We start from the raw sequence: 144,179 nt of genomic DNA, 5'->3' as shown, positions 1-144,179 counted from the left end.
TGAAGCAATAGAATACAAAACAAAACTATAATGACCAACCTTGGATTACTAAGGGATTACAAAATGCCTGTAAGAAGAAAAATACTCTATATAGAGAATTTATTAAATTAAGAACCAAAGAGGCAGAAAATATAAAAACAAGTTAACGAGTATCATAAGGAGATGTAGGAAGGATCATTATGGCAAATTAATAGATAATAGCAAAAATAATATTAAAGGAATATGGAATATATTAAATAGTATTATTAAAGATGGCTCTGGACAAATACATTACCCTAAATACTTTAATGACAAAGATATCGAAAATTATAACATGGATGTAGTTGCTAATAGTTTTAATAATCTTTTTGTGAATGTTGGACCAAGATTAGCTCAAAATATCTCTGATCCGGTAACAAATGCTGATTGTATTGATAATATTATAAAGAGGAATTCTTGTTCAGTTTGATGGCCCTCCCTTGCTGAGTACTATCTCTGCACACAACTAAAAGTGCTCCACTTCGTAGTATCTTGGCTCTTCACATCACCTACCAGTTTGTTTATCGCTTTGGTTAGTTGAATCGGGTTCCACTCACTGAATGCCGCTCCTTCTTGAGTTAGTTTAATTATCACTTTATACTCTTCAACTTGTTTCCCTGCAGCTCCCATGCTTTCATCACTGTCCGTGTCTTCAACACTCACATTTTTCCCTCGTTGCTTCCGCTTCCTTCGTTTACGACTATTTTTAAAAGTTGCAGTCCACCAACCTTCGTCTTTCCCGCCGCCCTCATCCATTCCTCCCAGCTCACTTCCTGATCCGTCACTTCCTCCTGCCATCCTCTGTCCATTCACAATCCAGCCGCATGCCATGACCCCGCCCCCTTCAGATCTCTTCCCTCCTATTTCCTGAAATGGACTTCCTGGTTCTGTGTGGCAGAGAGAGTGGGCGTGGCTTTAAAGAGAGAGAGCGCTCCTTTTTTGTAATGTGTAAGGCGTGGCCTGGCTATTTTAGCAAATTGCTATTCAGTGTGAAGAGATTTGAAACAGTGTGTGTGTGTGTGTTACTTGCAGGGCATATAAACTTGAACAATCTTACCAGTGGTAGTTTAAAAGAAAAGAAAATCCATTTTTAAAATACAGTTATGAAGATAGTTTATATCATAATCTAACGATTCACGTGAATAATTGAAAATTAGGAGCTCACACAACAAAGATCTCCATCTCCGAAAGTCAGTTTCTGTGCAGAATGGATGATTTCATGGATACCGCCATTGAAAATATTTTAACCAATCAGAAAATTCCCCCCGATCGTTTCCGGCAATTCTGACGTCATTTGGGTGCAAGACACGGAAGCTCCGCATAGCGAGTAAGACTTGAAGCTTACAAATGAGACAACACGGTCAGTAGTCCGCAAAAGAGAAATTCATAGGGTAAGAAAACACTTCATGGCTTCCCTAAGTTTTTATTAAGCGTGATGTTATTTTGAGTTCCTTTGGGCATAAACGTAATAATTGCTGATGCAGCTAAGCAGCTCGATGTTTGTTGGGTGTCTTGCTTTGATTCAGTGTTCTCAGAAAAGCCTCAGTAATGACTGACTAAAACAACTCTATAAATATTGTTCACTTGTGTGTAACTAATTGATACGGTAATGCTTGTTTATCATGATCCTCATCGTTATTGGTGTCATTGTCCGAAATACTCGAGGAAATCAGTGAAGAAATGTCGCTGGCGCTGTGGTCCATTTTATCAAATACGGCCGTGGATTGTAAGTGACGTCAAACACGTGATAACTGTTTCACCTGTTTCTTAAATTTTACGGAGTAAATTCCAAACCCAGTTTTGTGTGTGTGTAACTAATTTCTAATCATTTTGGTGCTATTTCTGTAATCTAGTTGTACTCTGTGATAATTACAGTTAGCATATTTTTGTTTATGACTTTCATCATTGTTGATAGAATTTTGTCAATTTATTATTGTCTGGTATATTTTATTGTTTCCTGCTGTCATCAAGAGGACCACATTGGAAATAAGTGTATTTTATACTTTGCGTTGTCCTCGGTGCTATTTATACTGTATCCTTTACATGTATGAATTTTACCAGATAAATCCATCCCATACCAGCAGCTCGGGGGTTTCTGGCAATATTTCTGCCTTTTCTCGAACAAGTGCATCCTGCTGTAATGTTCAGATGAATCCTGTATAGTAAAGCAGTGCTTGTTTACCCTCTTTCTGCGTTGCTGCGGGAGTTGGACTGTCTACCACGGTAATTACGGTCGGCTAGCCTGGGGACGTCTTGATGAAGTTTTTCATGAATGAGTTGAGAGCATGCAAAGTGTGCTAACGAGTAGTATAACGCAGTTTCAGCCTCGTTTTACAGGTAAAGAGTTCAGGTTTGTCCAAAAGTCAGGGTTGCAGCTCATTAATACACTATTTCAGATGTATAGTGAAAAAAAAATCGACATTCTCACCTTAGCAGACCTTTCACTTTGCTCCTTCAGTACTGAAGAGCTGCACTCAGCCTTGCGCCCAAATGACGTCACACATCGCCCTTCCAACAGGCAACATGGCGGCCTCCTGGTGGCATTAGAGCAGGGATACAAAAACGCTCACAGCTTTCTTATAAATGGTCAAACATGCCTGAAACTTTTCTTACAGGCTCTCAATATTACAAGCTACCAACCCATGCATGTATTTACTTTACATTTTCTATTCCTTTCAGTGAGCAAGGAACGCCTCTCTCTCTCTCTCTCTCTCTCAGGAACAGGATTCTGAAGTGATTAATTGATCTGACCATCCATCCGTCCATTCTCTGTAGCCGCTTATCCTGTGCAGGGTCGTGGGTAAGCTGGATCCTATCCCAGCTGACTATGGGTGAGAGGCGGGGTTCACCCTGGACAAGTCACCAGATCATCACAGAGCGACACACAGAGACACACAACCGTTCACACTCACATTCACACCTCCAGTCAATTTAGAGCCACCAGTTAACCGAACCTGCATGTCTTTGGACCGTGGGATTGATCTGACCAAACACTGCTATTCCTTTACACTTTTCCCCCATGTGTACTTTTCTTTTGTCATTTATTTTATTTGTTGTGTCACATATGACTGGACAATTAAAAAACATCTTTTATATTGAATTTGTTGTAATGTTTGCACATAGTTTACTTACATTATGTTTAAATTTCTGATCCCATTCTGAAAACATAATAATCTTATAAACTACAAAATGGTCAAGCAGTAAAAAATAAAAAGATCAGAAAAATGCCCAAGGATAAAATGAAACAGCAGAAGGGGAAGAGAGAGAGAGAGAGAGAGTGTGTGTGTGAACTACATTCTAAAAATAAAATCTATAAATACCTGAACAGTTACAGAAGACTTATAAGAATTAATGTTCTAGTCATTCAAATAAAGTTCATAATGAAATCACTTCATCCTTTTCCACCTTGTTGTTTAATTCACCTCTTCAGGTTTCGACTAGGCGTGGGCCGATCTTAAGTCTCATCATCGTATCATGATTTACACCTAATTATGGCATTCCTTTAGAACAGGACTGGATCCCAGGCGTCCTTCTCCTGATCATCAGCCCTTTTCTAGCTGTTCCATCTGAAACTGTAGTTTTATTTTGCTTTTTGTTGTTTTGTACTGTATATTTGTGTCTGAACAGAGAATCCTGACGATACTGGATCGGTGGTGTTTGTGGTTTTTCCCCGTACGCTAGCGCACGTGTGGAGCTGCACATTAGTGAAGGCCTCACAGGAAACCAGTGTGTGGCATGTGAGGCCTGAAGTGTGTGCAGTTCCCAGTGTGTAGTGATGGAGAGAGACACGAGCGCTCCCTCTGGGATTTAAACTGATCTCTGTTTAATAAAGTTTTGTTTCGACACAGTGTTTGGATCTTGAGTTTATGAAGCATCTTTTATAAACCTGAGTTTGATTAATAGTCGTCATTTGGCCTTTAAATGGAAATAGAAAAGTAGAAACACAAAGGGAGTTTTTATGCCCTGGTAATTAAAATTAACACTATTTTATTGTCTTAATTGATTACATCATCTATTAGTTTTAAAGTACAATAAACTAGTACAAATGAGTTTAGAACATGGGGAGAGAGACACATCACTGACATTAAATCAGGCATCTGAGAGGAAAAACAGCCCCAAATCAGAAAAAGGTGATATTGTATGTGGAAATTGAAATTAAAACTGAAAACAATGATTTGTAAATAATCTTTATATGGATAGATTCTAAAACCTGCAAAATAACTCTGTATTTATTCCATATTTTAAATATTTTTTGAAGGGGTCTGAATACAGTGAGTGCATTTTTTGAACAGAAAATGGTTCAAGACACAAAACTGTTAAAAGTGTTCTTACACACAGTAGGGTGTGTTTCCACCAGCAGCAGGACAGAAAGACGCAGTAGTTTGAGGAAGTTTTATTTCTGAAGAAACAGATTTTGCCAAAGAAAAAACAGAATGAGACATTCTAAACTTTCATATCAGTGTAATAAATCTCATAATAGTGCAGACATTTTAAATAGTCTGAATTTTTTCTAGAAACACTATATATTATGCATTAAGACATTTATGTAACTTATTTTCTTATTAATCTATAAAACAGATGCACTCTGAAAATAATAATGCATTAGTGCCACAGTTTCTGCACACAAAAGTGTCTTTGTATTTCAGGGAGAAATTCAATCTGACACCTCATTTATAAATTTTACTCAACATTTCAACTTTTAGCAACATTTCATTTTTTCATCGGATCACAAAACCTCACAGATGAGTCAGAACCAATCCAGACCCCAGCGTATAGAGGCTGAGTGAATGTGGTGTGGACTCTGTGGAGGAGCCTCATCGGGTCAGAGACGCTGTAGAAGGACAGAGTTCCTGCACTGTGATCCACATACACTCCTATTCTGGAGGATGATGGACCTCGGAGAACAGTCTCAATGTTGTTGTGTCGGAAATAGACAGAGGAAGGAAAACACCACAGACTCCAGGACTGACTGTTGAATCCAAACCCACACTCATCACCCTCTCCTTTCCTGCTGATCTCTTTATATGAGACTGATATGTTCACACCATCACCCCTCCGCTCCACCTCCCAGTAACAGCGTCCACACACACTCTCCTTACACAACACCTGAGGCCAGGAGTCAAATCTCTCTGGATGATCAGAGTATCTCTGTTCTGTCTCACTGCGTGTCACCGCTCTGTTCTTCTCAGACAGAATGAGGTCAGGATGTGCTGTGTTTGGATCCAGAGTCAGATAACAGAAATCTAAAACAATAAAATATCCACAGGTTAGATGTTAATCACAGGATTTATAAGCAGTGTGTGTGAGACACCTGTCTGTCGTGAGGCTCCGAAGCGCGTATGGAGTAGAAGGGGGCGTGGCAGACGAAACCACGTGACCGATGACGAAAGAAGCCTCGGCTCGATATAAAATCTGGAGGGCTCCGAACCCATTCCCCTCTGTTTTAACAGTACTTATTGGTCACATTTTAGACACAAAAAGATTCAATTAGCAAAATTGTGACCAATAAATACTGTTAAAACACGTGAGAATGAAGCTTTTTCTTTTTAAGCCCACGCACTGTTCAGCAAATGGGGTAACTTTTAATGTGGTAAACAAATGTAACTTTAATCAGAATTATGAATGATGTATGCATTGGAAAATAAAATAATTCACGCCTATGCAAGATGAGTTTTGTTAACTGCTTGTGGAGTGTGGGTTCAGTCCAGTCGTCATCTCACTGAAGCATTTGGCCAGATGGTGCATCCGGCATCCATACTGTCAGACGCTGTATTTCTTATTACATTTGTTTACCACGTTAAAAGTTACCCCATTTGCTAAACACTGTGTCGTCTTAAAAAGAAAAAGCATCAAAATTGAATCGTTTGTGTCTAAAATAACAGTGAATTATGTGATGAATAAATACTGTTAAGACATGACTGTGAGAATGAAGTGAAAATGGCAAATAACATGAGAAAATAATCCTGTTTCAACAGCTGTCCTAAATAGAAAGGAAGTATTGTACAGCCGTTTGTATTATTATTATTATTATCATCATCTCTCATGGCGGCACGGTGGTGTAGTGGTTAGCGCTGTCGCCTCACAGCAAGAAGGTCCGTGTTCGAGCCCCGTGGCCGGCGAGGGCCTTTCTGTGCGGAGTTTGCATGTTCTCCCCGTGTCCGCGTGGGTTTCTTCCGGGTGCTCCGGTTTCCCCCACAGTCCAAAGACATGCAGGTTAGGTTAACTGGTGACTCTAAACTGACCGTAGGTGTGAATGTGGGTGTGAATGGTTGTCTGTGTCTATGTGGCAGCCCTGTGATGACCTGGCGACTTGTCCAGAGTGTACCCCGCCTTTCGCCCGTAGACAGCTGGGATAGGCTCCAGCTTGCCTGTGACCCTGTAGAACAGGATAAAGCGGCTACAGATAATGAGATGAGACGAGACGACGGTTTAACACACAAACCAAATCCACGCGATGTGAGTGGTAAGATGGCGTCCAGATGGCTTCACTCGTCTCTACAGAGGGGAATGGGTTCGGAGCCCTCCAGGTTTTATATAGAGCTCAGTGGTTGTGATTCACGAAAAGATTCATGACTCGGAGTCTCATTCAACAGAGTTCACTAGCGACACCTACTGTTCAGAGAAATGTACAGCATGTTTTAATTCCTACATCACAACAGTGTTCTGACACTTTACATTATTATTTACACAATTTTCCATTTTAAAATAACTTATAAACATTAGTTTTTTATATGCCTTTGTTATTCAGTACTCTTATTTTCTCTCTCACACACACAGAGTCTCTGTATGAATTTATGCTCAGTATAATTGTGTCTGCACAGCGAAAGGTTTAGATAAACATGAAGAGGATAACGTGTGCGTGTTGGATTCAGAGTCCTTCTGTAGCCGTAGTAACATTTCAGAGAACCTTTATTGATTTTTATTGAGGAACAGGATTTCTCCTCACTGTGTTTGGATCGAGGCGGTTCCTTTAATGACCTTCTGAATAAGTGTTGTACTTTTGTTTATCATGTCTGGAATTCTGAGATTGATCGTGTCATCGCCATAATTCTCAGCAGTAACGATGTCAGCTCATGAGCTTTATAAAATCCCAGCTTAAAATGTAGATACCATGTCTATAAAATCAACCTTCAAGCTTAGATTTGTGACTTCTGAAGACCATTCAAGTTTAAAAGATGGTGCTGATGTGTTAATAAACTGTGGTGAGGAATGTAGATCAGTTTTCCAAGTCCAGTGCATTTGTTGTTAAATATGAAGCCCTTTTTTATTACATGAAAATAAGATTAAGCTCCAACTTGACGCATCGAGGATAATGTACATTTAATCCACGCATGTCACGACAGTCGAGGCGAAAGAAAGAAAAAAATTCAAATGTTTATGCATTAATAACCAAGTTAATGAACAAAATCTTGCTTTTGGTGGTCCGTCTTCACCCACTGCACCTCATCCCCTTTAGATTCTGCAGTTGCTGCCCCCCATCATGAAAAACAGGCCCTGGGGTTGCTTCACATTCCTGATGGAACCACTCCAAACAGCTTTCACATTCAGCCATTTTTTTCTTTTCCTCCCTTTTCCCTCAGCATTCTGTACACACAAAATACTTCAATCTTTAGTGTTGTATCATGGCGTCTTTTTCTGTTTTGACCTTAACTTTGTCAGTATAATTGGGCATGAATCAAGCTGACGTTGTTCCTGCTTATAAATATTAGATTAATTATGATTATTAGAATTATCAACAGGCGGCACGGTGGTGTAGTGGTTAGCGCTGTCGCCTCACAGCAAGAAGGTCCTGGGTTCGAGCCCTGGGGCCGGCGAGGGCCTTTCTGTGTGGAGTTTGCATGTTCTCCCCGTGTCCGCGTGGGTTTCCTCCGGGTGCTCCGGTTTCCCCCACAGTCCAAAGACATGCAGGTTAGGTTAACTGGTGAATCTAAATTGACCGTAGGTGTGAATGTGAGTGTGAATGGTTGTCTGTGTCTATGTGTCAGCCCTGTGATGACCTGGCGACTTGTCCAGGGTGTACCCCGCCTTTCGCCCGTAGTCAGCTGGGATAGGCTCCAGCTTGCCTGCGACCCTGTAGAAGGATAAAGCGGCTAGAGATAATGAGATGAGATGAATGAGAATTATCAACAAACCTAAATTATTTCAATCCTGACATGAATGCTCGGGCGGCACGGTGGTGTAGTGGTTAGCGCTGTCGCCTCACAGCAAGAAGGTCCTGGGTTCGAACCCCGGGTCCGGCGAGGGCCTTTCTGTGTGGAGTTTGCATGTTCTCCCCGTGTCCGCGTGGGTTTCCTCCGGGTGCTCCGGTTTCCCCCACAGTCCAAAGACATGCAGGTTAGGTTAACTGGTGACTCTAAATTGACCGTGGGTGTGAATGGTTGTCTGTGTCTATGTGTCAGCCCTGTGATGACCTGGCGACTTGTCCAGGGTGTACCCCGCCTTTCGCCCATAGTCAGCTGGGATAGGCTCCGGCTTGCCTGCGACCCTGTAGAAGGATAAAGCGGCTAGAGATAATGAGATGAGACATGAATACTCATTATATTAATTCTAGGTACTATTCCCCACATGAATTTCATTCTTCTCAAGAACTTCGTAATTATCCCATGCCCAAACGAAGGTTGGAGAAGGATATAGAAACAGGTTCTGTCCATCCATCCGTCCGTCTGGTCACGTTTTCGTTTCCGGGCCATATCTTTAAAACTACTGAAGATATCTTCATGAAATTTGTATACGCATCAAGCAACACATGAACTGGTGCCTTTTGCTATTTTCGATTTTTGGAAAAAAGTATTTTTCAAATTTTACTTTGAGCAATGTTCATTTCTGGAGCATATATCCAAAACTATTCATGATACGGATCTGAAACTTGGTATACATGTTAACAAGGTGATGTAGATGTGCCTTTTCATACTAAGACATTTGAGAAATTTTAATTTTTCATGTTTCCATGGAAACAATTTCAGACTTGGTCTCTCGGGTAGGTTTGGTTTTCAGAGCAGAAGTTGAAAACTATGAGTGGTTTGGGATTGAGAGTTGGTATATGTGTTGATGAAGTAATGTATATGTGCCTTTTGATACTAAGAAATGTGAAATTTTAATTTTTAGCTCACCTGGACCAAAGGTCCGGTGGGTTTATGGTATGGTTGGTTTATTCCAGCAGAACTTCAAAAACATGACAATATCTTGAAACTTGGTATATAGTTGGTATATAGTGTGGGGGATATAGATGACTATCTTCTTGTTTATCTGACAAGTTGCTCTCTTTCCTTCACTATATTATCAGGAGCCTCTCAGCTAAAATTTGATGAATTTCAAGACATACTCAGTATTTTAGATCATCTATTGAAGATCTGTTGCCTTTCAGAAACCTGGCATTCAACTCATAGTTTTGTCAATTTTTACTTACCTGACTTTAATTACATTTCCCAACACTCCAAATTGGACTCTTCATAAATTCCTGAAGTTATAATCTAAGAGATGACCTTAATACTTCTGATCAAGACGGATCAGTTTCTGTTGAGCTCCATAATGAAGGCAGTAAGAACATAGTTTGTGGTGTGAGATACAGACACCGAAACGGTTCTTTTCAGCCATTTCTGGATAAGCTTTCAATAATAATTTATAAAATCCATGAGGAGTCAAAGCTTTGTATTTTTGTGGGCAACCTAAACTTAAATCTGATGAATTCAGACACTCGGATACCTACAGGTGAATTTATCAATACTTTAATCTCCCTATTCTTTTCAACCATGTTTATTGACGATATATATTTTAATTCACTTAAATATCCTGTGCAGGGTCACAGGCAAGCTGGAGCCTATCTCAGCTGACCCTGCACAGGATAAGCGGTTAAGGATAACGGATGATCGGATGACTTAAATATGCTACATATAATGGGAATATTTTATAATGACCTCACTAACCATTTTCCCAACTTTGTGACTATTGACTCAATTCACCCTCCCCATTGAATAAGCAAGTTTCGAGAAGAGAGTTCCTACGGCAGGTGGCACAGTGGTGTAGTGGTTAGCACCATCACCTCACAGCAAGAAGGTTCTGGGTTCAAGCCCAGTGGCCAATGGGGGCCTTTCTGTGTGGAGTTTGCATGTTCTCCCTGTGTCTGTGTGAGTTTCCTTCACCGTCCAAAGGCCTGCAGGTTAGGATAATTGTTGGTTCTAAATTGACTGTAGGTGAGAATGTGAGTGTGAATGGTTGTTTGTCTATGTGTCAGCCCTGTGATGACCTGGTGATTTGTCCAGGGTGTACCCTGCCTCTCGCCCATAGTCAGCTGGGATAGGCTCCAGCTTGCCTGTGACCCTGCACAGGATAAGCGGTTATGGATAATGGATGGATTTCATATGGTTCAATGAAGATGCATTCATTTATGGTTTTCAACAAATTGACTGCTCTAGCCAGTCCGATGGGGAGCCTGATATTCATGACATTCTCCAGCTTTCTTGAAAACTCTGATGAAATTATTACCGCTCATGTTCCTCTGAAAAACCATGTCAAGGAAGGAAATCAAACTCAAATCTGAACCTTGGATTTCCCCTCAGTCTTAGAACAATGAATTATTAAATCAAATTGGATAGAAAAATCGATCAAGACGAGAAATCAGTGCCTGTATGCTCAGTACAAAGTGTAGAGAAATAAGCTAAACCATTTGACTCCTATAGGTAAAAGGATCTAGCAAATGAGTTCAATGTTTATTTTGCAGACATTGGTAAAAGTATCAGCCAAGCAATACCAAAGGTCAACAAAATATTTTCAGATTTTCTTGCTTCTCTGACAAGCGACAGCTTTCTTCTTAGTCCTACATGGACAAGAAATTCAAGGCTTTTTTCTCCGGCTCAAGTCTGGAAAGGCTTGTGGCCCCTTTAGTATTTCTGTAGCCCTGTTCAAGATATTAAACTCAATCTCAAAGCCTGTGGAGATCCTCTATCACTTCTGCTTTACTTCTACTCTACTTGGTACTGTTCCTGATTCTTTTCAACTTGCTCGTGTCAGACCCGTGTTTAAAGCAGGAGCTCAACTGTTAACTTCTAATCATAAAAATTGACAAAAGAGAAATTGGTCTATCAAAAATATTAGAAAAAACTCATGTAAAATAGGCTGAATACATATCGAGAGAAGTTTGATTTAATATATTCTGGTCAGTTTGGTTTCCGTGACAACACATCTACAGAACATGCACTTTTACTAAATCACTGATAAAATCCAAAGAGCAATTGAAGATGGCAAATTTTCCTGTGGTATCATTCTTTGTCTGAGTAAAGCCGTTGATGCCATAGATCATGATATTTTGTAAGAAAAATTATATTCTTATGGCATCCGTGGGATTGTCCATGATTGGTTTGCCTCATATCTATCAAATAGACATCAGTTTGTTTCAATCGTTAATATTTCATCCAGCTCTTTACCAATTTCATGTGGAGTACCACAGGGTTCACTTCATGGCCCCCTTCTATTTCTCTTATACATAAATGATTTCATGAACTGCTCCAATATATTTGATTTTCATCTTTTTGCAGGTGACTCAAATTTATTCCTGGCAGATTCATCTTTAGATTCTCTAGAAGCCAGGGTAAATTCTGAATTGGTCAATATTTGGGAGCTTGGTTGCAAATTTGAATTTCCCTCCGGGGATTAATAAAGTAATTCTGATATCATCGCGTGGCTTTGTGCAAATAAATTCTCTCTGAATGCTGACAAAACAAATTTTGTTCTTTTTTAATCCACCCCAAAAGAAACTGAGCAAAACCATTTCCTGAAAATTAATTATAAGCCGATTAAACAGAAGAACCACATCAGGTATCTTGGAGTAGTTTTCGACTCTCACCTCATCAGGAGGAAACACATCCACCAGTAGAGCAAGAAAATCTCCAGAGGCTTTGGAATTATTGCTGAGCTTCATCACTAGGTTTCTCAAAGTATTCTAACTCAGCTGTACTACTCTCTTATTTATTCTTTTTTAATATACGGTGTTACAGTTTGGGGTAATACTTATGAGGCTACCCTTCGACCGATAACTGGACTCCAGAAGAAAGCTGTCAGAATTATTAATTTAGCTTCTTTTAATGAACACACACCTCCTATTTTTAAAAAGCTGGAGATGATGAAATTCTCTGATTTTATAGATTACTTAAACAGTATTTTTATGTTTAAATTTCATTCTAGTTTATTTGGTGCCTGCCTTTGATAACTTTTTGACACTTTTAGCATCAAGGCACAAGTATAAAACTTGACTGGCTTCGAGATCTTCATTTTGTGTTCCTTCAGCCAGAACTAACGATGGCAAGTTTAATATTCGCTTCAAAGCTGCTGCTCTCTGGAACAGTATTGATGAATCTTTCCAGAGTCTTAGCTTCAGCAATTTCAAGCGTTCTATCAAAAGTACGATTATCGCGTCAGATCAGCATTCCTTTCTCTTTTCCTCACACTGTCATTTCATTTTTTCCCTCTTTTTATTGTTTTATTGTATTTGTTGAAATATTGTATTTTATCATTGTGCCTCTGTGCGACTAGCTTTCTTCTTTATAACAGTAATCCATTATTTTTTTCTGCTGAGTGAGATTAGATTACTAGTTATTTCTAGGCAGAATTTTATCCTTCGTATGTATTAGATTTGTGTGTGTGATATAAATAAACTATTATTGATACACATTCTGTGTGTTGTAGGTCGAAAGAAAGACCATCATGTGGGCGGTCCTCCTCTGAGTTGAAGAGTGTGTGTGTGTGTGTGTGTTACACCTACACTGCAGGAAATCTTCTCTGCTCTTTGGTTTTGAGGGTAAAATCATGTGAACTGCTGCAGCTGTAGAGACACAGAGACAAAATGGAGACTGAAAAATGACACGAAAACAGTTTAAAGCATGAAAATGAAAAATTAGATTCCTCACTGCTCTCAGTCAGACACGATTTAGAGATCGGCCAAAATGTCATCACACTGTGCAGCATTTGAATGTAAGAATCATGAGAAGCAAAAAACTTGTCAGAGCTTCAGCTGGGAAAATGTGTGTGTTTTTACTTTCTGATGGATTTTATGGAGGAATTAAGGCCTCGGTTCTGATCTAATGTTCATCATATTTGTTATGTGTAAAGTTCAATAAGATTAGTTTGTGGATTTGTGATTAAGGTCCTGCTTATCTGGGAAATTTATTTGTAATTTGCACATGCAATTTCTGAGGCGGGCAGCACGGTGGTGTAGTGGTTAGCGCTGTCGCCTCACAGCGAGAAGATCCGGGTTCGAGCCCCGTGGCCGGCGAGGGCCTTTCTGTGTGGAGTTTGCATGTTCTCCCCGTGTCCGCGTGGGTTTCCTCCGGGTGCTCCGGTTTTCCCCACAGTCCAAAGACATGGAGGTTAGGTTAACTGGTGACTCTAAATTGACCGTAGGTGTGAATGTGAGTGTGAATGGTTGTCTGTGTCTATGTGTCAGCCCTGTGATGACCTGGCGACTTGTCCAGGGTGTACCCCGCCTTTCACCCGTAGTCAGCTGGGATCGGCTCCAGCTTGCCTGCGACCCTGTAGAACAGGATAAAGCGGCTAGAGATAATGAGATGAGATGAATTTCTGAGGGTAAGGGCCTCTGCATGCTCTTGCGACAAGGCTTTCGCAGATAGCTTTTGGCAGACAGTTGTAATTTATCGTTGAGCGGGGAGCAATAGGCGTGCGCAATGTTATTCACGACCACAACGCAAGGGGGCGCGAAGTCGCGAAATCGCTAGGAGTAGTTGGTGGGTGTGGTGAGTGGAGTGTTTATCCTCCGGTTACTGATAATGACTAGAACTGGAGTCGTATAGATGTACGTACTTCCTCACTTCCTCGATCAACCGCTCTTCGTGCTGCTCCATCTTCGCTCGTGTTTTTAAAAATGGCGGTCGTGAAAACAAACCAAACCGGGAAAGTAGGGAAGCGGAAGTGCCTGTACAGCTGATGTAGAGTGGACCAATCAGAGCCCTCTTGTCTGCGAGGCTGTCTGTGGTGGTCACAATTTTTGGGAGGTGCACGCAGAGCGTCTGCGAAGGGGGGGGGGGGGGGGGGCTTCACAGACGCCATCTGCGACGCCGTCTGCGAGGACTGGGTTGTCAGCATAAATTGGCCTTAATACTAATGCTTTGTGATTTGATGCAGTTTTGTTCCTGCTTACGTTTTATTTCCATTACATTAATTGTATGGCTCTCTTTACTGTGATACAGAACAAATGTTTGTTTGTTTACCTTGTGGATGGATTACGTTGAATTCCTCCTCACAGATTTCCTCGACTCGTTTTTTCAGATCTGAGAGAGATTTCCTCACTCCATCAAATGAGAGATGTTGATTGACAGTGAAGCTGGGTGAGTCGTCACATCCAGGAGAAACACAGAGAGACGGGAAACTCTACAGAGAGGAAACACAGAATAGAGAAGGAGAAAAGTGTAGGAGAGGAACGAATGAATCTCAGACTGAATCAGACCAAAGACACACTTGGGATCTCAGACAGGAACATTTATTGTTGCTGTAATGAGCTTTTAGGAGGAAACTTTGTGAGGAACAGCGCCCTCTGTAGATCAGACAGTGAGTGTTACCTGGAGGAAGTGGATGTGATCGTGTGTGTGTGAAAGCTGCTCCAGCTCAGTGACTCTCCTCTGAAGATCAGCAATCTCCTGCTCCAGTTGCTTCAGGAGTCGCTCAGCTTGATTCAGTTCAGCTTTCTCCTGAGCTCTGATCAGCTCCGTCACCTCCGAGCGCTTTTTCTCCATGGAGCTGATCATCTCAGTAAAGATCCTCTCACTGTCATCTACTGCTGCCTGTGAACGCTTCTGTTAGTACACACACACACACACACACACACACAAAATGGAGGTCTAATCGGATACTCTGTAAAAATAAACTCTCTCTCAAGAGATATTTGAGTTGTTTTTGTTAAACCCCGGGTTTTCATTCCTTGTTTTTTTAGTTCACTATTTTAAGGAGATACGCAGAACCTTTATTTTTAAATACATTTCTGAGTGGATAGTATCTCCATCCTTGGCTCTTGTATGCTGCATAAATAGGAATCAAAAAATATTTTTTGAGAGTTAAACTCGACCGCAAATTTGGCATTGGAGCTGCCCCGCTGAGCCAGCCAGCCCTGAGCGCGTGATGTCACTGTGGGAACCGGTTTTAAGGCCGAGGTCTTTGACAGCTATAGACCAAAGTCACATAAATAAAAATTTATGGTGAAAGTAAGAAATACCGTTACTGACTTGCTCAACTAAGACTGATTTGACTTCATTGATTGTGGGTTGACTCTCATTAAAACAGGATAGGTGTTATAACTTATGCAACATACATGTACATGCATCTATTCATTCTCATCTCATTATCTCTAGCCGCTTTATCCTGTTCTCCAGGGTCGCAGGCGAGCTGGAGCCTATACCAGCTGACTACGGGCGAAAGGCGGGGTACACCCTGGACAAGTCGCCAGGTCATCACAGGGCTGACACATAGACACAGACAACCATTCACATTCACACCTACGCTCAATTTAGAGTCACCAGTTAACCTAACCTGCATGTCTTTGGACTGTGGGGGAAACCGGAGCACCCGGAGGAAACCCACGCGGACACAGGGAGAACATGCAAACTCCACACAGAAAGGCCCTCGCCGGCCATTGGGCTCGAACCCAGGACCTTCTTGCTGTGAGGCGACAGCGCTAACCACTACACCACCGTGCCGCCCCACATGCATCTATTTTCACTGATAAAATGTAAAAGGCTCATTAAATAATCAGATGAACTGAGACAATCACATTCTGAAGCAAATTAAATAAATCTTAGACCGGTAACTTAAATACACAATACAAGTTACATGTATTAATCTAAATGCAGGTAAACGTGTTGTTTTTGTTGTTTTGTATCCAAATGAGAGTCGGAGCTTACCCGTCTGTGTTCTCGCTTCTTGAAGGCCGATCTTGTGGCCGATTGTTTTGAAACAACCTGACGTTCAGTTGTTCATTCAGTTCTCCATTCATTCGCTTCTTCCATGTAAGGGCGAGATGGCAACAATATCCAGTTTAGAAATCAGACAGCTGCTCCATTCATTCTCCATTTTCTCCATACTGAGTACTCCAGCATTACTTCTCGGCTCAGGCAATTACTAAAACCCGGGACGGGACATCGCCGGTTTTAGCAACAACCGCAGGGAGGTCACTGCCTGAGCGATAATATGTCACGTCCCGTTCCATCCTGGGTTTTACCAACAATCCTCGGCTCAAACTGTGGGAGAGCTGGTGCCACTGAACTTACTTTCCTTTTTTAAAAAATTTTAGTTTTTTATTTTTCCTTTTCTCATAGTTTTATTTAATTGTTGGTACTGCACCCTCTTTCAAAACCGGCTTATAGCCAACGCTCCTCAGCAGATCAGAGGTTTCGTACGAGTCTTCAGTAAAATGTGCAGAGCAGAGGAGAGACCACTTCGTTGGTGCCCAATGTGCCTGTGAACTTCTCGCAAAATGCATCCAAATCTCTGCAGTTTGAACATTCTTGGGCCATGAATGCAACATAAATCCACCTTCTGTCATGTTGCTGCACCGGCCAGCAACACATCTACATGGCATGGCAATAAATTAGCTCAAAATGGAAACTGGAAGTTGCAGTTACCTCTGTGTTTTAGTATAGCGGAAATGGCGATGAGACCGATAGCCTTCCTGCTGTGACGTTACAGACGTCAAGGTCATTCACTCAGGCCGCTACCTATATGAAATCATTTTAATCATAAATATTACGATATTAGATTTATTGTTAACGCTTAAAACTATTCCTGTGCTATTCTTGGGGTCTCAAGGCATTTATGAACAAAAAATGAGGCCATGGTTCTGCGTATCTCCTTTAAGCAGGTTAATTGAAACAGAGCTACTCTTCACTCCTCACCTTAATAGTGTCCACAGTCTGTTTCAGCTCCTGCACCTCCTTCTGCTTCTCCTGGATCCTCTGCTGGGATTTCATCTGCTCCTCCTTTAGCTCATTCTGAGAACAAATAAAAAACATTTTAAATACATTTCATCATCTTCAACACAATTATAGCCAAAAAGAAAAAAAACAAACTAAAAAAAAAGTCAATAAAAACATTCATTCATTCATTATCTCTAGCCGCTTTATCCTTCTACAGGGTCGCAGGCAAGCTGGAGCCTATCCCAGCTGACTACGGGCGAAAGGCGGGGTACACCCTGGACAAGTCGCCAGGTCATCACAGGGCTGACACATAGACACAGACAACCATTCACACTCACGGTCAATTTAGAGTCACCAGTTAACCTAAACTGCATGTCTTTGGACTGTGGGGGAAACCGGAGCACCCGGAGGAAACCCACGCGGACACGGGGAGAACATGCAAACTCCACACAGCAAGGCCCTCGCCGGCCCCGGGGCTCGAACCCAGGACCTTCTTGCTGTGAGGCGACAGCGCTAACCACTACACCACCGTGCCGCCCCTCAATAAAAACATTTCAATGAAAACTAGAAATATCGCCTCTAGAACTAACTAAAATTAAAAGACACCCAAAATGAAGCGACTTCTATCTTCATATGTTTGCACCACTTATGATATTATAAGTTTAGTTTTCTGTGAAAATGTCAACTGATTGTTATTTCAATGTTATTTGTGTGACAGAAACATCAAGGTAGTTCAGCAATATTCTCTGGAGTGAAACTGTTCAAAAGGCAGCTGTGACTTTCAATGGGATTCACAGACAGACTGATCTGAGAAAAAACGCGATGAGTGCTTCCGGGAATGTGAAAGAGCCGCCAGATTCATTGCAACTGGCGTTTGGTGGACTGGGGTGCGATCATGGATTGAAAGGAGTTCTAGATGAGTGTGAAACTAATGATTTGGAGGAGTTTTCAGAAGAGAATGACAGTGAGAGTACTATAAAAGTGAAGGTGAAGATAAGTCAGGTAAATGGAATTACCACCAATTAGATGCTTTAAATGTCAGCGATATGGACACATTTCTTCTGTGTGCAAGTCAAAACCTAGGTGTGCTAGATGTGGAGGCGAACATGAATATGGTAAATGTGAGGAAGGAACAAAAATCAAGTGCTGTAACTGTGGAGGTGAACACAGTGCGGCCTATAAAGGGTGCGAGATGTATAAAAGAGCAATTCAAGTGCAAAGTGTAAAGGTGAAAGAGAGCGTTACTTATGCCGAAGCTATTAAAGAGGTTGACAAAGAAAACCAAGTAAAATCAAGGGTTAAAGGAAGTATGACTCCTGTAGTTTTACCCCCGAGTCAAACTCAAACGACTCTGAAATGCTGTAAAGTAACTGAAGAGACTTTAATTGTGGAGAAGAAAAAATTCATTGCTTTTATGGTGGAAGTGGTTAATTGCTCAGCCCAAGTAGCAAGTAGAATTGATATAATTAAAATAATTTAAAAGCAGTGGAAAATTATCTAGAGATTCATGAATTGTCAGTTGATTCCATTCACAATATGGTATTAGGGGTATCTGATAGTCAAGCACCATGTGGCAGTTAATAATGACTTTATCTATTCTACAGTGGAATGCCAGGAGCTTAATTGCTAATGGTCAGGAAATAAAACACTTTATTGAGGAACAAGTTGTTAAACCAAACATTATCTGTATACAGGAAACCTGGTTAAAACCATCACTTGATTTAATAATATATGGATACCTAGCAGTGTGTAAAGACAGGGATACTGCAGGAGGTGGAGTGGCCACATTTATTCAGCAGGGGATTAATTAAGGAGCTTTAAATATAGATAAAGACGTTGAAGCAGTTCTGGTTGAGATTTGGGTCGGTAAAACTAAGATTAAAATTATCAACTTTTATAACCCTGATAAAAGAATCTTGAGAGAGATGCTAGATGGTATATCTCATCTCATTATCTGTAGCCGCTTTATCCTGTTCTACAGGGTCGCAGGCAAGCTGGATCCTATCCCAGCTGACTACGGGTGAAAGGTGGGGTTCACCCTGGACAAGTCACCAGGTCATCACAGGGCTGACACATAGACACCCATTCACACCTACGGTCAATTTAGAGTCACCAGTTAACCTAACCTGCATGTCTTTGGACTGTGGGGGAAACCGGAGCACCCGGAGGAAACCCACGCGGACACAGGGAGAACATGCAAACTCTGCACAGAAAGGCCTTCGCCGGCCACGGGGCTCGAACCCGGACCTTCTTGCTGTGAGGCGACAGCGCTAACCACTACACCACCGTGCCGCCCTGAGTTAAACTCAATCATTACAAATATGAGTCAGCAGAAGAGGTTCTTGGCAAATCTTCTGGGATGAGGAAAAAGAGAATGGTACCTTGGTGATCAGATGATTGTCAGGAAGCAATAAAAGCTAGAAATAAAGCTTTCAAAATTGTTCAATCAAACCATTCCTATACCAATTTAATGGAATACAAAAAAAAAAAATCACATTCAAAAGGTTAAAAGAATTATAAGAGAAGCTAAAAGGAAATATTGGCGTGATTTCTGTTCTAAAATAGGGCAGAAGTCAAAGGGGATGTTATTTGGAGCGTGATTAAAAAGATGGGAGTCATTAGAAGGGAGTTTTCCTTACCTGTGATTAAAAACAATGATGTGGAGGCAGTAACTAATCAAGAGAAAGCAGAGATGCTTGCGAAAAGTTTTGTTAAGGTTCATAGTTCACAGAACTTAACTGATGATGAATTGTCTTGGAGAGTTAAAGTAATAGATGAGAATAGAGGATTACTGGAAAAGCAGGTAATAAGTGAGCGTGTACTTGATAAGGATTTTACATTATTTGAGCTTAGGAGAGCGTTAAATGGGGTTAGGAACACTTCACCAGGGAAAGATGGTATATGTTATAAAATGATTAATGAAGTCAATGACGTGGCTAAATATGTAATTTTAAGTCTTTTTAATAAGATTTGGGAGCAAGGTAGATTGCCTTTGTGTTGGAAACATTCTGTAGTGGTTCCAATTGGAAAACCAGGGAAGGATAAAACTGAAGTTAAAAGTTATAGGCCAATAGCATTAACATCTAATTTATGTAAGATTATGGAAAGAATGATCACTAGAAGGCTAGTGTAAGAAATTGAAAAAAGAGGTCTTGTCTCCCCACACCAGAGCGGCTTCCGTAGTGGACGTACTACAGTGGACCCTATTGTATGTTTAGAAAATGAAATAAGGAAAGCACAAGTCAATAAAGAATCAGTTTTAGCAACATTCTTTGATCTAGAGAAAGCGTAAATGCTATGCTATGGAAGGAGGGGTTGTTAATTAAGCTGAATAGGATGGGTATTGGTGGTAAGATCTTTAACTGGATTAGAGACTTCCTAAAGGACAGAACAATAGAAGTAAGAGTTGGGGTTCACTTCTCTCACATCTATTCAATAGAAAATGGAACATCTCAAGGTAGTGTATGCAGTCCAGTACTGTTCAACATTATCATTAATGATGTTTTTAATAAAATAGATGACATTAGAATCAATAGAGCATTATATGCTGATGATGGAGCTTTGCGGATAAAAGGACAAAATATTGATATTAGAACTAAAATGCAATTAGCTATCAACAAGGTAGAAAAATGGGCATGTGAGTGGGGTTTTCATTTGTCTGTAGAAAAGACTCAATTTATTTGTTTTTCAAAGAAAAGAGTAAGTCCCACACTAGAGCTTAAGTTGTATAACCAGTCCTTAGAGCAAGTTAATATTGTTAGGTACTTGGGAGTTTGGTTTGATGTCAAGTTAACATTTAAGGAACATATTCAGAAAATAATTGAGAAATGCAAAAAGGGCATTAATGTTTTGAAATGTTTATCAGGGTACAACTGGGGAGCCTCAGGGATGTCCCTTAAAAGAATTTATATTGCACTGATGAGATCAGTTTCAGATTATGGCTGTATTGTGTATCTTTCAGCATCTAAGACATTGCTTAATGAACTCAATAGAATGCAGGCTAAAAGTCTCAGGACATGTTGTGGTGCATTTAGAACTTCTTCCATAGCAGCGTTGCAAGTAGAATCAGGAGAAATGCCCTTAAGCCTCAGACATCTTAAGTTGAGTATGGCTTACTGGATTAATTTAAATGGACATGAGGCATCACACCCTCCTAAAAAAAGTTCTCAATGAGTGTTGGGAGTATGGTAGATCCCAGATTTGTAGCTTTGGATGGGATGGTAACAAATTAGCAAATCAATTGGGAATAGATGATATCATTTGTAGTAAGACTGTGCCCCTGGTAACAACTCCACCTTGGTTGTTTTGCTCCCCTACGGTGATCATGGAAACCAAAGAGATAGCTAAATCTGGAGGAGTGGATCAGAACGTAGAGCAATATTTAGGAAGTAGGTACTATAATACAACACAGGTTTATACAGATGCATCTAAAGATTCAGAGGGTAAAACAGGTATTGCAGTTTATATCCCTGATTACAAAATCTCTATTAAAAAGAGAACATCAGATCATCTGTCTATATTTGCAGCTGAAATCTCATCTCATCTCATTATCTCAAGCCGCTTTATCCTTCTACAGGGTCGCAGGCAAGCTGGAGCCTATCCCAGCTGACTACGGGCGAAAGGCGGGGTACACCCTGGACAAGTCGCCAGGTCATCACAGGGCTGCAGCTGAAATGACAGCCATTATCATTGTATTCCAGTGGATAGAAGAAACTAGGCCCCCTAAAGCAGCTATTTGTTCCGATTCTGTGTCATCTCTCACATCCGTTCAAAGTGGAGAATTGTCATGTCGACAGGACTTAATGAATGAAATTAATAATATCTTAGTTGCAATCAGTCAACAGGGAATATCAATCCAGTTTGTATGGGTTCCAGCCCATAAAGGAGTTGGTGGCAATGAGGAAGCAGACAAGCTGGCAAAAGAGGCAACCAAAGAAGAGAAGGTTCAGTTAAGTATTCCACTCAGTAGATCAGAAGTTAAAGTGCACATTCTGGACCAATTTAGTTTTTTTATATGAAAGTATGTCCCTTTACAGACTCATCCAGAAGGGTAATTTTGCACAAGGCCATCTGTCTACAGCAGAAAAAACTAAAATAACCAAATGCTTCTGGAAAAATCCCAAGGGAGTCTGGAGCCAGAATCATGACGTCACCTGCGGAAGCGCCGGCAGGCTGCGAGGGCTTGTGCGGTTTCAGTGCACAGCCTGTGTAGACCAAGCGCTCCCATTTCTCTCTCATTGTTCGGTCTTTTGGAAAGCGATGAGTACTAATCCCATCAAGATTGGTGTTGCTACACCCTCCTACGATACATCTGTTTACCATTTTAATAGTTACGCAATAACATTGAAGAAATTTGCAGAAAACCACCAGGTCGTCTTCTCAGAAACAAACCAGTCCTGATGTAGGATTCAGAGGGAGGCGTCCCGCAGATGACGTCACGAAAATCAATGTTTCCCGGGAAATTCAAATGCCAAGTTTTTTCAGAGGCGGACCAATTCACCTCAAATGGCTTGATTTCAACTGAATTTTTCTGGTATTGCGCAAGGTAAAAAAAAAAAAAGCAGAATGTTACAGATATTTGACCAAAGTTTAATATAAAATAGGAGAATTACATTGATCTTGCTCCTGAATTTACCTGTGATATGCACTTTAAGGTACTCATTAAACAGAGTTAACATATGGCAAGCTGAATGGGATAAGGAGAAGAAAGGTAGACACTTATATAATATACAAAAAGATCTCAAGTAGCAAACCGAGTTACCCAAACAGACAGGAGGAGGTTTGGTTTACAAGACTGAGAATAGGCCATACTGGATTAAATAACCGCTTATACGTTGTGAACAAACATCCATCTGGAAAATGTGAACTTTGTGGAGTGAGAGAGGATGTAGATCATGTTCTTTTAAGGTGCTTAAAATTCTACAGACAAAGAGAAAAACTGAAGAGGGAAGTGAACGCAGTCAAGAAAGCCTTTTCTTTAGACACCTTATTAGGTGAGCCTAGATCAGAAAACATCACTTGTGCTATGATAACATTTATCAAAGAAACAAAATTAGCAAATAGGATTTAGTTTGTTGTTTTGTGTTGTTTTTCCTTTTTATTCAATTTTTCTTTGAAATGGCATCCATTTGATTGCACCTCAGTCCAGTAGATGGCGGTAAAACACTTTGCTTGTAAACTGCCATAAAACCTGACAGAAGAAGAAGACTGATCTGAGAACAGTGCGCGTCATCACTGTTCCCTTTTATTTCTCAGTGAGTTTAGAGGGGGGAGACATGCACAGTACACATCTGGATTCATGGGAGTTATTTATTTGTTCAGCAGTAAAATCCAGAGTCATAGTCAGGTTTACTTCTTTAAGGTGCTGTGTGGGCGGCACAGTGGTGTAGTGGTTAGCGCTGTCGCCTCACAGCAAGAAGGTCCGGGTTCGAGCCCCGTGGCCGGCAAGGGCCTTTCTGTGTGGAGTTTGCATGTTCTCCCTGTGTCCGCGTGGGTTTCCTCCGGGTGCTCCGGTTTCCCCCACAGTCCAAAGACATGCAGGTTAGGTTAACTGGTGACTCTAAATTGACCGTAGGTGTGAATGTGAGTGTGAATGGTTGTCTGTGTCAATGTGTCAGCCCTGTGATGACCTGGCGACTTGTCCAGGGTGAACCCCGCCTTTCGCCCGTAGTCAGCTGGGATAGGCTCCAGCTCGCCTGCGACCCTGTAGAACAGGATAAAGTGGCTAGAGATAATGAGATGAGACATACCATCTAGCATCTCTCTCAAGATTCTTTTACCAGGGTTATAAAAGTTGATAATTTTAATCTTAGTTTTACCGACCCAAAAAGCGGCTACAGATAATGAGATGAGATGTTAGAGGTCAGACCAGTCAATGTGCTTTAAACAGCCAACAACCTTCTTCCAGCATTTTACAGCTAAAGTGCTCACGTGACTGTGTTAAAGCTCTGTAACTGGAGATCATATTTCATAACATTTAATGATCTACAGGTAAAAAAAAAAATATCTTTCTGAATGTGAGTGGATTTGTGGTCCATTTCTGAAAACTTCTTTGGGATGAATGATCCCGATTCTGGAAAGTTCAAATCTCTGCAGAGATTTTGGTCAAAACTCGGCATTAATGTCAACATTCACTAGATTGATGAAGTTCAATCCCAATGTTCACTGATGGTTCCTTTAATCCGGTGGAATTGGGTGTGGTTTTGAATGTACACACAGCACCTTAAAGAAGTAAACCTGAACAAATAAATAACTCCCATGAATCCAGATGTGCACTGTGCATGTCTCCCCCCTCTAAACTCACTGAGAAATAAAAGGGAACAGCGATGACGCGCACTGCTCTCAGATCGGTCTTCTTCTTCTGTCAGGTTTTATGGCAGTTTACAAGCAAAGTGTATTACCGCCATCTACTGGACTGAGGTGCAATCAAATGGATGTCATTTCAAAGAAAAAATTGAATAAAAAGGAAAAACAACACAAAACAATAAACTAAATCCTGTTTGCTAATTTTGTTTCTTTGATAAATGTTATCATAGCACAAGTGATGTTTTCTGATCTTGGCTCACCTAATAAGGTGTCTAAAGAAAAGGCTTTCTTGACTGCGTTCACTTCCCTCTTCAGTTTTTCTCTTTGTCTGTAGAATTTTAAGCACCTTAAAAGAACATGATCTACATCCTCTCTCACTCCACAAAGTTCACATTTTCCAGATGGATGTTTGTTTACATGGGCGGCACGGTGGTGTAGTGGTCAGCGCTGTCGCCTCACAGCAAGAAGGTCCGGGTTCGAGCCCCGTGGCCGGCGAGGGTCTTTCTGTGCGGAGTTTGCATGTTCTCCAAGTGTCCGCGTGGGTTTCCTCCGGGTGCTCCGGTTTCCCCCACAGTCCAAAGACATGCAGGTTAGGTTAACTGGTGACTCTAAATTGACCATAGGTGTGAGTGTGAATGGTTGTCTGTGTCTATGTGTCAGCCCTGTGATGACCTGGCGACTTGTCCAGGGTGTACCCCGCCTTTCGCCCGTAGTCAGCTGGGATAGGCTCCAGCTTGCCTGCGACCCTGTAGAACAGGATAAAGCGGCTAGAAATAATGAGATGAGATGAGATGACTGGTCTGATCTCTTTAACATTTCTTTACATATTACTGTTTGACTGGAAATAAAAATTTACTTCACAGAGAATGACAGGCAGAGAACCAATTAAATCCACTGAACAGAAATTAGATTAGAAATAGAATTTGTATTAAATGACTTGGAAAAGAAGAATGATGTCCAGTTCTCACCTGTTTTTCATTTCTTTCTGCTTTAGCTGAAACTGTATCATGACCTTTATGTTCATCCGTCGTACACAAATAACAGATGAAGCTTTGGTCAGTACGACAGAAGACCTCGATCAGTCTGCCATGTTCAGAGCAGATCTTCTCTTGGAGCTCTGCACAGGCTTCAACTAACTTATGCTTCTTAAAGGCAGGAGACTGATAGTGAGGTTTAAGATGATCTTCACAAAAGGATGCCAGACACACCAGACAGGACTTGACGGCTTTGTATTTTCTCCCAGTGCAGGAATCACACTCCACATTTCCAGGTCCAGCGTAACAGTGAGCAGGAGAAGCAGCTTGGAGTTCAGTCTTCTTCAGTTTCTCCACCACTTCAGCCAGCATGTTGTTCCTGCACAGAACAGGCCTTGGGGTGAAAGTCACTCTGCACTGTGGGCAGCTGTAGACGCCCTTCACATCCTCCTGATCCCAGAATCCATTAATACACACCTTACAGAAACTGTGTCCACAGTGAATAGCTACAGGATCCTTCAGGAGATCCAGACACACTGGACAGCTGAACTGATCCACTGAAAAATGATCTACTGAAACACCAGCCTCTGCCATTTTCCTGTACTGAGAGAGAGAAAGACTCTGAACTTTCTGCTGAGTTTCGTTTTCTCTGAAATGAACTTCCTGTTTCTGTTTGTGTTCTGTGTAGCACAGAGAGTGGGCGTGGCTTTAAAGAGAGAGCCCCTTTTTTGTAATGTGTAAGGCGTGGCCTGGCTATGTTAGCAAATTGCCATTCAGTGTGAAGAGATTTGAAACAGTGTGTGTGTGTGTGTGTGTGTATTTCCTACAGGGCGTATAGACTTGAACAATCTTACCAGTAATAGTTTAAATGAACAATGAACACATCTCTCTCTCTCTCTCTCTCTCTCTCATGAACAGGATTCTGAAGTGATTAATTGATCTGACCCTCCATCCATTATCTGTAACTGTAATTTAAAAACATTTTATATTGAATTTGTTGTAATGTTTGCACATAGTTTACTTACATTATGTTTAAATTTCTGATCCCATTCTGAAACCATAATAATCTAATAAACTACAAAATGGTCAAGCAGTAAAAATAAAATGATCAAAAAATGCCCAAGGATAAAATGAAAAAGCAGAAGGGGAAAAGTGTGTGTGTGTGTGTGTGTGTGTGTGTGTGTGTGTGTGTAAGTACATTCTAAAAATAAATCTATAAATACCTCAAACAGTGGAAGTGTTTTTGATCAAAATTAAAAAATTAAAAATTTCTCCTCTCATCTCAGTTCCTGACTTCTTGTTCACATCCATTTAACACATTATACTAAAATTAAAGGCAGAAATGGCCCTGATGCTGCTCCTGAAGATCTTTCCAACACGTCGTTGAAAAATGACAAACACCAACACCAGTCTCGTCCTTTTGTAAGTTAAAGAAGGTTTATTGCAGAAACAGACACATGGTGATAAGGGTTCAGCACACCACTCATACCGTCCCTTTGTTCTCAAATCTATATATACTCTTTACTAGATAAAAAGGAGACATCTATTGCAATTACATGCCGGAGCGTGATCAGCTCTAAAGCTGATTGGATCTTCTCTAATCACTGGTTTGTACGCACATCTGCTACGCACATAACGAGCATGATAAGATTAACATGTTGCGGTGCTGAATGTTCTGAGTCGTTAGTCCTTGAAGAGGAAACGCTCAGTGAAAAGGAAAATTACAAGACAGTGTGACACTAAAATTTACTCTACAATTCCCCCTTTTATCATGTAAATGAGAACATTAAATCTATAATACTGTCATACAGGGTTCACCTACTGGTTACTGTCCAGTCTGTGGCAGTAGTCAGTTAATGAACTACATGGTATTGGGTGTTTTCTACAGAAGTCTCTCCACCTAAGGCACTTAGTCCTGTCCCCTAAATCAGCTAGGTATCATACGCTAGTGTATGTGTAGTCAGAATGGATTCTTTCAGCTATCACCATGTGATTGGTATGATCAGTTAATATGTCATGAACCCAGTTAACAGTTTGATCTCTTTCTATCTTATTTTTCCAGCTGAGAAGTCTGCCCCCTGGAGTACCTGTGGTGTCAGACACTGCTCCTGTAATACATGCATTAAGGGCCAATTTATGCTGACAACCCAGTCCTCGCAGACGGCGACGCAGATGGCGTCTGCGAAGCCCCCCCCCCGCAGACACTCTGCGCGCACCTCCCAAAAATTGTGACCACCACAGACAGCCTTGCAGACAGCGTCGCAGACAAGAGGGCTCTGATTGGTCCACTCTACATCCGCTGTACACGCACTTCCGCTTCCCTACTTCCCCGGTTTGGTTTGTTTTCACAACCGCCATTTTTAAAAACACGAGCGAAGATGGAGCAGCACGAAGAGCGGTTGATCGAGGAAGTGAGGAAGTATGTACATCTATACGACTCCAGTTCTAGTCATTATATCTCGATCAAAGTGCGGACTTGTCCAGTCGCCATTGTTGTTGGTGTTGAATGACATGTTGCTCAGTAACCGGAGGATAAACACTCCACTAACCACACCCACCAACTACTCCTAGCGATTTCGCGACTTCACACCCCCTTGCGTTGTGGCGGTGAATAACATCACGCACGCCTATACTCCCTGCTCAACGATAAATTACAACTGTCTGCGAAAAGCTATCTGCGAAAGCCTTGTTGCAAGAGCATGCAGAGGCCCTTAATCTCTGTCACTGGACAAACTAGCAAATACTACTTCTTATACCATGTATGAGGTTCACAATTAGGTACAGAATGAAGAATGCGTTGGAATGCACAGTCTGTCATGTGGCTGTGTGTGTCTATGTGTTGTTGTTCATGTTCATTGGTCCCCCTAAGGGGCTCTTGATAGCAGAGTGTCCACTCACGGTGCGACGAGGCCCCCTGAGGGCTTCTTGAATGCCGTCTTAATCTCCTTCCTGTACCAGGGCCTCCTTGTGCTGCTTGTCTGTTGGTTCAGGTACTCTTCTGCAGTGGCTGGTGTGTACCCACGTGGCTCTGTTGCAGGGTTTCCCATACATAGACCATTGTGTGACGCAGCGCCACACAATGGATTCCTATCGCCACACAATCAGACTCGCGATTTTGAAAAAAAAAAAATTCCATTGCGTATCGTTCCATTCATTCATATCCAGACCCTCCAGGATTTCGCGATGTTGCGATTTGCAACTTCAACGCAAATTCGACCAATACCCGCGAATTCAGGGCGGTGCTGCAATTATATCCTATCACTGCAACTTTCCCGCAAATTTGACCAATCGTTGGCGTCGTCTTGAGGTGACGTCAACAAACTACCTTCCGCCTTAGCAGCATGTGCGAGCAATGTTGCCAGATTGGGCAGCTTTAAGTGCATTTTGGCGGGTTTTGAACATATTTTGGGCTGGAAAACATCAGCAGTATCTGGCAACACTGTGTATGAGTCAGTGTTTATATAGGCTTAAATTCCCGGACTGCAAGTAGGCCATCCCTCCCTGTCTCTCTCCCGCTCATTTCCTGTCTCTACACTGTCCTATCCAATTAAAAGGTGAAAAAAGCCCCCCAAAAATAAAAATAACGCAGCCTTCCCGATTCGCCTTCCGACCCCTTATTTTAAAAAGGTAGCCTAAGTCGTGCTCGTGATGAGCTTTATCATAGCCTTCTTGGCTTACAGGAAATGGACATCCCCGAGTCAGGCTATAAACCAATTTTGATGCATACATTAGCAGCCTGATGCGAGGAACCGGCCTTATTGCATTATCCTGTTTATCCCGCTTCAGCATTCATGCAAGTTATTAATAATGGCTTGACATTCACAATAAATAAGGATTTCCCACTAGCCTAAATAAAATGTTATACTTCCGGGTGTTAGGGTTTTGCTGGGATTCGAACCTGGTTCGTTGGTGTGATGATCCAGCAAACCCCCACTTGGCCACCAGGGGAATGACTCAAATGCAGAGGCGTGAGGCGGAAGTAGAAAAAGTAACAAAAGGTTTATTTATACTATGTACACTATATACAATCCAGGGCAAAACAAAAAAACAAAAACAAAGAGTATAATTCAAAAAGAAAAAGGCAAAAATGCAAAAGCTCAGAAGATCCACAAAACACAGTACAAAGGAAACTGGAGATAAACATAACAGCACAAAGACTCCGTGACAAGAGGACTGAACTCAGGGGTATAAATACACAAACTAATTAAGGACACAGGTGAAGATAATTAGGACTAACAGGCAATTAACAAAAAAAACAACACAAAACACAGGAACAGTGGCGGCCTCTAGAGGCCAAAATAAATATGACACGAAAAGGAAATAACAGCGGCCTCTAGAGGCCAAAACAGTCCAAGTCCTAACAGGACCCCCCCCCCCCCCCCTCTAGGAGCGTCTCCTGACGTTCCCAGGGCGATCCGGATGGGCCGAATGGAAGTCCCGACACAGTTCTTTATCCAGGACATCCCGAGCAGGAACCCAGCAGCGCTCCTCAGGACCATAGCCCTCCCAGTCCACCAGATATTGCAACCCGCCGCGGACCTGGCGGGAGTCAAGCAGGCGATGCACAGTGAACACAGTCTGCCCCTGGAAGATGCGGGGGGGTGGGGGGTTCCTAGGGGCAGGGGCATACGTAGACGTCAGTACAGGCCGCAACAGGGAAACATGGAAAGTGGGGTTGATCCTCAGAGTCCGGGGCAACTGAAGCCGGTAGGAGACAGGGTTCACCCTGCGCACCACCTTGAAGGGGCCAATGTAGCGAGGAGCAAGCTTGCGGTTCTCCACCCGCAGCGGAAGGTCCTTAGTGGACAGCCAAACCCGATGCCCAGGGCGGAAAGTGTGTGCAGGTCTTCTGTGGCGGTTGGCCTGAGTCTGGTTGGTTCTGGAGGTCTGTATGAGGGTCTTCCTGACCTTGCTCCAGGTCTTGCGACACCGTCTCACATATTGGTTGACCGAGGGCACCCCCGCGTCCTCCTCCTGGTCCGGGAACAGAGGTGGCTGGAACCCGAATTGGCACTGGAATGGCGACAGCTTGGTGGCCGATGACTGCAGGGTGTTGTGGGCGTACTCTGCCCATGGCAGCCAGGTGCTCCACGATGTCGGGTTATCCATAGCCAGGCCTCGCAGGGTGGTTTCCAGGTCCTGGTTGAGCCTCTCCGTCTGACCATTGGACTGTGGGTGAAACCCAGAGGAGAGGCTGGCAGTGGCTCCGATGACCTTGCAGAACCCGTGCCACACTCGAGAGGAGAACTGGGGCCCTCGGTCTGAGACGATGTCCTGTGGAAGACCAAAGACTCGGAAGACATGATTAAATATAAGTTTTGCTGTTTCAAGAGCAGAGGGGAGTTTGCACAGAGGTATGAAGCGGCAGGCCTTGGAGAATCTGTCAACAATGACCAAAATGACCATGTTACCTTGTGACTCAGGGAGACCCGTGATGAAGTCGACTGCCACGTGGGACCAGGGATGCCGGGGAATGGTCAGAGGATGCAGGAGACCCTGGGGACGCTGTCGTGGGTTCTTGGTTCTGGTGCAAACCTCACAGGACAGGACAAATGACCTTACTTCCTGCTCCATGTTAGGCCACCAGAAGCGTCTTTTCAGGAAGTCCAGGGTCCTCCGAGCTCCCGGGTGGGCGGTGAGAGGGGAAGAGTGACCCCACTGGAGAACCTTGGCCCGGGCTTGATGTGGGACGTACAAGAGGCCCGGTGGCCCCGTCCCAGGACCGGGGTCCTGGCGTTGGGCTCGTCGAACAGCCTCCTCAATACCCCAGCGGACAGGAGCCACAATCCGGGACACCGGGATAATAGGCCCGACTTCATTCTCCCTGTTAGTGGCAGAGAACAGCCTGGACAGTGCATCAGGTTTGGTGTTCTTGGAGCCGGGACGGTACGAGAGGGTGAAGTCAAACCGACTGAAAAACAGGGCCCACCTAGCCTGTCGAGGGTTCAGTCTCTTGGCTTGCTGGAGGTACTCCAGGTTCTTGTGGTCAGTCCAAACCAGGAATGGATGTTGCGCTCCCTCCAGCCAGTGCCTCCACTCCTCAAGGGCCAGTTTGACCGCTAGCAGTTCTCGATCCCCCACATCATACCGGGACTCCGCAGGACTCAGGCGGTGGGAGAAGTAAGCGCAGGGGTGCAGCTTTCCTTCCGAACGTTGAGAGAGTACCGCGCCGACACCACTGTCCGAGGCGTCCACCTCCACGATGAATGGTTGGGAGGTGTCCGGGAGGACCAGAATGGGTGCCGTGCAGAAGCGGGCCTTGAGGTCTTTGAACGCCTTTTCTGCCTGAGGAGACCAGCCATAAGATCCACCTGTCCCTTTGGTGAGGTCTGACATGGGTGCTGCCACAGAACTGAAGTTCCTGATGAACTTGCGGTAGAAGTTAGCGAATCCTAAGAACCGCTGAACCTCCTTAACGGACTTGGGAGTAGGCCAGTCCCGGACGGCCAGGGTCTTGGCAGGGTCCATTTGGAGTTGGCCTGTCCGTACAATAAATCCCAGAAAGGAGACCTCGGGAACATGAAATTCGCATTTCTGGGCCTTGGCGAACAGATTGTTCTGCAGCAGCCTCTGGAGAACCTGGCAGACATGGTGGCGGTGCTCCTGCATGGTCTTGGAGAAGATAAGGATGTCGTCGAGGTAGACAAAAACGTACAGGTTAATCATGTCCCTTAAGACGTCGTTGATTAGGGCCTGAAAAACAGCTGGTGCGTTGGTGAGTCCGAAGGGCATCACCTGGTATTCGTAGTGCCCAGACGGGGTGTTAAAGGCAGTCTTCCACTCGTCTCCCTGTCGGATACGGATGAGGTGGTATGCGTTCCGTAGGTCCAACTTGGTGAAGACGGTGGCGCCTTGGAGCAGGTCGAAAGCAGTGGACATCAGCGGAAGGGGATATCGGTTGCGCACAGTGATCTTGTTCAGGCCCCTGTAGTCAATACATGGTCGGAGCCCCCCATCCTTCTTGCCGACAAAGAAGAAGCCGGCACCAGCAGGTGAGGTGGAGGGTCGAATGAACCCAGAGACCAGGGCGTCTTTGAGGTATTCCTCCATGGCCTTGCGTTCTGGCTGAGAGAGGGAAAACAATCTGCCACGAGGAGGGGTAGTCCCAGGGAGCAAGTCGATGGCACAGTCGTAGGCCCGGTGCGGAGGAAGAACGGCGGCCCTGCTCTTGCTGAATACCTCCTTGAGATCCCAGTACTCTGTGGGAACTTGAGATAACTCTGTGAGATCAGGGGGCTCGGCAAGAGACACAGGAGAGCTAGAGAGCAGACAAGAGGCATGGCATGCAGGGCCCCATTCCACAACCTGGCTTGTTACCCAGTCTATGCGAGGGTTGTGGCGAGTAAGCCAAGGAAGGCCTAGAATAACTGGAAACTCAGGTGAAGGAATCAGGTGCAGGGATATTTCTTCCTTGTGACCTTGAGACTGGAGGAAGACTGGAGAAGTAACTTGAGTGACTCTTCCATCACCTAACGCTTGGCCATCGAGGGCAGACACAGACAGAGGGACTTCAAGAGGTGCAGTAGGTATATTGATGCTTTGGGCGAAGTGAATATCCATAAAGTTCCCAGCCGCCCCTGAGTCTATCAAAGCTTGACAAGAGTGGACAGACTCACCCCAGGAGATGGAGACCGGGATGTAGATTCCTTGGCCAGGGAGTCCGGGAGAGAGGGTAGGCCCCGTCACAACCCTCCCTCGGCTGGACGGGGCGGTCCTTTTCCCAAGAGTTCGGGACATAATGCTCGGAAGTGACCAGGCTTGCCACAGTAGATGCAGCACTTGTCCCTCCTTCTGCGCTCCCTCTCAGATGCGGAGAGGCGAGTACAACCCACTTGCATGGGTTCTGGACAGTCACTGAAGGAGGTAGACGGTCTCCAGGTAGAGGTAGGGAGGCTGGGGGGGCTCAAGGCTTGGTGGCGTTCTCTCATCCTGTTGTCCAGACGAATAGCATGTGAGATGAGGGTTTCGAGGTCACTTGGGCATCCAATAGAGGCCAGACCGTCCTTGATGGGGTCAGACAGACCATGGTGGAAGGCTGACACCAGGGCAGTCTCGTTCCATCCACTTACTGCTGCGAGTGTTCGGAACGAGATGGCATAATCTGCGACGCTTCCTCCTTGCCGGATGGACATGAGCTTTCGGGCTGCGTCGGTACTGATGTCTGCCTGATCGAAGACCCGAAGCATCTCTTCAGAAAACAGCTGGAAATCAAAGCACTCAGGTCCCTGTCTTTGCCAGATAGCAGTAGCCCAGGCTCGCGCCTTACCAGCTAATAAGGTGATCACAAAGGCAATCTTGCGGCGATCCGTAGTGTAGGTGGTAGGCTGAAGCTCAAAGGTGAGTTGACACTGGGTAAGGAACTCTCGGCACTCACTGTGCTTGCCGTCATACCTCTGTGGTGCAGGAAGGCTGGGTTCGCGAGGTGAAGAAGGCAGCATGGCAGGAGGCACTGGAGCAGGAGTGGGAGCTGGATCAGGAGCAGGAACTGGATCAGAAGCAGGAGATGCAGGCAGAGATGTCAGCTGTGCCAGGGTTTTCCCAATTTGCTGAAGCAGTTCCTCGTGGCGAGCAAGGGCCTCACGTTGGCTGGTGAGCGTACGTCCATGAGCGTCCATGGTCGCTCCGAAGCGTGTCAAAGCTGCCATAATTCCCTGAAGGTTGGCCGGGTAGACAGTTGAAGCAGCCTCTGCTGAGTCGGTCATGACGGAGTCTTTCTGTTAGGGTTTTGCTGGGATTCGAACCTGGTTCGTTGGTGTGATGATCCAGCAAACCCCCACTTGGCCACCAGGGGAATGACTCAAATGCAGAGGCGTGAGGCGGAAGTAGAAAAAGTAACAAAAGGTTTATTTATACTATGTACACTATATACAATCCAGGGCAAAACAAAAAAACAAAAACAAAGAGTATAATTCAAAAAGAAAAAGGCAAAAATGCAAAAGCTCAGAAGATCCACAAAACACAGTACAAAGGAAACTGGAGATAAACATAACAGCACAAAGACTCCGTGACAAGAGGACTGAACTCAGGGGTATAAATACACAAACTAATTAAGGACACAGGTGAAGATAATTAGGACTAACAGGCAATTAACAAAAAAAACAACACAAAACACAGGAACAGTGGCGGCCTCTAGAGGCCAAAATAAATATGACACGAAAAGGAAATAACAGCGGCCTCTAGAGGCCAAAACAGTCCAAGTCCTAACACCGGGGATGCCTAGTTGATGCTATCTGAAGCATAAAATCTGAATATTTTAAGAAACAATGCGGTAGTTGAGATAGGCTACTGTAGGATGCCCATAGGCTAATAATAACTTCATATTTGACTATTATAATTTCATTGACTTTCAATGTTTGCTGCTTTTCTCAGCTGGGATTTCTCAGCTATGAACAGTGTAAGCACATAGAAATTCAGTATTCCTTTGTATATTTTTTGATGTAATGGAAATTTTTAGTGCTTTGATGAAGAAAATGTACTTTTTTTATCCATAGATTAAAACAGACCTCAGGAATAGGCTCCAAGGGGAACACCTGGCAGCCTGCTTACGAATCTCCGTAAATGGTCCCGAACCCAATGACTTCCCTTACGATAGGGCACTTGAGTTTTTTTTTTCAGGAAGCCACGCAGAATTAAATGTTCCGATAGGGCATTCAGGCTTTGCACCAATTAGGGTAATGCTTTTTCATTATTGTTAGTTGCCTTGGTGTTACCTTAAGTGGTTTCTTACATCTAATTATGATATTTTATTATTATTTTGTTGTTACATTATACTATTTATTTCATTTTAGTATTGGCTGAGGTAAGTGTTGAGTTCAATATTTAAATTAAAAACCTCCAGCTTGGTTTTTTGCAATTTATTCCTTGAATGTCAACTAAAGAATGATTGCCACCAAAAAGGCAAAAAACTAAGATAAAAAACTTGAATTTTGGTGAGTAGTTTTCATAAATTTAAAAGACAGGTTTTCCACCAACATCAAGCCCAGCAAACTAATGGCCTGCCCTGTAATGTAAAGTTGGAATGAAACCAGGCAGGTTTCTGGTAAAAATTGTTTTAGCTGTCTTCTCTTAAAGAACTTAAAAGAATTCAGATTGAACTGAATAATCTCAAATGCTTCTTGTAGCTTTAAAATAGTCCCAGCAGGTGACTCTGAAGAAAAATACTGTGTGTTTGAACACCGCCCGATGTAAACACTTTGCATACACCCCAATGACCGACTCCACTGACCGCCACGACACCACCGCGCACGATTCCCTCATCGGCACAGTGGAGCACCACAAATTGCTACCTGGTCTGTGGGAAACACTGCTGTTGTCCACTTTTACAGCTGACTGTGTAGCGAGCAGCACTTGGGATGGTCCCGTCCACCTGGGCTTGTTCCACTTCATCCCTCTGAAGTTCTTGATCACCACTCAGTCACCAGGTTTCAGGTCATGCAGTGGTCCCAGCACCAGGACTGGTAAGGCTGATCTCACCCGTTTGTGAATATTATTCAGAGCAGAAGAGAGGGTTCCACAGTAATTCAACATCACATAAGGAAAGGTCAGGGCATCCTGGTGTAATGGGACCTATCCCTGTGTTTGGGGGTCTTCCAAACAATATCTCAAAGGGGCTCAAACCATCCTTTGGTCTTTCTCTCATTCTCATCTGCATTAATACTATGGGTAGGACCTTTATCCACCCTAGTCCTGTTTCAGCACAGCATTTGCTCAGTTTATTTTTCAATGTCCCATTCTACAGTTCCTCCATTAGCAGGGTGGTATGCACAATGTTGTCTTAAGTCTATTCCCAGATAATTACACCATTGTTTTAACGCCTGGCTTATAAATGGCGTGCCATTATCACTGGAAATCTTCCTTGGAATGCCCCATCGGGGAATTATATCCCATAGGCCTTGGCCACTGCATCTGAGTCCTTTTTTGCTGTACGGAAAACTTCTATGCACTTGGAGAATATATAAACCATCACCAAGCAATACCTTTTCCCCTCACTAGGTGAGAGTAGGCCAGTCGCGATATTCGATATACTGACTTATCGTACGGTAAATGAAAATGAACTAATTTTTTTTTACTGCGATTTTGGCATTTACGCACTGTTAATCTACACAGAGAAGTCGCCAGGGTATTAGCTTGACCCATTGACTGAATAAAACACTGCGCTGTTTTCTGTCGTCTCACGCGGCTCTCTGTCAGAGGCGGGGCCTCCCAGCATGCAACAGTTATCCAGCCAGGGGATCCACTGAATGGGGAAAAGACAACAACACATTGCTCCACTGTACAGACCACAGGCGTAGAATTGGGTATGGGCATGTCCCTACCAATATCTCTGATTGAATAAAAAAAAATCCCACTCTGTGCGCGGTACACAAATGGTTCCTGTAGGTTTCCACTGGCAGAAACACCACACAAACTCGCTCATGAATATCCGCTCTGGGGGCGTGGTCACGAAAACAGCAAGCAGGTTTAGCTACCATGTCAATTAGCAAGTGCGGTTACAGTGCAGTGACCGGCTGCTAGCTAGCAAGCGGTCCTTGAGGAATGTAATGTTAGATTAGCTTGTAAAATGAATCACATAACAGTTTGTATTCAGTGTGTAAAAACAACAACATACGAATATGACTTTTTCTAAGTTTGTGTGGCATGTAAATAACAATCCGACTTGATACTGACAACAACCGGTGTTCATTAAGGCCACAAAGACATTATTACATCATATCAAATTGTGCTAATGTTGGCTAATATTGCACCGAGTCTTGCTTGTGAAGCACCTGCAAACTTTAGCAGCCCGCTAACCCTGAATTTGAAGTGCTTCAGTTAAGACCTGCAGAGCCCTGACCGAGTTCATGTAAATAAACTTATATAAAACAACAACCCGATGGTGATGTGGACATTAAAAGGTGTGTGGACCACGAACAATCAAATAAAACATTTTCATGTAATAAACATAACAGCCTCGGCCTTCTTGATCAGAAATTTTTGGTTACTCTGCCTCTCTTTTGAAAATGTTACATACCGAGTCGACACATCCGCTGAACTGATTGGTTTTCGAGGGGGTTCATTTGAAAGCAGTGGCTAAAAACTTCTCTCTGTAGAACCCTGTCACTCACTCACTCCCCCCTCCTCCTCTCCTCTCCAGAAGAGGACAAAAGGGCAATAATATAACAACCAATCAGAATTCAGATACAACAACCAATCAGAATTCAGATACATTCTGTTGCCAAGTAAAACTCCTCTGGCGGGAAACTTCAGAAAGGCAGTGAGGCGAGGAAACGACTCTCCAAACATTTTAACGAATTGGATGGCTTTATTGGTGAATTATGCCTCCAAAAAAAGAACTTTACAGCTAAGGAAGGCGAGGACATTAAAAAGTCACTCGACTTTCTGGCAGAGGAAGTTTCTGTTATTAAACAACAGAAAGCCATCATGGACCTGGTGACGGAAGTAAAGTCGCTCAGGCTGCAGAACGCCGAGAAGGACCGGCGGCGTTTCGCCCACCTGGAAAGCAGAGTTGCTGAACTGGAACAGGACACCAGGATGAAGGACGTCATCGTCACTGGGATTCAGATTAAACCCAGGTCAGATGCAAAAGCAGTGACAAGGGAGGGAGAATCTGATGAACTGGGCAGCAACTCCATGGAGCAACAAGTGTCGGCATTCCTACACTCAAAGGGAATTGATATTGATTGTAGCTAGTGATGTGTCATGCGCAAAAGCTTTGTAGTGAATCAGAAGAGCCGACTCCCATCGAGTGAGAACCGGCTCAACACTTTTTTTTTCCTTTTGCTGCTCAGCTCTCACTCTCAGTGGCTCAGCTCTGCTCACGGCAGAACTTTGTTTTGATTGGCAGCATGGCGGCCTTGTGGCCAATCACATGTGAGGATATAGGATCATACCATTATGTGAAAACAGAGAGGGGGACAGACGCGACAGTCAGGTGGATCGTCTGTCCATTCCCGTCAGTGAGTGAGACAGTAGACAGTGGTGAGGAGGACAGCGCGAGTGCATCACAAAAACACGTAAATATGACTGACACCCGTAAACGAAGCAGCATCTGGCTGCAGTTTAAAGATATTGGGAAGAGCAGAGCAGAGTGCCTTCACTGTAAAATGAAAATAACAGTAAGAGCAGGTTCCACCACAAACCTGCACAGACACATCAGAACTGTCCATCCCACAGTGCAGTTGGAGGAGAGAGGGCAAGCTGGCTCAACGTCTACTGACCCTGGTGTGTCTGGTCCCAAACCAACAACTGCTGCAGCAGCTACTAGTAGTACAAGTATAATAACCCCTCCTACTGCAACTCAAAGCAAAATAAGTCAGTTTATACCAAAGCAGATGACCCCAGCCAAACAGCACAGTATTGATGAGGAGTTGGCTAAAATGATTGCCACTGACTTCCAGCCCTTTTCCATTGTGGAGGACAAAGGTTTTAAAAGTTTTGTCAAAGCCTTAAATCCCACATACACTCTACCCAGTAGAAAAACAGTCCCTAACAATGATCCCAAAACTATATGACACAGAACGTGCATTATGTCAAGACAGGGTGAAAAAAGCTCCACCAGTTTGCCTGACAACTGACTGCTGGACCTCTAGAACCACCTGCTCTTTCATGTCCGTCACTTGCCACTTATTGAAAATTACAAGATGACATCTTGCCTGCTGGACTGCTTTGAGTTCACCGACAGACACACTGCAGAAAACTTGGTAGAGGAGCTATTAAGAGTGGTAAATGAGTGGCAAGTACAGGACAAAGTGGTGTCCTGTGTGAGTGATAACGCTGCAAACATCACCAAAGCCATAAAAAATCTGAAGTGGACCCACCACCCATGTCTGGCGGATACATTAACCCTTGTAACGTGTTCGGGTCTGTGGGACCCGTTTTCAGTTTTCATCTTTAAAAAACATACATAAAGAATTGTTTTTTCACACTGAGATTCACTGGCTTTGGCTCATTTTGTGCAAGGAACATGAATCAGACAAAAAAAATCATTGACCCCCCCCTTGCTTCCACCCCCTTCACATTTGTATTACATAGAGGGTGTTCAGGTCTACTGGACCCGGGCTATTGAAAGTATGGAAATCATAGCTCTTGTGCCCCTCTCATTTCCCTATTCTCGTCTTTGGCCCTCTCTCTCTCTCTCTCTCTCTGTGAGTGTGCATATGTGTGTGTTTGTGAGTGACTGACTGTGAGAGAGAGAGAGACAAAGAGAGATGGGCCCTTGGTGGGAACCACCAGTGCAGTGCTGTTCCCACACAGGTTTGCAAGATTGTGACTGTCAACAAAAGGAAGCGCTGTGCAGTGTGTGGACCCCAGATGGATAGAAAAACCCAATATACATGCACCAAGTGTCAGAAGTATATCTGCAATACACATACAGTGAAAATCTGCCCCTCATGTGTGTCCTAATCTGTTCTGGATCTGTTTGCATTCAAGTGCTGTTCAGAGAGATGTTGTGTAAACTGACATGCATAGGTTAAATTTCTGTTGAATCTCAAATAAATAACTGTTGGAAGAACTTGTTTGATTTATACATTTTGGATCATTACCCAGTTATGGTTGTTATATGATGCATTTCCTTATTTTCTTCCATTTTAATAAAAAAAAAATAACAAAAACGAGTGGCATTTTCTTTTAAAAATGTAAATTAATAAAGGTAAAGGGGAATAAATAAGACATATGTTCTTAATACTACTTGCAAATTGCATGAATGAAACAGTTGCTGAGTATTTTAACAAAAAAGGTTTGAATATATGGTGATGTTAAAGTCCTAAAGTGCAATGGGTCCACCAGACCCGGGAGCACTCCCTGTGTAACAAAAACACGAACACATTACAAGGGTTAAACCTGATGATAAGAGATTCCCTGAAGGTGGTGAAAACAACCGTGGACAAGGTAAAGGCTATCGTGGAGTTTTTCCACAGAAGCACAGTAGCTGCAGAGAGGCTGAAGTCCACACAGCGCCAGATGGAGTTGCCCAAACTGAGGCCCAAACAAGAGTGTGTTACCAGGTGGAACTCAACATTTTATATGTTGAAATGCATTCTTGAAACAAAAGATGCCATCATCTGCAGATGCCAGGTTTTTTTTTCTCCCCCCCAAAAAAAAAAAAAATTGTCCCTCTGAGTTACATGTCGGTCCTGGGATCGAGATGCTGACCTCTTCTACTCCTTGGACCTGCCTGATCCATCCTGGTGCCCTGTGTCTGGTTGGAGTCTCATCGCATCGCTCCTGTGGAGGGCGGCCCCATGTGGACAGTTGGGGGTCACGCCTGGAGGACGCTCTGGACTCTTGCAGTGGTGCTTTTGTGGCTGGCGACTGCAGTTGACTTGCTGAGTTTGGGACTGTGGTTGTCGTGAACGGTTTTGCGCTTGGGTTTCCGTCGGTGGGGGGTTTATAGCATCAACAAAGCTGACTTTATGTTAGGACTGTTAATGTTATAGTCATGTTGTCTGTTGTTGCCCAAATGATGATGGGTTCCCTTTTCAGTCTGGTTCGTCTTGAGGTTTCTTCCTCATGTCGTCTGAGGGAGTTTTTCCTTGCCACCGTCGCCACAGGCGTGCTCATTGGGGATAGATTAGGAATAAAATTATCTCATGTTTTAAGTCGTTCAAATTCTGTAAAGCTGCTTTTGCGACAATGTTTATTGTTAAAAGTGCTATACAAATGAACTTGACTTGACTATTCTTTTCAACCACATTTATTGACAATACAGTGTGTTCCCCAGAAAAAATATTAAAGCCCTAAATTCTGGCATGGTAAAACCCAGACAATTGAGCGCCAGTGGCGCGAAGCAAAACTAGGGGGGTCCGGGGGCATGCCCCCCCGAAAATAGATGCTCTGTGAGGTTTTAGATACATGATTATAGGATAGATTTTAACAGTGCTTCAATGATTTCTGACCTAAATAGTATTAATGCATACACATTTGAAATTTCACCTTAAAGTTCAACATGCAAGTTAAACTGTTTTGTTATAGATTACTTAGGTATACGATAGATTTAAAAATCTACGGGGATCCCTTGCACTTAATTATCTATGATCAAGTAATGTTGTAACAAAAATGTGCATAAAAAATATGAACAGTGGTTTGCTCCATCTTATGCAGTCCAATGAAGAGAATCAATCATCATGACCTCCTGTTGACCACAAAGGGATCTGAACCTAAGACCTGCCACCTTAAAATAAGTTGCTGTATTACTATAACTGTAATGATTTAGAATGTTTCTGATGCAATTACCGTAATATATGTATAACTAAGATGCACTGAAAAGAAAAGTAAGGCAACTGCATCTTGTAAAGTTTAAATTTTGGCACTTTATTAAATGGACTAGATTAAGATTAAAACATATTTAAAGGAAAAGGAAACTTAATTCATACGTTTAAGTTTGCAGAAAGATTATGTATTTATAAAAACATTCATGAAGAGAATTTGTTAAGTGTCAAATGTAGCAAAATTTCGAATAATAATGATAAGCGGGCGGCACGGTGGTGTAGTGGTTAGCGCTGTCGCCTCACAGCAAGAAGGTCTGGGTTCGAGCCCCGGGGCCGGCGAGAGCCTTTCTGTGTGGAGTTTGCATGTTCTCCCCGTGTCCGCATGGGTTTCCTCCGGGTGCTCCGGTTTCTCCCACAGTCCAAAGACATGCAGTTTAGGTTAACTGGTGGCTCTAACCGTAGGTGTGAATGTGAGTGTGAATGGTTGTCTGTGTCTATGTGTCAGCCCTGTGATGACCTGGCGACTTGTCCAGGGTGTACCCCGCCTTTCGCCCGTAGTCAGCTGGGATAGGCTCCAGCTTGCCTGCGACCCTGTAGAAGGATAAAGCGGCTACAGATAATGTGATGTGATGTGTGTGACTTCGTGAGTGTTTATAAGCACATAATCTTTCTGCAAACCCAAACTAATGAATTAAGTTTTCTACTCCTTTAAAGCAGATTAATTCTCCTTGGCTTTTGGCCCAATGTTGGGCGACCCTCTCATAGTCCATCTCGCTGTCATCCATGCTGATGTGGATTAATTTGTCCAGCGAGTCTTCTCCTCGCTTATTAAAGTCAGTCGGCTTTGTCTGTCTGGTGCGGGACAACATCGGCAGCCAATGAGATCGCTTATAATGAATCGGAAACTTCCGGGATGTCTGACGTTTCCTTTCGATATTTTTATTGGACGGTTTGAACACGTGATCTTGACGTAGCCAACAGATTACAGTTTGTTTACATCATACCACGCGGACATATTACTTTGACAGAATCAACACAAACATTGGGGAAAAAAAGACCGCTTGTTAAACACAAATATCAATCAGTATGCAAATGGATCTGTTATTTGCTCTCCTATGTATCTAGTTATTTGTGGGTAGGAAATTTAACGTATCGGTATAAATCTAAGCGTATCGGATTTTAACTAAAGCGACTAAGCGTATCGGCAGGCAGAGCAAGCGGATCAGGCCCGATACGCTAAAACGCTTTGGGGAAAACCATGCAATATTTTTTTTTGATTCACTTAAATATGCTACATATAGTGGTAATATTTTATAAATGACCTAACTAACCATTTCTCCAACTTTTTGTCTCTTGACTCAATTCACCCTCCCCATTGAATAAGCAAGTTTAGAGAAGAGAGTCCATGAGGCTCAATGAAAATGCATTAATTTATGGAAAGAAACTGAGCAGAACTATTTCCTGAAAATTAATTATAAGCCGATTAAACAGAAGAACCACATCGGGTATCTTGGAGTAGTTTTCGACTCTCACCTCATCAGGAGGAAACACTTCCACCAGTAGAGCAAGAAAATCTCCAGAGGCTTTGGAATTATTGCTGAGCTTCATCACTATGTTTCTCAAAGTATTCTAACTCAGCTATACGACTCTCTTATTTATTCTTTTTTAATATATGGTGTTACAGTCGCCACAGGCTTCATCATTGGGGATAGATAAGGGATAAAATTAGCTCATATTTTAAGTCGTTCAAATTCTGTAAAGCTGCTTTGCAACAATGTTTATTGTTAAAAGCACTATACAAATAAACTTGACTTGACTTGATCTCCACCCTGGCCCTCATCAACGCACCTGTTGATACGTTCAGTCAAGAGGAATGGGAGCTGGTGAAAGAGGTCTGCACCGTCCTGCAACCATTTGAGGAGGTGACTGTGGAGATAAGTGCAGACAGGTACCTTGGACAATTGTTTTTTCTCTACTACTATTCAGTCACTATTATACATTGCAGAAAAAAACACATATGATTGACAAAACTAAATTGAAAAAAGCAATATGCCGCATAATTTTTAAAAAGCCTAATTTTAAAAGTTGCTGTTTTCTCTCCTTCAGCTATGTCACAGCCTCCAAAATGCTCCTGCTTTGCAAAGGTCTTCAGCCCGTGACAGCCCAACACCAACTGACAGTAACCGTGCAGAAAGTAAAGGAATTGGTTGCAGCTCTTTGTTCAGCCATGGACCGAAAATTTCTGCGTATGGAGTTCAACACTGTCCTCTCAGAAACCATATTACTGGATCCTAGGCTTAAAAAGCTTGCATTCAGTGACAACAGAGCTGTTGGCTTCCCTAAGTTTTTATTAAGCGTGATGTTATTTTGAGTTCCTTTGGGCGTAAACGTAATAATTGCTGATGCAGCTAAGCAGCTCGATGTTTGTTGGGTGTCTTGCTTTGATTCAGTGTTCTCAGAAAAGCCTCAGTAATGACTGACTAAAACAACTCTATAAATGTTGTTCACTTGTGTGTAACTAATTGATACGGTAATGCTTGTTTATCATGATCCTCATCGTTATTCGTGTCATTGTCCAAAATACTCGAGGAAATCAGTGAAGAAATGTCGCTGGTGCTGTGGTCCATTTTATCGAATACGGCCGTGGATTGTAAGTGACGTCAAACACGTGATAACTGTTTCACCTGTTTCTTAAATTTTATGGAGTAAATTCCAAACCCAGTTTTGTGTGTGTAACTAATTTCTAATCATTTTGGTGCTATTTCTGTAATCTAGTTGTACTCTGGGATAATTACAGTTAGCATATTTTTGTTTGACTTTCATTATTGTTGATAGAATTTTGTCAATTTTATTATTGTCTGTTATATTTTATTGTTTCCTGCTGTCATCAAGAGGACCACATTGGAAATAAGTGTATTTTATACTTTGTGTTGTCCTCGGTGCTATTTATACTGTATCCTTTACATGTATGAATTTTACCAGATAAATCCATCCCATACCAGCAGCTCGGGGGTTTCTGGCAATATTTCTGCCTTTTCTCGTACAAGTGCATCCTGCTGTAATGTTCAGATGAATCCTGTATAGTAAAGCAGTGCTTGTTTACCCTCTTTCTGCGTTGCTGCGGGAGTTGGACTGTCTACCACGGTAATTACGGTCGGCTAGCCTGGGGACGTCTTGATGAAGTTTTTCATGAATGAGTCAAGCGCATGCTAAGCGTACTAACGAGTAGTATAATGCAGTTTCAGCCTCGTTTTACAGGTAAAGAGTTCAGGTTTGTCCAAAAGTCAGGGTTGCAGCTCATTAATACACTATTTCAGATGTGTAGTGAAAAAATCGACATTCTCACCTTAGCAGACCTTTCGCTTTGCTCCTTCAGTACTGAAGAGCTACACTCAGCTTTGCGCCCAAATGATGTCACACATCGCCCTTCCAACAGGCAACATGGCGGCCTCCTGGTGGCATTAGAGCAGCGATACAAAAATGCTCACAACTTTCTTATAAATGGTCAAACATGCCTGAAACTTTTCTTACAGGCTCTCAATATTACAAGCTACCAACCCATGCATGTATTTACTTTACATTTTCTATTCCTTTCAGTGAGCAATGAACGCATCTCTCTCTCTCTCTCTCTCTCTCTCTCGGGAGCAGGATTCTGAAGTGATTTAATTGATCTGACCATCCATCCATCCATCCATCCATTCTCTGTAGCCGCTTATCCAGTGCAGGGTCGTGGGTAAGCTGGATCCTATCCCAGCTGACTATGGGTGAGAGGCGGGGTTCACCCTGGACAAGTCACCAGATCATCACAGGGCGACACACAGAGACACACAACCGTTCACACTCACATTCACACCTCCAGTCAATTTAGAGCCACCAGTTAACCTAACCTGCATGTCTTTGGACTGTGGGATTGATCTGACCAAACACTGCTATTCCTTTACACTTTTCCCCCATGTGTACTTTTCTTTTGTCATTGATTTTATTTGTTGTCACATATGACTGGACAATTAAAAACATCTTTTATATTGAATTTGTTGTAATGTTTGCACATAGTTTACTTACATTACGTTTAAATTTCTGATCCCATTCTGAAACCATAATAATCTAATAAACTACAAAATGGTCAAGCAGTAAAAAATAAAAAGATCAGAAAAATGCCCAAGGATAAAATGAAACAGCAGAAGGGGAAAAGTGCGTGTGTGTGTGTGTGTGTGAGAGAGAGCGAGAGAGAGAGAACTATATTCTAAAAATAAAATCTATAAATACCTGAACAGGGCGGCACGGTGGTGTAGTGGTTAGCGCTGTCGCCTCACAGCAAGAAGGTCCGGGTTCGAGCCCCATGGCCGGCGAGGGCCTTTCTGTGCGGAGTTTGCATGTTCTCCCCGTGTCCGCGTGGGTTTCCTCCGGGTGCTCCGGTTTCCCCCACAGTCCAAAGACATGCAGGTTAGGTTAACTGGTGACTCTAAATTGACCGTAGGTGTGAATGTGAGTGTGAATGGTTGTCTGTGTCTATGTGTCAGCCCTGTGATGACCTGGCGACTTGTCCAGGGTGTACCCCGCCTTTCACCCGTAGTCAGCTGGGATAGGCTCTAGCTTGCCTGCGACCCTGTAGAACAGGATAAAGCGGCGACAGATAATGAGATAATGAGATGAAATACCTGAACAGTGGAAATGTTTTGATCAAAGCTAAAAAATAAAAATTTCTCATCTCATTTGCTGACTTCTTGTTAACACCAATTTAACACATTCCTGCTAAAATTAAAGTCAGAAATGGCCCTGATGCTGCTCCTGAAGACCTTTCCAACACACGTAACACTTTGACTCTACAGTGTCCAGTTATAGAAGACTTATAAGAAGAATTAATGTTCTAGTCATCCAAACAAAAGTTCATAATGAAATCACTTCATCCTTTTCCACTTTGTTGTTTAATTCACCTCTTCAGGTTTCGACTAGGCATGGGCCGATCTTAAGTCTCATCATCGTATCATGATTTACACCTAATTATGGCATTCCTTTAGAACAGGACTGGATCCCAGGCGTCCTTCTCCTGATCATCAGCCCTTTTCCAGCTGTTCCATCTGAAACTGTAGTTTTATTTTGCTTTTTGTTGTTTTGCACTGTATATTTGTGTCTGAACAGAGAATCCTGACGATACTGGATCGGTGGTGTTTGTGGTTTTTCCCCGTACGCTAGCGCACGTGTGGAGCTGCACATTAGTGAAGGCCTCACAGGAAACCAGTGTGTGGTGTGTGAGGCCTGAAGTGTGTGCAGTTCTCAGTGTGTAGTGATGGAGAGAGACACGAGCGCTCCCTCTGGGATTTAAACTGATCTCTGTTTAATAAAGTTTTGTTTTGACACAGTGTTTGGATCTTGAGTTTATGAAGCATCTTTTATAAACCTGAGTTTGATTAACAGTCGTCATTTGGCCTTTAAATGGAAATAGAAAAGTAGAAACACAAAGGGAGTTTTTATGCCCTGGTAATTAAAATTAACACTATTTTGTTGTTTTAATTGATTACATCATCTATTAGTTTTAAAGTACAATAAACTAATACAAATGAGTTTAGAACATGGGGGGAGAGACACATCACTGACATTAAATCAGGCATCTGAGAGGAAAAACAGCCCCAAATCAGAAAAAGGTGATATTGTATGTGGAAATTGAAATTAAAACTGAAAACAATGATTTGTAAATTATCTTTATATGGATAGATTCCCAAACCTGCAAAATAACTCTGTATTTATTCCATATTTTAAATATTATTTTTTGAAGGCATCTGAATACAGTGAGTGTAATTGTTATTTTTTTAACAGAAAATGGTTCAAGACACAAAATTGTTAAAAATGTTCTTACACACAGTAGGGTGTGTTTCCACCAGCAGCAGGACAGAAAGACGCAGTAGTTTGAGGAAGTTTTATTTCTGAAAAACAGATTTTGCCAAAGAAAAAACAGAATTTGAGACATTCTAAACTTTCATATCAGTGTAATAAATCTCATAATAGTGCAGACATTTGAAATAGTCTGATTTTTTTTTCTAGAAACATCTTATATTCTGCATCAAGACATTTATGTAACATATTTTCTTATTAATCTATAAAACAGATGCACTCTGAAAATAATAATTCATTAGTGCCACAGTTTCTGCACACAAAAGTGTCTTTGTATTTCAGGGAGAAATTCAATCTGACACCTCAGTTATCATTTTACTCAACATTTCAACTTTTACCAACATTTAATTTTTTCATCGGATCACAAAACCTCACAGATGAGTCAGAACCCCACATCCAGACCCCAGTGTATAGAGGCTGAGTGAATGTGGTGTGGACTCTGTGGAGGAGCCTCATCGGGTCAGAGACGCTGTAGAAGGACAGAGTTCCTGCACTGTGATCCACATACACTCCTATTCTGGAGGATGATGGACCTCGGAGATCAGTCTGAATGCTGTTGTGTCGGAAACGGACAGAGGAAGAAGAACACCACAGACTCCAGGACTGACTGTTGAATCCAAACGCACACTCACAACCCGCTCCTTTCCTGCTGATCTCTTTATATGAGACTGATATGTCCACACCACCCGTCCACTCCACCTCCCAGTAACAGCGTCCACACACACTCTCCTTACACAACACCTGAGGCCAGGAGTCAAATCTCTCTGGATGATCAGAGTATCTCTGTTCTGTCTCACTGCGTGTCACCGCTCTGTTCTTCTCAGACAGAACGAGTTTAGGATTTACTGTGTTTGGATCCAGAGTCAGATAACAGAAATCTAAAACAATAAAATATCCACAGGTTAGATGTTAATCACAGGATTTATAAGAAGTGTGTGTGAGACACCTGTCTGTCGTGAGGCTCCGAAGTGTGTATGGAGTAGAAGGGGGCGTGGCAGACGAACCACGTGACCGATGATGAAAGAGGCCTCGGCTCGATATAAAATCTGGAGGGCTCCGAACCCATTCCCCTCTGTTTTAACAGTATTTATTGGTCACATTTTAGACACAAAAAGATTTAATTAGCAAAACTGTGACCAATAAATACTGTTAAAACATGTGAGAATGAAGCTTTTTCTTTTTAAGCCCACGCACTGTTCAGCAAATGGGGTAACTTTTAATGTGGTAAACAAATGCAACTTTAATCAGAATTATGAATGATGTATGCATTGGAAAATAAAATAATTCACGCCTATGCAAGATGAGTTTTGTTAACTGCTTGTGGAGTGTGGGTTCAGTCCAGTCGTCATCTCACTGAAGCATTTGGCCAGACGGTGCATCCGGCATCCATACTGTCAGACGTTGTTTCTTATTACATTTGCCACGTTAAAAGTTACCCCATTTGCTAAACACTGTGTCGTATTAAAAAGAAAAAGCATCAAAATTGAATCGTTTGTGTCTAAAATGACAGTGAATTATGTGATGAATAAATACTGTTAAGACATGACTGTGAGAATGAAGTGAAAATGGCAAATAACATGAGAAAATAATCCTGTTTCAACAGCTGTCCTAAATAGAAAGGAAATATTGTACAGCCTTTTGTGTTATTATTATTATTATTATTATCATCTCTCATGGCGGCACAGTGGTGTAGTGGTTAGCGCTGTCGCCTCACAGCAAGAAGGTCCGGGTTCGAGCCCCGTGGCCGGCGAGGGCCTTTCTGTGCGGAGTTTGCATGTTCTCCACATGTCCGCGTGGGTTTCCTCCGGGTGCTCCGGTTTCCCCACCAGTCCAAAGACATGCAGGTTAGGTTAACTGGTGACTCTAAATTGAGCGTAGGTGTGAATGTGAGTGTGAATGGTTGTCTGTGTCTATGTGTCAGCCCTGTGATGACCTGGCGACTTGTCCAGGGTGAACCCCGCCTTTCGCCCGTAGTCAGCTGGGATAGGCTCCAGCTTGCCTGCGACCCTGTAGAAGGATAAAGCGGCTAGAGATAATGAGATGAGATGAGACGACGGTTTAACACACAAACCAAATCCACGCGATGTGAGCGGTAAAATGGCGTCCAGATGGCTTCACTCGTCTCTACAGAGGGGAATGGGTTCGGAGCCCTCCAGGTTTTATATAGAGCTCAGTGGTTGTGATTCACGAAAAGATTCATGACTCGGAGTCTCATTCAACAGAGTTCACTAGCGACACCTACTGTTCAGAGAAATGTACAGCATGTTTTAAGTCCTATATCACAACAGTGTTCTGACACTTTACATTATTATTCACACAGTTTTCCATTTTAAAATAACTTATAAACATTAGTTTTTTATATACCTTTGTTATTCAGTACTTTTATTTTCTCTCTCTCTCACACACACACACACACACACACACACACACACACACACACACACACACACAGAGTCTCTGTATGAATTTATGCTCAGTATAATTGTGTCTGCACAGGAAAAGGTTTAGATAAACATGAAGAGGATAACGTGTGTGTGTTGGACTCAGAGTCCTTCTGTAGCCGTAGTAACATTTCAGAGAACCTTTATTGATTTTTATTGAGGAACAGGATTTCTCCTCACTGTGTTTGGATCGAGGCGGTTCCTTTAATGACCTTCTGAATAAGTGTTGTACTTTTGTTTATCATGTCTGGAATTCTGAGATTGATCGTGTCATCACCATAATTCTCAGCAGTAACGATGTCAGCTCATGAGCTTCATAAAATCCCAGCTTAAAATGTAGATACCATGTCTATAAAATCAACCTTCAAGCTTAGATTTGTGACTTCTGAAGACCATTCAAGTTTAAAAGATGGTGCTGATGTGTTAATAAACTGTGGTGAGGAATGTAGATCAGTTTTCCAAGTCCAGTGCATTTGTTGTTAAATATGAAGCCCTTTTTTATTACATAAAAATAAGATTAAGCTCCAACTTGACGCATTGAGGATAATGTACATTTAATCCACGCATGTCACGACAGTCGAGGCGAAAGAAAGAAAAAAAAATCAAATGTTTATGCATTAATAACCCAGTTAATGAACAAAATCTTGCTTTTGGTGGTCCGTCTTCACCCACTGCACCTCATCCCCTTTAGATTCTGCAGTTGCTGCCCCCCATCGTGAAAAACAGGCCCTGGGGTCGCTTCACATTCCTGATGGAACCACTCCAAACAGCTTTCACATTCAGCCATTTTTTTCTTTTCCTCCCTTTTCCCTCAGCATTCTGTACACACAAAATACTTCAATCTTTAGTGTTGTATCGTGGCGTCTTTTTCTGTTTTGACCTTGACTTTGTCAGTATAATTGTGCATGAATCAAGCTGACGTTGTTCCTGCTTAGAATTATTATGAGATTAATTATGATGATTAGAATTATCACCAAACCTAAATTATTTCAATCCTGACGTGAATACTCGTCATATTAATTCTAGGTACTATTCCCCACACGAATTTCATTCTTCCCAAGAACTTCGTAATTATCCCACGCCCAAACGAAGGTTGGAGAAGGATATAGAAACAGGTTCTGTCCATCCATCCGTCGATCTGTTCACGTTTTCGTTTCCGGGCCATATCTTTAAAACTACTGAAGATATCTTCATGAACCTTTGTATACATATCAACCACATGTGAACTGGTGCCTTTTGCTATTTTCGATTTTTGGAAAAAAGTATTTTTCAAATTTTTACGTAGTAATAGATTTTGACTTTGAGCAATGTTCGTTTCTGGAGCATATATCCAAAACTATTCATGATACGGATCTGAAACTTGGTATACATGTTAACAAGGTGATGTAGATGTGCCTTTTCATACGAAGAAATTTGAGAAATTTTAATTTTTCATGTTTCCATGGAGGGCGGCACGGTGGTGTAGTGGTTAGCGCTGTCGCCTCACAGCAAGAAGGTCCTGGGTTCGAGCCCCGGGGCCGGCGAGGGCCTTTCTGTGTGGAGTTTGCATGTTCTCCCCGTGTCCGCGTGGGTTTCCTCCGGGTGCTCCGGTTTCCCCCACAGTCCAAAGACATGCAGGTTAGGTTAACTGGTGACTCTAAATTGACCGTAGGTGTGAATGTGAGTGTGAATGGTTGTCTGTGTCTATGTGTCGGCCCTGTGATGACCTGGCGACTTGTCCAGGGTGTACCCCGCCTTTCGCCCGTAGTCAGCTGGGATAGGCTCCAGCTTGCCTGCGACCCTGTAGAAGGATAAAGCGGCTAGAGATAATGAGATGAGATGAGATGAGATGTTTCCATGGAAACAATTTCAGACTTAGTCTCTAGGGTAGGTTTGGTTTTCAGAGCAGAACCTGAAAACTATGAGTGGTTTGGGATTGAAAGTTGGTATATGTGTTGATGAAGTAATGTGTATGTGCCTTTTGATACTAAGAAATGTGAAATTTTAATTTTGAGCTCACCTGGACCAAAGGTCCGGTGGGTTTATGTCATGGGCAGCTGAGGTCAGTGTAAAGAGGTACGGTTGGTTTCCTGCAGCAGAACTTCAAAAACATGACAATATTTTGAAACTTGGTATATAGTTGGTATGTAGGGCGGGGGATATAGATGACTATCTTCTTGTTTATCTGACAAGTTGTTCTCTTTCCTTCACTATATTATCAGGAGCCTCTCAGCTAAATTTGATGAATCAGTATTTAAGATCATCTATTGAAGATCCTTTGCCTTTCAGAAACCTGCCATTCAACTCAAAGATAGTTTTGTCAATTTTTACTTACCTGAATTTAATTACATTTCCCCACACTCCAAATTGGACTCTTCATAAATTCCTGAAATTATAATCTCAGAGATGACCTTAATACTTCTGATCAAGACGAATCAGTTTGTGTTGAGCTCCATAATGAAGGCAGTAAGAACATAGTTTGTGGTGTGAGATACAGACACCGAAACAGTTCTTTTCAGCCATTTCTGGATAAGCTTTCAATAATAATTGATAAAATCCATGACGAGTCAAAGCTTTTCTATTTTTGTGAGCAACCTAAACTTAAATCTGATGAATTCAGACACTCGGATACCTACAGGTGAATTTATCAATACTTTATCTTCCTATTCTTTTCAACCATGTTTATTGACGATATAGATTTTAATTCACTTAAATATCCTGTGCAGGGTCACAGGCAAGCTGGAGCCTATCCCAGCTGACCCTGCACAGGATAAGCGGTTAAGGATAATGGATGGTCGGATGACTTAAATATGCTACATATAGTGGGAATATTTTATAATGACCTAACTAACCATTTTCCCAACTTTTTGTCTACTGACTCAATTCACCCTCCCCATTGAATAAGCAAGATTTGAGAAGAGTTCCTACGGCAGGTGGCACAGTGGTGTAGTGGTTAGCACCATCACCTCACAGCAAGAAGGTTCTGGGTTCAAGCCCAGTGGCCAATGGGGGCCTTTCTGTGTGGAGTTTGCATGTTCTCCCTGTGTCTGTGTGAGTTTCCTTCACCGTCCAAAGGCCTGCAGGTTAGGCTAATTGTTGGTTCTAAATTGACCGTAGTTGAGAATGTGAGTGTGAATGGTTGTTTGTCTCTATGTGTCAGCCCTGCGATGACTTGGCGATTTGTCCAGGGTGTACCCCACCTCTCGCCCATAGTCAGCTGGGATAGGCTCCAGCTTGCCTGCGACCCTGCACAGGATAAGCGGTTATGGATAATGGATGGATTTCATATGGTTCAATGAAGATGCATTTATTTATGGTTTTCAACAAATTGACTGCTCTAGCCAGTCCGATGGTGAGCCTGATATTCCTGACATTCTCCAGCTTTCTTGAAAACTCTGATGAAATTATTACCGCTCATGTTCCTCTGAAAAACAATGTCAAGGAAGGAAATCAAACTCAAATCTGAACCTTGGATTTCCCCTCAGTCTTAGAACAATGAATTATTAAATCAAATTGTATAGAAAAATTGATCAAGACGAGAAATCAGTGCCTGTATGCTCAATACAAAGTGTAGAGAAATAAGCTAAACCATTTGACTCCTATAGGTAAAAGGATCTAGCACATGAGTTCAATGTTTATTTTGCAGACATTGGTAAAACTATCAGCCAAGCAATACCAAAGGTCAACAAAATATTTTCAGATTTTCTTGCTTCTCTGACAAGCGACAGCTTTCTTCTTAGTCCTACATGGACACAAGAAATTCAAGGCTTTTTTCTCCGGCTCAAGTCTGGAGAGGCTTGTGGCCCCTTTAGTATTTCTGTAGCCCTGTTCAAGATATTAAACTCAATCTCAAAGCCTGTGGAGATCCTACATCACTTCTCCTTTACTTCTGGTACTGTTCCTGATTCTTTTAAACTTGCTCGTGTCAGACCCGTGTTTAAAGCAGGAGCTCAACTGTTAACTTCTTATCATAAAAATTGGCAAAAGAGAAATTGGTCTATCAAAAATCTTAGAAAAACTCATGTAAAATAGGCTGAATACATATCGAGAGAAGTTTGATTTAATATATTCTGATCAGTTTCTTTTCCGTGACAACACATCTACAGAACATGCACTTTTACTAAATCACTGATAAAATCCAAAGAGCAATTGAAGATGGCAAATTTTCCTGTGGTATCATTCTTTGTCTGAGTAAAGCCGTTGATGCCATAGATCATGATTTTTTTTAAGAAAAATTATATTCTTATGGCATCCGTGGGATTGTCCATGATTGGTTTGCCTCATATCTATCAAATAGACATCAGTTTGTTTCAATCGGTAATATTTCATCCAGCTCTTTACCAATTTCATGTGGAGTACCACAGGGTTCACATCATGGCCCCCTTCTATTTCTCTTATACATAAATGATTTTATGAGCTGCTCCAATATATTTGATTTTCATCTTTTTGCAGGTGACTCAAATTTATTTCTGGCAGATTCATCTTTAGATTCTCTAGAAGCCAGGGTAAAGTCTGAATTGGTCAATATTCGGGAGCTTGGTTGCAAATTTGAATTTCCCTCCGGGGATTAATAAAGTAATTCTGATATCATCGCGTGGCTTTGTGCAAATAAATTCTCTCTGAATGTCGACAAAACAAATTTTGTTCTTTTTTAATCCACCCCAAAAGAAACTGAGCAGAACCATTTCCTGAAAATTAATGATAAGCCGATTAAACAGAAGAACCACATCAGGGATCTTGGAGTAGTTTTCTACTCTCACCTCATCAGGAGGAAACACATCCACCAGTAGAGCAAGAAAATCTCCAGAGGCTTTGGAATTATTGCTGAGCTTCATCACTATGTTTCTCAAAGTATTCTAACTCAGCTGTACTACTCTCTTATTTATTCTTTTTTAATATATGGTGTTACAGTTTGGGGTAATACTTATGAGGCTACCCTTCGACCGAAAACTGGACTCCAGAAGAAAGCTGTCAGAATTATTAATTTAGCTTCTTTTAATGAACACACACCTCCTATTTTTAAAAAGCTGGAGATAATGAAATTCTCTGATTTTATAGATTACTTAAACAGTATTTTTATGTTTAAATTTCATTCTAGTTTATTTGGTGCCTGCCTTTGATAACTTTTTGACACTTTTAGCATCAAGGCACAAGTATAAAACTTGACTGGCTTCGAGATCTTCATTTTGTGTTCCTTCAGCCAGAACTAACGATGGCAAGTTTAATATTCGCTTCAAAGCTGCTGCTCTCTGGAACAGTATTGATGAATCTTTCCAGAGTCTTAGCTTCAGCAATTTCAAGCGTTCTTTCAAAAGTACGATTATCGCTTCAGATCAGCATTCCTTTCTCTTTTCCTCACACTGTCATTTCATTCTTTCCCTCTTTTAATTGTTTTATTGCATTTGTTGAAATATTGTATTTTATCATTGTGCCTCTGTGCAACTAGCTTTCTTCTTTCTAACAGTAATCCATTATTTTTTTCTGCCTCGTGAGATTAGATTACTAGTTATTTCTAGGCAGAATTTTATCCTTCGTATGTATTAGATTTGTGTGTGTGATATAAATAAACTATTATTGATACACATTCTGTGTGTTGTAGGTCAAAAGAAAGACCATCATGTGGGCGGTCCTCCTCTGAGTTGAAGAGTGTGTGTGTGTGTGTGTGTGTGTGTGTGTGTGTGTGTGTGTGTGTGTGTGTGTGTGTTTTACACCTACACTGCAGGAAATCTTCTCTGCTCTTTGGTTTTGAGGGTAAAATCATGTGAACTGCTGCAGCTGTAGAGACACAGAGACAAAATGGAGACTGAAAAATGACACGAAAACAGTTTAAATCATGAAAATGAAAAATTAGATTCCTCACTGCTCTCAGTCAGACACGATTTAGAGATCGGCCAAAATGTCATCACACTGTGCAGCATTTGAATGTAAGAATCACAAGAAGCAAAAAACTTTTCCCAGCTGAAGCTCTGACAATGTGTGTGTTTTTACTTTCTGATGGATTTTATGGAGGAATTAAGGCCTCGGTTCTGATCTAATGTTCATCATATTTGTTATGTGTAAAGTTCAATAAGATTAGTTTGTGGATTTGTGATTAAGGTCCTGTTTATCTGGGAAATTTATTTGTAATTTGCACATGTAATTTCTGAGGCAGGCGGCACGGTGGTGTAGTGGTTAGTGCTGTCGCCTCACAGCGAGAAGGTCCAGGTTCGAGCCCCGTGGCCGGCGAGGGCCTTTCTGTGCGGAGTTTGCATGTTCTCCCCGTGTCCTCGTGGGTTTCCTCCGGGTGCTCCGGTTTCCCCCACAGTCCAAAGACATGCAGGTTAGGTTAACTGGTGACTCTAAATTGAGCGTTGGTGTGAATGTGAGTGTGAATGGTTGTCTGTGTCTATGTGTCAGCCCTGTGATGACCTGGCGACTTGTCCAGGGTGAACCCCGCCTTTCACCCGTAGTCAGCTGGGATAGGCTCCAGCTTGCCTGCGACCCTGTAGAACAGGATAAAGCGGCTAGAGATAATGAGATGAGATGAATTTCTGAGGCTAAGGGCCTCTGCATGCTCTTGAGACAAGGCTTTCGCAGATAGCTTTTCGCAGACAGTTGTAATTTATCGTTGAGCGGGGAGCAATAGGCGTGCGCGATGTTATTCACCACCACAACGCAAGGGGGCGCGAAGTCGCGAAATCGCTAGGAGTAGTTGGTGGGTGTGGTTAGTGGAGTGTTTATCCTCCGGTTACTGATAATGACTAGAACTGGAGTCGTATAGATGTACGTACTTCCTCACTTCCTTGATCAACTGCTCTTCATGCTGCTCCATCTTCACTTGTGTTTTTAAAAATGGCGGCCGTGAAAACAAAACAAACCGGGAAAGTAGGGAAGTGGAAGTGCGTGTACAGCGGATGTAGAGTGGACCAATCAGAGCCCTCATCTGCGAGGCTGTCTGGGTGGTCACAATTTTTGGGAGGTGCACGCAGAGCGTCTGCGAAGGGGGGGGGGCTTCGCAGACGCCATCTGCGACGCCATCTGCGAGGACTGGGTTGTCAGCATAAATTGGCCTTAATACTAATGCTTTGTGATTTAATGCGGTTTTGTTCCTGGTTACGTTTTATTTCCATTACATTAATTGTATGGCTCTCTTTACTGTGATACAGAACAAATGTTTGTTTGTTTACCTTGTGGATGGATTACATTGAATTCCTCCTCACAGATTTCCTCGACTCGTTTTTTCAGATCTGAGAGAGATTTCCTCACTCCATCAAATGAGAGATGTTGATTGACAGTGAAGCTGGGTGAGTCGTCACATCCAGGAGAAACACAGAGAGACGGGAAACTCTACAGAGAGGAAACAGAATAGAGAAGGAGAAAAGTGTAGGAGAGGAACGAATGAATCTCAGACTGAATCAGACCAAAGACACACTTGGGATCTCAGACAGGAACATTTATTGTTGCTGTAATGAGCTTTTAGGAGGAAACTTTGTGAGGAACAGCGCCCTCTGTAGATCAGACAGTGAGTGTTACCTGGAGGAAGTGGATGTGATCGTGTGTGTGTGAAAGCTGCTTCAGCTCAGTGACTCTCCTCTGAAGATCAGCAATCTCCTGCTCCAGTTGCTTCAGGAGTCGCTCAGCTTGATTCAGTTCAGCTTTCTCCTGAGCTCTGATCAGCTCCGTCACCTCCGAGCGCTTTTTCTCCATGGAGCTGATCATCTCAGTAAAGATCCTCTCACTGTCATCTACTGCTGCCTGTGAACGCTTCTGTTAGTACACACACACACACACACACACACACACACACACACACACACACACAATGGAGGTCTAATCGGATACTCTGTAAAAATAAACTCTCTCAAGAGATATTCGAGTTGTTTTTGTTAAACCCCGGGTTTTCATTCCTTGTTTTTTTAGTTCATTATTTTAAGGAGATACGCAGAACCTTTATTTTTAAATACATATCTGAGTGCATAGTATCTCCATCCTTGACTCTTGTACGCTGCATAAATAGGAATCAAAAAATATTTTTTTGAGAGTTAAACTCGACCGCAAATTTGGCATTGGAGCTGCCCCGCTGAGCCAGCCAGCCCTGAGCGCGTGACGTCACTGCGGGAACCGGTTTTAAGGCCGAGGCCTTTGACAGCTATAGACCAAAGTCATATAAATAAAAATTTATGGTGAAAGTAAGAAATACCGTTACCGACTTGCTCAACTAAGACTGATTTGACTTCATTGATTGTGGGTTGACTCATTAAAACAGGATAGGTGTTATAACTTATGCAACATACATGCACATGCATCTATTCATTCTCATCTCATTATCTCTAGCCGCTTGTCCAGGGGTACACCCTGGACAAGTCGCCAGGTCATCACAGGGCTGACACATAGACACAAACAACCATTCACACTCACATTCACACCTACGCTCAATTTAGAGTCACCAGTTAACCTAACCTGCATGTCTTTGGACTGTGGGGGAAACCGGAGCACCCGGAGGAAACCCACGCAGACACGGGGAGAACATGCAAATTCCGCACAGAAAGGCCCTCGCCGGCCACGGGGCTCGAACCCGGACCTTCTTGCTGTGAGGCGACAGCGCTAACCACTACACCACCGTGCCACCCACATGCATCTATTTTCACTGATAAAACGTAAAAGGCTCATTAAATAATCAGATGAACTGAGACAATCACATTCTGAAGCAAATTAAATAAATCTTAGACCGGTAACTTAAATACACAATACAAGTTACATGTATTAATCTAAATGCAGGTAAAACGTGTTGTTTTTGTTGTTTTGTATCCAAATGACAGTCGGAGCTTACCCGTCTGTGTTCTCGCTTCTTGAAGGCCGATCTTGTGGCCGATTGTTTTGAAACAATCTAACGTTCAGTTGTTCATTCAGTTCTCCATTCATTCGCTTCTTCCATGTAAGGGCGAGATGGCAACAATATCCAGTTTAGAAATCAGAGGGCTGCTCCATTCATTCTCCATTTTCTCCATACTGAGTACTCCACCATTACTGCTCGGCTCAGGCAATTACTAAAACCCGGGATGGGACATCGCCGGTTTTAGAAACAACCGCTGGGAGGTTGCTGCCTGAGCGATAGGTCACGTCCCGTTCCATCCTGGGTTTTACCAACAACCTTCGGCTCAAACTGTGGGAGAGCTGGTGCCACTGAACTTACTTTCCTTTTTTAAAGGAAATTATTATTTTTTTTATTTTTCCTTTTCTCATAGTTTTATTTAATTGTTGGTACTGCACCCTCTTTCAAAACTGGCTTATAGCCAACGCTCCTCAACAGATCAGAGGTTTCGTACGAGTCTTCAGTAAAATGTGCAGAGCAGAGGAGAGACCACTTCGTAGGCGCCCAATATGCCTGTGAACTTCTCGCAAAATGCATCCAAATCTTTGCAGTTTGAACATTTTTGGGCCATGAATGCAACATAAATCCACCTTCTGTCATGTTGCTGCACCGGCCAGCAACACATCTACATGGCATGGCGATAAATTAGCTCAAAACGGAAGCTGGAAGTTGCAGTTACCTCTGTGTTTTAGTATAGCGGAAATGGCAATGGGACCGATAGCCTTCCTGCTGTGACGTTACAGACGTCAAGGTCATTCACTCAGGCCGCTACCTATATGAAATCATTTTAATCATAAATATTACGATATTAGATTTATTGTTAACGCTTAAAACTATTCCTGTGCCATTCTTGGGGTCTCAAGGCATTTATGAACAAAAAATGAGGCCATGGTTCTGCGTATCTCCTTTAAGCAGGTTAACTGAAACACAGCGACTCTTCACTCCTCACCTTAATAGTGTCCACAGTCTGTTTCAGCTCCTGCACCTCCTTCTGCTTCTCCTGGATCCTCTGCTGGGATTTCATCTGCTCCTCCTTTAGCTCATTCTGAGAACAAATAAAAAACATTTTAAATACATTTCATCATCTTCTACACAATTATAGCCAAAAAGAAAAAAAACAAACTAAACAAGTCAATAAAAACATTTCGATGAAAACTAGAAATATCGCCTCTAGAACTAACTAAAATTAAAAGACACCCAAAATGAAGTAACTTCTATCTTCATATGTTTGCACCACTTATGATACAAGTTTAGTTTTCTGTGAAAATGTCAACTAATTGTTATTTCAATGTTATTTGTGTGACAGAAACATCAAGGTAGTTCAGCAATATTCTCTGGAGTGAAACTGTTCAAAAGGCAGCTGTGACTTTCAATGGGATTCACAGACAGAATGATCTGAGAAAAAACGCGATGAGTGCTTCCGGGAATGCGAAAGAGCCGCCAGATTCATTGCAACTGGCGTTTGGTGGACTGGGGTGCGATCATGGATTGAAAGGAGTTCTAGATGAGTGTGAAACTAATGATTTGGAGGAGTTTTCAGAAGAGAATGACAGTGAGAGTACTATAAAAGGGAAGGTGAAGATAAGTCAAGTAAATGGAATTACCACCAATTAGATGCTTTAAATGTCAGCGATATGGACACATTTCTTCTGTGTGCAAGTCAAAACCTAGGTGTGCTAGATGTGGAGGTGAACATGAATATGGTAAATGTGAGGAAGGAACAAAAATCAAGCACTGTAACTGTGGAGGTGAACACAGTGCGGCCTATAAAGGGTGCGAGATGTATAAAAGAGCAATTCAAGTGCAAAGTGTTAAGGTGAAAGAGAGCGTTACTTATGCCGAAGCAATTAAAAAGGTTGACAAAGAAAACCAAGTAAAATCAAGGGTTAAAGGAAGTATGACTCCTGTAGTTTTACCCCCGAGTCAAACTCAAATGACTCTGAAATGCTGTAAAGTAACTGAAGAGACTTTAATTGTGGAGAAGAAAAAATTCATTGCTTTTATGGTGGAAGTGGTTAATTGCTCAGCCCAAGTAGCAAGTAGAATTGATAGAATTAAAATAATTTAAAAAGCAGTGGAAAATTATCTAGAGATTCATGAATTGTCAGTTGATTCCATTCACAATATGGTATTAGGGGTATCTGATAGTCAAGCACCATGTGGCAGTTAATAATGACTTTATCTATTCTACAGTGGAATGCCAGGAGCTTAATTGCTAATGGTCAGGAACTAAAACATTTTATTGAGGAACAAGTTGTTAAACCAAACATTATCTGTATCCAGGAAACCTGGTTAAAACCATCACTTGATTTAATAATATATGGATACCTAGCAGTGCGTAAAGACAGGGATACTGCAGGAGGTGGAGTGGCCACATTTATTCAGCAGGGGATTAATTACAGAGCTTTAAATATAGATAAAGAGGTTGAAGCAGTTCTGGTTGAGATTTGGGTCGGTAAAACTAAGATTAAAATGATTAACTTTTATAACCCTGGTAAAAGAATCTTGAGAGAGATGCTAGATGGTATGTCTCATCTCATCTCATTATCTCTAGCCACTTTATCCTGTTCTACAGGGTCGCAGGCAAGCTGGAGCCTATCCCAGCTGACTACGGGCGAAAGGCGGGGTACACCCTGGACAAGTCACCAAGTCATCACAGGGCTGACACATAGACACAGACAACCATTCACACTCACATTCACACCTACGGTCAATTTAGAGTCACCAGTTAAACTAACCTGCATGTCTTTGGACTGTGGGGGAAACCGGAGCACCCGGAGGAAACCCACGCGGACACGGGGAGAACATGCAAACTCCGCACAGAAAGGCCCTCGCCGGCCACGGTGCTCGAACCCGGACCTTCTTGCTGTGAGGCGACAGCGCTAACCACTACACCACCGTGCCGCCCTGAGTTAAACTCAATCATTACAAATAAATTATGAGTCAGCAGAAGAGGTTCTTGGCAAATCTTCTGGGATGAGGAAAAAGAGAATGGTACCTTGGTGGTGAGATGATTGTAAGGAAGCAATTAAAGCTAGAAATAAAGCTTTCAAAATTGTTCAATCAAACCATTCCTATACCAATTTAATGGAATACAAAAAAAAAAAAATCACATTCAAAAGGTTTAAAGAATTATAAGAGAAGCTAAAAGGAAATATTGGCGTGATTTCTGTTCTAAAATAGGGCGGAAGTCAAAGGCGATGATATTTGGAGCGTGATTAAAAAGATGGGAGGCATTAGAAGGGAGTTTTCCTTACCTGTGATTAAAAACAATGATGTGGAGGCAGTAACTAATCAAGAGAAAGCAGAGATGCTTGCGAAAAGTTTTGTTAAGGTTCATAGTTCACAGAACTTAACTGATGATGAATTGTAAGGATTTTACATTATTTGAGCTTAGGAGAGCGTTAGATGAGGTTAGGAACACTTCACCAGGGAAAGATGGTATATGTTATAAAATGATTAATGAAGTCAATGATGTGGCTAAATCTGTAATTTTAAGTCTTTTTAATAAGATTTGGGAGCAAGGTAGATTGCCTTTGTGTTGGAAACATTCTGTAGTGGTTCCGATTGGAAAACCAGGGAAGGATAAAACTGAAGTTATAGGCCAATAGCATTAACATCTAATTTATGTAAGATTATGGAAAGAATGATCACTAGAAGGCTAGTATATGAAACTGAACAAAAGAGGTCTTGTCTCCCCACACCAGAGCGGGTTCCGTAGTGGACGTACTACAATGGACCCTATTGTATGTTTAGAAAATGAAATAAGGAAAGCACAAGTCAATAACGAATCAGTTTTAGCAACATTCTTTGATAGAGAGAACGCGCATGATATGCTATGGAAGGCGGGGTTGTTAATTAAACTGAATAGGATGGGTATTGGTGGTAAGATGTTTAACTGGATTAGAGACTTCCTCAAGGACAGAACAATAGAAGTAAGAGTTGGGGTTAACTTCTCTAACATCGATTCAATAGAAAATGGAACATCTCAAGGTAGTGTATGCAGTCCAGTACTGTTCAACATTATCATTAATGATGTTTTTAATAAAATAGATGACATTAGAATCAATAGAGCATTATATGCTGATGATGGAGCTTTGTGGATAAAAGGACGAAATATTGATATTAGAACTAAAATGCAATTAGCTATCAACAAGGTAGAAAAATGGGCACGTGAGTGGGGTTTTCAATTGTCTGTAGAAAAGACTCAATTTATTTGTTTTTCAAAGAAAAGAGTAAGTCCCACACTAGAGCTTAAGTTGTATAACCAGTCCTTAGAGCAAGTTAATATTGTTAGGTACTTGGGAGTTTGGTTTGATGTCAAGTTAACATTTAAGGAACATATTCAGAAAATAACTGAGAAATGCAAAAAGGGCATTAATGTTTTGAAATGTTTATCAGGGTACAACTGGGGAGCCTCAGGGATGTCCCTTAATATAATTTATATTGCACTGATAAGATCAGTTTCAGATTATGGCTGTATTGTGTATCTTTCAGCATCTAAGACATTGCTTAATGAACTCAATAGAATGCAGGCTGAAAGTCTCAGGACATGTTGTGGTGCATTTAGAACTTCTTCCATACCAGCGTTGCAAGTAGAATCAGGAGAAATGCCCTTAAGCCTCAGACATCTTAAGTTGAGTATGGCTTACTGGATTAATTTAAATGGACATGAGGCATCACACCCTACTGAAAAAGTTCTGAATGAGTGTTGGGAGTATGGTAGATCACAGATTCGTAGCTTTGGATGGGATGGTAACAAATTAGCAAGTCAATTGGGAATAGATGATATCATTTGTAGTAAGACTGTGCCCCTGCTAACAACTCCACCTTGGTTGTTTTGCTCCCCTACGATGATCAAGGAAACCAAAGAGATAGCTAAATCTGGAGGAGTGGATCAGAACGTAGAGCAATATTTAGGAAGTAGGTACTATAATACAACACAGGTTTATATAAATGCATCTAAAGATTCAGAGGGTAAAACAGGTATTGCAATTTATATCCCTGATTACAAAATCTCTATTAAAAAGAGAACATCAGATCATCTGTCTATATTTGCAGCTGAAATGACAGCCATTATCATTGCATTACAGTGGATAGAAGAAACTAGGCCCCCTAAAGCAGTTATTTGTTCCAATTCTATGTCATCTCTCACATCCGTTCAAAGTGGAGAATCGTCATGCTGACAGGACTTATTGAATGAAATTAATATCTTATTTGCAATCAGTCAACAGAGAATATCAATCCAGTTTGTATGGGTTCCAGCCCATAAAGGAGTTGGTGGCAATGAGGAAGCAGACAAGCTGGCAAAAGAGGCAACCAAAGAAGAGGAGGTTCAGTTAAGTATTCCACTCAGTAGATCAGAAGTTAAAGTGCATATTCTGGACCAATTAAGTTTTTTTAATATGAAAGTATGTCCCTTTACACACTCATCCAGAAGGGTAATTTTGCACAAGGCCATCTGTCTACAGCAGAAAAAAAAAAAAGTCTGGAAAAATCCCAAGGGAGTCTGGAGACAGAATCCTGACGTCACCTGCAGAAGCGCTGGCAGGATGTGAGAGCTTGTGCAGTTTCAGTGCACAGCCTGTGTAGACCAAGCGCTCCCATTTCTCTCTCATTGTCCGGTCTTTTGGAAAACAATGAGTACTAATCCCATCAAGATTGGTGTTGCTACACCCTCCTATGATACATCTCTGAACCATTTTAATAATTACGTGATAACGTTGAAGAAATTTGCAGAAAACCACCAGGTTGTCTTCTCAGAAACAAACCAGCCCTGATGTAGGATTCAGAGGGAGGCGTCCCGCAGATGACGTCACGAAAATCAATGTTTGCCGGGAAATTCAAATGCCAAGTTTTTTTCAGAGGCAGACCAATTCACCTTAACTTGATTTCAACTTAATTTTTTTGGTATTGCGCAAGGTAAAAAAAAATGCAGAATGTTACAGATATTTGACCAAAGTTTAATATAAAATAGGAGAATTACATTGATCTCGCTCCTGAATTTACCCGTGATATGCACTTTAAGGTACTCATTAAACAGAGTTAACATATGGCAAGCTGAATGGGATAAGGAGAAGAAAGGTAGACACTTGTATAATATACAAAAAGATCTCTCAAGTAGCAAACCGAGTTACCCAAACAGACAGGAGGAGGTTTGGTTTACAAGACTGAGAATAGGCCATACTGGATTAAATAACAGCTTATATGTTGTGAACAAACATCCATCTGGAAAATGTGAACTTTGTGGAGTGAGAGAGGATGTAGATCATGTTCTTTCAAGGTGCTTAAAATTCTACAGACAGAGAAAAACTGAAGAGGGAAGTGAACGCAGTCAAGAAAGCCTTTTCTTTAGACACCTTATTAGGTGAGCCGAGATCAGAAAACATCACTTGTGCTATGATAACATTTATCAAAGAAACAAAATTAGCAAATAGGATTTAGTTTGTTGTTTTTCCTTTTTATTCAATTTTTTTCTTTGAAATGACATCCATTTGATTGCACCTCAGTCCAGTAGATGGCGGTAATACACTTTGCTTGTAAACTGCCATAAAACCTGACAGAAGAAGAAGACTGATCTGAGAGCAGTGCGCGTCATCACTGTTCCCTTTTATTTCTCAGTGAGTTTAGAGGGGGGAGACATGCACAGTGCACATCTGGATTCATGGGAGTTATTTATTTGTTCAGGTTTACTTCTTTAAGGTGCTGTGTGTACATTCAAAACCACACCCAATTCCACCGGATTAAAGGAACCATCAGTGAACATTGGGATTGAACTTCATCAATCTAGTGAATGTTGACATTAACGCCGAGTTTTGACCAAAATCTCTGCAGAGATTTGAACTTTCCAGAATTGGGATCATTCATCCCAAAGAAGTTCTCAGAAACGGACCACAAATCCACTCACATTCAGAAAGATAAAGATTTTTTTTTAATGTAGATCATTAAATGTTATGAAATATGATATCCAGTTACAGAGCTTTAACACAGTCACGTGAGCACTTTAGCTGTAAAATGCTCGAAGAAGCTTGTTGGGTGTTGGCTGTTTAAAGCAGACTGACTGGTCTGACCTCTTTAACATTTCTTTACAGATTACTGTTTGACTGGAAATAAAAATTTACTTCACAGAGAATGACAGTCAGAGAACCAATTAAATCCACTGAACAGAAATTAGATTAGAAATAGAATTTGTATAAAATGACTTGGAAAAGAAGAATGATGTCCAGTTCTCACCTGTTTTTCATTTCTTTCTGCTTTAGCTGCAATGGTATCATGGCCTCTGTGCTGATCCATTGTACACAAATAACAGATGAAGCTTTGGTCAGTATGACAGAAGATCTCGATCAGTTTGTCGTGTTCAGAGCAGATCTTCTCTTGGAGCTCTGCACAGGCGTCAACTAACCTGTGTTTCTTAAAGGCAGGAGACTGATAGTGAGGTTTAAGATGAGCTTCACAATAGGAGGCCTGACACACCAGACAGGACTTGACGGCTTTGTATTTTCTCCCAGTGCAGAAATCACACTCCACATCTCCAGGTCCAGCGTAACAGCGAGCAGGAGAAGCAGCTTGGAGTTCAGTCTTCTTCAGTTTCTCCACCACTTCAGCCAGCATGTTGTTCCTGCACAGAACAGGCCTTGGGGTGAAAGTCACTCTGCACTGGGGGCAGCTGTAGACGCCCTTCACATCCTCCTGATCCCAGCAGCCATTAATACACACCTTACAGAAACTGTGTCCACAGGGATTAGTTACAGGATCCTTCAGGAGATCCAGACACACTGGACAGCTGAACTGATCCACTGATAACTGATCTACTGAAATACCAGCCTCTGCCATTTTCCTGTACTGAGAGAGAGAGAGACTCTGAACTTTCTGCTGAGTTTCGTTTTCTCTGAAATGAACTTCCTGTTTCTGTTTGTGTTCTGTGTGGCAGAGAGAGTGGGCGTGGCTTTAAAGAGAGCCGCTTTTTTGTAATGTGTAAGTAGGGGCCTGGCTATGTTAGCAAATTGCCATTCAGTGTGAAGAGATTTGAAACAGTGTGTGTGTGTGTGTGTGTGTGTGTGTTTCCTGCAGGGCGTATAGACTTGAACTATCTTACCAATGATAGTTTAAGTGAACAATGAACACATCTCTCTCTCTCTCTCTCCCTCATGAACAGGATTATGAAGTGATTAATTGATCTGACCATCCATCCATCCATTCTCTGTAATTGTGATTAAAAACATTTTATATTGAATTTGTTGTAATGTTTGCACATAGTTTACTTACATTATGTTTAAATTTCTGATCCCATTCTGAACCCATAATAATCTAATAAACTACAAAATGGTCAAGCAGTAAAAATAAAATGATCAAAAAATGCCCAAAGATAAAATGAAAAAGCAGAAGGGAAAAAGGTGTGCAATTACATTCTAAAAAATAAATCTATAAATACCTCAACAGTGGAAGTGTTTTTGATCAAAGTTAAAAATAAAAAAATTAAAAAATTTCTCCTCTCATCTCATTTCCTGACTTCTTGTTCGCATCCATTTAACACATTATACTAAAATTAAAGTCAGAAATGACCCTGATGCTGCTCCTGAAGATCTTTCCAACACGTCGTTGAAAAATGGCAAACACCAACACCAGTCTCGTCCTTTTGTAAGTTAAAGAAGGTTTATTGCAGAAACAGACACATAGTGATAAGGGTTCAGCACACCACTCATACCGTCCCTTTGTTCTCAAATCTATATATACTCTTTACTAGATAAAAAGGAGACATCTATTGCATTACATCTATTGCAATTACATGCCGGAGCGTGACCAGCTCTAAAGCTGATTGGATCTTCTCTAATCGCTGGTTTGTACGCACATCTGCTACGCACATAACGAGCATGATAAGATTAACATGTTGCGGTGCTGAATGTTCTGACTCGTAAGGGCCTCTGCATGCTCTTGCGACCAGAGGCGCATCTTGTCACCAGTCAAGGCAGGCAGCTGCTTGGGGCCCCTGATCCACTAGGTGGCGAAAGAGAGTCGAGATTTGACACTTGCGTTTTGAAAAGTCATTGCGCGTATTAACCTGCAAATAGAAAATTGTGCCTGTCGTACATAAACCAGCTATTCTTCTAATTACGACGTCAAGAAGAAAATGAAGAGGAGCTATCCACCCGGGAATGTAAAAAGAAAAAAAAAAGAGGAAGAGGAGAGAAGAAAGCAAGACAGTGGTAAGTCAGTCGAAATAATAATGAATGTGATGTAGTGCTATATAATGGTGCTAGTCTAGTTTCACTCACGTTAGCATGGCCATACTTTTCTTTTGTTGATTTTAATGACTGTACTACACATGGTCACCGCATTTGCACAAGCCAAGGCCCGGAAACAGATACTGTGAAGATATCCCTTACACAAAGGCTAAAAGCCTTTAAAAAATTTTTTTTTTTAATATAATTGGCAATTACCTTGCACTGTCTGTTAAAATGAACAGAAACTTACAGTAACTTAATAAATATAGAAAACGCTGCTCACAAATTGTTGTTTTTATGAAACATTTATGAAAATGCTGACATCTATTTGTAACTTTTTGTAACTTCACTTTTTGTAGCGTGTGAAATAAAAAAACATTACTGTTCACAATTTGTTGTTGATTTATTGAACTGCATGTGTTTGTAACTTCACAATTTGTAACTTGTGAAATAAAAAAAACTATATTGCTTAGAATTTGTTGATGTTTTATTAAAATAAAGAGTTTGTCCTAGTGAATTTCTGTTGTGTGGGGTGGGATTTCTGCTTGGGGCCCCACCAGACCCTAGAATCACCTCGGCTTGCGACAAGGCTTTCGCAGATAGCTTTTCGCAGACAGTTGTAATTTATTGTTGAGCGGGGAGTTATAGGCGTGCGCGATGTTATTCACCGGCACAACGCAAGGGGGCGCGAAGTCGCTAGGAGTAGTTGGTGGGTGTGGTTAGTGGAGTGTTGATCCTCCGGTTACTTATAATGACTAGAACTTTGTTTTTTTTTTATAATGACTACAACTGGAGTCGTATAGATGTACGTACTTCCTCACTTCCTCAATCAACCAACTTCACCACATCAAGAAATACTGAAGTCTTACTCATCCATTCAACATAATTGCCATATCGGAGACCTGGATTGACCTGGAGAAAGGAGTGGATTTCGAACTGGCTGGATATGAATTTAATTCTACAACCCGATTCCAAAAAAGTTGGGGCAAAGTACAAATTGTAAATAAAAATGGAATGCAATAATTTACAAATCTCAAAAACTGATATTGTATTCACAATAGAACATAGACAACATATCAAATGTCGAAAGTGAGACATTTTGAAATTTCATGCCAAATATTGGCTCATTTGAAATTTCATGACAGCAACACATCTCAAAAAAGTTGGGACAGGGGCAATAAGAGGCTGGAAAAGTTAGAGGTGCAAAAAAGGAACAGCTGGAGGACCAAATTGCAACTCATTAGGTCAATTGGCAATAGGTCATTAACATGACTGGGTATAAAAAGAGCATCTTGGAGTGGCAGCGGCTCTCAGAAGTAAAGATGGGAAGAGGATCACCAATCCCCCTAATTCTGTGCCGACAAACAGTGGAGAAATATCAGAAAGGAGTTTGACAGTGTAAAATTGCAAAGAGTTTGAACATCATCTACAGTGCATAATATCATCAAAAGATTCAGAGAATCTGGAAGAATCTCTGTGCGTAAGGGTCAAGGCCGGAAAACCATACTGGGTGCCCGTGATCTTCGGGCCCTTAGACAGCACTGCATCACATACAGGCATGCTTCTGTATTGGAAATCACAAAATGGGCTCAGGAATATTTCCAGAGAACATTATCTGTGAACACAATTCACCGTGCCATCTGCCGTTGCCATCTAAAACTCTATAGTTCAGAGAAGAAGCCGTATCTAAACATGATCCAGAAGCGCAGATGTCTTCTCTGGGCCAAGGCTCATTTAAAATTGATTGTGGCAAAGTGGAAAACTGTTCTGTGGTCAGACGAATCAAAATTTGAAGTTCTTTATGGAAATCAGGGACGCCGTGTCATTCGGACTAAAGAGGAGAAGGACGACCCAAGTTGTTATCAGCGCTCAGTTCAGAAGCCTGCATCTCTGATGGTATGGGGTTGCATTAGTGCATGTGGCATGGGCAGCTTACACATCTGGAAAGACAGCAATGCTGAAAGGTATATCCAGGTTCTAGACCTAGAGCAACATATGCTCCCATCCAGATGACGTCTCTTTCAGGGAAGACCTTGCATTTTCCAACATGACAATGCTAAACCACATACTGCATCAATTACAGCATCATGGCTGCATAGAAGAAGGGTCCGGGTACTGAACTGGCCAGCCTGCAGTCCAGATCTTTCACCCATAGAAAACATTTGGCGCATCATAAAACGGGAGATACGACAAAAAAGACCTAAGACAGTTGAGCAACTAGAATCCTACATTAGACAAGAATGGGTTAACATTCCTATCCCTAAACTTGAGTAACTTGTCTCCTCAGTCCCCAGACGCTTACAGACTGTTGTAAAGAGAAAAGGGGATGTCTCACAGTGGGAAACATGGCCTTGTCCCAACTTTTTTGAGATGTGTTGTTGTCATGAAATTTAAAGTCACCTAATTTTTCTCTTTAAATGATACATTTTCTCAGTTTAAACATTTGATATGTCATCTATGTTCTATTCTGAATAAAATATGGAATTTTGAAACTTCCACATCATTGCATTCTGTTTTTATTTACAATTTGTACTTTGTCCCAACTTTTTTGGAATCAGGGTTGTATAAACAGGAAAAGTAAAGGTGGAGGAGGAGTGGCGGTGTAATTTGTAATTTGAATTATAAGTTAATAGAGGGCATGACAACAGTGATTGATCATTTATTAGAATTTTTAACAATTGAAATTAATATTGAAAAAAGTAGAAATGTATTAGACTTGTCCAGGGTGTACCCCGCCTTTCGCCCGTAGTCAGCTGGGATAGGCTCCAGCTTGCCTGCGACCCTGTAGAAGGATAAAGCGGCTAGAGATAATGAGATGAGATGAGATGAGAAATGTATTAATTAGCTGTATATATAGAGCGCCAGAAACTAGTATAGAGGTGTTTAAGGACTGGGTAGAAAAGACATTTACAGTAGATAATAAAAAAAAGTTATCTTCATTTGTGGGGATACTACTATTGATCAGTTGAACCCTAATAAGCACAGTATGACTGAGGAATTTATTAATACCATGTACAGTATGAGTCTCCACCCAAAAATTACCAGACCCACCAGAATTACTGACCATAGTGCTACTTTAATAGAGAATATATTTACCAGTGACATAGATAACATTATAAGTGTAATATTAATCAATGATATCAGTGATCATCTACCAGTTTTTACAATTTATGACTGTAATTGCAAGAGAAATGTGACAGACCATAAACTTAAGTACAGAAGATTTAGGACAGAGGAAGCCATGTTTGCATTAAATAATGATTTATTACTGCAAGACTGGGAATCAGTTTATACAGAGAATAGCATTGATAGAGCATATGATAACGTTTTAAGTATATTCAAATTATTATATGATAAGAATTGCCCACTGAAGCAATATAATACAAAACAAAACTATAATGACCAACCTTGGATTACTAAGGGATTACAAAATGCCTGTGAGAAGAAAAAAAACTCTATATAGAGAATTTATTAAATTAAGAACCAAAGAGGCAGAAAATAAATATAAAAAAATATAAAAACAAGTTAACGAGTATCATAAGGAGATGTAGGAAGGATCATTATGGCAAATTAATAGATAAGAGCAAAAATAATATTAAAGGAATATGGAATATATTAAATAGTATTATTAAAGATGGCTCTGGACAAATACATTACCCTAAATACTTTAAAGACAAAGATATCGAAAATTATAACATGGATGTAGTTGCTAATAGTTTTAATAATTTTTTTGTTAATGTTAGACCAAGATTAGCTCAAAATATCTCTGATCCGGTAACAAATGCTGATTGTATTGATAATATTATAAAGAGGAATTCTTGTTCAGTTTGATGGCCCTCCCTTGCTGAGTACTATCTCTGCACACAACTAAAAGTGCTCCACTTCGTAGTATCTTGGCTCTTCACATCACCTACCAGTTTGTTTATCGCTTTGGTTAGTTGAATCGGGTCCCACTCACTGAATGCCGCTCCTTCTTGAGTTAGTTTAATTATCACTTTATACTCTTCAACTTGTTTCCCTGCAGCTCCCATGCTTTCATCACTGTCCATGTCTTCAACACTCACATTTTTCCCTCGTTGCTTCCGCTTCCTTTGTTTATGACTATTTTTAAAAGTTGCAGTCCACCAACCTTCGTCTTTCCAGCCGCCCTCATCCATTCCTCCCAGCTCACTTCCTGATCCGTCACTTCCTCCTGCCATCCTCTGTCCATTCACAATCCAGCCGCATGCCATGACCCCGTGATTCACTGAAGAGATTTGAAACAGTGTGTGTTTCCTGCAGGGCATATAAACTTGAACAATCTTGCCAGTGGTAGTTTAAAAGAAAAGAAAATCCATTTTTAAAATGCAATTATGAAGATAGTTTATATCATAATCTAACGATTCATGTGAATAATTGAAAATTAGGAGCTCACACAACAAAGATCTCCATCTCCGAAAGTCAGTTTCTATGCAGAATGGATGAGTTCATGGATACTGCCATTGAAAATATTTTAACCAATCAGAAAATTCCCCCCGATCATTTCCGGCAATTCTGACGTCATTTGGGTGCAAGACACGGAAGCTCCGCATAGCGAGTAAGACTTGAAGCTTACAAACGAGACAACACGGTCAGTAGTCCGCAAAAGAGAAATTCAAAGGGTAAGAAAACACTTTATGGCTTCCCTAAGTTTTTATTAAGCGTGATGTTATTTTGAGTTCCTTTGGGCGTAAACGTAATAATTGCTGATGCAGCTAAGCAGCTCGATGTTTGTTGGGTGTCTTGCTTTGATTCAGTGTTCTCAGAAAAGCCTCAGTAATGACTGACTAAAACAACTCTATAAATATTGTTCACTTGTGTCTAACTAATTGATACGGTAATGCTTGTTTATCATGATCCTCATCGTTATTCGTGTCATTATCTGAAATACTCGAGGAAATCAGTGAAGAAATGTCGCTGGCGCTGTGGTCCATTTTATCGAATACGGCCGTGGATTGTAAGTGACGTCAAACACGTGATAACTGTTTCACCTGTTTCTTAAATTTTATGGAGTAAATTCCAAACCCAGTTTTGTGTGTGTAACTAATTTCTAATCATTTTGGTGCTATTTCTGTAATCTAGTTGTACTCTGTGATAATTACAGTTAGCATATTTTTGTTTATGACTTTCATCATTGTTGATAGAATTTTGTCAATTTATTATTGTCTGTTATATTTTATTGTTTCCTGCTGTCATCAAGAGGACCACATTGGAAATAAGTGTATTTTATACTTTGTGTTGTCCTCGGTGCTATTTATACTGTATCCTTTACATGTATGAATTTTACCAGATAAATCCATCCCATACCAGCAGCTCGGGGGTTTCTGGCAATATTTCTGCCTTTTCTCGTACAAGTGCATCCTGCTGTAATGTTCAGATGAATCCTGTATAGTAAAGCAGTGCTTGTTTACCCTCTTTCTGCGTTGCTGCGGGAGTTGGACTGTCTACCACGGTAAATACGGTCGGCTAGCCTGGGGACGTCTTGATGAAGTTTTTCATGAATGAGTCGAGAGCATGCTAAGCGTGCTAACGAGTAGTATAACGCAGTTTCAGCCTCGTTTTACAGGTAAAGAGTTCAGGTTTGTCCAAAAGGCAGGGTTGCAGCTCATTAATACACTATTTCAGATGTATAGTGAAAAAATCAACATTCTCACCTTAGCAGACCTTTCGCTTTGCTCCTTCAGTACTGAAGAGCTACACTCAGCCTTGCGCCCAAATGACGTCACGCATCGCCCTTCCAACAGGCAACATGGCGGCCTCCTGGTGGCATTAGAGCAGCGATACAAAAACGCTCACAACTTTCTTAGAAATGGTCAAACATGCCTGAAACTTTTCTTACAGGCTCTCAATATTACAAGCTACCAACCCATGCATGTATTTACTTTACATTTTCTATTCCTTTCAGTGAGCAATGAACACATCTCTCTCTCTCTCTCTCTCTCTCTCTCTTAGGAACAGGATTCTGAAGTGACATTAACATTTCAACTTTTACCAACATTTCATTTTTTCATCGGATCACAAAACCTCACAGATGAGTCAGAATCCCACATCCAGACCCCAGTGTATAGAGGCTGAGTGAATGTGGTGTGGACTCTGTGGAGGAGCCTCATCGTGTCAGAGACGCTGTAGAAGGACAGAGTTCCTGCACTGTGATCCACATACACTCCTATTCTGGAGGATGATCGACCTCGGAGCTTAGTCTTAATGTTGTTGTGTCGGAAAGAGACAAAGGAAGGAAAACACCGCAGACTCCAGGACTGACTGTTGCGTCCAAACGCACACTCATAACCTTTCCTGCTGATCTCTTTATATGAGACTGATATTTCCACATCACCCCTCCACTCCACCTCCCAGTAACAGCGTCCACACACACTCTCCTTACACAACACCTGCCACAAGGAGTCAAATCTCTCTGGATGATCAGAGTATCTCTGTTCTGTCTCACTGAGTGTCACCGCTCTGTTCTTCTCAGACAGAATGAGTTCAGGATTTACTGTGTTTGGATCCAGAGTCAGATAACAGAAATCTAAAACAATAAAATATCCACAGGTTAGATGTTAATCACAGGATTTATAAGAAGTGTGTGTGAGACACCTGTCTGTCGTGAGGCTCCGAAGCGCCAATGGAGTAGAAGGGGGCGTGGCAGACAAAACCATGTGACTGATGACGAAAGAGGCCTCAGCTCGACACAAAATCTGGAGGGCTCCGAACCCATTCCCCTCTGTTTTAACAGTATTTATTGGTCACATTTTAGACACAAAAAGATTCAATTAGCAAAATTGAGACCAATAAATACTGTTAAAACATGTGAGAATGAAGCTTTTTCTTTTTAAGTCCACGCACTGTTCAGCAAATGGGGTAACTTTTAATGTGGTTAACAAATGCAACTTTAATCAGAATTATGAATGATGTATGCATTGGAAAATAAAATAATTCACGCCTATGCAAGATGAGTTTTGTTAACTGCTTGTGGAGTGTGGGTTCAGTCCAGTCGTCATCTCACTGAAGCATTTGGCCAGACGGTGCATCCGGCATCCATACTGTCAGACGCTGTATTTCTTATTACATTTGTTTACCACGTTAAAAGTTACCCCATTTGCTAAACACTGTGTCGTCTTAAAAAGACAAAGCATCAAAATTGAATCGTTTGTGTCTAAAATGACAGTGAATTATGTGATGAATAAATACTGTTAAGACATGACTGTGAGAATGAAGTGAAAATGGCAAATAACATGAGAAAATAATCCTGTTTCAACAGCTGTCCTAAATAGAAAGGAAGTATTGTACAGCCTTTTGTGTTATTATTATTATTATTATTATCATCTCTCATGGCGGCACGGTGGTGTAGTGGTTAGCGCTGTTGCCTCACAGCAAGAAGGTCCGGGTTCGAGCCCCGTGACCGACGAGGGCCTTTCTGTGCGGAGTTTGCATGTTCTTCCCGTGTCCGCGTGGGTTTCCTCCGGGTGCTCCGGTTTCCCCCACAGTCCAAAGACATGCAGGTTAGGTTAACTGGTGACTCTAAATTGAGCGTAGGTGTGAAAGTGAGTGTGAATGGTTGTCTGTGTCTATGTGTCAGCCCTGTGATGACCTGGCGACTTGTCCAGGGTGTACCCCGCCTTTCGCCCGTAGTCAGCTGGGATAGGCTCCAGCTTGCCTGCGACCCTGTAGAACAGGATAAAGCGGCTAGAGATAATGAGATGAGATGAGATGACGGTTTAACACACAAACCAAATCCACGCGATGTGAGTGGTAAGATGGCATCCAGATGGCTTCACTCGTCTCTACAGAGGGGAATGGGTTCGGAGCCCTCCAGGTTTTATATAGAGCTCAGTGGTTGTGATTCACGAAAAGATTCATGACTCGGAGTCTCATTCAACAGAGTTCACTAGCGACACCTACTGTTCAGAGAAATGTACAGCATGTTTTAATTCCTACATCACAACAGTGTTCTGACACTTTACATTATTATTCACACAGTTTTCCATTTTAAAATAACTTATAAACATTAGTTTTTTATATACCTTTGTTATTCAGTACTCTTATTTTCTCTCTCTCTCTCTCTCTCTCTCACACACACACACACACACACACACACACACACACACACACAGTCTCTGTATGAATTTATGCTCAGTATAATTATATCTACACAGGAAAAGGTTTAGATAAACATGAAGAGGATAACGTGTGTGTGTGTGTGTTGGACTCAGAGTCCTTCTGTAGCCGTAGTAACATTTCAGAGAACCTTTCTTGATTTTTATTGAGGAACAGGATTTCTCCTCACTGTGTTTGGATCGAGGCGGTTCCTTTAATGACCTTCTGAATAAGTGTTGTACTTTTATCATGTCTGGAATTCTGAGATTGATCATGTCATCGCCATAATTCTCAGCAGTAACGATGTCCGCTCATGAGCTTTATAAAATCCCAGCTTAAAATGTAGATACCATGTCTATAAAATCAACCTTCAAGCTTAGATTTGTGACTTCTGAAGACCATTCAAGTTTAAAAGATGGCGCTGATGTATTAATAAATTGTGCGAGGAATGTAGATCAGTTTTCCAAGTCCAGTGCATTTGTTGTTAAATATGAAGCCCTTTTTTATTACATGAAAATAAGATTAAGCTCCAACTTGACGCATCGAGGATAATGTACATTTAATCCACGCATGTCACGACAGTCGAGGCGAAAGAAAGAAAAATAATCAAATGTTTATGCATTAATAACCAAGTTAATGAACAAAATCTTGCTTTTGGTGGTCCGTCTTCACCCACTGCACCTCATCCCCTTTAGATTCTGCAGTTGCTGCCCCCCATCGTGAAAAACAGGCCCTGGGGTCGCTTCACATTCCTGATGGAACCACTCCAAACAGCTTTCACATTCAGCCATTTTTTTCTTTTCCTCCCTTTTCCCTCAGCATTCTGTACACACAAAATACTTCCATCTTTAGTGTTGTATCATGACGTCTTTTTCTGTTTGACCTTAACTTTGTCAGTATAATTGTGCGTGAATCAAGCGGACGTTATTACTGCTTATAAATATTAGATTAATTATGATTAGAATTATCACCAAACCTAAATTATTTCAATCCTGATGCGAATACTCGTCATATTAATTCTAGGTACTGTACTATTCCCCACATGAATTTTATTCTTCTCAAGAACTTCGTAATTATTCCCCACCCAAATGAAGGTTGGAGAAGGATATAGAAACAGGTTCTGTCCATCCATCCGTCCGTCTGGTCACATTTTCGTTTCTGGGCCATATCTTTAAAACTACTGAAGATCTCTTCATGAAATTTGTATACGTATCAAGCAACATGTGAACTGGTGCCTTTTGATATTTTCGATTTTTGGAAAAAAGTATTTTTCAAATTTTTACATAGTAATAGATTTTGACTTTGAGCAATGTTTGTTTCTGGAGCATATATCCAAAACTATTCATGATACGGATCTGAAACTTGGTATACTTGTTAACAAGGTGATGTAGATGTGCCTTTTCATACTAAGACATTTGAGAAATTTTAATTTTTCATGTTTCCATGGAGGGCGGCACGGTGGTGTAGTGGTTAGCACTGTCGCCTCACAGCAAGAAGGTCCTGGGTTCGAGCCCCAGGGCCGGCGAGGGCCTTTCTGTGTGGAGTTTGCATGTTCTCCCCGTGTCCGCGTGGGTTTCCTCCGGGTGCTCCGGTTTCCCCCACAGTCCAAAGACATGCAGGTTAGGTTAACTGGTGACTCTAAATTGACCGTAGGTGTGAATGTGAGTGTGAATGGTTGTCTGTGTCTATGTGTCAGCCCTGTGATGACCTGGTGACTTGTCCAGGGTGTACCCTGCCTTTCGCCCGTAGTCAGCTGGGATAGGCTCCAGCTTGCCTGCGACCCTGTAGAAGGATAAAGCGGCTAGAGATGATGAGATGAGATGTTTCCATGGAAACAATTTCAGACTTAGTCTCTCGGGTAGGTTTGGTTATCAGAGCAGAACTTGAAAACTATGAGTGGTTTGGGATTGAAAGTTGGTATATGTGTTGATGAAGTAATATGTATGTGCCTTTTGATACTAAGAAATGTGAAATTTTAATTTTTAGCTCACCTGGACCAAAGGTCCGGTGGGTTTATGGTAGGGTTGGTTTCTTGCAGCAGAACTTCAAAAACATGACAATATCTTGAAACTTGGTATATAGTTGGTATGTAGGGCGGGGAATATAGAGGACTATCTTCTTGTTTATCTGACAAGTTGCTCTCTTTCCTTCACTATATTATCAGGAACCTCTCAGCTAAAATTTGATGAATTTCAAGACATACTCAGTATTTTAGATCATCTATTGAAAATCTGTTGCCTTTCAGAAACCTGGCATTCAACTCATAGTTTTGTCAATTTTTACTTACCTGACTTTAATTACATTTCCCAACACTCCAAATTGGACTCTTCATAAATTCCTGAAGTTATAATCTAAGAGATGACCTTAATACTTCTGAACAAGACGGATCAGTTTCTGTTGAGCTCCATAATGAAGGCAGTAAGAACATAGTTTGTGGTGTGAGATACAGACACCGAAACAGTTCTTTTCAGCCATTTCTGGATAAGCTTTCAATAATAATTGATAAAATCCATGAGGAGTCAAAGCTTTGTATTTTTGTGAGCAACCTAAACTTAAATCTGATGAATTCAGACACTCGGATACCTACAGGTGAATTTATCAATACTTTAATCTTCCTATTCTTTTCAACCATGTTTATTGACGATATACATTTTAATTCACTTAAATATCCTGTGCAGGGTCACAGGCAAGCTGGAGCCTATACCAGCTGACCCTGCACAGGATAAGCGGTTAAGGATAATGGATGGTCGGATGACTTAAATATGCTACATATAATGGGAATATTTTATAATGACCTAACTAACCATTTTCCCAACTTTTTGTCTATTGACTCAATTCACCCTCCCCACTGAATAAGCAAGTTTAGAGAAGAGAGTTCCTACGGCAGGTGGCACAGTGGTGTAGTGGTTAGCACCATCACCTCACAGCAAAAAGGTTCTGGGTTCAAGCCCAGTGGCCAATGGGGGCCTTTCTCTGTGGAGTTTGCATGTTCTCCCTGTGTCTGTGTGAGTTTCCTTCACCGTCCAAAGGCCTGCAGGTTAGGCTAATTGTTGGTTCTAAATTGACTGTAGGTGAGAATGTGAGTGTGAATGGTTGTTTGTCTCTATGTGTCAGCCCTGTGATGACCTGGTGATTTGTCCAGGGTGTACCCCGCCTCTCACCCATAGTCAGCTGGGATAGGCTGACTATGGGATCAAATTTCGTATTGATTATAAAATACTACTATTGACCTTTAAAGCACTAAATGGTCTCGCACCACAGTACCTGAGTGAACTTCTGCTCCTCTATGACCCGCCACGCCTACTTAGATCAAAAGGTGCAGGCTATCTGCTGGTACCTCGTATAGTGAAGGCTACATCAGGGGGCAGAGCCTTTTCTTACAAAGCCCCACAATTATGGAACAGCCTTCCAAGTAGTGTTCGGGAATCAGACACAGTCTCAGCATTTAAGTCTAGGCTGAAAACATGTCTCTTTAGTCAAGCCTTTTGTTAATGGTGTTTATGAGGTAAAGGTGTAGATCTGGAGGGTCCTCAGACATAGAGTGTTTTGGTAAACTGGGATGTATGGATGCTGTCAGTCCCCACTCGCTTGCTCACTCGAGTTTGTTGACGGTGTAGTGGCTGGCTGCTTTATATCCCGGGGCTCCCTCATGCCTGCATTACCTTCTGGCTCTCTCCTTTTAGTTATGCTGTCATAGTTAGTTGCCGGAGTCCCTGCTTGTACTCGGTGCAATATGTATACTGTTCCTACTTATTCAGGTGACATTGGGCATACCTAACAACCTGTGTTTTCTTTCTCTCCCCCCCACCCCAAATCTGTCCCTCTGAGTTACATGGAGTCAACAGGAAATCTTTTGGGGGAGAGGGTGGAGACCTCGACTGGCTATCATAGCCTGCAGGGAATCGGCCATCAGACATTCTGTCGCATGTCCCAGACCCGGTGAAATGTAACTGAATTGTCTTGGCCAGCCCTAAGGGTCCCATCTGCATCTCATCATTGCTGAGGAGTGTGCTCCCATCACCCAATCAAGCATCCAGCCAGAGCAGGTCATGATATTTTTTACCATATTAACATGCCATTGTTGTGTGTTATGCCTGATGTAAAGACTCTCGTCTCTGTGAGCCTACCACACAGATTTAATACTTGTCATTTTTAGGGCATACCTAACAACCTGTGTTTTCTTTCTCTCTCTCTCCCCCCCCCCCCCCCCCAATCTGTCCCTCTGAGTTACATGTTGATCCTGGGATTGAGATGCTGGCCTCTTCTGCCCCTCGGACCTGCTTGATCCATCCTGGTGCCCTGTGTCTGGTCGGAGTTTTATCGCACAGCTCCTGTGAAGGACGGCCCCATGAGGACAGTTGAGGGTTATACCTGTTAAAACTGTTAATATTATAGTCAGGCTGTCTGTTGTTGCCCAAATGAGGATGGGTTCCCTTTTGAGTCTGGTTCCTCTCGAGGTTTCTTCCTCATGTCGTCTGAGGGAGTTTTTCCTTGCCACCGTCGCCACAGGCTTGCTCATTGGGGATAGATTAGGGATAAAATTAGCTCGTTTTAAGTCGTTCAAATTCTGTAAAGCGGCTTTGCAACAATGTTTATTGTTTAAAGCGCTGTACAAATAAACTTGATTTGATAGGCTCCAGCTTGCCTGCGACCCTGCACAGGATAAGCGTTTATGGATAATGGATGGATTTCATATGGTTCAATGAAGATGCATTTATTTATGGTTTTCAACAAATTGACTGCTCTAGCCAGTCCGATGGTGAGCCTGATATTCATGACATTCTCCAGCTTTCTTGAAAACTCTGATGAAATTATTACCGCTCATGTTCCTCTGAAAAACCATGTCAAGGAAGGAAATCAAACTCAAATCTGAACCTTGGATTTCCCTTCAGTCTTAGAACAATGAATTATTAAATCAAATTGTATAGAAAAATCGATCAAGACGAGAAATCAGTGCCTGTATGCTCAGTACAAAGTGTAGAGAAATAAGCTAAACCATTTGACTCCTATAGGTAAAAGGATCTAGCAAATGAGTTCAATGTTTATTTTGCAGACATTGGTAAAAGTATCAGCCAAGCAATACCAAAGGTCAACAAAATATTTTCAGATTTTCTTGCTTCTCTGACAAGCGACAGCTTTCTTCTTAGTCCTACATGGACACAAGAAATTCAAGGCTTTTTTCTCCGGCTCAAGTCTGGAAAGGCTTGTGGCCCCTTTAGTATTTCTGTAGCCCTGTTCAAGATATTAAACTCAATCTCAAAGCCTGTGGAGATCCTACATCACTTCTCCTTTACATCTGGTACTGTTCCTGATTCTTTTAAACTTGCTCGTGTCAGACCCGTGTTTAAAGCAGGAGCTCAACTGTTAACTTCTAATCATAAAAATTGACAAAAGAGAAATTGGTCTATCAAATATATTAGAAAAAACTCATGTAAAATAGGCTGAATACATATCGAGAGAAGTTTGATTTAATATATTCTGGTCAGTTTGGTTTCCGTGACAACAGATCGACAGAACATGCACTTTTACTAAATCCAAAGAGCAATTGAAGATGGCAAATTTTCCTGTGGTATCATTCTTTGTCTGAGTAAAGCCGTTGATGGCATAGATCATGATATTTTGTAAGAAAAATTATATTCTTATGGCATCCGTGGGATTGTCCATGATTGGTTTGCCTCATAACTATCAAATAGACATCAGTTTGTTTCAATTGTTAATATTTCATCCAGCTCTTTACCAATTTCATGTGGAGTACCACAGGGTTCACATCATGGCCCCCTTCTATTTCTCTTATACATAAATGATTTTATGAGCTGCTCCAATATATTTCATTTTCATCTTTTTGCAGGTGACTCAAATTTATTCCTGGCAGATTCATCTTTAGATTCTCTAGAAGCCAGGGTAAATTCTGAATTGGTCAATATTCGGGACCTTGGTTGCAAATTTGAATTTCCCTCTGGGGATTAATAAAGTAATTCTGATATCATCGCGTGGCTTTGTGCAAATAAATTCTTTCTGAATGTTGGCAAAACAAATTTTGTTATTTTTTAATCCACCCCAAAAGAAACTGAGCAGAACCATTTCCTCAAAATTAATTATAAGCCGATTAAACAGAAGAACCACATCGGGTATCTTGGAGTAGTTTTCGACTCTCACCTCATCAGGAGGAAACACATCCACCAGTAGAGCAAGAAAATCTCCAGAGGCTTTGGAATTATTGCTGAGCTCCATCACTATGTTTCTCAAAGTATTCTAACTCAGCTGTACTACTCTCTTATTTATTCTTTTTTAATATATGGTGTTGAAGTTTGGGGTAATACTTATGAGGCTACCCTTCGACCGATAACTGGACTCCAGAAGAAAGCTGTCAGAATTATTAATTTAGCTTCTTTTAATGAACACACACCTCCTATTTTTAAAAAGCTGGAGATGATGAAATTCTCTGATTTTATAGATTACTTAAACAGTATTTTTACATTTAAACTTCATTCTAGTTTATTTGCTGCCTACCTTTGATAACTTTGACACTTTTAGCATCAAGGCACAAGTATAAAACTTGACTGGCTTCGAGATCTTCATTTTGTGTTCCTTCAGCCAGAACTAACAATGGCAAGTTTAATATTCGCTTCAAAGCTGCTGCTCTCTGGAACAGTATTGATGAATCTTTCCAGAGTCTTAGCTTCAGCAATTTCAAGCGTTCTATCAAAAGTACGATTATCGCTTCAGATCAGCATTCCTTTCTCTTTTCCTCACACTGTCATTTCATCCTTTCCCTCTTTTTATTTTTTTTGTATTTGTTGAAATATTGTATTTTTATCATTGTGCCTCTGTGCGACTAGCTTTCTTCTTTATAACAGTAATCCATTATTTTTTTCTGCCGAGTGAGATTAGATTACTAGTTATTTCTAGGCATAATTTTATCCTTCATATGTATTAGATTTCTGTGCGTGATATAAATAAACTATTATTGATACACATTCTGTGTGTTGTAGCTCGAAAGAAAGAAAGACCATCATGTGGGCGGTCCTCCTCTGAATTGAAGTGTGTGTGTGTGTGTGTGTGTGTGTGTTTTACACCTACACTGCAGGAAATCTTCTCTGCTCTTTGGTTCTGAGGGTAAAATCATGTGAACTGCTGCAGCTGTAGAGACACAGAGACAAAATGGAGACTGAAAAATTACAAGAAAACAGTTTAAAGCATGAAAATGAAAAATTAGATTAGATTCACTTTATTCATCCCACATCGGGGAAATTCACGTGTTACAGTAGCAAGAAAATGTCAAACAGAAAACAAATAAAACTGAAATAAAAATTAGACAAACGAAGGATTAAATACAGAGGGCTATTTGCATTATCTACCGTGAAAAAGTATAGAAAAATTGCCTTATTGCACATTACAGGTAGACTCTGTGTGTGTGCATATTTTATATATATATATATATATATATATATATATATATATATATATATATACACACATACATACATACATACATACATACACACACACACACAATATATATATAAGTATGCATAAAAATAGTTTAGGGCCTATATTATTGCACATAATAATTGCATCGATGAGAGATGGCAGAGGTAGTAGTGGTGAAGTAGTGCAAATTAAACGACAAACAGGTTATTGATGCTACGTTACAAGTTGTGGGTGTTATACAGTCTGACAGCAGCAGGTATGAATGACCTGCGGTATCTCTCCTTCTTACACCATGGGTATAGCAGTCTACTACTAAAAGAGCTGCTTAAAGCCCCCACAGCCTCATGTAGGGGGTGAGAGGGGTTCTCCATGATTGAGGTCAGCTTGGCTAACAACCTCCTCTCACCCACCACCTCAGTGGAGTCCAGAGGACAGTCCAAGACTGAGCCAGCCCTTCTGACCAGTTTATTAAGTTTCTTCCTGTCCCTCTCTGAACTTCCACAGCCCCAGCAGACCACAGCGTAGAAAATCGCTGATGCTACCACAGAGTCATAAAAAGTCCTGAGCAGTGTCCTGCACACACCAAAAGACCTCAGTCTTCTCAAGAGGTGGAGACGACTTTGGCCCTTCTTGTACAGGACATCTGTGTTGTTAGTCCAGTCCAGTTTGTTGTTGAGGTGAACACCCAAGCTGAAGCTCTGACAATGTGTGTGTTTTTACTTTCTGATGGATTTTATGGAGGAATTAAGGCCTCGGTTCTGATCTAATGTTCATCATATTTGTTATGTGTAAAGTTCAATAAGATTAGTTTGAGGATTTGTGATTAAGGTCCTGTTTATCTGGGAAATTTATTTGTAATTTGCACATGTAATTTCTGAGGCGGGCAGCACGGTGGTGTAGTGGTTAGCACTGTTGCCTCACAGCAAGAAGGTCCGGGTTCGAGCCCCGTGGCCGGCGAGGGCCTTTCTGTGTGGAGTTTGCATGTTCTCCCCGTGTCCGCGTGGGTTTCCTCCGGGTGCTCCGGTTTCCCCCACAGTCCAAAGACATGCAGGTTAGGTTAACTGGTGACTCTAAATTGACCGTAGGTGTGAATGTGAGTGTGAATGGTTGTCTGTGTCTATGTGTCAGCCCTGTGATGACCTGGCGACTTGTCCAGGGTGTACCCCGCCTTTCGCCCGTAGTCGGCTGGGAAAGTCTCCAGCTCGCCTGCGACCCTGTAGAAGGATAAAGTGGCTAGAGATGATGAGATGAGATGAATTTCTGAGGCTAATACTAATGCTTTGTGATTTGATGCAGTTTTGTTCCTGCTTACGTTTTATTTCCGTTACATTAATTTTATGGCTCTCTTTACTGTGATACAGAACAAATGTTTGTTTGTTTACCTTGTGGATGGATTACGCTGAATTCCTCCTCACAGATTTCCTCGACTCGTTTTTTCAGATCTGAGAGAGATTTCCTCACTCCATCAAATGAGAGATGTTGATTGACAGTGAAGCTGGGTGAGTCGTCATATCCAGGAGAAACACAGAGAGACGGGAAACTCTACAGAGAGGAAACACAGAATAGAGAAGGAGAAAAGTGTAGGAGAGGAACGAATGAATCTCAGACTGAATCAGACCAAAGACACACTTGGGATCTCAGACAGGAACATTTATTGTTGCTGTAATGAGCTTTTAGGAGGACACTTTGTGAGGAACAGCGCCCTCTGTAGATCAGACAGTGAGTGTTACCTGGAGGAAGTGGATGTGATCGTGTGTGTGTGAAAGCTGCTCCAGCTCAGTGACTCTCCTCTGAAGATCAGCAATCTCCTGCTCCAGTTGCTTCAGGAGTCGTTCAGATCGACTCAGTTCAGCTTTCTCCTGAGCTCTGATTAGCTCCGTCATCTCCGAGCGCTTTTTCTCCATGGAGCTGATCATCTCAGTAAAGATCCTCTCACTGTCATCTACTGCTGCCTGTGAACGCGTCTGTTAGGGGACACACACACACACACACACAAAATGGAGGTCTAATGGGATACTCTGTAAAAATAAACTCCCTCTCGAGATATTTGAGTTGTTTTTGTTAAACCCCGGGTTTTCATTCCTTGTTTTTTTATTTCATTATTTTAAGGAGATACGCAGAACCTTTATTTTTAAATACATTTCTGAGTGGATAGTATCTCCATGCTTGACTCTTGTATGCTGCATAAATGGGAATCACATAATATATTTTTGAGAGTTAAACTCGACCGCAAATTTGGCATTGGAGCTGCCCCGCTGAGCCAGCCAGCCCTGAGCGCGTGACGTCACTGTGGGAACCGGTTTTAAGGCCGAGGCCTTTGACAGCTATAGACCAAAGTCATATAAATAAAAATTTATGGTGAAAGTAAGAAATACTGTTACTGACTTGCTTAACTAAGACTGATTTGACTTCATTGATTGTGGGTTGACTCTCATTAAAACAGGATAGGTGTTATAACTTATGCAACATACATGTACATGCATTTTCACTGATAAAACGTAAAAGGCTCATTAAATAATCAGATGAACTGAGACAATCACATTCTGAAGCAAATTAAATAAATCTTAGACCGGTAACTTAAATACACAATACAAGTTACATGTATTAATCTAAATGCAGGTAAACAACGTGTTGTTTTTGTTGTTTCGTATCCAAATGAGAGTCGGCGCTTACCCGTCTGCGTTTTCGCTTCTTGAAGGCCGATCGTTTCAAAACAATCTGATGTTCAGTTGTTCATTCAGTTCTCTGTTCATTCGCTTCTTCCACGCAAGGGCGAGATGGCAACAATATCCAGTTTAGAAATCAGACAGCTGCTCCACTCATTCTCCATTATCTCCATACCGAGTACTCCACCATTACTGCTCGGCTCAGGCAATTACTAAAACCCGGGATGGGACATCGCCGGTTTTAGCAACAACCACGGGGAGGTCACTGCCTGAGCGATAATAGGTCACGTCCCGTTCCATCCTGGGTTTTACCAACAACCCTCGGCTCAAACTGTGGGAGAGCTGGTGCCACTGAACTTACTTTCCTTTTTTATTTTTTTTCCTTTTCTTGTAGTTTTATTTAATTGTTGGTACTGCACCCTCTTTCAAACTGGGCTTATAGCCAACGCTCCTCAACAGATCAGAGGTTTCGTATGAGTCTTCAGTAAAATGTGCAGAGCAGAGGAGAGACCACTTCGTAGGCGCCCAATGTGCCTGTGTGCAAATGTGTCCAAATCTTTGCAGTTTGAACATTCTTGGGCCATGAATGCAACATAAATCAACCTTCCGTCATGTTGCTGCACCGGCCAGCAACACATCTACATGGCATGGTGATAAATTAGCTCAAAATGGAAGCTGGAAGTTGCAGTTAGCTCTGTGTTTTAGTATAGCGGAAATGGCGATGAGACCGATAGCCTTCCTGCTGTGACGTTACAGACGTCAAGGTCATTCACTCAGGCCGCTACCTATATGAATCATTTTAAATCATAAATATTACGATATCAGATTTATTGTTAACGCTTAAAACTATTCCTGTGCCATTCTTGGGGTCTCAAGGCATGAACAAAAAATGAGGCCATGGTTCTGCGTATCTCCTTTAAGCAGGTGAATTGAAACACAGCTACTCTTCACTCCTCACCTTAATAGTGTCCACAGCCTGTTTCAGCTCCTGCACCTCCTTCTGCTTCTCCTGGATCCTCTGCTGGGATTTCATCTGCTCCTCCTTTAGCTCATTCTGAGAACAAATAAAATACATTTAAATACATTTAATCATCTTCTACACAATTATAGCCAAAAAGAAAAAGAAAAAAACAAACTAAAAAAAAAAAAAAAGTCAATAAAAACATTTCAGTGAAAACTAGAAATATTGCCTCTAGAACTAACTAAAATTAAAAGACACCCAAAATGAAGTGACTTCTATCTTCAGATGTTTGCACCACTTATGATATTATAAGTTTAGTTTTCTGTGAAAATGTCAACTGATTGTTATTTCAATGTTATTTGTGTGACAGAAACATCAAGGTAGTTCAGCAATATTCTCTGGAGTGAAACTGTTCAAAAAGCAGCTGTGACTTTCAATGGGATTCACAGACCGACTGATCTGAGAAAAAACGCGATGAGTGCTTCCGGGAATGCGAAAGACCTGACAGATTTGGCGTTTGGTGGACTGGGGTGCGATCATGGATTGAAAGGAGTTCTAGATGAGTGTGAAACTAATGATTTGGAGGAGTTTTCAGAAGAGAATGACAGTGAGAGTACTATAAAAGTGAAGGTGAAGATAAGTCAGGTAAATGGAATTTGGTTCAAAGAGCATCGAAGAAAAGAAAGGTGAAAGCTAAACAAGATGAAGCGAAAAGATTGAGGGCTGATGTTAAAGTTCTGATCCGATTTCAAACCCCTTGTACACTAAACCCACTAAAAGTCAGTGAAGCCATTTATAGGCAAGTAGGTGAAGTTCGCTCCGTCACAACGTTAAAAGATGGTAACATGTTAGTTGTTTGTCAAGATAGAGATCAGAGAATGGGATTAATGAAGCTTAAAACTTTACTGGGGAAACACGTTAAAGCCCAAGACTGGGAAGAAAGAGGTAAAGTAATGGCAGTGATATCAGGTGTATCGACTGACTTGTTGGAGGACGATATTAAAAGCAATGTTAAAGGAGTTAAAAATCAACAAATTCAAGCGTTTGCCAGTAATTAGGAATGGAACTAAAGGACCAAGTTTGTCTGTCTTGTTAGTGTTGGATGAGGTTAAGATGCCTGAGCGGATCATGATTGGATATTTAAGTTATATGACGAGGCCTTACATCCCCCCACCAATTAGATGCTTTAAACGTCAGTGATATGGACACATTTCTTCTGCGTGCAAGTCAAAACCTAGATGTGCTAGATGTGGAGGCGAGCATGAATATGGTAAATGTGAGGAAGGAACAAAAATCAAGTGCTGTAACTGTGGAGGTGAACACAGTGCGGCCTATAAAGGGAGTGAGATGTATAAAAGAGCAATTCAAGTGCAAAGTGTTAAGGTGAAAGAGAGCATTACTTATGCCGAAGCTATTAAAAAGGTTGACAAAGAAGACCAAGCAAAATCAAGGGTTAAAGGAAGTATGACTCCTGTAGTTTTACCCCCGAGTCAAACTCAAACGACTCTGAAATGCTGTAAAGTAACTGAAGAGACTTTAATTGTGGATAAGAAAAAATTAATTGCTTTTATGGTGGAAGTGGTTAATTGCTCAGCCCAAGTAGAATTGATAGAATTAAAACAATTTAAAAAGCAGCGGAAAAGTATCTAGAGATTCATGAATTGTCAGCTGATTCCATTCACAATATGGTATTAGGGGTATCTGATAGTCAAGCACCATGTGGCAGTTAATAATGACTTTATCTATTCTACAGTGGAATGCCAGGAGCTTAATTGCTAATGGTCAGGAACTAAAACACTTTATTGAGGAACAAGTTGTTAAACCAAACATTATCTGTATACAGGAAACCTGGTTAAAACCATCACTTGATTTAATAATATATGGATACCTAGCAGTGCGTAAAGACAGGGATACTGCAGGAGGTGGAGTGGCCACATTTATTCAGCAGGGGATTAATTACAGAGCTTTAAATATAGATAAAGAGGTTGAAGCAGTTCTGGTTGAGATTTGGGTCGGTAAAACTAAGATTAAAATGATCAACTTTTATAACCCTGATAAAAGAATCTTGAGAGAGATGCTAGATGGTATATCTCATCTCATCTTCTCTAGCCGCTTTATCCTGTTCTACAGGGTCGCAGGCAAGCTGGAGCCTATCCCAGCTGACTACAGGTGAAAGGCGGGGTACACTCTGGACAAGTCGCCAGGTCATCACAAGGCTGACACAGACACGGACAACCATTCACACTCACACCTACGGTCAATTTAGAGTCACCAGTTAACCTAACCTGCATGTCTTTGGACTGTGGGGGAAACCGGAGCACCCGGAAGAAACCCACGCGGACACGGGGAGAACATGCAAACTCCACACAGCAAGACCCTCGCTGGCCACGGGGCTCGAACCCGGACCTTCTTGCTGTGAGGCAACAGCAAGGCAAGGCAAGGCAAGTTTATTTATATAGCACATTTCATACACAGTGGCAGTTCAATGTGCTTTACAGAAGTAAAAGCAAAACAGTAATCAATAGAAAATAAAATTACATAAAATAAATGGGGAAGAAAAATAATAAGAATTAAACAATAGTAGAAATAAAATAATAAAATGAAATAAAAGTTCAATTAAAAAAACAGCAGAATAAAATAGAATAAAAGTTAAGTAAAATTTTAAAAAAACATGCAGAGACTGTAAAAGTAAAGAGTTTAAAACATGTAGAGATGACAATATTAATAATTTAGCAGAAAGCATCTGAAAACAGCTTGGTCTTTAGTCTAGATTTGAAGCTGCCAACAGCAGGAGCATTTTTGATGTCCTCTGGCAGTTGGTTCCATAGCTGTACTGCATAGTAGCTAAAAGCTGCTTCACCACACTTTGTTTTAACAACAGGTTTTAACAGTAAATTTTTCTGCTGCGATCTGGTAGATCTGATTGGGTTAGGCCGCTGCAACATATCAGAGAGGTAATTGGGCCCTGTACCATTTAGAGATTTGTACACCAGCAGCAATGCTTTAAAGTCAATTCTGTAGCTTACTGGAAGCCAGTGAAGGGACCTTAGAATTGGAGTAATGTGTTCTGTTCTTTTTGTTCGTGTGAGAACCCTAGCCGCTGCATTTTGAACCAGCTGAAGTCGTTTGATGGTCTTTTTTGGCAGGCCTGTGAAAAGGCCATTGCAGTAATCAACTCTACTAGAGATGAAGGCATGTATTAGTTTTTCCAGATCATTTTTTGACATAAGTCCTCTTAGTTTGTAAATGTTTTTTAGGTGATAAAATGCCGTTTTAGTGATTGCGTTCATGTGACTGTCAAAGTTTAGCTCGCTGTCAATGAAAACACCAAGATTTTTAACCATTTTTTTTTGTTTTAATCCCCTTTGTGTCAAGAATAGTGGTAATCCTGAGTCTTTCATCTTTTTTTTCCAAATAGAAATACTGTTGATCACAACATACTGCTATATCGACCACCAATTAAAGCTAGAAATAAAGCTTTCAAAATTGTTAAATCAAACCATTCCTATACCAATTTAATGGAATACAAAAAAAAAAAATCACATTCAAAAGGTTAAAAGAATTATAAGAGAAGCTAAAAGGAAATATTATTGTGATTTCTGTTCTAAAATAGGGCGGAAGTCAAAGTGGATGATGTTTGGAGCTTGATTAAAAAGATGGGAGGCATTAGAAGGGAGTTTTCCTTACCTGTGATTAAAAACAATGATGTGGAGGCAGTAACTAATCAAGAGAAAACCGAGATGCTTGCGAAAAGTTTTGTTAAGGTTCATAGTTCACAGAACTTAACTGATGATGAATTGTCTTGGAGAGTTACAGTAATAGATGAGAATAGAGGGTTACTGGAAAAACAGGTAATAAGTGAGAGTGTACTTGATAAGGATTTTACATTATTTGAGCTTAGGAGAGCGTTAAATGGGGTTAGGAACACTTCACCAGGGAAAGATGGTATATGTTATAAAATGATTAATGAAGTCAATGACGTGGCTAAATATGTAATTTTAAGTCTTTTTAATAAGATTTGGGAGCAAGGTAGATTGCCTTTGTGTTGGAAACATTCTGTAGTGGTTCCGATTGGAAAACCAGGGAAGGAAAAAACTGAAGTTCAAATTTATAGGCCTTAACATCTAATTTATGTAAGATTATGGAAAGAATGATCACTAGAAGGCTAGTGTATGAAATTGAAAAAAGAGGTCTTGTCTCCCCACACCAGAGCGGCTTCCGTAGTGGACGTACTACAATGGACCCTATTGTATGTTTAGAAAATGAAATAAGGAAAGCACAAGTCAATAAAGAATCAGTTTTAGCAACATTCTTTGATCTAGAGAAAGCGTATGATATGCTATGGAAGGAGGGGTTGTTAATTAAGCTGAATAGGATGGGTATTGGTGGCAAGATGTTTAACTGGATTAGAGACTTCCAAAAGGACAGAACAATAGAAGTAAGAGTTGGGGTTAACTTCTCTAACATCTATTCAATAGAAAATGGAACACCTCAAGGTAGTGTATGCAGTCCAGTACTGTTCAACATTATCATTAATGATGTTTTTAATAAAATAGATGACATTAGAATCAATAGAGCATTATATGCTGATGATGGAGCTTTGTGGATAAAAGGACTGAAATATTGATATTAGAACTAAAATGCAATTAGCTATCAACAAGGTATAAAAATGGGCATGTGAGTGGGGTTTTCATTTGTCTGTAGAAAAGACTCAATTTATTTGTTTTTCAAAGAAAAGAGTGAGTCCCACACTAGAGCTTAAGTTGGATAACCAGTCCTTAGAGCAAGTTAATATTGTTAGGTACTTGGGAGTTTGGTTTGATGTCAAGTTAACATTGAAGGAACATATTCAGAAAATAACTGAGAAATGCAAAAAGGGCATTAATGTTTTGAAATGTTTATCAGGGTACAACTGGGGAGCCTCAGGGATGTCCCTTAAAAGAATTTATATTGCACTGATGAGATCAGTTTCAGATTATGGCTGTATTGTGTATCTTTCAGCATCTAAGACATTGCTTAATGAACTCAATAGAATGCAGGCTAAAAGTCTCAGGACATGTTGTGGTGCATTTAGAACTTCTTCCATACCAGCGTTGCAAGTAGAATCAGGAGAAATGCCCTTAAGCCTCAGACATCTTAAGTTGAGTATGGCTTATTGGATTAATTTAAATGGACATGAGGCATCACACCCTACTAAAAAAGTTTTCAATGAGTGTTGGGAGTATGGTAGATCCCAGATTTGTAGCTTTGGATGGAATGGTAACAAATTAGCAAATCAATTGGGAATAGATGATATCATTTGTAGTAAGACTGTGCCCCTGGTAACAACTCCACCTTGGTTGTTTTGCTCCCCTACGGTGATCATGGAAACCAAAGAGATAGCTAAATCTGGAGGAGTGGATCAGAACGTAGAGCAATATTTAGGAAGTAGATACTATAATACAACACAGGTTTATACAGATGCATCTAAAGATTCAGAGGGTAAAACAGGTATTGCAGTTTATATCCCTGATTACAAAATCTCTATTAAAAAGAGAACATCAGATCATCTGTCTATATTTGCAGCTAAAATGACAGCCATTATTATTGCATTACAGTGGATAGAAGAAACTAGGCCCCCTAAAGCAGTTATTTGTTCTGATTCTGTGTCATCTCTCACATCCGTTCAAAGTGGAGAATCGTCATGCCGACAGGACTTATTGAATCAAATTAATAATATCTTATTTGCAATCAGTCAACAGGGAATATCAATCCAGTTTGTATGGGTTCCAGCCCATAAAGGAGTTGGTGGCAATGAGGAAGCAGACAAGCTGGCAAAAGAGGCAACCAAAGAAGAGGAGGTTCAGTTAAGTATTCCACTCAGTAGATCAGAAGTTAAAGTGCATATTCTGGACCAATTTAGTTTTTTTATATGAAAGTATGTCCCTTTACCCACTCACCCAGAAGAGTAATTTTGTGCAAGGCCATCTGTCTACATCAGAAAAAAATAAAATAAAAAGCGTCTGGAAAAATCCCAAGGGAGTCTGGACCCAGAATTGTGACGTCACCTGCGGAAGCGCCGGCAGGCTGCGAGAGCTTGTGCGGTTTCATTGCACAGCCTGTGTAGACCAAGCGCTCCCATTTCTCTCTCATTGTCCGGTCTTTTGGAAAACGATGAGTACTAATCCCATCATGATTGGTGTTACTACACCCTCCTACGATACATCTGTTTACCATTTTAATAGTTACATGATAACGAAGAAATTTGCAGAAAACCACCAGGTCATTTTCTCAGAAACAAACCAGCGCTGATGTAGGATTCAGAGGGAGGCGTCCAGCAGATGACATCACGAAAATCAATGTTTGCCGGGAAATTCAAATGCCAAGTTTTTTTCAGAGGCGGACCAATTTGCCTCACATGGCTTGATTTCAACTGAAAATTTCTGGTATTGTGCAAGGTAAAAAAACAAAAAGCAGAGAATGCAGAATGTTACAGATATTTGACCAAAGTTTAATATAAAATAGGAGAATTACACTGATCTTGCTCCTGAATTTACCTGTGATATGCATTTTAAGGTACTCATTAAATATAAAGTTAACATATGGCAAGCTGAATGGGATAAGGAGAAGAAAGGTAGACACTTGTATAATATAGAAAAAGATCTCAAGTAGCAAACCGAGTTACCCAAACAGACAGGAGGAGGTTTGGTTTACAAGACTGAGAATAGGCCATACTGGATTAAATAACAGCTTATACGTTGTGAACAAACATCCATCTGGAAAAAGTGAACTTTGTGGAGTGAGAGAGGATGTAGATCATGTTCTTTTAAGGTGCTTAAAATTCTACAGACAAAGAGAAAAACTGAAGAGGGAAGTGAACGCAGTCAAGAAAGCCTTTTCTTTAGACACCTTATTAGGTGAGCCGAGATCAGAAAACATCACTTGTGCTATGATAACATTTATCAAAGAAACAAAATTAGCAAATAGGATTTAGTTTGCTGTTTTGCGTTGTTTTTCCTTTTTATTCAATTTTTTCTTTGAAATGACATCCATTTGATTGCACCTCAGTCCAGTAGATGGCGGTAATACACTTTGCTTGTAAACTGCCATAAAACCTGACAGAAGAAGAAGACTGATCTGAGAGCAGTGCGCGTCATCACTGTTCCCTTTTATTTCTCAGTGAGTTTAGAGGGGGGAGACATGCACAGTGCACATCTGGATTCATGGGAGTTATTTGTTCAGCAGTAAAATCCAGAGTCATAGTCAGGTTTACTTCTTTAAGGTGCTGTGTGGACATTCAAACCCAATTCCACTGGAAGAGAACCACACCCAATTTCCAAATTCAGAAAGATAAATATTTTTTTTAACCTGTAGATCATTAAATGTTATGAAATATGATCTCCAGTTACAGAGCTTTAACACAGTCACGTGAGCACTTTAGCTGTAAAATGCTGGAAGAAGGTTGTTGGGTGTTGGCTGTTTAAAGCAGACTGACTGGTCTGACCTCTAATATTTCTTTACATATGTCTGTTTGACTGGAAATAAAAATTTACTGCACTGAGAATGACAGAGAACCAATTAAATCCACTGAATAGAAATTAGATTAGAAATAGAATTTGTATTAAATGACTTGGAAAAGAAGAATGATGTCCAGTTCTCACCTGTTTTTCATTTCTTTCTGCTTTACTTGAAACTGTATCATGACCTTTATGTTCATCCGTCATACACAAATAACAGATGAAGCTTTGGTCAGTACGACAGAAGATCTCGATCAGTTTGTCGTGTTCAGAGCAGATCTTCTCTTGGAGCTCTGCACAGGCTTCAACTAACTTGTGCTTCTTAAAGGCAGGAGACTGATAGTGAGGTTTAAGATGAGCTTCACAATAGGAGGCCAGACACACCAGACAGGACTTGACAGCTTTGTATTTTCTCCCAGTGCAGGAATCACACTCCACATCTCCAGGTCCAGCGTAACAGTGAGCAGGAGAAGCAGCTTGGAGTTCAGTCTTCTTCAGTTTCTCCACCACTTCAGCCAGCATGTTGTTCCTGCACAGAACAGGCCTTGGGGTGAAAGTCACTCTGCACTGGGGGCAGCTGTAGACGCCCTTCACATCCTCCTGATCCCAGCAGCCATTAATACACACCTTACAGTAACTGTGTCCACAATTAATAGTTACAGGATCCTTCAGGAGATCCAGACACACTGGACAGCTTAACTGATCTACTGAAACACCAGCCTCTGCCATTTTCCTGGACTGAGAGAGACTGAACTTTCTGCTGAGTTTCGTTTTCTCTGAAATGAACTTCCTGTTTCTGTTTGTGTTCTGTGTGGCAGAGAGAGTGGGCGTGGCTTTAAAGAGAGAGCCGCTTTTTTGTAAAGTGTAAGGCGTGGCCTGGCTATGTTAGCAAATTGGTATTCAGTGTGAAGAGATTTGAAAGTGTGTGTGAGTGTATTTCCTACAGGGCGTATAGACTTGAACAGTCTTACCAGTGATAGTTTAAATGAACAATAAACGCATCTCTCTCTCTCTCTCTCTCTCTCATGAACAGAATTCTGAAGTGATTAATTGATCTGACCATCCATCCATTCTGTGTAACTGTAATTTAAAAACATCTTTTATATTGAATTTGTTGTAATGTTTGCACATAGTTTACTTACATTATGTTTAAATTTCTGATCCCATTCTGAAACCATAATAATCTAATAAACTACAAAATGGTCAAGCAGTAAAAATAAAATAATCAAAAAATGCCCAAGGATAAGATGAAACCGCGTGGGTTTCCTCCGGGTGCTCCGGTTTCCCCCACAGTCCAAATACATGCAGGTTAGGTTAACTGGTGACTCTAAATCGACCGTAGGTGTGAATGTGAATGTGAATGGTTGTCTGTGTCTATGTGTCAGCCCTGTGATGACCTGGCAACTTTTCCAGGGTGTACCCCGCCTTTCGCCCGTAGTCAGCTGGGATAGGCTCCAGCTTGCCTGCAACCCTGTAGAACAGGATAAAATGGCTAGAGATAATGAGATACTGTGATACAGGGTTCACCTACTGGTTACTGTCCAGTCTGTGGCAGTCGTCAGTTAATGAACTACGTGGTATTGGGTGTTTTCTATACAAGTCTCTACACCTAAGGCACTTAGTCCTGTCCCCTAAATCAGCTAGGTATCATACACTAGTGTATGTATAGTCAGAATGTATTCTTTCAGCCATCACCATGTGATTGGAATGATCAGTTAATATGTCATGAACCCAGTAAACAGTTTGATCTCTTTCTATATCTTATTTTTCCAGCTGAGAAGTCTGCCCCCTGGAGTACCTGTGGTGTCAGACACTGCTCCTGTAATATGTGCATTAATCTCCGTCACTGGACAAACTAGCAAATACTACTTATACCATGTATGAGGTTCACAGTTAGGTACAGAATGAAGAATGCATTGGAATGCACAGTCTGTCATGTGGCTGTGTGTGTTGATGTGTTGTTGCTCGTGTTCGTTGGTCCCCCTAAGGGGCTCTTGATAGCAGAGTGTCCACTCACGGTGCGACGTGGCCCCCTGAGGGCTTCTTGAATGCTGTCTTAATCTCCTTCCTGTACCAGGGCCTCCTTGTGCTGCTTGTCTGTTGGTTCAGGTACTCTTCTGCAGTGGCTGGCGTGTACCCATGTGGCTCTGTTGTCCACTTTTACAGCTGACTGTGTGGTGAGCAGCACTTGGGATGGTCCCGTCCACCTGGGCTTGTTCCACTTCGTCCCTCTGAAGTCCTTTATCACCACTCCATCACCAGGTTTCAGGTCATGCAATGGTCCCAGCACGGGGACTGGTAAGGCTGATCTCACCCGTTTGTGAATATTATTCAGAGCAGAAGAGAGGGTTGCACAGTAATTCAACATCACATAAGGAAAGGTCAGGGCATCCTGGTGTAATGGGACCCATCCCTGTGTTTGGGGGTCTTCCAAACAATATCTCAAAGGGGTTCAAACCATGCTTTGGTCTTTCTCTCATTCTCATCTGCATTAATACTATGGGTAGGACCTTTGTCCACCCTAGTCCTGTTTCAGCACAGCATTTGCTCAGTTTATTCTTCAATGTCCCATTCTACCGTTCCTCCATTAGCAGGGTGGTATGCACAACGTTGTCTTAAGTCTATTCCCAGATAATTACCCAATTGTTTAACACCTGGCTTATAAATGGCATGCCATTATCACTGGAAATCTTCCTTGGAATGCCCCATAAGGGAATTATATCCCATAGGCCTTGGCCACCGCGTCTGAGTCCTTTTTTGCTGTAGGGAAAACTTCTATCCACTTGGAGAATATATCAACCATCACCAAGCAATACCTTTTCCCCCTCACTAGGTGAGAGTAGGCTGGTCGCGATATTCGATATACCGACTTATCGTACGGTAAATGAAAATGAACTTGGTAATTTTTTTTACTGTGATTTTGGCATTTACGCACTGTACATCTACACGGGGAAGTCGCCAGAGTATTAGCTTGACCCACTGACTGAATAAAACACTGCACTGTTTTCTGTCGTCTCACGCGGCTCTCTGTCAGAGGTGGGGCCTCCCAGCATGCAACAGTTATCCAGCCAGGGGATCCACTGAATGGGGAAAAGACAACAACACGTTGCTCCATTATACAGACCACAGGCGTAGAATTGGGTATGGGCATGTCCCTACAAATGTTTCTGATTGAAGAAAAAAAAATCCCGCTCTGTGCGTGGTACACAAATGGTTCCTGTAGGTTTCCACTGGGACAAACTCGCTCATGAATATTCACTCTGGGGGCGTGGTCACAAAACAGCAAGCAGGTTTAGCTACCGTGTCAATTAGCAAGTGTGGTTGCAGTGCAGTGACCGGCTGCTAGCTAGCAAGCGGTCCTTGAGGAATGTAATGTTAGATTAGCTTGTAAAATGAATCACATAACAGTTTGTATTCAGTGTGTAAAAACGACAACATATGAATATGACTTTTTCTAAGTTTGTGTGGCATGTAAATAACAATCCGACTTGATACTGACAACAACCGGTGTTCATTAAGGCCACAAAGACATTATTACATCATATCAAATTCTGCTAATGTTGGCTAATATTGCACCGAGTCTTGCTTGTGAAGCACCTGCAAACTTTAGCAGCCCGCTAACCCTTAATTTGAAGTGCTTCAGTTAAGACCTGCAGAGCCCTGACCGAGTTCATGTAAATAAACTTATATAAAACAACAATCCAATGGTGATGTGGACATTAAAAGGTCTGGGCCACAAACAATCAAATAAAACATTTTCATGTAATAAACATAACAGCCTCCGCCTTCTTGATCAGAAATTTTTGGTTACTCCACCTCTCTTTTGAAAATGTTACATACCGAGTCGACACATCCGCTGAACTGATTGGTTTTCGAGGGGGTTCATTTGAAAGCAGTGGCTAAAAACTTCTCTCTGTAGAACCCTGTCACTCACTCACTCCCCCCTCCTCCTCTGCTCTCCAGAAGAGGACAAAAGGGCAATAATATAACAACCAATCAGAATTCAGATACATTCTGTTGCCAAGTAAAACTCCTCTGGCAGGAAACTTCAGAAAGGCAGTGAGGCGAGGAAATGACTCTCCAAACATTTTAACGAATTGGATGGCTTTATTGGTGAATGATGCCTCCTAAAAAAGAACTTTACAGCTGAGGAAGGCGAGGACATTAAAAAGTCACTCAACTTTCTGGCGGAGGAAGTTTCTGTTATTAAACAACAGAAAGCTATCATGGACCTGGTGACGGAAGTGAAGTCGCTCAGGCTGCAGAACGCTGAGAAGGACCGGTGGCGTTTCGCCCACCTGGAAAGCAGAGTTGCTGAACTGGAACAGTACACCAGGATGAAGGACGTCATCGTCACTGGGATTCAGATTAAACCCAGGTCAGATGCAAAAGCAGTGACAAGGGAGGGAGAATCTGATGAACTGGGCAGCAACTCCATGGAGCAACAAGTGTCGTCATTCCTACACTCAAAGGGAATCGATATTGATTGTAGCTAGTGATGTGTCATGCGCAGAAGCTTTGTAGTGAATCAGAAGAGCCAACTCCCATCAAGTGAGAGCCGGCTCCCCACTTTTTTTTCCTTTTGCTGCTCAGCTCTCACTCTCAGTGGCTCAGCTCTGCTCACGGCAGAACTTTGTTTTGATTGGCAACATGGCGGCCTTGTGGCCAATCACATGTGAGGATATAGGATCATACCATTATGTGAAAACAGAGAGGGGGACAGACGCGACAGTCAGGTGGAGCGTCTGTCCGTTCCCATCAGTGAGTGAGACAGTAGACAGCGGTGAGGAGGACAGCGCGAGTGCATCACAAAAACACATAAATATGACTGACACCCATAAACGAAGCAGCATCTGGCTGCAGTTTAAAGATATTGGGAATAGCAGAGCAGAGTGCCTTCCCTGTAAAATGAAAATAACAGTAAGAGCAGGTTCCACCACAAACCTGCACAGACGCATCAGAACTGTCCATCCCACAGTGCAGTTGGAGGAGAGAGGGAAAGCTGGCTCAATGACTACTGACCCTGGTGTGTCTGGTCCCAAACCAACAACTGCTCCAGCAGCTACTAGTAGTACAAGTATAATAAACCCTCCTACTGCAACTCAAAGCAAAATAAGTCAGTTTATACCAAAGCAGATGACCCCAGCCAAACAGCACAGTATTGATGAGGAGTTGGCTAAAATGATTGCCACTGATTTCCAGCCCTTTTCCATTGTGGAGGACAAAGGTTTTAAAAGTTTTGTCAAAGCCTTAAATCCCACGTACACTCTACCCAGTAGAAAAACACTGTCCCTAACGATGATCCCAAAACTATATGACACAGAACGTGCATTATGGCAAGACAGGGTGAAAAAAGCTCCACCAGTTTGCCTGACAACTGACTGCTGGACCTCTAGAACCACCTGCTCTTTCATGTCCGTCACTTGCCACTTTATTGAAAATTACAAGATGACATCTTGCCTGCTGGACTGCTTCGAGTTCACCGACAGAGACACTGCAGAAAACTTGGTAGAGGAGCTATTAAAAGTGGTAAATGAGTGGCAAGTACAGGACAAAGTGGTGTGCTGTGTGAGTGATAATGCTGCAAACATCACCAAAGCCATAAAAAATCTGAAGTGGACCACCCACCCATGTCTGGCGCATACATTAAACCTGATGATAAGAGATTCCCTGAAGGTGGTGAAAACAACTGTGGACAAGGTAAAGGCTATTGTGGAGTTTTTCCACAGAAGCACAGTACTGTAGCTGCAGAGAGGCTGAAGTCCACACAGCGCCAGATGGAGTTGCCCAAACTGAGGCCCAAACAAGAGTGTGGTACCAGGTGGAACTCAACATTTTATATGTTGAAACGCATTCTTGAAACAAAAGATGCCATCATCTCCAGATGCCAGGTTCCCCCCCCAAAAAAAAAAATTTGTCCCTCTGAGTTACATGTCGGTCCTGGGATTGAGCTGCTGACCTCTTCTACTCCTTGGACCTGCCTGATCCATCCTGGTGCCCTGTGTCTGGTTGGAGTCTCATCGCATCGCTCCTGTGGAGGGTGGCCCCATTTGGACAGTTGGGGGTCGCGCCTGGAGGACGCTCTGGACTCTTGCAGTGGTGCTTTTGTGGCTGGCGACTGCAGTTGACTTGCTGAGTTTGGGACTGTGGTTGTCGTGAACGGTTTTGCGCTTGGGTTTCCGTCGGTGGGGGGTTTATAGCATCAACAAAGCTGACTTTATGTTAGGACTGTTAATGTTATAGTCATGTTGTCTGTTGTTGCCCAAATGAGGATGGGTTCCCTTTTCAGTCTGGTTCCTCTTGAGGTTTCTTCCTCATGTCGTCTGAGGGAGTTTTTCCTTGCCACCGTCGCCACAGGCGTGCTCATTGGGGATAGATTAGGGATAAAATTATCTCATGTTTTAAGTCGTTCAAATTCTGTAAAGCTGCTTTTGCGACAATGTTTATTGTTAAAAGTGCTATACAAATGAACTTGACTTGACTATTCTTTCATTATTCTTTAATCAATCAGATGTGGCAGGAAGTGGAAGCCACAAGATGCTGTGGTCGAAGCAGAAGCCTACTGGAAGTACCAGGAGATTGTAGGCATTGTCTGCCAGGGTCGCTTGGGCCTGGGAAATTACAGCACGAAGCAGTGGAGCAAGGCCAGCGCGGAAGGTAGAAGGAAGCTTCTGGTGCAGAGAGTGCAAGAGGCAGCAGAGGAAGACCGATGAGTGAAAACGGTGGGGCTTGCCTCCCAGGGCCAGTGGATGCAGTGGGACCAAGCGCTGGATCGATCGCTGTCCTGGAAGGAGATGTGGAGTACTGACCAAGGCAAGCTGACCTTTTTACTTCGTGCCGTAGCTGATCTCTTGCCAACCCCAAGTAATTTAAAGATCTGGGGGAAGGAAGAAAACTCATCGTGTGCTCAGTGTGGGGCAGAACATTGCACACTAAACCACATCCTCTCAGGCTGTCCAAAGGCACTGGGAGAGGGCCGATACAGGTGGAGGCACGACAAGGTGCTAACAGAAATTGTCAAATGGGTGGAGTTCCAGAGAGTTAGGGCCAATGAGAACCAGGCACCTACCCCTGTGGTCACTCATTTCCACCTCCAAGGCGAGCAGGCTCCCAGGCCAAAGACAGCCATCAAGCATCCTCGTTCCATCCTGCAGCATGCCTCAGACTGGGAGTTGCGAGCCGATCTGAAAAGGAAGTTAATCTTCCCACAAGAGGTAGCAGTGACCTTGCTCCGCCCTGATGTGGTACTGATGTCTAGGAGCACCAGGACCATATTAGTAGCAGAACTCACTGTACCTTGGGAAGATAGGCTTGCCATCTCACACCAACAGAAAGCGGCAAAATACCAGGACTTGATCGACGAGGTAGTCCTCAAAGGATGGCACGCCAGCATTTTTCCCATGGAAGTAGGATGCAGAGGTTTCCCAGCAACATCAGTGCATTACTTCTTACAGAAGCTAGGTCTGGAACCAAAGCACTTGAAGAAGGCCATTAGGGAAATAGGACAGGTAGCTGAGACCAGCTCAAGATGGCTGTGGTTAAGGAGAGCCCACAGTTGGAACCCTTCTGCAGGTGAAGGCTAACCACTCTTTGCTGCCCCACTCAGGCGAAGCGTATAGGTTAAGGGGCGAAACGCTAGTGAACCTGAGATACCTGCTGACGATGCAGAAGGGTTCTCAACGTGTTGGGAACGCAGACCAACCTCGTTAGGGAACACCAGTATAGAGTTCTTGTTATCCCTCAGCAACATCATTCTAGTAGCCCAAGCAGTTCCTGCTTGTAGCAAAAGCATCTCTGATGTTTAATTCACCTTTTCTACCACATTTATTGACAATACAGTGTTTTCCCCAGAAAAATATCAAAGCCCTAAATTCTGGCATGGTAAAACCCAGACAATTGAGCGCCAACGGCGTGAAGCGAAACTAGGGGGGTCCGGGGGCATGCCCCCCCGGAACATTTTTTTGAAAATAGATGCTCTATGAGGTTTTAGATACATGATTATAGGATAGATTTTAACAGTGCTTCAATGATTTCTGACCTAAATAGTATTAATGTATACACATTTGAAATTTCACCTTAAAGTTCAACATGCAAGTTAAACTGTTTTGTTATAGATTACTGAGGTATACGATAGATTTAAAAATCTACGGGGATACCTTGCACTTAATTATCTATGATCAAGTAGTGTTGGAACAAAAATGTGCATGAAAAATATGAACAGTGGTTTGCTCCATCTTATGCAATCCAATGAAGAGAATCAATCATCATGACCTCCTGTTGATCACAAAGGGATCTGAACCTAAGACCTGCCACCTTAAAATAATGCCGCTTTTCCACTACAAACGCGGCTGAGTCGGGCTGGCCCGTGCCGTGCTGAGTCGGGCTGAGCGGGGCTGTTGGAGTTGCATTTCGACTACAACCGCGCTGAACCGTGCTGGCTGGAAGTGGGTGGACACATTGGGTGGAGTTAGCGAAAGTGGGTGGACGTCAGGTGATGTCATTAAGCAGCGCAAACAGTGACATCAGTGATCTTTTAAGGGGTAGTCTCACGACCCGAATAGTAAACAATAAACATGGAGGACATGGAGTCGTTAGTGTTGCTGGTCTTGGTGCTGTGGCTTGTTGTCACCGACAATGCCAACAGATACTGGCAAGAGCGTATAGATGAGGCAAGGCGCATAAGGCTTCAGAAATTCTCGTAATTCGTAATTCTTCTTCTTCCGGGTTTACGGTGTTTACAGATCCCAGCGCGCTCGCGGGGCATGTGAGGACACTCCTCCTCACCAATCAGTGCACAGGGGAGTGTCTGCTCACGCCCCCAGCCTCACTCGGCACGGTTTGGCTCGCTTCAGCCCCACTCCAAAACGGTGCGAGTTTTAGGGGCTAAGCAGGGCTGAAGCGAGCCGAGTCGTGCTGGTTTTTGGTAGTCGAAACGCGAGCCGTGTCGGGCTGAAGTGAGCTGAAGCGAGCTGAAGTGAGCTGAAAAAGGGTAGTGGAAAAGGGCCATTAGTTGCTGTATAACTATAACTGTAATGATTTAGAATGTTTCTGATGCAATTACCGTAATATATGTATAACTAAGATGCACTGAAAAGAAAAGTATGGCAACTGCATCTTGTAAAGTTTAAATTTTGGCACTTTATTAAATAGACTAGATTAAGATTAAAACATATTTAAAGGAAAAGGAAACTTAATTCATACATTTAAGTTTGCAGAAAGATTATGTATTTATAAAAACATTCATGAAGAGAATTTGTTAAGTGTCAAATGTAGCATAATTTCGAATAATAATGATAAGCGGGCGGCACGGTGGTGTAGTGGATAGTGCTGTCGCCTCACAGCAAGAAGGTCCGGGTTCGAGCCCCGTGGCTGGCGAGGACCTTTCTGTGTGGAGTTTGCATGTTCTCCCTGTGGGTTTCCTCCGGGTGCTCCGGTTTCCACCACAGTCCAAAGACATGCAGGTTAGGTTAACTGGTGACTCTAAATTGACCGTAGGTGTGAATGTGAGTGTGAATGGTTGTCTGTGTCTATGTGTCAGCCCTGTGATGACCTGGCGACTTGTCCAGGGTGTACCCCGCCTTTCGCCCGTAGTCAGCTGGGATAGGCTCCAGCTTGCCTGCGACCCTGTAGAACAGGATAAAGTGGCTAGAGATAATGAAATGAGATAATGATAAGCGTATTTGGCAGTGTGATGTCACTGTGAGCCTTTAACAAAAGAATAATCCAGAGCCGCCTTTTGTTAAATGGATCCCAGTGACATCACACTGCCAGAAATGCTTATGATTATTATTTGAAATTATGCTGTATTTGACACATTTGGACAACTTCACTTCGTGAGTGTTTATAAGCACATAATCTTTCTGCAAACCCAAACTAATGAATTAAGTTTTCTACTCCTTTAAAGCAGATTAATTCTCCTTGGCTTTTGGCCCAATGTTGGGCGACCCTCTCATAGTCCATCTCGCTGTCATCCATGCTGATGTGGATTAATTTGTCCAGCGAGTCTTCTCCTTGCTTATTAAAGTCAGTCGGCTTTGTCCGTCTGGTGCGGGACAACATCGGCAGCCAATGAGATCACTTATAATGAATCGGAAACTTCCGGGATGTCTGACGTTTTCTTTCGATATTTTTATTGGACGGTTTGAACACGTGATCTTGACGTAGCCAACAGATTACAGTTTGTTTACATCATACCACGCGGACATATTACTTTGACAGAATCAACACAAACATTGGGGAAAAAGACCGCTTGTTAAAGACAAATATCAATCAGTATGTAAATGGATCTGTTATTTGCTCTCCTATGTATCTAGTTATTTGTGGGTAGGAAATTTAACGTATCGGTATAAATCTAAGTGTATCGGATTTTAACTAAAGCGACTAAGCGTATCGGCAGGCAGAGCAAGCGGATCAGGCCCGATACGCTAAAACGCTTTGGGGAAAACCATGCAATATAATTTTTGATTCACTTAAATATGCTACATATAGTGGTAATATTTTATAAATGACCTAACTAACCATTTCTCCGACTTTTTGTCTCTTGACTCAATTCACCCTCCCCATTGAATAAGCAAGTTTAGAGAAGAGAGTTCATGAGGCTCAATGAAAATGCATTAATTTATGGAAAGAAACTGAGCAGAACTATTTCCTGAAAATTAATTATAAGCCAATTAAACAGAAGAACCACATCGGGTATCTTGGAGTAGTTTTTGACTCTCACCTCATCAGGAGGAAACACATCCACCAGTAGAGCAAGAAAATCTCCAGAGGCTTTGGAATTATTGCACGTATTTACTTTACATTTTCTATTCCTTTCAGTGAGCAATGAACACATCTCTCTCTCTCTCTGGAACAGGATTCTGAAGTGATTTAATTGATCTGACCATCCATCCATCCATCCATCCATCCATCCATCCATTCTCTGTAGCCGCTTATCCTGTGCAGGGTCGTGGGTGAGCTGGATCCTATCCCAGCTGACTATGGGTGAGAGGCGGGGTTCACCCTGGACAAGTCACCAGATCATCACAGGGCGACACACAGAGACACACAACCGTTCACACTCACATTCACACCTCCAGTCAATTTAGAGCCACCAGTTAACCTAACCTGCATGTCTTTGGACCGTGGGATTGATCTGACCGAACACTGCTATTCCTTTACGCTTTTCCCCCATGTGTACTTTTCTTTTGTCATTTATTTTATTTGTTGTTACATATGACTGGACAATTAAAAAACATCTTTTATATTGAATTTGTTGTAATGTTTGCACATAGTTTACTTACATTATGTTTAAATTTCTGATCCCATTCTGAAACCATAATAATCTAATAAACTACAAAATGGTCAAGCAGTAAAAAATAAAAAGATCAGAAAAATGCCCAAGGATAAGATGAAACAGCAGAAGGGGAAAAGTGTGTGTGTGTGTGTGTGTGTGTGTGTGTGTGTGTGTGTGTGTGTGTGTGTGTGAGAGAGAGAGAGAACTATATTCTAAAAATAAAATCTCTAAATACCTGAACAGTGGAAATGTTTTGATCAAAGTTAAAAAATAAAAATTTCTCATCTCATTTCCTGACTTCTTGTTAACACCAATTTAACACATTATACTAAAATTCAAGTCAGAAATGGCCCTGATGCTGCTCCTGAAGACCTTTCCAACCCACTTAACACTTTTTGACTCTACAGTGTCCAGTTATAGAAGACTTATAAGAAGAATTAATGTTCTAGTCATCCAAACAAAGTTCATAATGAAATCACTTCATCCTTTTCCACCTTGTTGTTTAATTCACCTCTTCAGGTTTCGACTAGGCGTGGGCCGATCTTAAGTCTCATCATTGTATCATGATTTACACCTAATTATGGCATTCCTTTAGAACAGGACTGGATCCCAGGCGTCCTTCTCCTGATCATCAGCCCTTTTCCAGCTGTTCCATCTGAAACTGTAGTTTTATTTTGCTTTTTGTTGTTTTGCACTGTATATTTGTGTCTGAACAGAGAATCCTGACGATACTGGATCAGTGGTGTTTGTGGTTTTTCCCCATACGCTAGCGCACGTGTGGAGCTGCACATTAGTGAAGGCCTCACAGGAAACCAGTGTGTGGTGTGTGAGGCCTGAAGTGTGTGTGCAGTTCTCAGTGTGTAGTGATGGAGAGAGACACGAGCACTCCCTCTGGGATTTAAACTGATCTCTGTTTCATAAAGTTTTGTTTTAACACAGTGTTTGGATATTGAGTTTCTGAAGCGTCTTTTATAAACCTGAGTTTGATTAATAGTAGTCTTTTGGCCTTTAAATGGAAATAGAAAGAGAAAAGTAGAAACACAAAGGGAGTTTTAATGCCCTGGTAATTAAAATTAACACTATTTTATTGTTTTCATTGATTTACATCATCTGTTAGTTTTAAAGTACAATAAACTAGTACAAATGAGTTTAGAACATGGGGGGAGAGACACATCACTGACATTAAATCAGGCATCTAAGAGGAAATACAGCCCCAAATCAGAAAAAGGTGACATTGTATGTTGAAATTAAAACTGAAAACAATGATTTGTAAATAATCTTTAATCCAGGTTGCTGGTCCTTAGGAAAGGCAAGATAACTGACCAGTTTCGCTTCTGTCTGGGAGACACCAGAATTCCATCTGTGTCAGAGAAGCCAGTTAATAGCTTAGGTATGCTCTTTACCAGCAACCTGAAGGACAAAGCAGCATGCCAGGCAGCCAGCGATGACCTCAGCTCGTGGCTTTCCACCGTGGACAGGTCAGAACTCCCAGGTAAATTCAAGGCCTGGACCAACATGGAATCCTGCCTTGACTCCTCTGGTCACTGCGAATCTATGAAGTCCCTATTACCACCATTGAAAGCTTCGAAAGGAAGATAAACCACTTCTTGTACAGGTGGCTGGGCCTGCCACAGAGTCTCAGCAGCATAGCCCTTTATGGGCGTGACACCAAGCTGCAGCTTCCATTCAGTAGTGTGGTGGAGGAGTTCCAGGTCTCCAGAGCCAGAGAAGTCCTGCTCTACCGAGACTCTGCTGACACCAAGGTCTCATCTGCAGGCATAAAAGTCCGGACTGGAAGGAATTGGCACGCCAAGTAGGCAGTTCGCCTAGCTGAGGCAAGACTACGGCACAACATTCTGTTGGGCGCTGTGGCGACCAGGCGTGCTGGGTTTGGGTACATCCCATCACCCTGCTACAGCAAAGCTAAGGGAAAGGAGAAGCAGAAGCTTATCCAGGAAGAGGTGCGGGCAGAAGTGGAGGAAGTTCTCCTCAGCAGAATGGTGGGCATGGGCAAGCAGGGGGCGTGGACAAAGTGGGACCATACTGCGGGCCGGAAAATCACATGGACTGAACTGTGGAGAACAGAGCCTCAACAATTTAGGTTCCTAGTCCAGTCAATGTATGACGTCCTCCCAAGTCCAACAAATCTGTTCACCTGGAGCTTGGCAGAGTCACTTGCTTGCCAGTTGTGCCAGAAGAGGGGGTCACTGGAGCACATACTCCGCTGCTGCTTGAAAGCCTTGGGAGAAGGGCAGTACAGGTGGCACCACAACCAGGTCCTGTGGGCAATAGCAGATACCATTTACACTGGCGTCAGCTCCAGCAAGTGGCAGCACCCAACCAAGCGCCCCATCTCTTTTGTGCGGGCTGAAGAGAAGCCACAACCCTAACCAAAGTCCCAGGGTGGGCTGCTCTTAACAGCGAGGGATTGAAACATTCTGGTCAAAATTAGGAAGGCAGCTGAAGTTCCCAGACATGATCACAGCCACCACTCTCAGGGCTGGCATGGTCCTGGTGTCGGAGACTACTAAGCAAGTGGTGATGCTGGCACTCACAGTCCCCTGGGAAGACAGAATGGAGGAGGCCCAGGAGAGGAAAAGAGCTAAGTATGCATCCCTAGTGGCAGAGAGCCAAAGACAGGGGTGGAAGGCCAGATGCGAGCCTATCGAAGTGGGCTGCAGGGGCTTCGCAAGGCGGTCCCTGCACAGGGTCCTGGGATTCTTGGGAATTGGCAGACAGCAGCGACAGAGAGCCATCAAAAACATCTTGGAAGCCGCGGAGAAGGCTTCACGATGCCTCTGGACTAAGAGGGGTGAAATGTGGCGAACTCAGCTACCTGGACACAAGTCGTGGCCTGATCACCCCCAGCTGAGTCGCCCAGGAGAGGGTGTGTGATGATAAGACCCGAAACATCCGATGACCCCAGGTTCATCCCTGCGATGTGTCCAGGTTGCACCACAAGGTGTATGCATAGGACTATATGGATAGATTACAAAACCTGCAAAATGAGTCTTTATTTATTACCTATTTTATATTTTAAATTTTTTTTTTGAACGGGTCTGAGTACGTTGAGTATTTTTTTTTTTTTTAACAGAAAATGGTTCAAGACAGGGGCGGCACGGTGGTGTAGTGGTTAGCACTGTCGCCTCACAGCAAGAAGGTCCTGGGTTCGAGCCCCGGGGCCGGCGAGGGCCTTTCTGTGCGGAGTTTGCATGTTCTCCCCGTGTCCGCGTGGGTTTCCTCCGGGTGCTCCGGTTTCCCCCACAGTCCAAAGACATGCAGGTTAGGTTAACTGGTGACTCTAAATTGACCGTAGGTGTGAATGTGAGTGTGAATGGTTGTCTGTGTCTATGTGTCAGCCCTGTGATGACCTGGCGACTTGTCCAGGGTGTACCCCGCCTTTCGCCCGTAGTCAGCTGGGATAGGCTCCAGCTTGCCTGCGACCCTGTAGAAGGATAAAGCGGCTAGAGATAATGTGATGTGTGTGTGGTTCAAGACACAAAATTGTTAAAAATGTTCTTACACACAGTAGGGTGTGTTTCCACCAGCAGCAGGACAGAAAGACACAGTAGTCTGAGGAAGTTTTATTTCTGAAGAAACAGATTTTGCCAAAGAAAAAACAGAATTTGAGACATTCTAAACTTTCATATCAGTGTAATAAATCTCATAATAGTACATACATTTAAATAGTCTAAGAACTTTTTTTTTCTAGAAACATCCTACATTCTGCCTTAAAACACTTATTTGTGGAATTTATTTATTATTAATCTATAAAACAGATGCAATCTCAAAATAATTCATTAGTGCCACAGTTTCTGCACACAAAAGTGTCTTTGTATTTCAGGGAGAAATTCAATCTGACACCTCAGTTATAATTTTACTAAACATTTCAACTTTTACCAACATTTCATTTTTTCATCAGCTCACAAAACCTCAAAGTTGAGTCAGAACCAATCCAGACCCCAGCGTATAGAGGCTGAGTGAATGTGGTGTGGACTCTGTGGAGGAGCCTCATCGGGTCAGAGACGCTGTAGAAGGACAGAGTTCCTGCACTGTGATCCACATACACTCCTATTCTGGAGGATGATGGACCTCGGAGAACAGTCTTAATGTTGTTGTGTCGGAAACAGACAGAGGAAGAAAAACACTCCAGACTCCAGGACTGACTGTTGAATCCAAACATACACGTATCACCCCATCCTTTCCTGCTGATCTCTTTATATGAGACTGATATGTCCACACCAAGACCCCTCCACTCCACCTCCCAGTAACAGCGTCCACACACACTCTCCTTACACAACACCTGAGACTTGGAGTCAAATCTCTCTGGATGATCAGAGTATCTCTGTTCTGTCCCACTGCGTGTCACCGCTCTGTTCTTCTCAGACAGAATGAGTTCAGGATTTACTGTGTTTGGATCCAGAGTCAGATAACAGAAATCTAAAACAATAAAATATCCACAGGTTAGATGTTAATCACAGGATTTATAAGAAGTGTGTGTGAGACACCTGTCTGTCGTGAGGTTCTCAAGCGCGTATGGAGTAGAAGGGGGCGTGGCAGATGAAACCACGTGACCGATAACGAACGAGGCCTTGGCTCTATATAAAATCTGGAGGGCTCCGAACCCATTCCCCTCTGTAGAGACGAGTGAAGCCATCTGGACGCCATCTTACCACTCACATCACGTGGATTTGGTTTGTGTTAAACCGTCGTATCTGATCAAATTTGCCCCGAGAAAAGTATCTCCTGAGTTTTTTCCTTCATTCCCTCCTCTTATTTTCTCAACTTTACCCCCCATTCCTTACATATCTTTATAGCGCTTCCCTTCACTGCTACTGTTTTTTTTCCTTTTCCAATCCAGTCTCTGATCATTTTCCTCTTTGAACGGCTCTATTCCTAGACCTACTGTTCAGAGAAATGTACAGCATGTTTTAGTTCCTACATCACAACAGTGTTCTGACACTTTACATTATTATTTACACAATTTTCCATTTTAAAATAACGTCTTTTTTTACCTGCCTTTTTGTTATTCGGTGCATACTCTTATTTCTCTCTCTCTCTCTCTCTCTCTCACACACACACACACACACACACACACACAGTCTCTTTGTATGAATTTATGCTCAGTATAATTGTGTCTGCACAGCAAAAAGGTTTAGATAAACATGAAGAGGATAACGTGTGTGTGTCTTGAACTCTGAGTCCTTCTGTGGCCGTAGTAACATTTCAGAGAACCTTTATTGATTTTTATTGAGGAACAGATTTTTCCCCACTGTGTTTGGATCGAGGCGGTTCCTTTTCTCACACTCAGGATGAAACGCTCAAATGACCTTCTGAATAAGTGCTGTACTTTTGTTTATCATGTCTGGAATTCTGAGATTGATCGTGTCATCGCCATAATTCTCAGCAGTAACGATGTCCGCTCATGAGCTTCATAAAATCCCAACTTAAAATGTAGATACCATGTCTATAAAATCAACCTTCAAGCTTAGATTTGTGACTTCTGAAGACCATTCAAGTTTAAACGATGGTGCTGATGTGTTAATAAACTGTGGCGAGGAATGTAGATCAGTTTTCCAAGTCCAGTGCATTTGTTGTTAAATATGAAGCCCTTTTTTATTACATAAAAATAAGATTAAGCTCCAACTTGACGCATCGAGGATAATGTACATTTAATCCACTCATGTCACAAAAGTTGAGACGAAAGAAAGGAAAAAATCAAAAGTTGTTTATGCATTAATAACCAAGTTAATGAACAAATTCTTGCTTTTGGTGGTCTGTCTTCACCCACTGCACCTCATCCCCTTTAGATTCTGCAGTTGCTGCCCCCCATCGTGAAAAACAGGCCCTGGGGTCGCTTCACATTCCTGATGGAACCACTCCAAACAGCTTTCACATTCAGCCATTTTTTTTTCTTTTCCTCCCTTTTCCCTCAGCATTCTGTACACACAAAATACTTCAATCTTTAGTGTTGTATCGTGGCATCTTTTTCTGTTTTGACCTTAACTTTGTCAGTATAATTGTGTGTGAATCAAGCTGATGTTGTTCCTGCTTAGAATTATTATTAGATTAATTATGATTATTAGAATTATCACCGGGGCGGCACGGTAGTGTAGTGGTTAGCGCTGTCGCCTCACAGCAAGAAGGTCCTGGGTTCGAGCCCCGGGGCCGGCGAGGGCCTTTCTGTGTGGAGTTTGCATGTTCTCCCCATGTCCGCGTGGGTTTCCTCCGGGTGCTCCGGTTTCCCCCACAGTCCAAAGACATGCAGGTTAGGTTAACTGGTGACTCTTAATTGACCGTAGGTGTGAATGTGAGTGTGAATGGTTGTCTGTGTCTATGTGTCAGCCCTGTGATGACCTGGCGACTTGTCCAGGGTGTACCCCGCCTTTCGCCCGTAGTCAGCTGGGATAGGCTCCAGCTTGCCTGCGACCCTGTAGAAGGATAAAGCGGCTAGAGATAATGTGATGTGATGTGATGTGAAATGCTTTTTTCTTTTATCCAGTGTGCATGCCCAGTTCACAAAGGATTTTTCAAATTTTTACATAAAAATAGATTTTGACTTAGTTTCTAAGAGCAGTGCTAGTTTCCGGAGCATACTAGTGCATCTCAAAAAATTAGGACCTTGTGAAAAAGTTCAATATTTTCCATCAGTTATTTAAGAAAGTGAAAATGTTATATATTATAGACTCATTACACATAAACTAAAATGTTTCAAGCATTTTTCTATTTTAATTTTAATCAGTATGGCATACAGTACAAAAACATAAAAAAAACCATCTCAAAATATTAGAATATTTCATTTCGAGTTTGAGTAAAACAGTATGAACACAGTGTATCTCTCGGTCTAGTTCAGTACACACAACCACAATCATGGGGAAGACTGCTAACTTGACTGTTCTCCAGAAGATGATCACTGATGCCCTCCACAAGGAGGGTAAGCCACAAAAGGTCATTGCTGAAAAGGGTGGCTGGAAAAGGTGCACAAGCAACAGGGATGGCCGCAGTCTTGAGAGGATTGTCAAGAAAAGTTGATTCAAGAACTTAGGAGAGCTTCACAAGGAGTGGACTGAGGCTGGTGTCAGTGTATCAAGACCCATCAGGAACAGACATCTTCAAGAAAGGGGATACAACTTTCGCATTCCTAATATCAAGCTACTCCTGAGCCAGAGACAATGTCAGAAGTGTCTTATCTGGGCTAAGGAGAGAAAGAAATGGACTGTTGCTCGGTGGTCCGAAGTCCTCTTTTCAGATGAAAGTACATTTTGCATTTAATTTGGAAATGGGCAATTCCATGTAAATGTCAACCTCACCATGCAAAAATAAAGCAACATGTAATACATCAAAACCACTCCCAGAGATATCACCTAGGCCTGTATTTTACAGATGTGAATAAGTTGAACCAATTTGTCACAAGAATTGTTCCCTTCGCCTTCACTACTTTAGCTAATGACACGAATAACTTTGATCATGTACAATTCTATATTATTGCCACAAGCCACAGAAATGTATGCTAAAATCCACAAAACAGCAAAACAATAGCCATCCTAAATATTATTTAAGAACTTTGATAGTTTTAGCTGATATTTAGAGAGTTTTTCAAAGGGTTATGGTGGTTAAATTGCTGATTTTCTAAACATATGCCATGTCTATTTCAGACGCGTCACATCCATAACGGAATTTCGTCACATCCATAACGCTGACTTTTCCTTCCGAAACTCTGCATAAAATACAAAATATTTTAAACAAAGATTTTTTAATATTCACCTTGGACCCCTCTATCAAATGGATCTCTCCATTTCGACATTAGGTTTACAATTTCACAGAGTTTGATAAAAATGTACAGTCACCCAAGAAAAGTGATACTTTTTCTGTCACGTCCATAACGCATCTTTTATTGGCATTTTCTGGCATGCCCTAGATGTACTATGGGAATTGTTCTTGTTCTATCACTTCTCCAGTATGGTACAGCCTTAAAATATGCAACACCTGTTTAAATACTGGGAGACAATAAAACATGCACTGGGTCATTTGTTGCCATTTTGAGTTCAAGTGTCACGTCCATAACGCTGGAATTGCTCAAATCACGGTTCTAGAGTCTGGAGGAAGAGTGGAGAGGCACAGAATCCAAGGTGTTTGAAGCCCAGTGTGAAGTTTCCACAGTCTGTGATGATTTGGGGTGCCATGTCACCTGCTGGTGTTGGTCCACTGTATTTTATCAAGTCCAAAGTCAACACAGCCACCTACCAGGAGATTTTAGAGCACTTCATGCTTCCATCTGCTGATGAGCTTTTTGGAAATGCTGATTTCCTTTTCCAGCAGGACTTAGCACCTACCCACAGTGCCAAAACTACTACCAAATGGTTTGCTGACCATGATATTACTGTGTTTGATTGGCCAGCCAACTTGCCTGTCCTGAACCCCATCGAGAATCTATGGGGTATTGTCAAGAGGAAGATGAGAAACACCCGACCCAAAAATACAGATACGCTGAAGGCCACTATCAAAGCAACCTGGGCTTCAATAACACCTCAGCAGTGCCACAGACTGATCACCTCCATGCCACACCACATTGATGCAGTAATTCATGGTAAAGGAGCCCCAACCAAGTATTGAGTGTATAAATGAATATACTTTTCAGAAGTTGGACATTTCTGTATTGTAAATCCTTTTTTTGATTGATCTTAGGGAATATTCTATTAATTTGAGATACTGGATTTCTGATTTTCATGAGCTATAAGCCATAATCATCAAAATGAAAAAGGCTTTAAATATTTCACTCTACATTTAATGAATATAGAATGTATGAAAGTTTACCTTTTTGAATTAAATTATGAAAAAAAGGAACTTTTTCATGGTATTCTAATTTTTTGAGATGCACTAGTATATCCAAAACTATTCATAATACGGATTTGAAACTTGGTATAGGTGTTAACAAGGTGATGTAGATGTGCCCTTTCATACGAAGAACTTTGAGAAATTTTCATTTTTCATGTTTCCATAGAAACAATTTCAGACTTCGTCTCTCAGGTTAGTCTTCGGGGTAGGTCTTGTTTCCAGAACAGAACTTGAAAACTATGAGTGGTTTGGGATTGAAAGTTGGTATATGTGTTGATTAAGTAATGTATATGTGCCTTTTGATACTAAGAAATGTGAAGAATTTTAATTTTTAGCTCACCTGGACCAAAGGTCCAGTGGGTTTATGCCATGGGCTGCTGAGGTCAGTGTAAAGAGGTAGAGTTGATTTCCTGCAGCAGAACTTGAAAAATGTGACAAGTAATATCTTGAAACTTGGTATATACAGTTGTGGTCAGAAGTTTACATACAGTAAACCATATGAATGTCATCTTGGATATGAATGTCATGGCAATATTTGGGCTTTTCAATGATTTCTCTGAACTTTTCTTGTTCTGTGGCAGAATGAATGTACAGCATACATCTTTAATTAAAAAAAACACTAGAATTTGGTGCACAAGTTTTAATTTTCTTTTGGTTTTCTGAAATCAACACAGGGTCAAAAATATACATACAGCACACCTAATATTTGGGTAAAATATCTCTTCGCAAGATTCACCTTGACCAAACATTTTTGTTTACCATGAACAAGCTTCTGGCAGAATTCTGGTTGGATATTTCACGTCTCTTCATGGTAGAATTAGTAGAGTTCAATTTTTTTTTTTCTTGGCATGGACTCGACTTAAGCACGGTCCATATATTTTCAATAGGGTTGACGTCAAGACTTGTTTTAAGCTTAATGTTAGCCTGCTTTATCCTTCACAACCAGCTATGATGCAAGTTTGGGTTCATTGTCCTGTTGTAACTCCCAAGTCCCATGTTGTGTTCAAGTTTCTGATGGTTTATGTTGAAGAATTCTGAGGTAGTCCTCCTTCTTCATTATTCCATCCACTTTGTGCAATGAACCAGTTCCACTGGCAGCAAAACAGCCCCAGAGCATGATGATCCTACCACCACCACCACCAGCTGGTACAGTGTCTCTGTGTACATGGTGGCCATTGTGGCCAAACAGCTCAATCTTTGTCTCATCTGACCATACAGTTTTCCTCCAGAAGGCTTTTTCTTTATCCGTGTGGTCGGCTTCAAAATTTAGTTAAGCTTGAAGGTGTCAATTTTGGAGCAGGGGGTTATTTCTTGGATAACAGCAGCTTAGTCCAACTGAACTGTAGCCAGTGGTCCATCAGCTTCCAGTTCATGGCAGGACTGTGCCATGGTGGTTCCCAGGTTGTTCCTGACCATCCAAACCAATTTCCTTTCAGCTGAGGGTGACAGTTTGGGTTTTCTTGAAGCAAAGTGGCTTGGAAAAGTGACTACACCTCACCATAACTTGCATACAGTTGTTTGAATTGATCTTGGAATTTGCAGTTGTTTAGAAATGGCTCCAAGAGACATTCCGGAGTTGTGTATATCTGCGATCCTCTTTCTCAGATCTGCAATGAGGTCCTTGGAATTTCTCATTTTACTGTGGGTTAGTCAATCCAATGAGTACTGTAAACAAACCCTCTTTATGAAGGCACAGAGAAGCTACCAGCTGTAGTCAGTCATAATCACTAACAGGAAGGTTCAGCACCTCTGAATTAATAATCTAAGTGAGCATATGTAAATTTTTGACCCTGTATGTATAATTTTGACCCTTGTTGAGTTCAGAAAACCCAAAGAAAATTAAAACTTGTGCACCAAATTATATTGTTTTTTTTTAATTAAAGCTGTATGCTGTACATTCATTCTGCCGCAGAAAAAGAACAGTTCAACTAAATTACTGAAAGCCCAAATATTGCCATGACATTCATATCCAAGATGACATTCATATGGTTTACTATATGTAAACTTCTGACCACAACTGTTGTTGGTGGGGATATAGAGGATTCTTTCTTCTTGTTTATCTGACAAGTTGCTCTCTTTCCTTCACTGTATTATCAGGAGCCTCTCAGCTAAATTTGATGAATTTCAACACCTATTCAGTATTCTACAGTGGTGCTTGAAAGTTTGTGAACCCTTTAGAATTTTTTATATTTCTGCATAAATATGACCTAAAACAACATCAGATTTTCACACAAGTCCTAAAAGTAGATAAAGAGAACCCAGTTAAACAAATGAAACAAAAATATTATACTTGGTCATTTATTTATTGAGGAAAATGATCAAGTATTACATATCTGTGAGTGGCAAAAGTATGTGACCCTTTGCTTTCAGTATCTGGTGTGACCCCCTTGTGCAGCAATAACTGCAACTAAACGTTTCCGGTAACTATTGATCAGTTCTGCACACCAGTTTGGAGGAATTTTAGTCCAATCCTCTGTACAGAACAACTTCAATTCTGGGATGTTGGTGGGTTTCCCCACATGAACTGCTCGCTTCAGGTCCTTCCACAACATTTCGATTTGATGAAGGTCAGTGTAGAAGCTGTCTGGATGTGGGTGGAGCACAGAAGTATGGCAGGCTGTTGTTAACGTTCAGATTTGGTTTTATCTGGGTTTTCAACACAATATTTTTTCTCATTTCAAGTTCAAGTTTTATTTGTCACATATAATTACAAGTAATTACAGTGAAATTCTTATGTACCTTAGGTCATTGCGAGTATAAATGTATATAGATAACATACAGTTGTGCTCATAAGTTTACATACCCTGGCAGAATCTATGATTCTTTGACCATTTTTCAGAGAATATGAATGATAAACACAAAAACATCTTTTCCACTCATGCTTAGTGGTTGGGTGAAACCATTTATTGTCAAACAACTGTGTTTTCTCTTTTTAAATCATAATGACAACAGAAACTACCCAAATGACCCTGATGAAAAGTTCACATACCCTGGTGATTTTGGCCTGATAACATGCACAGAAGTTGACACAAATGGGTTTGAATGGCTACTAAAGGTAGCATCCTCACCTGTGATCTGTTTGCTTGTAATCAGTGTGTGTGCATAAAAGCTGAGTGAGTTTCTGGGATCCAGACAGACTCTTGCATCTTTCATCCAACCACTGATGTTTCTGGATTCTGAGTCATGGGGAAAGCAAAAAATTGTCAACGGATCTACGGGAAAAGGTAGTTGAACTGTATAAAACAGGAAAGGGATACAAAAAGATATCCACGGAATTGATAATGCCAGTCAGCAGTGTTCAAACTGTGATTAACAAATGGAAAATCAGGGGCTCTGTTAAAACCAAACCACGGTCAGGTAGACCAACAAAAATTTATGCCAAACAGCACAGAGACAAGCCTCAAAACTTCTGGAACAAGGTAATTTGGAGTGATGAGACCAAAATTGAACTTTTTGGCCACAACCATAAACGTTACATTTGGAGAGGTGTCAACAAGGTCAATGATGAAAGGAACACCATTCCTACTGTAAAGCACGGAGGTGGATCACTGATGTTTTGGGGATGTGTGAGCTACAAAGGCACAGGAAACTTGGTCACAGTTGAAGGAAAGATGAATGCAGCACGTTATCAGCAAATACTGGAGGCAAATTTGCACTCATCAGCCCGGAAGCTGTGCATGGGACGTACTTGGATGTTCCTACATGACAACAATCCAAAACACAAGGCCAAGTCGACCTGTCATTGGCTACAGCAGAACAAAGTGAAGGTTCTGGAGTAGCCATCTCAGTCCCCTGACCTCAATATCATCGAGCCACTCTGGGGAGATCTCAAACGCGCAGTTCATGCAAGACAGCCCAGGAATTTACAGGAACTGGAGGCTTTTTACCAAGAAGAATGGGCAGCTTTACCATCTGAGAAAATAAAGAGCCTCATTCACAAAAGACTTCAGGCTGTCATTGATGTTAGAGGGGGCAATACATGGTATTAAGAACTGGGGTATGTAAACTTTTGATCAGGGTCATTTGGATGTTTTTTGTTGTCATTATGATTTAAAAATAGAAAACACAGTTGTTTATCAATAAATGGCTTCACCCAACCACTAACCATGAGTGGGGAAAAAAGTTTTTGTGTTATCATTCATATTCTCTGAAAAAAGGCCAAGAAAGCAAAAATTCTGCCAGGGTATGTAAACTTATGAGCACAACTGTAAATTAAAAACAATAGAAATAAAGGGGAAGGGGGGAGAAAAAAAACTCAAGCTATATTCATGAGTGGAAGCATGGCAGAGATGTGATGATTGTGTGGTTATGAGTCCTTAAAGTCCAAAGTGCAGTAGTGCATAGTAGTGTACCTTGTTATTATTATGAACAGTTCAATGGCCTGAGGGAAGAAGCTCCTCCTCGTTCTCTCAGTGTTGGCCTTCAGCTGTCGGTAACGTCTCCCTGAAGGCAGCAAGGAGAACAGTCTATTATTTGGGTGGCTGGGGTTGCTGGCGATCTTCCTGGCTCTGTCCCTGCAGCGGTTGGAATAAATGTCCTGTAGGTCAGGGAGGGTGGTCCTGATGGTTCTCTCAGCAGAGTGAACCACCCTCCTGAGAGCCAGCTGATCTCTCCTGGTGGTGCTTCCCATCCAGTTAGTGATGGTCCCACTCAGGACACTCTCAATAGTGCAGGAGTAAAAGTTTCTTAGTACCTTGAGTGGGAGTTTGAAGTCCTTCAGTCTCCTGAAGAAGTAGAAGCACTGGCAGCCTTTCTTAACCAGAGTGTTGGTATGACAGGACCAAGAGAGGTCCTGTGAGATGTGGACACCCAGGTATTTGAAATTGTCCACTCTCTCTACCTGGGCCCCGTTGATGCAGATGGGTCCCTCTGCTGCTTCCTGCTGAAGTTCACTATCAGCTCCTTCATTTTGCTGGTGTTGAGTGTGAGGTTGGTCTGAGGTTGGACTTTAAGGACTCCCATCCAGTCTAGCGTAGGATCCCCTCTTGGTGTCCAGATGAGCCAAGGTGGTGTGAAGTAGGTGAGAAATGGCATCATCTGTGGATCTGCTGGAACAATAGGCAAACTGTAGTGGATCCAGGGTAGCAGGCAGGGAGGAGGTGATGAGGGGTTTGAGTAGCTTTTTGAAACACTTCATCACCACAGATGTTAGGGCTATGGGGCGATAGTCGTTCAGGCAGCTGGGCTGGGGTTTCTTAGGCACAGGAACTATAACAGATTGTTTAAAGCAGCTGAGAAAGGGAGAGGTTGAATATTACCGGGAAGACACTTGCTAGCTGGTTAGCACATGCCTTAAGGACACGACCTGTGATCCCATCCAGACCTGCTGCCCTTCTGGGATTCACTCTCCTGAGTGTCATCCTCACATCGTGCTCCATCACGGTGAGCGCCATCCAGGGGTGCAGATACGTTTTTTGAACTGGGGGGACAAAGCTGCCAGCAAACCAACCCCAACCCCACCCCCACCCCCAACATGTGTTGTGCGAGGAATATACTCTGATGCCCTTAGGGCGGCGACATTACTCAGCTAAGACAAAAAAAAACATCACTCCTTCATTCCTGCAACCGTTAGCTTAGGCCTACTAATAAATAAAGAGTAGGAATAGAGCACACCTGTGATGTCTGGTGCTCTCATGTGCTATTTACCACTGACACGACAGGATGTCATGTGGGTTGAATATGTGTGTGTGTGTGTGTGTGTGTGTGTGTTCCGGATGACTGCTGACTGTTTTGTCTACCCTTTGTATTTATCTATAGCATCTAGGTCTGTGTATCCTATGTATTGAGACTTGGACTGTCAAACTTAATTACCCATCATTGAAAGAAATAAAGCTTATTGATTCTGATACTGATTCCAATCACTCCCCAAGCATGCCATATGCCGTATGCAAAAACTGTTTTATTTAAACATTAACTGACTTTCAGCACACTGATTCTTTAAGAAAACTAGTTTTAAAACCGCTAAGTTCCAACTGTTAAACATAGCAAGAGGCTGGGCTACGTGTGTGTGTGTGTAAAGTGTAAACCAGTGCATCCTGACTTTCTAACTATGCCTGTGTGTTGTGTGAGCGGTAGTCAGTCAACAACTCTTCACAAAGTTTCCTTATGAAACAATATGCTCGCTGAAATTATGGCAGGGAACGCCAGATTAAACATTAAAACTGCCTTCTGAGCACTGTATCTACAGGCTACCACCGAAAGAAGGAGGCTACCAGAAAGGCATCTCTACTCCGTATGATTTTACTTTCACTACGACATTACTTTGAACAGACTATCAAAAAATTGCAAGGTGATATGATAAAGTAAGGCACAGTTTACTTACAGTCGTTGTTTTTTGAAAAAATGATGCAATCGTTTTCTGCCTTTTCGGTTTGGCACCCTTCATCATGCCCTGTTGGGATCCTGAACTAGGAGCTGTCCCCAATATGCCTGTCAAACTTGTTGTGGGTAACCATAGCAACCAAGCTCGAGCTCGCAACCTGTGCAGTCTGAGCAGCTCAACCAACCGAATATCAATCTTTGTTTTGTTTTATGAGTTGTTGCAACTATGTATGTACTGCTGCGCACCTCAATAAACCGAATGGTAATTAGTCTTTTGATTTTTCCGTGAGGTTTGCCTTATGCAAAGAAAGACAGCATAGACGTTTTTTCCTCCCTATAAGTGGGGGGGACCGAACGAGGTGAATTTAAATATTGGTGGGACGAATCCCACCCGTCCCACCCTCTATCTGTGCCCGTGGCGCCATCTCCCCTTTGCCAGTGATCGTCAGCTTGTTTGCAGGTCGTCTTGAAGTGGGCATAAAAGTTGTTCAGTTCATCAGCGAGAGATTTGTCAGCGTTCATCAGAGGAGTGTGAGCTGATTTATAGTCCGTGATGATCTGTAGTCCTTGCCATAGCCCCCTGGGATCCTGCTGGTACAAATGATCCTCCAGCTTCCTCCCATACCGCCGTTTAGCCTCCTTCACTGCTTTACGAACATTGTAAGAAGCAGCCTTAAATTCCTCCATGTTCCCGGTTAACAGCCCGGTGTTATAGGCAGCGGTGCGTGATCTCAGAGTGTCGCGAATGGTGTTATCCACCCACGGCTTCTGGTTGGGAAATGTCCTGACTATGCTTTTGGGAGCGCAGTCCTCCGCTAGCTTCCCAATGAATCCCACCACCGCTTCTGTAAACACGTTGATGTCATCACCAGAGCTGTGCCAGAACAAATCCCAATCGGTGATGTTGAGTGCATCTTGTAAGATCGCCACTGATTGGTTAGACCATCGCGTCACCTCCCTGCATGCCGGGGCTTCCACTTTCAGTTTTTTAATGTACTTAGGCATGAGGAAAATAGCGGCGTGATCTGACTTACCGAAGGGGGGGAAGAGATGTAGCTTTATAGCCCTCTTTGAACGGCGAGTAGTAGTGGTCTAGAGTCTTGCTTCCTCTGGTAGGACAAGTGATGTGTTGCCGGAAGTCCGGCCTTATCATCCTTAAGTTGGCTCGATTGAAATCGTCAGCTATTATGAGAGCTGCATCCCTGTGATTAATCTCATAGCTGGAGAGGGCTTCATGGAGTTCAGATAGGGCAGTGTCCGTGTCCGCTTTAGGTGGAATATAAACAGCACTAAAGATGACTGACGAGAACTCTCAAGGGAGATAGAATGGCCGGCATTTGAGAGTTAGGAGCTCCAAGTTGGGTGAGCAGGAACAGGTTAAAGGTGTTATATTCCTGGGATCACACCATCTGTTGTTGACCATTAAGCACACTCCCCCTCCTCTCAACTTGCCCGACTCCTCGGTGTGGTCCATGCGGTAGACTGATAGAAACTCTGTTGGTTGCACACCATGGTCCGGGACCGAGAGGGACAGCCATGACTCAGTGAGACAAATAATGTTACAGTCTCGTATATCCCGCTGGTATTTGAGTCTAGCCCAGAGGTCGTGGAGCTTGTTTTCCAGGGACTGGACGTTGGCTAGCAGAATGCTAGGCAGAGGTGGACTATGTGCCCTTCTCCTCAGCCAGTTCCTGGTTCCTGCTCATTTGCCTCTGGATCTTTTCCTCAGCCTGAAATTGGTGTGCCCTCCATTGTTGTAGGACCCCCGCAGTATCTCGTCCGGCAGTGTGGAGCTGAATTCCCTTAAAAATAAAAGAAACATTGCACTTCTCTCCAATGTCTATCAGAGTCTGTCTGGTGTACATAGTTAGACAGAGTGCAGGCTGTACAAAAAAGCTGAAAATAATAATTAACATTAAATATGCAAAAACGACTGGAGCAGGTACGGCCGCTGCCTGCCTCACCAGCGCCATCTTGGAATGGTGGGTTTCATTTGGGACAGACACTCACACACACACACACACAGACACACACACACACACACACACACAATCATGCTCTGGTCTCTTACTCCTTTTATTGAGCACCATCACTGCAAGAGACACGCAAACACACATTAATTGGCAACAGGTGTAGCGATTTGGCCACTCACCTTCCCTGACTCCGCCCTCCATTCACAAACCGCCGCTCGGCCACGCCCCTGCTGCCACAGTCAGGACTTTGACTTGGCCATTCCAAAACATTAACTTTATTCTTCTTTAACCATTCTTTGGTAGAACGACTTGTGTCCTTAGGGTCGTTGTCTTGCTGCATGATCCACCTTCTCTTGAGATTCAGTTCATGGACAGATGTCCTGACATTTTCCTTTAGAATTCGCTGGTATAAATACAGAATTCATTGTTCCATCAATGATGGGAAGCCGTCCTGGCCCAGATGCAGCAAAACAGGCCCAAACCATGATACTACCACCACCATGTTTCACAGATAGGATAAGGTTCTTATGCTGGAATGCAGTGTTTTCCTTTCTCCAAACATAACGCTTCTCATGTAAACCAAACAGTTCTATTTTGGTCTCATCCGTCCACAAAACATTTTTTCCAATAGTCTTCTAGGCTTGTCCACGTGATCTTTAGCAAACTGCAGATGAGAAACAATGTTCTTTTTGGAGAGCAGTGGCTTTCTCCTTGCAACCCTGCCATGCACACCATTGTTGTTCAGTGTTCTGATGGTGGATTCATGAACATTAACCAATGTGAGAGAGGCCTTCAGCTGCTTAGAAGTTACTCTGGGGTCCTTTGTGACCTTGCCGACTATTACACGCCTTGCTCTGGAGGAGTGATCTTTGCTAGTCGACCACTCCTAAGGAGGGTAACAATGGTCTTGAATTTCCTCCATTTGTACGCAGTCTGTCTGACTGTGGATTGCTGGAGTCCAAACTTTTTAGAAATGGTTTTGTAACTTTTCCAGCCTGATGAGCATCAACAACACTTTTTCTGAGGTGTTCAGATATCTCCTTTGTTCGTGCCATGATACACTTCCACAAACATGTATTGTGAAGATCAGACTTTGATAGATCCCTGTTCTTTAAATAAAACAGGGTGCCCACTCACACCTGATTGTCGTCCCATTGATTGAAAGCACCTGACTCTAATATCACCTTCAAATTAACTGCTAATCCTAGAGGTTCACATACTTTTGCCACCCACATATATGTAGTATTGGATAATTTTCCTCAATAAATAAATGACCAAGGATAAGAATTTTACCTCATTTGTTTAACTGGGTTCTCTTTATCTACTTTTAGGACTTGTGTGAAAATCTGATGATGTTTTAGGTCATATTTATGCAGAAATATGGAAAATTCTAAAGGGTTCACAAACTTTCAAGCACCACTGTAGATCATCTATTGAAGGTCCTTCGCCTTACAGAAACCTGGCATTTAACTCATAAAGATAGTTTTGTCAACTTTTACTTACCTGACTTTAATTACATTTCCCAACACTCTAAATTGGACTCTTCATAGCAAATTCCTGAAGTTATAATCTAAGAGATGACCTTAATACTACTTCTGATCAAGACGAATCAGTCTGTGTTGAGCTCCATAATGAAGGCAGTAAGAACATACAGTAGTTTGTGGTGTGAGATACAGACACCGGAACAGTTCTTTTCAGCCATTTCTGGATAATCTTTACATAATAATTGATAAAATCCATGAGGAGTCAAAGCTTTGTATTTTTCTGGGCAATCTGATGAATTCAGACACCTGGATACCTACAAGTGAATTTATCAATACTTTATCCTCCTATTCTTTTCAACCATGTTTACTGACAATATATTTTTTGATTCACTTAAATATGCTATATATAGTGGTAATATTTTATAATGACCTACCTCACCATTTTCCCAACTTTTTGTCTATTGACTCAATTTACCCTCCCCATTGAATAAGCAAGTTTAGAGAAGCTCAATGAAGATGCATTAATTTATGGAAAGAAATTGAGCAGAACCATTTCCTGAAAATTAATTATCAGCCAATTAAACAGAAGAACCACATCAGGTATCTTGGAGTAGTTTTCGACTCTCACCTCATCAGGAGGAAACACTTCCACCAGTAGAGCAAGAAAATCTCCAGAGGCTTTGGAATTATTGCTGAGCTTCATCACTATGTTTCTCAAAGTATTCTAACTCAGCTGTACTACTCTCTTATTTATTCTTTTTTAATAAATGGTGTTACAGTTTGGGGTAATACTTATGAGACTACCCTTCGACCGATAACTGGACTCCAGAAGAAAGCTGTCAATTATTAATTTAGCTTCTTTTAATGAACACACACCTCCTATTTTTAAAAAGATGGAGATGATGAAATTCTCTGATTTTATAGATTATTTAAAGGTCCCATGGCATGGTGGTTTGTTGATTGCTTTAAACGGGCTCGTGGAGGTTTCCGGATGTTATATCCGCAGCCTTTCACGAAATTAACCCTCAGCACGTAGATATAGCCTCCTGGGAGAAAGCCCCATTTCAGCAATTTTCCCAGTGCATTGTTTTGCTAATGAGAAGCAGGAGGTGGGGAAGGGTAGAGGGTGGGGGCGGGTCTTATCGTTAATATTCATGTCATGTAAACGTGTTACCTCTGACTGGCTAACAGCACTGTGATGCTACCTCCAGTGGGTCAGAACAAGCGGATGTGGGTGTCTTACTATGGCGAGAGAGAAGGAACAAACCGCGAAGGGAAAAATACCCCATGCTGGCGTCATTAAGGTGCGACGTGAGGAAATAAAATAAATTCAACAAATGTTTGGGTTTTTACTGAACAAACAAACAAATAAAATGAACGAGTGACTTAAAAAAAAGAATGTGGATGTCTTTGTAAAAACTGTTTTGATTGGCTATAGACCCCTTCGCATGTTTGTAAACAAACCGACCGTTGCTAGGATGCGCGCGCAGCCTGGACTCAGAAACAATGGTGCTGCCCATAGACCGGCATTATGAGCTGTCAGATTATGCAAAACAATTGTCGTTACAAGATCGAGAATGCTACATAAATAAGTTAACTCTAACAAGTGGACATCGCCTACCAGATCCGCATTTAATTAAAGAGTGGACGGACGATGTTAGTAAGTTCCCTGGTATACAATGGCCAGATATATACTCGTACCTTATTGACAAGACTTCAGTGTACACCCACGAAAAACTTCATGCCTACAAGTCTTTAGACGCATATGATTGTTATGTGCGAGCATGTACAACTTGATTAACAATGGGACATTCATATTCATTTTGTTTTAATCAAATTATGCCAGTGATGTGATGGCACTGTGGCTTTAGCTACAACAGCAAATACCAACACTAAACAGCAATTTGCAGGAGGTAATGGCATGAAAGGAATGATAGTGTAAAGAGTGCAGCTAAGAGAAATCAGAGCTGCGTAAAAAGCAAGAGGCAGAGACCAGAAATGAAACTGAACGGGGCGGGAGCTAGGTTAGAGCGGTCAACGCAAGTTGGCATTTAGAGTGAGGGCACACAATTTTACCTTTCCATCCTTGCTTTAAAATTGTGATTTTCGGCATACACAAATAGTGATGGCACAAAATCTGGACTGCTTGAGTCAAGCGAGACCTAAGTTAACATGCTAACAATATTCATTACATTGTGTAACTATGACCCAGTTAATCAGACAAACGTTACCAAAGTATTTTGCTACATCAATAAACGAAGACTAGAAAGAATAAAAAAGAAAGATTTAATAAATAGCCTGATCTTACCTGTGATGAAGTGGGCGCTGCAAACCCGCACATTTTTGATAGTGCTTTCATCCCAGTCTACACTTTTGATGGCTTATAGCCATAGACGTCGGCGATTTTTTTGGAATGGGTGAGATCCTGCTGGAATTCTGTACATTTTAACCCCATCACTGCTATGATTCTGACACCCGAAAACACAACAACTAGGCATTTCTGAGTCTTTTTTGGGTCCAGGCTGTGCGCGCAATTTCCGCTTACGCATGAATGACGTTTACTGCGAAGGGGTCTATTATAACAGAGCATGCTGCATGCTTTTTGGTTTTGTAGCGCAGAGTACCTGGCTAACTGCAGGAAGCGGTTAGCTGTACAGCTAATGTAGCCATTGCAAGGCTAACATGGCACCGATTTTAAAACACGGCAAAACGACTTAACAGTTATACACTTACTTGTTCGGTGTCTGTGGCTGATGTGGCAGGGATGCTTGGTACGGACCCAGGCTTCAGTGACAGTTGATGTGCAAAACCTGCCCTGTACTGTCCCAAGTTGTGGAAACATTCATCAGGAAAATGCTTCTGACAAACATACACCGTCTTAGGTAGACTCGACGGCGTATTATTGGAGTAAATGAAATTAAGCCACTGCGTCTTCAGGGGCTCTCCCGTTGGCAGTAAAAAAAAGTGAAAATTTCATGCCATGGGACCTTTAAACAGTATTTATATATTTAAATTTAATTCTAGTTTATTTGCTGCCTGCCTTTGAAAACTTTTTGACACTTTTAGCATCAAGGCACAAGTATAAAACTTGACTGACTTCGAGATCTTCATTTTGTGTTCCTTCAGCCAGAACTAACGATGGCAAGTTTAATATTCGCTTCAAAGCTGCTGCTCTCTGGAACAGTATTGATGAATCTTTCCAGAGTCTTAGCTTCAGCAATTTCAAGTGTTCTATCAAAAGTACTATTATCGCTTCAGATCAGCATTCCTTTCTCTTTTCCTCACACTGTCAATTTATTCTTTCCCTCTTTTTTATTGTTTTATTGTATTTGTATGAAGGATGCGGAAGATAGGGAGCAATGGAGACAAAAGATCCGCTGTGGCAACACCTACAGTGGTGCTTGAAAGTTTGTGAACCCTTTAGAATTTTCTATATTTCTGCATAAATATGACCTAAAACATCATCAAATTTTCACACAAGTCCTAAAAGTAGATAAAGAGAACCCAGTTAAACAAATGAGACAAAAATATTATACTTGGTCATTTATTTATTGAGGAAAGTGATCCAATATTACATATCTGTGAGTGGCAAAAGTATGTGAACCTCTAGGATTAGCAGTTAATTTGAAGGTGAAATTAGAGTCAGGTGTTTTCAATCAATGGGATGACAATCAGGTGTGAGTGGGCACCCTGTTTTATTTAAAAAAAACAGGGATATATTAAAGTCTGACCTTCACAACACACGTTTGTGGAAGTGTATCATGGCATGAACAAAGGAGATTTCTGAGGACCTCAGAAAAAGCGTTGTTGATGCTCATCAGGCTGGAAAAGGTTACAAAACTGTCTCTAAAGAGTTTGGACTCCACCAATCCACAGTCAGACAGATTGTGTACAAGTAGAGGAAATTCAAGACCGTTGTTACCCTTCCCAGGAGTGGTCGACCAACAGAGATCACTCCAAGAGCAAGGCGTGTAACAGTCGGTGAAGTCACAAAGGACCCCAGAGTAACTTCTAAGCAACTGAAGGCCTCTCTCACATCAGCTAATGTTACTGTTCATGAGTCCACCATCAGGAGAACACAGAACAACAATGGTGTGCATGGTAGGGCTGCAAGGAGAAAGCCACTGCTCTCCAAAAAGAACATTGCTGTTCATCTGCAGTTTGCTAAAGATCACATGGACAAGCCAGAAGGCTATTGGAAAAATGTTCTGTGGACGGATGAGACCAAAATAGAACTTTTTGGTTTAAATGAGAAGCGTTATGTTTGGAGAAAGGAAAACACTGCAATCCAGCATAAGAACCTTATCCCATCTGTGAAACATGGTGGTAATACTATCATGGTTTGGGCCTGTTTTGCTGCATCTGGGCCAGGACAGCTTGCCATCATTGATGGAACAATGAATTCTGAATTATACCAGTGAATTCTAAAGGAAAATGTCAGGACATCTGTCCATGAACTGAATCTCAAGAGAAGGTGGGTCATGCAGCAAGACAACGACCCTAAGCACACAAGTTGTTCTACCAAAGAATGGTTAAAGAAGAATAAAGTTAATGTTTTGGAATGGCCAAGTCAAAGTCCTGACCTTAATCCAATGGAAATGTTGTGGAAGGACCTGAAGTGAGCAGTTCATGTGAGGAAACCCACCAACATCCCAGAATTGAAGCTCTTCTGTACGGAGGAACGGGCTAAAATTCCTCCAAGCCGGTGTGCAGGACTGATCAACAGTTACCGGAAATGTTTAGTTGCAGTTATTGCTGCACAAGGGGGTCACACCAGCTACTGAAAGCAAAGGTTCACATATTTTTGTCACTTACAGATATGTAATATTGGATCATTTTCCTCAATAAATAAATGACCAAGTATAATATTTTTGTCTCATTTGTTTAACTGGGTTCTCTTTATCTACTTTTAGGACTTGTGTGAAAATCTGATTATGTTTTAGGTCATATTTATGCAGAAATATAGAAAATTCTAGAGGGTTCACAAACTTTCAAGCACCACTGTAATTGGGAGAAGCCAAAAGAAGAAGAATTGTATTTGTAGAAATATTGTATTTTATCATTGTGCCTCTGTGTGACTAGCTTTCTTCTTTATAACAGTAATCCATTATTTTTTCTGCCTAGTGAGATTAGATTGCTTCGTATGTATGAGATTTATTCTGTGTGTTGTCGGTCGAAAGAAAGAAAGAAAGAAAGAAAGAAAGAAAGAAAGAAAGAAAGAAAGAAAGAAAGAAAGAAAGAAAGAAAATCATGTGGGAGGTCCTCCTCTGAGTTGAAGAGTGTGTGTGTGTGTGTGTGTGTGTGTGTGTGTGTGTGTGTGTGTGTGTGTGTGTGTGTTTTACACCTACACTGCAGGAAATCTTCTCTGCTCTTTGGTTTTGAGGGTAAAATCATGTGAACTGCTGCAGCTGTAGAGACACAGAGACAAAATGGAGACTGAAAAATGACACGAAAACAGTTTAAAGCATGAAAATGAAAAATTAGATTCCTCACTGCTCTCAGTCAGACACGATTTAGAGATCGGCCAAAACGTCATCACACTGTGCAGCATTTGAATGTAAGAATCATGAGAAGCAAAAAACTTTTCCCAGCTGAAGCTCTGACAATGTGTGTGTTTTTACTTTCTGATGGATTTTATGGAGGAATTAAGGCCTCGGTTCTGATCTAATGTTCATCATATTTATTATGTGTAAAGTTCAATAAGATTAGTTTGTGGATTTGTGATTAAGGTCCTGTTTATCTGGGAAATTTATTTGTAATTTGCACATGTAATTTCTGAGGCTAATACTAATGCTTTGTGATTTGATGCAGTTTTGTTCCTGCTTACGTTTTATTTCTGTAATATGAATTTTATGGCTCTCTTTACTGTGATATAGAAATGTTGTTTGTTTACCTTGTGGATGGATTACGCTGAATTCCTCCTCACAGATTTCCTCGACTCGTTTTTTCAGATCTGAGAGAGATTTCCTCACTCCATCAAATGAAAGATGTTGATTGACAGTGAAGCTGGGTGAGTCGTCACATCCAGGAGAAACACAGAGAGACGGGAAACTCTACAGAGAGGAAACACAGAATAGAGAAGGAGAAAAGTGTAGGAGAGGAACAAATGAATCTCAGACTGAATCAGACCAAAGACACACTTGGGATCTCAGACAGGAACATTTATTGTTGCTGTAATGAGCTTTTAGGAGGAAACTTTGTGAGGAACAGCGCCCTCTGTAGATCAGACAGTGAGTGTTACCTGGAGGAAGTGGATGTGATCGTGTGTGTGTGAAAGCTGCTCCAGCTCAGTGACTCTCCTCTGAAGATCAGCAATCTCCTGCTCCAGTTGCTTCAGGAGTCGTTCAGCTTGATTCAGTTCAGCTTTCTCCTGAGCTCTGATCAGCTCCGTCACCACCGAGCGCTTTTTCTCCATGGAGCTGATCATTTCAGTAAAGATCCTCTCACTGTCATCTACTGCTGCCTGATAACGCATCTGTTAGAACACACACACAATGAAGATCTAATGGGATACTCTGTAAAAATAAACTCTCTCTTGAGATATTTGAGTTCTTTTTTTTTAACTCCGTGTTTTCATTCCTTTTTTTTTTTTAGTTCACAATTTAAGCAGGTTAATTGAAACACAGCTACTCTTCACTCCTCACCTTAATAGTGTCCACAGCCTGTTTCAGCTCCTGCACCTCCTTCTGCTTCTCCTGGATCCTCTGCTGGGATTTCATCTGCTCCTCCTTTAGCTCATTCTGAGAACAAATAACATACATTTAAAGACATTTAATCATGTAAGAATTATAGCCAAAAAGAAAAAAAAACTAAACTAAAAATCCAAAAAAAACAAGTCAATAAAAACTAGAAATATCGCCTCTCAAATGAACTAAAATTAAAAGACACCCAAAAGGAAGTAACTTCTATCTTCATATTTTTGTACCACTTTGTGGCAGCGGGGGCGTGGTCAAGCGCCGGTCTGTGACAGGAGGGCGGAGTCAGGGAAGGTACGTGGCAGAATCACGTCACCTGAGAGCAATTAACCTGTGTTTGTGTGTCTTCCCAGTGACTGCGCCCTATCAGGAGGAAGAGCGAGAGCAGAAGGAGCTCATCCCTGAACCAGACGCCGGTTGTGTGTGTGTCTGCACGAATAATTATTGTTAGACTGAAAAGTGTGGCAATAAAGCCGAATTATAAAACCTGATCTCTGTCCTGCCGTCCTCTGTGCTCCACCCACACGTAGGGAGTTTTACAGTGGTGCTGAAACCCGGAACAGTGGAGCACCAAACCAGCAGCCCCATGGAATCCTCCCCGTTCGCCGATCTGGTCCACGCCCTCGCCACGGCTCAGCAAAGCCAGCACCAGGCACTCGTCACGCTCCGAAAGGAGCAGGAGCGGCGCTTCGAAGCCCTGGTGCTGGCCCAGCAGGAAGATCGCGAGGCGTTCCGGCATCTCCTCGTGTCGGCAGGGTCCACCAGCACTCCGGCCGCGGGCCCGTCTCCCCTCATTGTCACCAAGATGGGCCCGCAGGACGACCCCGAGGCGTTCATCACGTTGTTTGAACAGGTCGCCGAAGCCTCGGGGTGGCCGATGGAGCAGCGCGCGGCGCGCCTCCTCCCGCTGCTCACGGGAGAGGCGCAGCTGGCCGCGCTACAGCTCCCCGCCGACCGCCGGCTGGCCTACGCGGACCTCCGCCGGGCCGTCCTCCAGCGCGTGGGGCGCACACCGGAGCAACAGCGCCAGCGCTTCCGCGCGCTGCGACTGGAGGAAGTCGGCCGGCCGTTCGCGTTCGGCCAGCAGCTCTGGGACGCCTGCTGGTGGTGGCTGAGGGCCAACAATCGCGACGCCGAGGGAATCGTCGACCAGGTGGTACTGGAACAATTCGTCGCCCGCTTACCAGCCGGAACCGCGGAGTGGGTCCAGTGCCACCGCCTGGCGTCGCTGGATCAGGCAGTAGAGCTGGTGGAGGATCATCTGGCGGCTGTCCCGGCAGCAGGACAGCAGATGGCATCGTCTCTTCTCTCCTCTTCTCTCTCTCTCTCCCTCCCTCTCTCCTCCTGTGTCCCGTCCTCGCCCCATTCCCCCACCGCGGAGGCGGGGGCCGGCACCACCCCAGCCGGCCTGCCGCACCCGCGGTGCCCTCCCGTTTCTCCCTTCTGTGTCTGTCTCTCCCCCACCTCAGGTGAGTGAGCCCCAGATCACTGGTGCAGAGGGAAAGCCCGGGCCGGTTTGCTGGAGCTGCGGGGAGCCGGGCCACCTTCATCAGCAGTGCACAGCAATGGAAGTGGGCGCGGTGGTTCGGATCCCCGACGCGCCAGAGGCCGCCCTCGATCGGGCCGGAGCGTATCGCATACCGGTGAGTATCCAAGGGGCTACATATCAGGCGTTGGTGGATTCTGGTTGTAATCAGACCTCAATTCGCCAAAGCCTGGTTCAAAACGAGGCATTGGGGGGAGCACAGGGGGTGAAGGTATTGTGTGTGCACGGGGATGTTCACAGCTACCCTTTGGTGTCGGTCCACATTATTTTCAGAGGGGAAAAATTTATAGTGAAGGCGGCGGTTAATCCTCGCCTTACCCACTCTCTAATTTTGGGGACTGATTGGCCGGGATTTCGGGGTTTAATGACACGCCTAGTCGAGAGTGGGTCCTGCCATTTGACAGGGGGAGGTCCCGGTGTTGCTTTAGCGGGAGCAGCTGTCACAGAGCCGTCTACGTCATCTCCGCGTCAGAGTGAGGAGCCGCCGGCTCCTCCTCTCTCTATTGGGGAATCCCTCGCGGATTTCCCATTAGAGCAGTCGCGAGACGAGACTCTGCGGCATGCGTCTGACCAAGTGAGAGTAATCGATGGTCAAACGCTGCAGCCGAACACCACCCCGTCCTTCCCCTACTTCGCGATTATGAAGGATAGATTATACCAAGTGACGCAGGACACTCAAACTAAAGAGCGCGTCACGCAGCTTTTAATTCCGAAGAGCCGCCAGGAATTGGTATTCCAGGCGGCTCACTTTAATCCCATGGCTGGACACTTGGGGCAGGATAAAACACTATCCCGAATAATGGCCCGTTTCTATTGGCCGGGGATTCGCGGCGATGTCCGTAGGTGGTGTACGGCATGCCGCGAATGCCAGTTAGTAAACCCAGTGGCCATTCCAAAAGCGCCTTTGCGCCCTCTACCGTTAATCAAGACCCCGTTTGAGAGAATTGGGATGGATCTCGTCGGGCCATTAGATTGGTCAGCACGAGGGTACCGCTTTATATTAGTTCTGGTGGACTATGCAACGCGATACCCGGAAGCAGTGCCTCTGCGCAATATCTCAGCACGCAGTATTGCCGAGGCACTCTTCCGCGTCATCTCCCGTGTTGGAATCCCGAAAGAGATTCTGACTGATCAAGGCACTACGTTTATGTCACGAACACTGCGCGAACTGTATGGGTTATTGGGGATTAAGCCGATCCGCACCAGCATGTATCACCCACAAACGGACGGTTTAGTGGAACGAAATTCAGTACGTTATGGACCTGCGCGCAAAACTCCACACGCTCACCCACCTAACTCAGGAGAATTTGCGGCAGGCCCAGGAACGGCAAGCCCGCCTGTACAACAAGGGTACGCGCCTTATAGAGTTCACTCCGGGAGATAAGGTACTCGTACTGTTGCCCACGTCGAGCTCCAAATTGATCGCCAAGTGGCAAGGACCCTTTGAGGTCACACGGCGAGTCGGGGATGTCAACTATGAGGTGAGGCGAACGGACAGGGGTGGGGCGCTACAGATTTACCACCTCAACCTGCTTAAACTCTGGAACGAGGAGGTCCCCGTGGCGTTGGTGTCGGTAGTTCCGGAGAAGGCGGAGCTGGGGCCGGAGGTTCAAAAAGGGACATTGGCATCCCGTACCTCTCCGGTCCCCTGTGGAGACCACCTCTCCCCGACCCAACTCACGGAGGTCGCCCAGTTGCAGACCGAGTTTTCGGATGTGTTCTCGCCCCTGCCCGGTCACACTAACCTCATAGAGCACCACATAGAGACGCCCCCGGGGGTGGTAGTGCGTAGCCGCCCTTACAGGCTACCCGAACACAAAAAAAAGGTGGTTCGGGAAGAACTTCAGACCATGCTCGAAATGGGCATCGTCGAGGGGTCCTACAGTGACTGGAGCAGCCCGGTGGTCTTGGTACCCAAGGCCGACGGGTCGGTCCGGTTCTGTGTGGACTATAGAAAAGTCAACGCGGTGTCTAAATTCGACGCGTACCCAATGCCTCGTATTGATGAGTTGCTCGATCGACTCGGCACTGCTCGCTTTTATTCGACACTGGATTTGACGAAGGGATATTGGCAGATCCCCTTGACTCCACTATCCCGAGAAAAAACGGCCTTTTCCACACCGTTTGGTTTACACCAATTCGTCACCCTTCCGTTTGGGCTGTTTGGGGCGCCCGCGACGTTTCAGCGGCTGATGAACAGAGTCCTCCGCCCTCACGCCATGTATGTGTCAGCATATTTAGATGACATAATCATCTATAGCAATGACTGGCAGCGGCACCTCGAACATCTGAGGGCCGTCCTTAGGTCGCTGAGGCGAGCAGGGCTCACAGCCAACCCGAAGAAGTGTGCGATTGGGCGGGTGGAAGTACGGTATCTGGGCTTCCACTTGGGCAACGGGCAGGTGCGTCCCCAAATTAATAAGACGGCAGCAATTGTGGCCTGCCCGAGGCCCAAGACCAAAAAGGGGGTGAGACAGTTCCTGGGGCTGGCTGGCTATCATCGCAGGTTTATACCTAATTATTCGGACGTCACCAGCCCGCTGACTGATCTCACTAAAAAGGGGGCACCAGATCCGGTCCAGGGGACGGAGCAGTGCCAGCGGGCTTTCTCAGAGGTAAAGGCTGCACTGTGTGGGGGGCCACTTCTACACTCCCCTGACTTTTCTCTCCCTTTTATGTTGCAGACCGATGCGTCGGACAGAGGGCTGGGTGCGGTTTTGTCCCAGGAGGTGGAGGGGGAGGACCGCCCTGTCCTGTATATCAGCACGAAGCTGTCGGTGCATGAGGGGCGCTACAGCACCATAGAGAAAGAGTGTCTGGCCATCAAGTGGGCGGTTCTCGCCCTCCAGTACTACCTGCTGGGGCGCCCTTTCACCCTCTGTTCGGACCACGCGCCCCTCCAGTGGCTCCACCGCATGAAAGATGCCAACGCGCGGATCACCCGTTGGTATCTGGCGCTCCAACCCTTCAATTTCAAGGTGGTCCACAGGCCGGGGGCGCAGATGGTCGTGGCGGACTTCCTCTCCCGTCAAGGGGGGAGTCGGCTACAGGCCGGCCGGCCGCCCGGCCTGAGTCGGGCGGTGGGGGTATGTGGCAGCGGGGGCGTGGTCAAGCGCCGGTCTGTGACAGGAGGGCGGAGTCAGGGAAGGTAAGTGGCAGAATCACGTCACCTGAGCGCAATTAACCTGTGTTTGTGTGTCTTCCCAGTGACTGCGCCCTATATCAGGAGGGAGAGCGAGAGCAGAAGGAGCTCATCCCTGAACCAGACGCCGGTTGTGTGTGTGTGTCTGCACGAATAATTATTGTTAGACTGAAAAGTGTGGCAATAAAGCCGAATTATAAAACCTGATCTCTGTCCTGCCGTCCTCTGTGCTCCACCCACACGTAGGGAGTTTTACACACTTATAAGTTTAGTTTTCTGTGAAAATGTCAACCGATTGTTATTATTGTGACAGAAACATCAAGGTAGTTCAGCAATATTCTCTGCAGTGAAATTGTTCAAAAGGCAGCTGTGACTTTCAATGGGATTCACAGACAGACTGATCTGAGAGCAGTGCGCATCATCACTGTTCCCTTTTATTTATTTATTTATTTATTTTTTAATTTATTTTTATTTCGAACATGTATAAAAAAAAATGTATGTAACTATTTGTACATACAAAAGAAAGAAAACGAGAAATTAAAAAAAAAACAAAGAGCTAAGACATTACAAAACACCGCACATTGTTCGAAAAAGGAGTGGGAAGAAGTACAATACTTTTTTTTAATTTCCCAGCCCGCTTTAACTACCCCAAAACCCTAACTACATTAATACAATATTTCTCAGTGAGCTTGGGGGAGACATGCACAGTGCACATCTGGATTCATGGGAGTTATTTATTTGTTCAGCAGTAAAATCCAGAGTCATAGTCAGGTTTACTTCTTTAAGGTGATGTGTGTACATTCAAAACCACACCCAATTCCACCGGATTAAAGGAACCATCAGTGAACATCGGGATTGAACTTCACCAATCTAGTGAATGTTGACATTAACGCTGAGTTTTGACCAAAATCTCGGCAGAGATTTGAACTTTCCAGAATTGGGATCATTCATCCCAAAGAAGTTTTCAAAAACGGACCACAAATCCACTCACATTCAGAAAGATAAAGATTTTTTTTACCTGTAGATCATTAAATTTTATGAAATATGATATCCAGTTACAGGCGGCATGGTGGTGTAGTGGTTAGCGCTGTCGCCTCACAGCAAGAAAGTCCGGGTTTGAGCCCCGTGGCCGGCGAGGGCCTTTCTGTGTGGAGTTTGCATGTTCTCTCCGTGTCCCCGTGGGTTTTCTCCGGGTGCTCCGGTTTCCCCCACAGTCCAAAGACATGCAGGTTAGGTTAACTGGTGACTCTAAATTGACCGTAGGTGTGAATGTGAGTGTGAATGGTTGTCTGTGTCTATGTGTCAGCCCTGTGATGACCTGGCGACTTGTCCAGGGTGTACCCCGCCTTTCGCCTGTAGTCAGCTGGGATAGGCTCCAGCTTGCCTGCGACCCTGAAGAACAGGATAAAGCGGCTAGAGATAATGAGATGAGATATCCAGTTACAGAGCTTTAACACAGTCACGTGAGCACTTTAGCTGTAAAATGCTGGAAGAAGGTTGTTGGGTGTTGGCTGTTTAAAGCACATTGACTAGTTCGACCTCTTTAACATTTCTTTACATATTACTGTTTGACTGGAAATAAAAAATTACTTCTCAGAGAATGACAGTCAGAGAACCAATTAAATCCACTGAACAGAAATTAGATTAGAAATAGAATTTGTATAAAATGACTTGGAAAAGAAGAATGATGTCCAGTTCTCACCTGTTTTTCATTTCTTTCTGCTTTAGTTGAAACTGTTTCATGACCTTTATGTTCATCCGTCGTACACAAATAACAGATGAAGCATTGGTCAGTATGACAGAAGATCTCGATCAGTTTGCCATGTTCAGAGCAGATCTTCTCTTGGAGCTCTGCACAGGCTTCAACTAACTTGTGCTTCTTAAAGGCAGGAGACTGATAGTGAGGTTTAAGATGAGCTTCACAATAGGAGGCCTGACACACCAGACAAGACTTGACAGCTTTGTATTTTCTCCCAGTGCAGGAATCACACTCCACATCTCCAGGTCCAGCATAACAGTGAGCAGGAGAAGCAGCTTGGAGTTCATTCTTCTTCAGTTTCTCCACCACTTCAGCCAGCATGTTGTTCCTGTATAGAACAGGCCTTGGGGTGAAAGTCTCTCTGCACAGGGGGCAGCTGTAGACGCCCTTCACATCCTCCTGATCCCAGCAGCCATTAATACACACCTTACAGAAACTGTGTCCACAGGGAATAGCTACAGGATCCTTCAGGAGATCCAGACACACTGGACAGCTGAACTGATCCACTGAAAAATGATCTACTGAAATACCAGCCTCTGCCATTTTCCTGTACTGAGAGAGAGAAAGACTCTGAACTTTCTGCTGAGTTTCGTTTTCTCTTAAATGAACTTCCTGTTTCTGTGTGTGTTCTGTGTGGCAGAGAGAGTGGGCGTGGCTTTAAAAAGAGAGCCCCTTTTTGTAATGTGTAAGTAGGGGCCTGGCTGTTAGCAAATTGCTATTCTGTGTGAAGAGATTTGAAACAGTGTCTGTGTGTGTATTTCCTACAGGGCGTATAGACTTGAACAGTCTTACCAGTGATAGTTTAAATGAACAATGAACACATCTCTCTCTCTCTCTCTCTCTCTCTCTCTCATGAACAGGATTCTGAAGTGATTAATTGATCTGACCATCCATCCATTATCTCTAATTGTAATTAAAAAACATCTTTTATATTGAATTTGTTGTAATGTTTGCACATAGTTTACTTACATTCTGTTTAAATTTCTGATCCCATTCTGAAACCATAATAATCTACTAAACTACAGAATGGTCAAGCAGTAAAAATAAAATGATAAAAAAAAAATGCCCAAGGATAAGATGAAAAAGCAGAAGGGGAAAATTGTGTGCGCGCGTGCAGGGGCGCCGCTATAAATCTTGGGCCCTATGAAAGATTACAATTTAGGCCCCCCCCAGTAAAATTTTCAAGCTCAAGCAACTGAATTTCATGTCTGTTTTTGGCTGGCACTTCTACTTTACTATGCATGTGATCAGCTACCTATCAAGTTTAGGTGATACAATTATTTGGTATATGAACATTTTAAATGCAGAACTGTCAGAATTAGACTGAATAGACTGTTGCCTAAAATGAAAATTCCATGATATATATGGAAGATCTCATTCATTCTCATCTCATCTCATTATCTCTAGCCGCTTTGTCCTTCTACAGGGTCGCAGGCAAGCTGGAGCCTATCCCAGCTGACTACGGGCGAAAGGCGGGGTACACCCTGGACAAGTCGCCAGGTCATCACAGGGCTGACACATAGACACAGACAACCATTCACACTCATATTCACACCTACGCTCAATTTAGAGTCACCAGTTAACCTAACCTGCATGTCTTTGGACTGTGGGGGAAACCGGAGCACCCGGAGGAAACCCACGCGGACACGGAGAGAACATGCAAACTCCACACAGAAAGGCCCTCGCCGGCCCCGGGGCTCGAACCCAGGACCTTCTTGCTGTGAGGTGACAGTGCTAACCACTACACCACCGTGCCGCCCCCTATATGGAAGATATATATATTTTTTTTTTTCTTTTATGAGCAACTATTATTAGGCCCCTCAGTAGCCTATGGAGTTCATTCAATCCAAATGTTTGTGTTGAGAGAAATTGCATGCATCACTGTATCAGTATGGATTTATAACATTCTGTATGCACATTATGGATACTCCAGAGCCCTCCAGCAAACATCATCAATAATCAGGATTACAAAATGTATTCCTTTGTTTCCTCCATTTATTGACTTATTGTATGTGATCAAATGTATGCCTTGATGAATAACTACACTATTTTTTTTTATATAATTAGTGCACTGCAAGAAATCCACCAAGTGTTTTTGGTTTCTTTTAGGCATCACACATTTATTAGAAAACACAGCAAATGTTCAAATATTCAAGTTAAATACCTAGCAACAGTATCAATAAATCCACACATGAACAATAGCAATGATATCTATGACCACAGCTAATGTGCAAAATATTAAAGTTAAATACCCTCCTCTTGTGTTCGGGTCGTCACCGACCCGTTTTCAACTTTGACTTTGTAAACGAAGCCCTTGGGTTTAGATTCTTGCCTCAAGGCTTTCTGACTTTGTCAGCCACCTGTATTTTTACAAAATAAAACAAAATTTTTTTTTTCCAAAATTCTGTTATGCTCTAATTAAAAATATAGCACTTGTGGTGTTCGGGTCGTTTTCGACCCGGTTCTTAATAAGTAGTTTATAGAGCAATTATTACAACCAAAACTGAACAAATAAATGAACTGCTAGCTAAAATTGATATAGCTAGCTCCTCTGCCAACCATTCAAGCTTATGAACTAGCATGACATCATGATATTGTGTATATAAATAGCTCACTAGTTTGAAGTTTTTGGGTTATGTTGACATATGTTTTGTGCCATTAGTTCAGCTTAGGGGTCCATTTGGTCAGGGCACAGGATAGTATGCATTCGTTCAACAATAGAATTGTGCACAAAAAATATTTTGGCAATTGCATGAGCTGGGAAATTCCCTTGTCAAGGCACACATTGAAAGGAGAGTGCACATGCCCAGAGATCCAGACTCTGCCTCCTTGGTCAGAGAGGTGCAGGTGAGTGCTTTCAATGTCATTGTGAATATGTATAGTGTAAATTGTACATGTGAATAGTGACAATAAAAGGCCTTCTATTCTATTCTATTCTAATCTAGAACCCTCATAGCACCCCATCTACACCACAAAGAGCATCTGCAACAGCATCCTCCTCAAGCAGCCCTGCCTCAGCACCAACCAGAGCGGCCACAGCCACAACCCCACCCAAGCCTCCTGACTCCAAAAGGAAGAGCTGTCAGGTTTGCCCAAGCAGTAAAGACAGAAAGACCAGTCTGTCATGCTTCACCTGCAAGAAGCCCCTCTGCACGGAGCACAGCACAAAAGTCACATTTTGCCATACATGCATCTAGACACACACACACAACACACACACACACACACACAGAGAGAGAGAGAGAGAGAGAGAGAGAGAGAGATTTTTAGGCACACAAATGAGTGTAGGCCTTATCGGTTTGATTTGGTGGATTATTAGGGGTTTGTTTGACCTTACAAATCTATATGTTGTGCCATGACTTGTTCATTTTCATTGTTCTTTGTTTCATGTTATGGTCACATTAAAGTTCATTCACTGAAAAAGATTCTGTTGTTCCTGTTTCTCAGTGGTAATTATATATGGGTCGAAAACAACCCGAACACCATAGATGTAACTTTGTAAATAAAATCAAAAATAAAAACACGTGAAAAAAAATTGTTTTTCAAGATATGTTCTAATACCCCACAGTAACAGCCAGGTAACAATAAATCTTTTTAATTATTTGTATTACACTTAAGAGGTTACTTTTTAATTTTTTCCTACTGAAATAAAGGGGTGTACACAGAAAACAATAACCTTAAACCCTTGACAAAAAAAATAATAAAACTAATATTTCCATCTAAATGGAAGCCTAAAAGAGTAGTCAAGACATCAGGAAAAAAAATGGTGACAAATCATTGTTACTTGTGACTTTTTTAGCTGATTTAAAAGACGGGTCGAAACCGACCCATGAACACCGGGCATGGTGATAGAAAACGAACACAAGACGAGGGGTCAACAAATCCACACATGAACAATGGCAAAACATCTAGACTTAATTATACAATAAAGATACCTATGAAAAAAGGTGATTTTTTTTCACACACAGTGTGATATCCGGACTTCATAATTCATCACACCTGCTCCTGCTTAGCAACTTCTAGAATGTTCACCTCTGTTGTGCACATGGAAAAACTGCCAGCTGCTCTAAGCTGCGCTAACAGCTCTGCGCATGCACGGAGCTACACATTTCACGTGTCCCGCGCCCAGAATCAGACTGTACCATTAGTAAAAAGGGGGTGAAATGACAATATCATAAATAATTCAAGAAAAATTTTATAGCAAATCATAACCATGTATAATTTGCATATTTTAACAGATGAAATGAAATATTTTATTTCAAAAACTTACACAAGGCAATACTATTAAAATAATATTAATATCCCTCACAGGCCCCCCTGTCAGTGCCAGGCCCTTAGAATCGTCCTAACTTTCCCCCCCTAGCGGCGCCCCTGCGCACGTGTGCGTTTGTGTAAATACATTCTAAAAATGAAATCTATAAAAATACCTCAACAGTGGTAGTGTTTGTGATCAAAGTTAAAAATTAAAAAATTTAACTTTCTCCTCTCATCTCATTTCCTTACTTCTTGTTCATACCCATTTAACACATTATCTCATCTCATTATCTGTAGCCGCTTTATCCTGTTCTACAGGGTCGCAGGCAAGCTGGAGCCTATCCCAGCTGACTACGGGTGAAAGGCGGGGTACACCCTGGACAAGTCGCCAGGTCATCACAGGGCTGACACATAGACACAGACAACCATTCACACTCACACCTACGGTCAATTTAGAGTCACCAGTTAACCTAACCTGCATGTCTTTGGACTGTGGGGGAAACCGGAGCACCCAGAGGAAACCCACGCGGACACGGGGAGAACATGCAAACTCTGCACAGAAAGGCCCTCGCCGGCCATGGGGCTCGAACCCAGGACCTTCTTGCTGTGAGGCGACAGCACTAACCACTACACAACCGTGTATTCTTTCAGCTATCACCATGTGATTGGTATTATCAGTTAATATGTCATGAACCAGGCAGCACGGTGGTGTAGTGGTTAGTGCTGTTGCCTTACAGCAAGAAGGTCCGGGTTCGAGCCCTGTGGCTGGCGAGGGCCTTTCTGTGTGGAGTTTGCATGTTGTCCGTGTGGGTTTCCTCTGGGTGCTCCGGTTTCCCCCACAGTCCAAAGACATGCAGGTTAGGTTAACTGGTGACTCTAAAGTGAGTGTGAATGCTTGTCTTTATCTATGTGTCAGCCCTGTGATGACCTGGCGACTTGTCCAGGGTGTACCCCACCTTTTGCCCATAGTCAGCTGGGATAGGCTCCAGCTTGCCTGCGACCCTGTAGAACAGGATAAAGTGGCTAGAGATAATGAGATGAGATGAGGTGTCATGAACCCAGTTAACAGTTTGATCTCTTTATCTTATTTTTCCAGCTGAGAAGTCTGCCCCCTGGAGTATCTGTGGTGTCAGACACTGCTCCTGTAATACGTGCATTAATCTCCGTCACTGGACAAACTAGCAAATACTACTTATACCATGTATGAGGTTCACAATTAGGTACAGAATGAAGAATGCGTTGGAATGCACAGTCTGTCATGTGTCTGTGTGTGTCGATGTGTCGTTGTTCATGTTCGTTGGTCCCCCTAAGGGGCTCTTGATAGCAGAGTGTCCACTCAACGTGCGACAAGGCCCCCTGAGGGCTTCTTGAATGCAGTCTTAATCTCCTTCCTGTACCAGAGTCTCCTTGTGCTGCTTGGCTGTTGGTTCAGGTACTCTTCTACAGTGGCTGGTGTGTACTCGCGTTGCTCTGTTGCCCACTTTTACAGCTGACTGTGTAGTGAGCAGCACTTGGGATGGTCCCATCCACCTGGGCTTGTTCCCCTTCATCCCTCTGAAGTCCTTTATCACCACTCCATTACCAGGTTTCAGGTCATGCAGTGGTCCCAGCGCCGGGACTGGTAAGGCTGATCTCACCCGTTTGTGAATATTATTCAGAGCAGAAGAGAGGGTTCCACAGTAATTCAACATCACATAAGGAAAGGTCAGGGCATCCTGGTGTAATGGGACCTATCCCTGTGTTTGGGGGTCTTCCAAACAATATCTCAGAGGGGCTCAAACCATGCTTTGGTCTTTCTCTCATTCTCATCTGCATTAATACTATGGGTAGGACCTTTGTCCACCCTAGTCCTGTTTCAGCACAGCATTTGCTCAGTTTATTCTTCAATGTCCCTGTGGCAGCGGGGGCATGGTCAAGCGCCGGTCTGTGACAGGAAGGTGGAGCCGGGGAAGGTGAGTGGCAAAATCGCTACACCTGACTGTAATTAACCTGTGTTTGTGTGTGTTTTCCCAGTAACCGCTCCCTATTTAAGGAGGCAGAGAGAGAGGAGAGGGAGCGCAACCCCGGATTGGAGGCTGAGCGTGTGTGTCTGTGTGCGTGTGTGCTTACGCCGTAATTAGACTGAAAAGTTTATTAATACGCTTCCTCTACCTCCAAACGCTGTCCTGCCGTCCTCTGTGCTCCACCCACACATTGTCCGCGCTACAGTCCCATTCTACCGTTCCTCCATTAGCAGGGTGGTATGTACAATGTTGTCTTAAGTCTATTCCCAGATAATTACCCCATTGTTTTAATGCCTGGCTTATAAATAACACGCCATTATCACTGGAAATTTTCCTTGGAATGCCCTATCGTGGAATTACAACCCCGATTCCAAAAAAGTTGGGACAAAGTACAAATTGTAAATAAAAACGGAATGCAATGATGTGGAAG

General features: G+C 42.4%; 4 protein-coding genes across 4 annotated transcripts; all 4 read right to left on the bottom strand.

The window, feature by feature from the left end:
• Positions 1-4,632: 4,632 nt before the first annotated feature.
• LOC132864422 (tripartite motif-containing protein 16-like) lies at positions 4,633-25,801 on the bottom strand. Its single transcript, XM_060897839.1, has 6 exons — positions 25,202-25,801; positions 16,908-17,003; positions 14,583-14,816; positions 14,235-14,394; positions 12,773-12,832; positions 4,633-5,261 (listed from the first exon to the last, which is right to left on the bottom strand). The coding sequence occupies exons 1-6, from the start codon at positions 25,799-25,801 to the stop codon at positions 4,729-4,731; spliced, it is 1,683 nt and encodes a 560-aa protein (XP_060753822.1). The 3' UTR covers positions 4,633-4,728.
• Positions 25,802-47,473: 21,672 nt separating this feature from the next.
• Positions 47,474-66,408, bottom strand: LOC132864420 (tripartite motif-containing protein 16-like). The gene is made up of 6 exons (XM_060897838.1): positions 65,809-66,408; positions 59,525-59,620; positions 57,237-57,470; positions 56,891-57,050; positions 55,440-55,499; positions 47,474-48,182 (listed from the first exon to the last, which is right to left on the bottom strand). The coding sequence occupies exons 1-6, from the start codon at positions 66,406-66,408 to the stop codon at positions 47,632-47,634; spliced, it is 1,701 nt and encodes a 566-aa protein (XP_060753821.1). The 3' UTR covers positions 47,474-47,631.
• A 7,125-nt stretch (positions 66,409-73,533) lies between these two features.
• Positions 73,534-95,225, bottom strand: LOC132864417 (E3 ubiquitin/ISG15 ligase TRIM25-like). Its single transcript, XM_060897835.1, has 6 exons — positions 94,607-95,225; positions 86,964-87,059; positions 85,070-85,303; positions 84,722-84,881; positions 82,989-83,048; positions 73,534-74,340 (listed from the first exon to the last, which is right to left on the bottom strand). Exons 1-6 carry the CDS (start codon positions 95,189-95,191, stop codon positions 73,814-73,816), a joined length of 1,662 nt encoding a protein of 553 aa, XP_060753818.1. The 5' UTR covers positions 95,192-95,225; the 3' UTR covers positions 73,534-73,813.
• Positions 95,226-109,644: 14,419 nt separating this feature from the next.
• LOC132901265 (E3 ubiquitin/ISG15 ligase TRIM25-like) lies at positions 109,645-138,035 on the bottom strand. Its single transcript, XM_060943583.1, has 8 exons — positions 137,436-138,035; positions 130,995-131,090; positions 130,598-130,825; positions 121,294-121,922; positions 119,413-119,691; positions 118,925-119,296; positions 118,261-118,270; positions 109,645-110,169 (listed from the first exon to the last, which is right to left on the bottom strand). The coding sequence occupies exons 1-8, from the start codon at positions 138,033-138,035 to the stop codon at positions 109,645-109,647; spliced, it is 2,739 nt and encodes a 912-aa protein (XP_060799566.1).
• Positions 138,036-144,179: the final 6,144 nt, after the last annotated feature.

This window comes from Neoarius graeffei, chromosome 17 (genome assembly GCF_027579695.1).
Source record: "Neoarius graeffei isolate fNeoGra1 chromosome 17, fNeoGra1.pri, whole genome shotgun sequence".
Taxonomy (NCBI): Eukaryota; Metazoa; Chordata; class Actinopteri; order Siluriformes; family Ariidae; genus Neoarius; species Neoarius graeffei.
Note: the sequence above shows the minus strand (reverse complement) of the source record. Positions and strands in the feature narration are given on the sequence as shown.

Excerpts from the sequence above, each read along its gene's own strand:
- LOC132864422 (XM_060897839.1), bottom strand. The coding sequence starts at position 25,801 with ATGGCAGAGGCTGGTGTTTCAGTAGATCATTTTTCAGTGGATCAGTTC. Across the intron at positions 14,817-16,907 it reads AGACTGTGGACACTATTAAG|AAGCGTTCACAGGCAGCAGT; the intron begins GTGAGGAGTGAA and ends GTGTACTAACAG. Across the intron at positions 12,833-14,234 it reads CAACGTAATCCATCCACAAG|CTGCAGCAGTTCACATGATT; the intron begins GTAAACAAACAA and ends GTGTCTCTACAG.
- LOC132864420 (XM_060897838.1), bottom strand. The coding sequence starts at position 66,408 with ATGGCAGAGGCTGGTATTTCAGTAGATCAGTTATCAGTGGATCAGTTC. Across the intron at positions 57,051-57,236 it reads ATCACATCCACTTCCTCCAG|AGTTTCCCGTCTCTCTGTGT; the intron begins GTAACACTCACT and ends TCCTCTCTGTAG. Across the intron at positions 48,183-55,439 it reads CAGAGAAGATTTCCTGCAGT|ATTTCTGTTATCTGACTCTG; the intron begins GTAGGTGTAAAA and ends TTATTGTTTTAG.
- LOC132864417 (XM_060897835.1), bottom strand. The coding sequence starts at position 95,191 with ATGGCAGAGGCTGGTGTTTCAGTAGATCAGTTAAGCTGTCCAGTGTGT. Across the intron at positions 85,304-86,963 it reads AGGCTGTGGACACTATTAAG|ACGCGTTCACAGGCAGCAGT; the intron begins GTGAGGAGTGAA and ends GTCCCCTAACAG. Across the intron at positions 74,341-82,988 it reads CAGAGAAGATTTCCTGCAGT|ATTTCTGTTATCTGACTCTG; the intron begins GTAGGTGTAAAA and ends TTATTGTTTTAG.
- LOC132901265 (XM_060943583.1), bottom strand. The coding sequence starts at position 138,035 with ATGGCAGAGGCTGGTATTTCAGTAGATCATTTTTCAGTGGATCAGTTC. Across the intron at positions 130,826-130,994 it reads AGGCTGTGGACACTATTAAG|ATGCGTTATCAGGCAGCAGT; the intron begins GTGAGGAGTGAA and ends GTGTTCTAACAG. Across the intron at positions 121,923-130,597 it reads CACACGATCACATCCACTTC|TCAGATCACGCCGCTATTTT; the intron begins CTCCAGGTAACA and ends CCCTTCGGTAAG.